The sequence below is a fragment of the Pleurodeles waltl genome, chromosome 2_2 (genome assembly GCF_031143425.1).
Source record: "Pleurodeles waltl isolate 20211129_DDA chromosome 2_2, aPleWal1.hap1.20221129, whole genome shotgun sequence".
NCBI lineage: Eukaryota > Metazoa > Chordata > Amphibia > Caudata > Salamandridae > Pleurodeles > Pleurodeles waltl.
In genome coordinates, this window is record NC_090439.1 from 484,353,313 (window position 1) to 484,497,491 (window position 144,179).

General features: G+C 46.2%; 1 long non-coding RNA gene across 1 annotated transcript; it reads right to left on the bottom strand.

Annotated features, from left to right (window-relative positions):
* Window positions 1-695: 695 nt before the first annotated feature.
* On the bottom strand, window positions 696-66,070 carry LOC138282420 (uncharacterized). Its single transcript, XR_011200950.1, has 3 exons — window positions 65,981-66,070; window positions 65,190-65,377; window positions 696-1,611 (listed from the first exon to the last, which is right to left on the bottom strand). It is a non-coding gene; the product is annotated as an uncharacterized lncRNA (long non-coding RNA).
* Between the last annotated feature and the right edge of the window lie 78,109 nt (window positions 66,071-144,179).

The window sequence follows — 144,179 nt, forward strand, 5'->3', positions numbered from 1 at the left end:
CCAAAAATGCTATTTAATTATCTAATGCACTGTTGTTATGTACTTGTTAAACAGACTTACAGTCTAATTAAAAAGCAAATGTCACATAAAGCTGGTGGGGGTGTGAGGGGAGAATTAATGTCTAGTTTGTCAGAAGTGCCTTTTTGTTTACTACATGAGCCATAAAGCACATGATATTTGAGAATGTTAAAGTTCAATATATTTGGCTGGTCCGCCCTCGCCTGTTTGCTGGTAGTCAAAAGATGGAGCCCTTGGTTATTTCCACTTGTGAAACAAGATTGTATAGTTGATTAGTCATTAAGCACAACCATTTTCTGTATCAAGTTTTTTCTCTTAGAGCTTTACTTAATATTCAGTGTAGTTATGGATGACTCAATCAGTACACTAACATGGTATATTGTCATTTATTGACAACTACAAACGCTTCCCTCGTAATGGATGGATGTCCATAACGATCATTAGGTCGGTAGACTAGACTTGAAAGAGGTTAGACAATTGCACTATGAAACCATTCCTCTTTCTTTTGTTCTCCAGACCAACAAGCAAAGATTGCTTTTTATTATTTACTTAATGTATTTGTTTTATGGACTATAACCTAAGGGCAAAAGCGCGATTTACATGGCAGATGAGTGAAAAAATAGGATTTATGACAAAGAAACCCGACAGTTAAAATATATCACAAAAAGGCAGCTGGGAAAGTGAGACAAACATTTTTAGATTTCCTCCGATGGAGACAGACACTTGGCGAATCCTGACAAGAAGGGAGCTCGAACAATTTGCAGCTGAACAAGAGAAGGCTTCTTTTGAGAAACTAGTCGTAGAGCATTGTTATATTATGTGTTAAAGTTAGTTGATCGAACCTGAGAATCTAGGGCCAGATGTACCAAAGGATTTTACCCATTCTGTGTCTATGGGAAAAAGCTTTCGTACATGTGGCCCCTAATGTAATATTAATTGTGACGTTCTGTGCCTGACATGGCAGCTCCACGATGGTCAGTTCATGCAATCTGGTGAGGGAGGACAGCAGTATGGCTGTTCCTACATTAAAGCTACTTGAAAGGCACCATGATCTTGTCTGCTTTGCAAGATTTGGCGATGAGAACTAGCACAGCCCCATAACAACCTCCTGCTCAATGAGAGAACCTACTGTGCGACCCTGCACCGTTTCATGACCGTGAGCTTAAAGGTCAGAGTTAAGTCAATGTAACTGGCAGAGAACTCCTGCTTGCTCAAGGAATGTGTTTTGGTGAAAATGCTAAGTGACTGAAGGACTGTCATTTAATTTCAGTACCTTGGTGAGGTAATAATTTATTTACACTGCAAGATCAAATGGAAGCAGTTTCACTCCCTCAGTGCATTGGTGTTAAGGCTATGTCATGATGAGGGAGTGAACATGTTTTGCCCATTTGTGAGCGACTGCGGGTGTGCCTACCATTTATTCTCTAAATGTGCATTGGAGACTGCCCAGCATGTAGGAAATCAAATCACTATTTCTTTCACACAACTGCGGCATTCAACAAAGGATAGGATGATTTATTGTTGCTTTGGGTGTTGCTCCATGATCTCTCCTCTGTTCTTAATGTCTCCAGCTCTTTGGATATGCTTGTCAAACTGGGAGAAACAGAAAAAGGACAGCAATTTTACAGTTATCTGTGGAGATAGAATTAGGACAATCAAGCAACAGACTTCTGTGGCAGTGGAAATAGTTGAAGGATTATTTGCACAGGTAAAGGGTAAAGAATCTTCAACCCTTCTGGAATAATAACAACACCATTATTTTTTACTCAAGCTGGGTCTCCACCCATTGAGTGGGAAGAATGAATAGATATTTTTGAGAACTATTGAAATCACTTGATGGGAAAGACTTGTGTCCATCCAGGAAAAATGCTATAATTTGAGAACTCTTAGCTAAGAGGGACAACATATTTTAAGCACTTACTCATTGTCTTGAATCATGATGGTCAACATTTCACTAATACGTACAGAAAACCAGTACAAATGTTGGAAAACAGGTTTAGCAATGAGAGCAATGTGGTCATAAGCAGGTTTAGATGTTATACCATTTGAATTAAAGAACAATTACATTTATTTTATGAACACCTCATGAGTGGCTGGCGGGATGATGAACATGTGGCGGAGATCAGGAAGATCACTAGAATAAATTATTTATTAATAAAGAGATATGGGACATTTAACCTGATATTGAAATTCAGGGTTACAAATTGGTGAATTTCTTGATGAATTTTGAATCCTTTTAAAAGTTTTGGCACGTTTTGGAAGAATTAATGTGATAGTTGAACTAAATGAGATGATTTGCGGTTTTTTGAAGGATATTCCAATGATATTAGTTCATGTGGAGATTTCATTAAGACCCTGAAGAAGCAGAAGTTCACTTTAAGCCACGAAATACATGTTGACTGTACAACATCAAAGAAACCAATTATTGATGTGAATGGAAAGCGACTCGATTGAAATTTGAAATTGTTAGACTGTATTACATCAATAACATTTAAACAAGTTACACTGCATTTTGGAAGTAATGTTACATACTTGAAGATACAAACTTGAAAAATGAAAATAAAGAACTAATGAAATTAAAATTGTATTGAGATGTTCAACAATTGCATGTAATTGTTCTTTAAATCAAACTATGTTATTATGTTTTCCTTTTTTGGACTTTTTGGTTCATGACATTTTGGCAGTAGGGTGATTTTTCTAGGGTTTCGTCAACCCAGTGAGTTGAGTCCAGCAGGGCCATTATTACCCAGAAGACCCTTTCTTTGTACATTTTCTACTAGTCAAATTTTATACCCAACCATAAAAGGTGGGTGAACCTGTGGATGACTGTGTTTCCAGGTTAAGAGAAATGTCTATTACATGCCAATTTGGTGCAATGGTTGATGAATTGATGTGTGACTAGTTAATAGTACAGTGTAACAGTAAAAAATACAAGAGAGGCTTTGGACAGCTAGGAATTTGTCTTTGAAAGATGCCAGTGAGATAGCTAAAGTGCTTGAACAGTCTGGCCCTCATTCTGACCTTGGCGGTCGGCGGCGGTCGGACCGCGAACAGACCAGCGGTCAAAAAAATGGCATTCTGACCGCGGCGGTCCCCGCCGCGATCGACTGCCACTTCCCCACTCCGACCGCCACGGCGGTCATGACCGCCGGGCTGGAGTTTGCGCACTCCGGCCCGGCGGTCGTCCCAAGACCGCCAACGGTATCATGACCCTGCTTACTGCCGCGGTTTCTGGCGGTCGGGAACCGCCATGCGAACCATGGCGGTAGGCACTATCGGGGCCAGGGAATTCCTTCCCTGGCACTGATAGGGGTCTCCCCCACCCCCCACTACCCCCCACGAGTCCTCCCCCCACACCCTCCACCCCCCTGCCACCACCCAGAGGTGGTACGAACCCCCTCCCCACCCCCACCCCCGACATGCACATACATGCACCCCGACATGCACACACCCCCTACACACACACATACACAACGGGGACACATACCCGCACACATACATGCAGACATGCGCACCCGCCGAACTGCACACATTACCCATAGACACAGCAGCACCCCCCGCCCGCATACACGCACTCACACACCCCCTCTACACACTCACACGCACACCCCCATGCACGCACACATTACACAACACCCCCCCACCCCCTCCCCTAACGGACGATCAACTTACCTTGTGCGTTGGTCCTCCGGGAGGCAACGGGAGCCATGGGGAGGTGACCGCCAACAGAACACCGCCAACAGAAGACCACCACACAGATATGTGGGTCGTAATTCTGTGGGCGGTGTTCTGCTGGCGTGGCGGTGGAGGTTGACCAGTCTCCACTTTCCCGCCGACCGCCAGTGTGGCTGCTGGCGGTTTCCCGGCAGAACGCTCCCAGCGGTCGGAATACGCACAGCGGCATACCGCCGCGGTCGGCGGTCTTCACCGCGGCGGTAACTCGGCGGTCTTGCGGAAAGGCCGCCAAGGTCAGAATGAGGGCCTCTGTCTTTTGGATGTGGAAGATGGAAAGTAGAGAGAATAAAGTTTCGGGGGTCACTTTTGTGGAGAATGAAAATGAAGGAATTTTGTTTGTAACCAACAGGATTAACAACCCTAGAAAAGCTTGAGCATCACATAAACAGTTCAACAGATGTCGTTCTAGATGTGGCAGTATACTTCACAATCCAAAATCTAATTTTTGTTTTGTTGTAGGACAGGAATGCAGGAAATGTTAACACAAAATGTACTTTGCGTGTATGTGTAGGAACAATTCCAAAAAGAGTTGTTGTGATAAAAAGACAATTTGATGGGAACAAAAATGAGAATGCAGTGTGTGGGAAAATGGAAAGACTTTTATGTGTTAATGATAATAAGAATGGTGCTGGCAGACCTTGCAGATCAAAAGCTGATTTTAATGTTAAAGGGAGAACTGTTTAACTCAGGGTAGACTCAGGTTCCCTTTATACTGTTGTTCCTACGTATATGTTCTTGCAGGAGTGGCCACATGTTCATTTCTTACTGAAAGATACAAATCCTGGTAGCTATCAGGGGGAAACATTGGCATAATTGGACATATGTTAACTAAGTTTGAATTTCCAGACAGACAACTAATGGGGAACATGCATATGTCAGTTTCAAATTTTAAGTTGGTTACATCAATACGATCTTTACATAAAACTATTAACCAGAGAGCCACCAATCAGATTATGGTAGTAGAGGACGTTTCAGTGGATGAAATTGCTGATGGTATGAAACGGGTCTTTGCAGATAAATTGGAAGAACCTAATGATTGTGTACATAAGACTATCATTACCCCCAATGCAATTCCAATTCAACATAAATTAAGGAGGATGCCAATATTAACAAGAAAAAAGGTAAAAAAAACAACTTCATAACATGTTGAAAGACAGTGTTATTGAATCAATAGGGACTTCCAGCTAGATTTTCTGAGTTTTGATCAAAGAAAGGGCAAATAAAGGTGTGAGGTTCTGTGTCAATATTCACAGTATCAGTCTGAATATAGTGGTTGACAATGACTCTTCGCTCAACATAATTGAACTGGTTTTGTGCTAATGGGGACAATTTTTCAAATTAAATAGATCTGAATGGTGTGCACCAGCAGATTAAGTTATATAAATATTCTAAACCACTTGTAGCTTTTTATAACTAAGGAAGGTATTTTCCAGCTCCCTCAGAGCCATTTAGAATACCATTCACTGACAGAGTTATTCAAAGGATCATGGGTGAGGTTTGTAGAGGACAGTATAATATTTTTAAAATACATCATTCTTGTGACAGTATAATATTTTTAAAATACATCATTCTTGTGTTTGCTAAAACTATTAAAAGTCATAATGTTACCCTCAAACACATGTTGGACAGACTTGCTGAGTCTGAGCGAACTCTTAAGAAGGCAAAATGCTAATTTCTCATGGAGGAGGTTGAGCTTCTTGGACATATTCTCTCCAAAGACAGTGTGAGCCCTAGGAAAGATTTGTTGAAAACCAAATGGGAAGCTCCTGTTCCTCATTATAAAGATCAACTGAGGTCCTTTCTGGATCTAATAGAACAGTACTCCACATTTATTACGTTTTGCTTATGAGAATGGAAACATGTGTAAGCTCATGAGGAGGGGTTGTACTTTTGTGTGGGAGAACAGTCTGCAACAGGAATTTGAAAGATAAAAAAATATTTGTGTAAAAATGAAGTGATAGCTCCAGTTGACGTTGGCCTAAAGACAATTGCTCTTGCTAATGGGACAGTTTTGTCTCAAGTTCATACCAGTGGTGAAAGATTGTGGATTTTGCCTTAAGATCTTTGACTAACACCTAGAGGAATTACTCAGTGATTGAGAGAGAGGCATTGGCTATGGCTTGAGGAATGGAATATTTCAGCACTTACATTTGAGGTCTTCAAGTAATACTCAGTACTGACTATAAGTCACTAATGAAAATACTTTTACCTGTGGTTGTGGGAAAGGATTGAGCTAGATTAGTTAGTATGGCATCTCACCTTCAGCACTACCGGTACCACATAGAATACATTTGTGGGCGGCACAAAACAGTCAAAATTATTGTTTGTCATGTTCACCTATAAACTGATAAAATGTTGATAAAACAAATGTGGACATTATTTTAAAAGAAGAAGCTGTAACTAGTGTTGAGGAGGTTATAGAATGTATTCAAAGTGATGTGCTAAAAGAGGACTGATACCAAGGAATGAATAACTAATATATTCTGGAAGGGGTGGTGAAATTGATTATGATAGGGAGAAAAAGAAAAGTGTAGTGAGTAGGTGAGTTTGCCTGTTTGTTAAGATGATGGATGAGTTGTCTCTGTTAAATGATAATGTCATCATGAGAGGGGACAAATGTGTTCCACCACAAAGTTTGAGAAGGACATTTTTTATTTTGCTCGACTAAGGTCATTTAGGCGAAACCTTGACCAAGAAGAGGTAGAGGGAAATATCTGTTGGCAATGAATGGATGGTTATGCGGGTGTGTGGATAGAGATGTGATGACTGCATGGAAGGTGAGAAAATGTTGCAAGTGGATAATGAAGCATGTGGTGTAGTGATGGATGATACTGGTGAAGTGTGACAAAGGGGGTCATTACAACATTGGCGTTCAAAGCCGCTTACCGCCGTGCAGAAGACCGCCAACACACTGCCGCGGCCGCAGAATTCCGCCACAGCTATTATGACCCACATCCCGAAATCCGACAAAATTCAGACACCCACACAAGTCCTCCACACCAAAGGTCAGTGATAAACTGGCGAAAACAAAACCTCCACCATCATGCCAACAGAAATACGCCCATGCTATCACGACCCACGAATCCACAGCGGTCTTTCAACCGCGGTATTCCATTGACGGTGCACACCGCCATGCTCAAAATACACACACATCTCCAAAACACCACCACATTAGACAATTCGAAATAAACACACCTGATACACATACACACACCACTCCCACACTCTCAATACTATATAAAACACACACCCACATCACCCACAAACACCTACGACCCAAAAATCTGAAAGAAGGCCAGAGAGAGACACCACCATCCACAAACTAGCAGCCACAAGCACTCACACCATCACCCACACTACTTCCACGCACAAAACACCACACACCACTACATATCACCACACTTATCACCACATACACCACCCCACACATCACCTACACCACTCCATGGCACGGCAAAGACATCCCAGGTTCTCGGAGGAGGAGCTCAAGGTCATGGTGGAGGAAATCGTCTGGGTAGAGCCACAGCTATTTGGCACACAGGTGCAGCACACCTCCATAGCTAGGAAGATGGAGCTATGGCGAAGAATTGTCGGCAGGATCAATGCAGTGGGACAGCACCCAAGAAATCGGGACGACATCAGGAAGAGGTGGAACTACCTACGGGGGAAGATGCGTTCCGTGGTCTCCAGACACAACATCGCGGTACAGCGGACTGGCGGCGGACCTCCACCTCCTCCCCCACAAATAACAACATGGGAGGAGCAGGTCTTGACTATTCTGCATCCTGAGGGCCTCGCAGGAGTCGTGGAGGAATGGACTCTGGTAAGTCAAATCTTAACTATCATATCCCCCACCTTACCTGCATGCTTTCACACTCGCCCCCTCCCCTCACACCATCCCCTATCACTCCAACTCCTCACAAATATACTAATAACACAAACCACCCATCCCAACCCCAAGCCCTGCATGACACAACAAAGCATGGACCCCCATCACTAAAGCATGCCCACTGCACATACCCATAACACCCCCCTCAACCATCATCACACAAGCCTCCACACAGGAGTGCTAGCACTGGGTTACACAGTCACCCACCCATTGCCCACCATGACACACACAGATGCAATAATCATGCTTTTACACCCCTGCAGGACCACTACCCAACGTCACCAGACAGGAGGGTCCAGACATCTCCACCCCACCCACAGAAGAGGCCCACAGTGATGACAGCAGCTCTGTCCAACTGGATCCAGATGACCAGCCCAGACCATTGTGGGCCTCGGGACAGTTGGTTCTCCACACCCAGTCACAGGCCACCACAGACTTTCCACCCTCTGGTAACAACAGCACAGCACCCACCCAGCGGGCCCATACCTCCGTCCCCATGACACGTCAATCAGCTGTGTGTCCACCACTATAGGGAACCCAGGATAACCCACTACCCCAACAACAACAGGGACCTGGGGGCAGTGGTAGTGGGCACACGGTCCAGGGGATGGAGGCCCAGGAACACAGGGGAACTGGGAGGGCTGCTGTGGGACAGGGGGCAGACAGGCCTAGGGAACCCACTCTCCACGAGGCCCTCTCCTCCATCACGGGAGCATACCACCACTCCCAGGAGACGATGGCAACGGTCCTGGCCAAGTTTCAGGAGACCCCGCGGCTGCAGGAGGAACAGTATTTGGGGTTCAGGGAGGAACTCAGAACCATCAGCACCGCCCTGGCCACCATCGTAGGGGTGCAGAAGGAGATACTTAACACCAGGAGGGACACTGTGGCACTGCAAGGGGCCCCTGACACTAGCATGGACGAAGAACTGCCCACCACCGCCGCCGGCGCTAGTGGACAGGAGGCACCGCCACAGGACCACCACACCAGCAACCCCACCCCCTGCAGACGGAGAACCACCCCCCAAACGGCCCCTGAGATCCAGGAACAAGACAGAGCACGATGCCCGCCAAGAAATGAGACCACCCTGATTGTCATCCTATTGTCCCACTTTGTAACCCTGTCCATATTGGAAGTGCCCCAGCTCCACTTCCTATGCCCATATGGGCAATGCACCTGTGAAACTAATAGACTGGACCCTGCCATGGACATTCCTCCACCATCACCCCTCACCATTTTACAACCCCCCTCCAATATTGAGCACTGCAATAAACACCCTTGAAGCACAAAACAATCTGGAGTCAGTCTGTGCTTTTGAAAATGTGTATTAGCAATGACAGTGACAAAAATGCGTTATCAAATGTAATGTCAACATACCTATGTCACACATTTCAAGTCCATGAGGAATCTAAGCAGAGGACACACGTTGGAAACCACACCTGTGAAACCGTAATGGAAATGTACAACTCAGTTACCATATACTGGTTGAAATCGACAGACAGGATGGAGGTAGAAGTGTGAAAGTACTTGTAGTAGGCAGGAATGTGTTCTCACCTGTGTGTCACTGGAAATATTGCTGGATAACTGAGTCCCTGTTGTTAATGTCTTCTTCCTCTGCTTCCTCCTCATCACTGTCCACAGGCTCCACAGCTGCCACAGCACCGTCATCTGGACCATCCTCCTGCAGAAAAGGCACCTGTCGTCCCAAAGCCAAGTTGTGAAGCATACAGCAGGACACGATGATCTGGCACACCTTCCTTGGTGAGTAGAATAGGGAACCACCTGTCATATGGAGGCACCTGAACCTGGCCTTCAGGAGGCCGAAGGTGCGTTCGATCACCCTCCTAGTCCGCCCATGGGCCTCATTGTAGCGTTCCTCTGCCCTGGTCCTGGGATTCCTCACTGGGGTCAGTAGCCATGACAGGTTGGGGTAACCAGAGTCCCCTAATAACCACACCCAGTGCCTCTGGAGTTGACCCATCACATAAGGGATGCTGCTATTCCGCAGGATGTAGGCGTCATGCACAGAGCCAGGGAACATAGCATTTACCTGGGAGATGTACTGGTCTGCCAAACATACCATCTGTACATTCATCGAATGATAACTCTTCCGGTTCCTGTACACCTGTTCACTCCTGTGGGGGGACCAGAGCTACATGGGTCCCATCAATGGCACCTATGATGTTGGGGATATGTCCAAGGGCATAGAAGTCACCTTTAACTGTAGGCAAATTCTCCACCTGAGGGAAAACGATGTAGCTCCGCATGTGTTTCAGCAGGGCAGACAACACTCTGGACAATACGTTGGAAAACATAGACTGGGACATCCCTGATGCCATGGCCACTGTTGTTTGAAAAGACCCACTTGCAAGGAAATGGAGCACTGATAGCACCTGCACTTGAGGGGGATCCCTGTGGGATGGCGGATTGCTGACATCAGGTCTGGCTCCAACTGGGCACACAGTTCCTGGATTGTGGCACGGTCAAACCTGTAGGTGATGATCAAATGTCGCTCCTCCATTGTCAACAGGTCCACCAGCGGTCGGTACACCGGAGGATTCCGCCATCTCCTCACATGTCCCAGCGGACGGTGCCTAGGAAGGACAACAGCGACCACAGAGTCAAATAACTCAGAGGTATGTACCCACAGTCTACACAGAACACCATTCATACATAGAATCTGGCCTGTATTTGTGTTGTGCAAAAAGGCCTAGGTCTGTGTGACGCAGTTGTGAATCAGGCCATGTGGGCCCCTGAAATGGTGGCTGGCTGACCTCTAAAGTGGGACAATGGGATGTGAGGTAACTGCACTAGCGTTCTACACCGTCGCGGTAGGCGGACGAATACCGCGGCGCAATGCTGCATTGATTAACATTGGACCCTATGGGTCCCAGGTGCCAATGACGATGTACGCCGGCGGTGATGGTACGCACTGCCGCGGACGTGGCCGCCATTTTCCAGCTGTTCAATCACTCGATACCTGATTTTCAACAGGAGAGGACCTACACTGCAAGTGCTGCTGTGACCTCGGTCTGGAAGAGACAATGGTTAGTGCATCTGGGGAAACGGCCCCTGCCTTCACTGCAGAGGAGTTGGAGAAGCTCGTGGACGGGGTCCTCCCCCAGTACACACTACTCTACGGTCCTCCAGACCAACAGGTAAGTACACAGGGAGCACATTGTATGGGCTATGCTGTGTGGAGAGGGCTGGTTGTAAGAAGGAAGGGGGCACAGTTCTGCGTGCATGAAGGACTGTGAATGCATGTGCCACATGGCAAGGGTAGGGATGTGGGCCCTTCACTTAGACGGTGCAGTTGGTAATGACTTCTCTTCTACCCCTGTACATTTCATGTAGGTCAGCACCCACCAGAAGAAGGATATTTGGCGTGCCATCGCCAAGGACGTCCGGACCCTGGGGGTCCACCACAGACGGAGCACCCACTGCCGGAACAGATGGGAGGACATTCGCCGCTGGAGCAAGAAGACGGCGGAGGCTCAGCTGGGGATGGCCTCCCAACGTGGGAGGGGTGCCCGTCGAACCATGACCCCCCTGATGTTCCGGATCCTGGCGGTGGCCTATCCGGAGTTGGATGGGCGCTTGAGGGTATCACAGCAGACACAAGGCGGTGAGTACAACATCATTCAGCGGACTTTGCGCGCAGTGAAGGTGTCTGGGTGTGGGAGGAGGGCAGTGGGTTTCCCTAGGCCAGGGCGAGTTCCCTAGACTAGGCCCCTCCGTAATGCAGGCCATGTTGCACCCCACCCCACCTCTGTAGAGTGCCGAGTACAGGTGTACATGCCCCTGTGTCATCTATGTGTGCAGATGTCGACCATAGCCATGTAGGACATATCCCAGGAATTGCATCTGTAGAGCCCAACAGCGCGGCGTAGTGCAGGGGGCTGCTGTGTCTGTATTGTCCGCCAACGGTAGCGGTAAGCCATGCACTCAAACTGTCTTTCTTCTGTCGTCCCCCCCTTTTTGTGGTCTCCCTGTTCTTGTGTGCATCAGCATCATCAGGCAGAGGTACAGTGGCACCGGAGCACGAGGGAGCTGCATCCCACATGGCCATGGGGGGCCACACCACGGACTCGGAATACACCAGTGGGACGGAGGGTGAGGGGAGCTATACGGCGGTCACAGGATCTGCAACCAGCGACACGGACTCGTCCTCCGATGGGAGCTCCCTTGTGGTGGCGGCAAAATCTGTGCCCCCCACTTCTACAGGTACAGCCGCCACCCCGCTACCAGCTCCGCCCTCCCAGCAGACCCTCAGCCTTCGCCCTGTGCCCGCTCACCCAGGAGGGTGGGCATCACCTTCGCCCCAGGCACCTCAGCCCCTGCCCCTGTCACCTCCGCTGCCCTCAGTGAGGAGGCCATTGACCTCCTCAGGTCCCTCACTGTTGGGCAGTCTACCACTTTGAATGCCATCCAGGGTGTAGAGAGGCAGTTGCAACAAACCAATGCATTCCTGGAGGGCATTCATTCTGGTCAGGCGGCCCTTCAGCAAGCTTTTCAGACTCTGGCCTCAGCACTGATGGCAGCCATTGTCCCCGTCTCTAGCCTCCCCCCTCCAACTCCCTCCACCCTGACCCAATCCCCTGTACCTCAGCCTATCCCAAGCACACCTACAGACCAACATGCACACACGTCAACACACAAGGGAAGCTCAGGCAAAACATAAGCACCACACATCCCACAGGCACCTACGCAAGCATCACACACATGCAGACACACCAACATCCACTGCCTCCACTGTGTCCCCCTCCTCCTCGTCTCCCTCCTCCCTCCCTCTCTTGTCTACACTCACACCTGCATGCACTACCTCTACAGCCACTACGTCCCTCTCCAGCACACCTACCACCACACCCCGCTCACGTGCAGTCACCACCCCAACTACCATTCACACGTCCCCTGTGTCCTCTCCCAGTGTGTCTGTGACGCCCCCTCCCAAGATACACAAACGCAGGCACACACCCACCCAACAGCCATCCACCTCATGACAGCCTCCAGCGCATGCACCTTCACCCAAAGTCACCAAACGTACACCTCCTACAACCACTACCTCTTCCTCCACTCCCAACCCCCCTCCAGCTACCCATCCCAGTGTTCCTAAGAAACTTTTCCTGACGAAGCTTGACCTCTTTCCCATCCCCCACCCCTCCAACTCATAGGTCCCGTACTAGCACATCAGCCAAAAAATCTCCGGGACCAGTGGTGCCTGTTACAGGTTTGTGGAGTGCACCGGACACCAGGCCAGCCAGTGTGGCAAGGAGTTACAGCACAGCCAGTCCCCCCCCTGTGAAGCACCAGAAGTTGGACAGTGCCCGGCGGGAGAGGGGGAAGACTCCAGGCAGCAAAGCCGTTCACAAGGGTCCCGGGGGGAGTGTCGACTCAGCTGTGACTCCTCCGAAGGTGGGGAAGGGGCAGAAGAAATCGCCAAAGTCTGGGAGGAGCAGCACGGCGGAGAAGACCGCCATCATCCTCGCTGCCCAGGAGGCCACCGCCAGCCCAATTGTCACTGGCCAGGAGGCCACCGCCAGAGTCACTGCCCAGGAGGCCAGCCCGATCGTCACTGGCCAGGAGGCCACCGCCAGAGTCACTGCCCAGAAGGCCAGCCCAATCGTCACTGGCCCCGCCAGCCACAGCCCACCTGCCCAGGAGGGCCCCGGCAGCCACAGCCCAGCTGCCCAATGAAGGACCGCCAACCCCAGCCCAGCTGGGCAATGAAGGACAGCCTTGGAAAGCACCGCTAAACAGGGCACAGACCGCCATGGCAAGCACCGCTGAACAGGTCAGAAACTGCCAACTCAAGCACCGCTGAACAGGGCAAAGACCGCCATGGCAAGCACCACTGAACCGGCCAGAAACTGGCAACTCAAGCACCGCTGAACAGGGCAAGCACTGCTGAACAGGTCAGAAACTGCAAACTCAAGCGCCGCTGAACAGGGCAAAGACCGCCATGGCAAGCACCCCTGAACAGGTCAGAAACTGCCAACTCAAGCACCGCTGAACAGGTCAGAAACTGCAAACTCAAGCACCGCTAAACAGGGCAAAGACTGCCATGGCAAGCACCGCTGAACGGGGCAAGCACCGCTGAACAGGTCAGAAACTGCAAACTCAAGCACCGCTGAACAGGGCAAAGACCGCCAACTCAAGCACCGCTAGCCCATGAGCGGCAGGGGCAGTGACGCAACTGGGACCGTCACCGGGTGAGTGATGCACTCTGGGCACCAAGCCCCCTCCAGAAACAGAGGAGACATGCATCCACTCCATCTGTCCTTAACTGTTAGGGTTTGTGCACAGCAAAGAGCATGTCCCCTCTCACTGCACTAGTGGGTTCTGTAATAGCTCCCTTTTAAACTTACTATTGAAAGCCTTTCTTGTTATCTCACCTTCCCCCCCCCCCCTAGGCTTCTGTGTATGTTGTTTAATGTGCTGTTTTGTTTACACATTGGGCCTTGCTTTTACCAAGGCTTCTTTAAAACACTCCGCTCTAGGCCATGTGTTAATTTAACTCATTTGCATAATAACTGAAACTCTGCACACCTTTCAAGAACATGTGCAGCATGTGAGGACCACACCCAGCTCTTCAAACCACACCCAGCTCTGCACACCTTTCAAGGACATGTGCAGCATGTGAGGACCACACCCAGCCCTGTCTATAAAAGGCAGCCCCCGAGCCTCACCCAGTGCTTGTGCTCGTCTACCTCCCACTTACCTGAGGACAGATCCCTCGGCGCTGGCACTCCTGCTCTCTACAGACTTTCATTGGCTTCAATGGGCGCAGCTGCTGACTCTTCCTTCTTCCGGTTTCCGTTTCCTCCTTGCCTCAGCCTCTCTCCTACAAGCAATCTGCAAAAGAGAAAGAAGACAAGGTTAGACTGATCAGTATCTCTTGCCAGCAACAAGTAAGTGCAAAACTTTTATTACCTGAAAGAACTTTGACAACAATTTCTGGATTCGTGTATAGACAATTTGAAACAAGATACCTTCCACGAACATTGTGATTCAAACTCTTTGTTACAAGAATACTTTGCGGAACTTTGTGAGGCAAACAGTAAATCAAGGACTTGCACAAATTACATGCTGTATTTTGACGTAAAAGTACAGTATTTGTTTTATAAAAGATTCTGGAAATATGGGAAAAGTGAGTCTGCTATTGGGAATTTAGGCTTTAGTTATATTAAGATGAATGTTTGTTATTGGTAATTCTGATAACAGTATTTGTTTAATGTTTTAGAAGCTTTAGAGTAATAGAAAGCACATCCCAGAGCAGTAACACATTCCAAACCTGGAAACTAGAGACCAGGATCCAAGAGGTACTTTTAGAAGAAAATTTTTAATAAATAAAGGGATAGTCAGGAACCCAGTTAGGAATAGGTTGTACTTATCTGTTCTTTGTTTATGTTTCATTAGGCACTAGTTTCTACAGAAGTCAGAGAGGGCCGCAGATTTGTGCAGCACTTCAACAGTGGAAACGCAAGAACGGTGTTGTCTCTTTATTTTATTTTATCCACTTCCCCCCTTCCCTTGAGCTTCTGGTCTTAGTGCACTGTTTTAAAAACTAGTGTGCTGGAACAAGCAGTTTCAGGGTGGGGTCGGATTGTCTTCAACCTCCATCAGAACTGAACAAGGACTCAGGTGAGCTGGGCTTTGACATTAACAGGATGAAGCACTCTGGGCACCAGTCCCCCTCCAGAACCAGTGGAGACATGCATCCACTCCGTCTGTCCTTAACAGGATGAAGCACTCTGGGCACCAGTCCCCCTCCAGAACCAGTGGAGACATGCATCCACTCCGTCTGTCCTTAACAGGATGAAGCACTCTGGGCACCAGTCCCCCTCCAGAACCAGTGGAGACATGCATCCACTTGAGAGACTGTGGCTTTGCACTCCCCAGGATGGTACAGTGGGCAAGCCACCCACTGTAGAGACTTGAGAGACTGTGGCGTTGCACTCCCCAGTATGGTACAGTGGGCAAACAACCCACTGTAGAGACTTGAGAGACTGTGGCTTTGCACTCCCCAGGATGGTACAGTGGGCAACCCACCCACAGTAGAGACTTGAGAGACTGTGGCTTTGCACTCCCCAGGATGGTACAGTGGGCAAACCACCCACTGTAGAGACTTGAGAGACTGTGGCTTTGCACTCCCCAGGATGGTACAGTGGGCAAACCATCCACTGTAGAGACTTGAGAGACTGTGGCTTTGCACTCCCCAGGATACATCAATGGACATGGAGCCCCCTTGTGGATCTGGCGTGGTGCACTCATCCGGCTGAGGTGCCCCCCTTCCCTTCCCCCTGAGGTGCCTGTTGTATTTCTATCTGATGCTCCTGCAGTGTTCTTTCCGTTTTGATCAGGTATCTAGTGTGGGCCTCGCCCATGTATTTTGGGCCCAGTGGTCCACGGACAATGAATGGTGCATTACCTGCACTACTAATCGTGGTGTATATTTTGTTTAATGTGTATATATATATATATATATATATATATATATATATATATGTATTTATTTGGTTACTGTATTTTGAAATATTATAATGGTTCCACTTATTTCCTTTGGTCTTTGCATTCTTCTGGGGGGGTTGGGGGTTGTTACTGTAATGTTTGGATATGCATTGGTGTGTGTGTTGTAGTGGGTGAGGGTCGGGGTGGGGGTGGGGGTGTTGCGTGTGTGTATTTTGCCTCCTCCTCCCTTATGTCGTGGGTGCAGTACTCACCGTTGTCTTCGCCGCCGGCGTTGATGATCCTCGTATAGGAGCAGGAAGAATATGGAGTTCCGGCTCCACGGTGTCGTTGTTCCTTGTGGAGTGTGTAGAGGAGAGCGTTTTCCCTTTGAAATGGCTGTTTCCGCCGTGTTTTTATCCGCGGTGAATCCGCCCCGGAAAACGTGGCAGATTGGTAGGTTGTGATATTGTGGGCGGTACATTATCTTCCGCCTGTCTGTTGGCGGTGACCGCCGCGTTGTTTGTCTGTACCGCCGTGGCGGTCGGAGTGTTAAAGAGGCTGTCTTTGTTGACGGTTTCCGCCATGGTCATAATTCCAATTTTTGTACCGCCGGCCTGTTGGCGGTCTTACCGCCGCTTTTACACCATCCGCCAGGGTTGTAATGACCACCAAAGTGTGTTAATAGATTTTACTGGACCAAATGTGGGTATTGGAGGCAAGCTTAAATTTGTATGAGTCATGACAAATGTTAATTCCAGGTGGTTAATTGTGAACACTCTGTAATTACTACAAAAACTACTGTTAAAGGCCAAGGACGAGATTTTTAGGGAACAAGGTTTTCTTTTTAAATTGATCACAGATAATGGTATTCAGATGAAATGAAAAGGTTTTTGGGAATGTGTGAGATCAAACATTCATGTACCTGTTTGTATCATCCACAAGCAAATACCATTGTGGAAAGAGCTGACCGAATGGGAAAGAGTGCTATCCTAATTGCAGTGACCAGTAGAAATGCTGTCAAGATGGTTGTGATGGATCTGGTTATGCTTGTTGCATGACAATAAGTGTAGTTTCTGGAAATGTTCCTTTTGTTATGACAAGAGTAAGGAAAGCTGGCACAAAATTATTACCAGCATGGATGAATTAGTGAACATACTGCACACACATTAAAAAAACAACAACAATTCTTTTGCAACAGTGCTGTTAAGAGCAGTCAGGTTTCCTTAGAGGCAATGTGCACACTATTTATGCAGCACAGACAGTAATAAAATGAAAACAAAACACAAAAAACATACCAAACCAATTTAGAAACATAGAGTGCATTTTAATAAATTACGTGACACCAAAACTACTAACATCCAACCAGTAGAACTGGAATTATGAGCTTTAAAACTTTAAAGTAAAAACTAGCACCTAAAACATCAAGCACCAACCATGGACATCTAGTCACACACGACCAGGTCAAAGTAAAAAAAAATATGGCTGTCTGCAATAGAGAGAAAGTCAGATACAAAAAGTGGATTGAATCTTGTAGGCGCTTACCTTCAGACTTGGAAGAAATTAAAAGAATCAGGGGGTCATTCCGACCCCGGCGGTCCGGCGGAAGCACCGCCAACAGGCTGGCGGTGCTCCGCAGGGCATTCTGACCGCGGCGGTATGGCCGCGGTCAGAACAGGAAAACCGGCGGTGTCCCGCCGGTTTTCCGCTGCCCTGAGGAATCCCCCATGGCGGCGCAGCTTGCTGCGCCGCCATGGGGGATTCCGACCCCCTCACCGCCATCCTGTTCCTGGCGGTTCCGACCGCCAGGAACAGGATGGCGGTGAGGGGTGTTGTGGGGCCCCTGGGGGCCCCTGCAGTGCCCATGCCAATGGCATGGGCACTGCAGGGGCCCCCGTAAGAGGGCCCCACTTTGAATTTCAGTGTCTGCTTAGCAGACACTGAAATTTGCGACGGGTGCTACTGCACCCGTCGCACCCTTCCCACTCCGCCGGCTCCATTCGGAGCCGGCTTCCTCGTGGGAAGGGGTTTCCCGCTGGGCTGGCGGGCGGCCTTCTGGCGGTCGCCCGCAAGCCCAGCGGGAAAGCCAGAATGGCCTCCGCGGTCTTTCGACCGCGGAGCGCTCATATGGCGGTTCCCACCAGGCGGGCGGCGACTGCCGCCCGCCGGCCTCAGAATGAGGCCCTCAGTGTACTGAGAAGGTAAAGTCCAGCAGGCAAGGCTGCAGGCAGTGTCTGAGGAGGAGGTGTAGTCATCAGGGAGCCGCTGGGGGTAGTGGTGGTAAAGATTTCATCACGCAGACTTAGGGCCATGTTAATAGACAGTTTTTTTCACTCTTGGACCACTCAGTGTGGACAAAATCAATGCAAACCTTAAGTGAGATTTATTAAGTCATGCATAGCCACCTTGCGTGGCCCTGCATGGATTCATAAATCTTGAGTAAAGTAATGCACTGCAAATTGCTGTGTTACATTACTCTTTGCAAGGGAGGCATTTCCATGCAAGTTGCGTGGGTGTTCCCATGCAACATCCATGGATTTTGACACATTCCGAGATTTACAAGAACTTGTAAACCTGGGAATGCACCGAAAAGATATGTTGCTCAAATGAGAATTTACCTTAAAAAAACAGAAGACGAGAGGCATCTGGCAAAACAATAAATGGTTCATTTAATTAAACATTACGGTCAGGAGAGCAGTTAAAGAACCGGGGTCTGAGTACTTTCTCTCCTAGTACGCTGAATTGATGCAGGTTTTATTCATTTTTCTGAGTGTAATAAAGTCATAAAAAGACAAAAGATGCGAACAGTTGTCAAGAAGTTGTAAATATAATTCCAGATAGGGAATGCCAGTGTGACATAATGTTGGTCAGTGAGTGTGTGTCCAGAAGTCTGAGTAGTGCGTGGTCACTGTGTGTGCTGTGTGTGCTGTGTTCTGATTGGCTGAGTGTACCTAACTACATGTGAGCTTTATTGGGGCCAATCTCTTGGGACCGTTGTAGTGTGGCTGCCTATGTATGGGATCTGATCTCAGTTTTTCTGTTTGTGTATTTGGCTGTCGGCTAACTTTTACCCCACCTGTGACATTGCAGCCATTAACCATTAAGTCTGGGTCACAGAGTCTGCCTGACCATGTATCTACGTTCTGGGGTTGATGAAGCGTTTGTGATGGGAGAATCTAACAGTGGTGATGCGACTTCATTCATGTATAAAAATGTATTGTTTGTGGAAACAACTGTCTTGTTGTTGTGCATATGGTCATTGATTAATCCACATTATCAACATTCCCCCATATCTTTTTGGATTTTCAACTATACCATCAAACCCACAAGTCATGAAAGTCTCAGTTTTGGCACTTTTTTGTCCCACCTCCCTCACTACTTCTACTTGACCTAATTTGGAGACAGTGGCGGTCATTACAACATTGGCGGTAAAAGCCGCTTACTCTCTATTATGACCCACATTTCGGAATCCGCCAAAATTCAGACACCCACACAAGTCCGCCACACCAAAGGTCAGTGAGAAACTGGCGAAAGCAAAACCTCCACCTTCACGCAAACAGAAATACGCCCACACTATCACGACACACGAATCCACGCTGCGGTCTTTCAAACACGGTATTCCATTGGCGGTACACACCGCCGCGCTCAAAATACACACACTCTTACAAAACACTACCACATTGGACAATTCGAAATACACACACCTGATACACATACACACACCACTCCCACACACCCATTACAATATAAAACACACACCCACATCACCCACAAACCCCCACAACCAAAAATTCTGAAAGAAGGCCAGAGAGAGACACCACCAAGAACCACAGCACCCACAGGCACTCAACACCATCACCCACAGAACTTCCACGCACCTCACACAACACACCACTACATATCAGCACACTTATCACCACACACTTCACCCCACACATCACCTACACCACCCCATGGCACGGAAAAGACACCCCAGGTTCTCGGAGGAGGAGCTCAGGGTCATGGTGGAGGAAATCGTCCGGGTAGAGCCACAGCTATTCGGAGCACAGGTGCAGCACACCTCAATTACAAGGAAGATGGAGCTATGGCGAAGAATAGCGAACAGGGTAAACGCAGTGGGTCAGCACCCAAGAAATCGGGAGGACATCAGGAAGAGGTGGAATGATCTACGGGGGAAGGGGCGTTCCGGACCCACCGGGTGGTTCAGCGGACTTGCGGCAGACCCCCACCTCCTCCCCCACAACTAACAACATGGGAGGAGCAGGTCTTGGCGATTCTGCATCCTGAGGGCCTCGCAGGAGTAGGTGGAGGAATGGACTCTGGTAAGACAAATCTTATTTATTACATCCCCTACCCTACCTGCATGCTATCACATACCCGCACCCTGACCCTCACCCCAGCACCCCAACTCCTCACATATGTCCCAACATCACAAACCACCCATCCCAACACAAAGCCCTGCATGCAACAACAAAGCATGGACACCCATCACTAAAGCATGGCCACTGCACATACCCATACAACCCCCTAAACCATCATCACACAAGGTCCCACACAGGAATGCAAGCACTGGGGTACACAGTCACCCACCCAGTGCATACCATGACACACTCAGATGTAATAACTATCCTTTTATACCCCTGCAGGACCCCTACCCAACATCACCGGACAGGAGGGTCCACACATGTCCACACCACCAACAGAAGAGGCCCCCAGTGATGACAGCACCTCTGTCCAACTGGATCTAGATGACCAGCCCAGCCCGGCCCATCGGGGACCTCGGGACAGTCAGTTCCCCTCACCCAGTCACAGGCCACCACAGACCTTCCCCCCTCTGGAAACACCAGCAGAGCACCTACCCAGCGGGCCCATACCTCCGTCCCCAGGACACGTCAATCAGCTGTGTGTCCACCACTACAGGGAACACAGGATAACCCACCACCCCAACAACAACAGGGACCTGGGGGCAGTGGTAGTGGGCACACGGTCCAGGGGACGGAGGCCCAGGAACACAGGGGAACTGGGAAGGCTGCTGTGCGACAGGGGGCGGACAGGCCAAGGGAACCCACTCTCCACAAGGGCCTCTCCTCCATCATGGGAGCCTACCACCACTCCCAGGAGACAATGGCAACGGTACTGGCCAAGTTTCAGGAGACCCAGCGCCTGCAGGAGGAACAGTATATGGGCTTCAGGGAGGAACTCAGAACCATCAGCTCCACCCTGGGCACCATCGTAGTGGTGCTGAAGGTAGTACTCAACACCAGGAGGGACACTGTGGCACTACAAGGGGTCCCTGACACTAGCATGGACGATGAACTGCCCACCACCTCCGCCGGCGCTAGTGGACAGGACGCCCCGCCACAGGACCACCACACCAGCACCCCACCCCCTGAAGAGGGAGAACCACCCCACAAACGGTCCCTGAGATCCAGGACAAAGACAGAGCACGATGCCAAGACCCCCGCCAAGAAATGAGACCACCCTGATTGTCATCCTACTGTCCCACTTTGTCACCCTGTCCATACTTAAACTGCCCCAGATCTACTTTCTATGCCCATTTGGGCAATGCACCTGTGAGACTAATAGACTGGACTCTGCCATGGACATTCCTCCGCCATCACCACTCACCATTTCACTACCCCCTCCAATATTGCGCACTAAAATAAACACACTTAAAGCACAAAACAATCTGGAGTCTGTCTGTGATTTCGAAATAGTGTATTATCAATTGCAGTGACAAAATGCTCTTTCAATTATAATGTCAACATACCTATGTCACACAGCTCTAGTCCATGAGGAATCTAAGCAGATGTCACACAGTGGGACCCACATCTGTGAAATCATAAGGGAAAGTGACAACTCAGTGACCATACACTGGGTGAAAAGGACAGACAGTAGAGAGGTAGTAGTGTTAAAGTACATGTAGTAGGCAAGTCTGTACTCTTACCTGTGTCTCACTGGAAATATTGCTGGATCACTGAGTCCCTGTTGTTCATGTCTTCATCCTCTGCTTCCTCGTCTTCACTGTCCACAGGCTCCACAGCTGCAACAACACCGCCATCTGGATCATCCTCCTGCAGAAAAGGCACCTGTCGTCTCAAAGCCAAGTTGTGAAGCATACAGCAGCCCACAATGATCTGGCACACCTTCTTTGGTGAGTAGAATAGGGATCAACCTGTTATATGGAGGCCCCTGAACGTGGCCTTCAGGAGGCCGAAGGACCGCTCGATCACCCTCCTAGTTCGCCCATGGGCCTCATTGTAGCGTTCCTCTGCCCTTGTCCTGGGATTCCTCACTGGGGTCAGTAGCCATGACAGGTTGGGGTAACCAGAGTCACCTGCAAATGGTGAGGGACAACTGTTAGACACGCACTAACCTGGAGGGCTATCACCAGACCAAGACAACCATTCCCACTGACTTGCCTCCAGGTGCTCACCTAATAGCCACACACGGTGCCTCTGGAGTTGACCCATCACATAAGGGATGCTGCTATTCCGCAGGATGTAGGCGTCATGCACTGAGCCAGGGAACTTGGCATTCACATGGGAGATGTACTGGTCAGCCAAACATACCATCTGTACATTCATAGAATGATAACTCTTCTGGTTTCTGTAAACCTGTTCACTCCTGTGGGGGGGACCAAAGCCACATGGGTCCCATCAATGGCACCTATGATGTTGGGGATGTGTCCCAGGGCATAGATATCCCCTTTCACTGTAGGCAAATCCTCCACCTGAGGGAAAACGACGTAGCTCCGCATGTGTTTCGGAAGGGCAGACAACACTCTGGACAATACGTTGGAAAACATAGGCTGGGACATCGCTGATGCCTTGGCCACTGCTGTTTAAAAAGACCCACTTGCAAGGAAATGGAGCACTGACAGCACCTGCCCTTGAGGGGGGATTCCTGTGGTATGGCGGATTGCTGACATCAGGTCTGGCTCCAACTGGGCACACAGTTCCTGGATTGTGGCACGGTCAAGCCTGTATGTGATAATCACATGTCACTCCTCCATTGTCAACAGGTCCACCAACGGTCTGTACACCGGAGGATGCCGCCATCTCCTCACATGTCCCAGCGGACAGTGCCTATGAAGGACAACAGCGAGGATAGAGTCAAACAACTCAGAAGTACGTACCCACAGTTTACCCAGAACACCAAAAATACACAAAAGGTGGCCTGCATGTGGGTTGAGTCTAGGCCTAGGTATGTGTGACGCAGTTAAAAATGAAGCCATGGGGGCCCCTGAAATGGCGGCTGCCTGACCTGTAAAGTGGGACAATGGGATGTGAGGTAACTGCGCTGGCGTTGTACACCGTCGCGGTAGGAGGTCGAAGACTGCAGCGCAATGTTGCATTGGTTAACATTGTACCCTATGGGTCCCAGGAGCCAATGACGATGTATGCCGGCGGTGACGGTACGCACTGCCGCGGACGTGACTGCCATTTTCTATCTGTTCAATCACTCGATACCTGATCTTCGACAAGAGAGGACCTACACTGCAAGTGCTGCTGTGACCTCGGTCTGGAAGAGACAATGGCTCGAGTGTCTTTGGAAAGGGCCCCTGCCTTCACATCGGAGGAGTTGGTCCTCCAGATAAACAGGTAAGCACACAGGGAGCATGTTGTATGGGCTATGCCTGTGTGGAGAGGGCTGGATATAAGAAGGAAGGGGGAGAGTGCTGCGTGCATGAAAGACGGTGAATGCATGTGCCACATGACAAGGGTAGGGATGGGGGCCAATCACTTTGACGGTGCAGTTGGTAATAACTTCTCTTTTTTCCCTGTACATTTCATGTAGGTCAGCACCCACCAGAAAAAAGATATTTGGGGTGCCATCGCCAAGGACGTCTGGACCCTGGGGGTCTACCACAGACGGAACACCCACTGCCGGAAAAGATGGGAGGACATTCGCCGCTGGAGCAAGAAGACGGCGAAGGCTCAACTGGGGATGGCCTCCCAACGTGGGAGGGGTGCCCGTCGGACCATGACCCCCCTGATGTTCAGGATCCTTGCGGTGGCCTACCCGGAGTTGGATGGGCACTTAAGGGCATCACAGCAGCCACAAGGGGGTGAGTACTTTCTCATTCTGCTGACTTTGCGTGCAGTGGAAGGGTCTGGGTGGGGGAGATGGACTGTGGGTTTCCCTAGGCCAGGGCAAGTTCCGTAGGCAAGACCCCTCTGTAAGGCAGGCCATGATGCACCCCACCCCACCTCTGTAGAGTACCAAGTAAACCCACTCATGCCCCTGTGTCATCTATGTGTGCAGATGTCATCCATAGCCTTGTAGGCCATTTCCCAGGAATTGAACAGTGGACCCCAAGAGTGCAGCGTAGTGCAGGGGGCTTCTGTGTCTGCCGTGTCCGCCAACGGTAGCGGTAATGCATGCACTCAACATGTCTTTCTTCTGTCTTCCCCCCCCTTTTTGTGATCTTCCTGTTCTTGTGTGCATTAGCATCATCAGACGGAGGAGCCGTGGCACCGGAGCATGAGGGAGCTGCATCCCACATGGCCCTGGAGGGTGAGACTACGGACTCAGAGTTCACCAGTGGGACGGAGGGGGAGGGGAGCTCCACAGCGGGGACAGGAGCTGACACCAGCGACACGGACTAGTCCTCTGATGGGAGCTCCCTCTGTGCCCCCCGCATCTACAGTTACAGCCGCCACCCCCCCACCAGCACCGCCCTCCCAGCAGCCCCTCAGCATTTGCCCCGTGCCCACTCACACAGGAGGGTGGGCATCACCTTCACCCCAGGCACCTCAGGCCCTGCCCCAGTCACCCCTGCTGCCCTCAGTGAGGAGGCCATTGACCTCCTCAGGTCCCTCACTGTTGGGCAGTCTACCATTTTGAATGCCATCCAGGGTGTAGAGAGGCAGTTGCAACAAATCAATGCATTCCTGGAGGGCATTCATTCTGGTCAGGCGGCCCTTCAACAAGCTTTTCAGACTCTGGCCTCAGCACTGATGGCAGCCATTGTCCACGTCTGTAGCCTCCCCCCTCCAACTTCCTCCACCCTGACCCAATCCCCTGTACCTCAGCCTATCCCAAGCACACCTACAGACCAACATGCACACACCTCAACACACAAGGGAAGCTCAGGCAAACATAAGCACCACACATCCCACAGGCACCTACGCAAGCATCACACACATGCAGACACACCAACATCCACTGCCTCCACTGTGTCCCCCTCCTCCTCGTCTCCCTCCTCCCTCCCTCTCTCGTCTACACTTACACCTGCATGCACTACCTCTACAGCCACTACGTCCCTCTCCAGCACACCCACCACCACACCCCTCTCACGTGCAGTCACCACCCCAACTACCATTCACACGTCCCCTGTGTCCTCTCCCAGTGTGTCTGTGATGCCCCCTCTCAAGATACACAAACGCAGGCACACACCCACCCAACAGCCATCCACCTCACGACAGCCTCCAGCGCATGCACCTTCACTCAAAGTCACCAAACGTACACCTCCTACAACCACCACCTCTTCCTATACTCCCAAACCCCCTCCAGCTACCCGTCCCACTGTGTCCAAAAAACTTTTCCTGTCCAACCTTGACCTCTTTCCCACACCTCCCCTACCCTGTCCGTCTCATAGGTCCCGAACTAGCACCTCAGCCACAACATCTCTGGGACTAGTGGTGCCTGTAGTCACCGGAATCTGGGGTGCACCGGCCACTAGGGCAGCCAGTGTGGCACAGAGCCACAGCACAGACAGTCCCCCACCTGTGAAGCATCAGAAGTTGGCCAGTGCCCGGCGGGAGAGGGGGAAGACTCCAGCCACCAAAGCTGCTCCCAGGGGTTCCGGTGGGAGTGTGGAGTCAGCTGTGACACCTTCCAAGGTGGGGAAGGGCCACAAGAAACCTGGCAAGTCTGGGAAGAGCAGCACGGCGGAGAAGACCACCATCATCCCCGATGCCAAGGAGCCCACCTCCAGCACAAGCCCAGCTGCCCAGGACAGGACCGCCAGCACTAGCCCACCTGCCCAGGAGGGGCCCGCCAGCACCAGCCCAGCTGCCCAGGAGGCCACCGCCAGCACCAGCCCAGCTTCCCAGGAGGCCACCACCAGCACCTGCCCAGCTGCCCAGGAGGCCACCGCCAGCACCAGCCCACCTGCCCAGGAGGCAATCGCCAGCACTAGCCCCGCTGGGCCATGAAGGACCGGCAGCAAAAGCCCCGCTGGGCCATGAAGGACCGCCAGCAAAAGCCACGCTGGGCCGTGAAGGACCGCCAGCAGCTGAAACCCTGCAATGGAGACCGCCATCTCAAGCACCGCTGAACAGGGCACCGCCGCCTCAAGCACCGCTGAACAGGGCACCGCCATCTCAAGCACCTCTGAACAGGGCACCGCCGTCTCAAGCACCGCTGAACAGGGCACCGCCGCCTCAAGCACCACTGCACAGGGCACCGCCATCTCAAGCACTGCTGAACATGGCACTGCTGAACATGGCACCGCTGTCTCAAGCACCGCTGCACAGGGCACCGCCATCTCAAGCACCGCTGCACAGGGCACCGCCATCTCAAGCACCGCTGAACAGGGCACCGCCGTCTCAAGCACCGCTGGCCCAGGAGCGGCAAGGGCACTGACGCAACTGAGTCCGTCACTGGGTGACTGATGCACTCTGGGCATCAAGCCCCCTCCAGAACCAGTGGAGAACAACATCCACTACCCCAATCCTTGGCAGGATGAAGCCCTCTGGGCACCAAGCCCCCTCCAGAACCAGTGGAGAAAAACATCCACTACACCAATCCTTGGCAGAATGAAGCACTCTGGGCACTAAGCCCCCTCCAGGACCAGTGGAGTAAAGCATCCACTACACCTATCCTTGGCAGGATGAAGCACTCTGGGCACCATGCCCCCTCCAGACCCAGTGGAGACTGTCATCCACGTGTGAGGCTGTGGCTTTGCACTCCCCAGGATATGGCAGTGGGCACCCACCCACTGTAGAGACTTGAGAGACTGTGGCTTTGCACTCCCCAGGATTGAACAGTGGGTAAACCAACCACTGTAGAGACTTGAGATACTGTGGCTTTGCACTCCCCAGGATATGGCAGTGGGCAACCCACCCACTGTAGAGACTTGAGAGACTGTGGCTTTGCACTCCCCAGGATTGAACATTGGGCAAACCAACCACTGTAGAGACTTGGGAGACTGTGGCTTTGCACTCCCCAGGATATGGCAGTGGGCAACCCACCCACTGTAGAGACTTGAGAGACTGTGGCTTTGCACTCCCCAGGATGGTACAGTGGGCAAACCAACCACTGTAGAGACGTGAGAGACTGTGGCTTTGCACTCACCAGGATTGAACAGTGGGCAAACCACCCACTGTAGAGACTTGAGAGACTGTGGCTTTGCACTCCCCAGGATGTAACAGTGGGCATGTGGCCCCCTCGTGGATTTGGCGTCATGCACTCAACCATCTGAGATGCCCCCCTCTTTCCCTTCCCCTGAGGTGCCTGTTTAGTTGCTCTCTGATGCCCCTGCAGTGTTCTCTCCGTCATGGTCGGGGATCTTGTGTGGGCCTCGCCCATACCGTGTGGTCCCAGTGTTCCAAGGACTTTTTTAGAGCACTACCTGGACTACTATGCTTGGTATATATTATGTACATGGTGGATATATATATTTCTGCCTACTTGCTTTTAATATATTACAATGGTTACACTCATTTTCTATTGTCTTTGCATTCTTTCGGGGGGTTTAGGGGGTGTAACTGTGATGTATTGATATGCATTAGTGTGTGTGTTGTAGTGGGTGAGGGTGGGGGTGGGGGTGTTGCGTGTGTGTGTCCCTGTTTTTTCCCTCCCCCCTCCCCTGTGTCGTAGGTGCAGTGCTCACCGTGGTCTTCGCCGCCGGCATTCGTGCTCCTGGTAGAGGAGCAGGAAGACTATTGCAGGGAGAATTTGGAGTTCTGGGTCCATGGCATCCTCATTCCTCGTGGCGTGAGTAGAGGTGAGCATTTTTCCTTCGGGATTCCTGTTTCCACTGTGTTTTTATCTGCGGTGAATCCGCCCTGGAAAAGGTGGCGGATTGGCCTGTCATAATAGTGTGGGCGGTACATTGTCTCCCGCCTGTCTGTTGCCGGTGACCGCCGCGCTGTTTGTTTGTACTGCCGTGGCGGTCGGAGTCTTAAAGTGGCTGTCTTTGTTGGCGGTTTCCACCACAGTCGTAATTGCAAATTTTTTACCGCCGGCCTATTGGCGGTCTTACTGCCGCTTTAACACCGACCGCCTGGGTTGTAATGACCACCTGTGTTTTTACAGCAGGAAACCCCCAATTGGAGGATAACTACACAAAAATAGTAACATAAAGAAAATGTGCAACAGTGACATGCATATACCGGTCAGCCACCAGGGGAGCCACGAGAACCAGTTTGTGAACCACTCCTGCTCATGGGGACCTCCCTCTTCAAGCGTGTCCTTCTGTAGTCAGTAGTGCAATGCTTGAATGGCAAGTGTTAGAGTTCCATTATCCATTCCATTGACAGTTATAAAACTGCATAAGGATCCACCAATCTTTGCCACACCCCACCCTCCATTACGGTCAAGTACAAGACATTTCGATGTTGTATCACCATGAAGCGGATGGCTCTCAGTTCTTCCTTTATTGCATTAAGGCTAAGCTCCGTGCTGTTCATCATTTTGAGCATTTCCTACCAGGTTATTTGCAACTAGTGGTATTTGCTTTTGTCTGCAGCAAGAACAAGGGTATAGACCCTTCCGCTAATACTTGGGCGTCAGTTAACAGTCTGAACTCATCTGGAATGTCCTCGTACTGAGACCAGCCAAAGTAATCAGCAGCTCTTCTCCTTCAACCTTGATGCAACAGTGTTGTTTTCTTCCTCAGTGGGTGTTAGTACAGTTCAGACAGATCTTCTCTGGGGATGACCAGGGTTGGAGTGAGCATGGTCATAAGGGAACAGGTGCCACCCCATCCAGGGACGAACTAGTTGTGAGCAAACTCGTTGCACTGCCAGCAGGTGTCCATCAGCGTGGAGGTGCCCCATTGCATGTCTGGAAAGTGCAGAATTGTGCCTCAATTCTCATTCATGGAATGGTTCCTTTGCCTCTGAAACATAAGGAATACCTTATGAGTTCCCATACAGTTAAGGTTTTCACCTTCCCTTCTATCCATGTGTACCTGTCTATCTCAGTGTCCCAAAACTCCTGCCACGGGGTATCTATGCTGTTGTTTAACACTGAGCTATGAGACCCATTTTCATTCATGTCATCAAGGTGGATGGTCCTGCACTGAAACTCCATGTCTGGGGTCCATTTGCTACCAAAGAAGACAGCCTCAGACATACTAAGGGCCAACCTGGGATCACCGATGGAAGAGGGAGCGGATGTCTTTGTGCACTGGTTAGGTGGTTTAGCTACCTCCAAGAATCTGTTGTCTGGAAAATCTCAGGTCCAAACAGTGTCCTCCCTTACAGCTGCCTTCCTGTGCATGCTGTGTTGGAAAACAGTTAAGAAAAGTCTTTGAAGCAAGGTGTGCTATGGGATCCCGTTGGGGGTATGGATGTGAAAAGTCCTTTTGTGTTGTGGCTCTTTATCCTTTTGGGGTTTTTGGTGCGACCGCTTAGAAGACGATGGTCCACTGTAGAGGTGGTGCACTCAATGGCTTGACTGCAGACTTGTTGGGCAAGAGATATGTTTGTTCGTTATAAAATAAAAGAACATTGCATATCTCTATGTCCCCAATAAATCATTAAGAATTTCTGTGTTTTCAATGAATTTGGTGAGGCACCGGAGGGTGGCCCTCAATCGGGATACCTAGTTCTGGAATAATAGGTTATTTTTATAAACATGTATTTTTTATATGTCGCAGGTCTCTCCCCTGTCCATGCTTGACCAAGTTTTTGTTAGAACGGTATGCTTTATGTGGTGATATCTGTGTATGAAGGTAGTTTTTAACTTTTAACTGGTGCTATATTGGTGTTGCCAGCCCTTCGGGACCTGGGTGTGTGCATGGGGGTGTCATTTGACGGGTAGTGTTTCTACATTTCATTTCAGACATCTCCACTAGTTTTCCCTCTACATAGCCTTCCCACCTCCTCAGATATTCTTGCATGTAAGGGAAGTTTCACTTGGGATCTCCCCTGTGCCGGATGCAGCCTTCTGCAATTGTAATGTCTTCTGGTTCAAAGGATCCGTCCTACTGCCAGGCCCTATTGTATTGATCACTCTACTTGGGCCAGTGGTCTAGCATGTGGCAAAAGGGTCGGTCAGAGATTTTGCCTTCCTCTTGAGCTAATATGTCCCTTGGGGTTGGTTTATCAATTCTGCGTGTTCAGGGGGAATAACGGACGTCCTTGTCGCTGCTCTCCTCATGCACATGTAGTGGTGCCATCTTGTTCCTCCTGTGTCTAAGCTGGGTCTGCACAATGCTGCCTTGTTCCCTAATTTCCTGTCAGTGCCTCTCTTTCACTGGCACTTGGGTGAGACACAGACCCCAGTTAAAAACTTCCCTTCTGATTCTATCCTGGATTCCTCCATGACTGGGGCTCTGTACCTACTCCCGCTGTCCTCAGATGGAGGATGTGCTACTCTACTCTCTCATTCGGCTTCCAGGGTATGAGACCTCTCTCCCTCCTCAGTTTGTGTCTTTCCTCTGACTGCCATCTAGACCGCCTCCTTCGCTCAGAGCTATTTCCTGTCCTTCTAAGTTAGAACCTGCTCTCAAGCTCGCTCTCCAAGGTTTCCTCCGCTAGCCGAATGTACACTGTGGCTCCCGCCTCACTGCCAGATCTCAGAGGACTGTAACCTCTTCCCTCAAGCTCTCTAGTTGTCTCACTGTCCAAGACCGCTATAAATCTCCATTTCACTCAGGCTCCTTCACTGGAACCAGCAGGGGTGCGCATTCTCCATGCATCTGAGGCTCAGCCCGTCAACTGTTTAAGGACAAGAGGCTGAGCCTAGGGTGCTCTAGTGGTAGCCTGGGATGGTGCAGGGAGTGTTGGGGCCTTTTGGCCTGTTGGTGCACCATGCCTAGACCTAACAGCCTGCTGTTCGGTAGGGGCCCCTTGAGCTCCAACGATCAGCAGGTTAGTGTATCCTAACATGGGGATAACAGGCATCAGGGAGAGCACCTCCATACATGCATGTGATGGGGCAGTGTGGCTGCCTTACTTCTAGCGGTGGATCAGTGCTATTGGCCTGCACTTCCTCAAAGATGGCCCATAGTTCTAATAAAGCTTTCCTTTGTTCCATCTTTTGCCCTTTGTATTTTATTTGTATGTATGTTCTCGTGTGTTTAATGGTGCTGGTGTCGAAGGATCCTTCTTTTGGCCAGGAAAATGTCTGTTTCGATATATGTGTGTGTGTGTAACTAATAGCACAACTTGCTAAGCCTTTTAGCCTGAGTAGGGACTTTACTCTGAATGTGCTCTAATGGGGATTCCATGGTGGAATTTGGATAGTCTTTTAAGAGGTTAATTACTCTTCTAGGTTTATGTCTTTTGGGGACCTTTAAGTTGTATGCATTCTAACTTTATATTTTCAAAGGGTTTTCTTTTTCTAATTTGCTAACTTTTCTGTTTTTATAGATTTCTAAAATTTACTCTGGTGACGGGAAATATATACAGGGACATTACTGCACCTAATCTGGTAGTGGGAAATATTTGCACAAGGGGTTACCGTATCTAATCCGGTGGAGGAGGAGGCTATACACATGGGGATTCCTAAATGTAATGAGCTCAACATTATTCACAGAGGTACCAAAATAAACATTTAACAAACAAATGCATGTCGAATCAAAATCCTAGTAAAAAGTGCAATTGTTAGTTCACAGCAACTTGACATTTGGTGACAAAATAGGGAGCCTTACTTTGGCATCAAACAACAATTTGTGCAAATTAGCAATATCTTCATTAATACATGAAAACATTGACAAAACACAACATTCAACATTGAAGACAAGTTCTTGTTCAGGTTGAGGCCTATAGGGACACAGGTGCCAGTGTCACAATGGTGACTAAAAAACTGGTGGCCCCTGAGCAACACCTACTTGGTCATCAGTACAGGGTGACTAACTCCCATAACAACACTGTAAGCCACCCCATGGCTGTTGTTGATCTCAACTGGGGGGGCATTTACTGGTCCTAAGAAAGTTGTGGTGTCCACATACCTACCTGTAGAATGTCTACTAGGGAATGACTTGGAGACTTCAGCTTGGGCTGAAGAGGAGTTGGAGGTCCATGCTGGGCATTCCTGGGCATATATTTGCTTTGACGAGGGCTTGGGCCATATAACAAAGAGGACATGGAATCCTGGACCCTGGAACAATGGACCAAGAGCTTCCCAAAAGTAGAGGTAGAAAGGGTAAAAAGTTATCCACTATCCCTCCCCCAACTGATGAGTCTCCCATTGAGGAGGAAGAATCAACTCCCTGGACAGAACCTACACCTGAGGAGCTGCAAGCGGACACAGCGGAGCTTTTAGGTGCAGGGGGCCCTGCCAGGGAGGATTAAGTGTGGCACAGCAAACCTGCCCCACACTTGGGGGTTTAAGACAGCAAGCTGTCAAAGAAGGGGCAGAGGAAATCAGTGGCACCCAGAGGACGTAATGGGAGAACAAACTCTTGTACTCTGAGGCAAGGGATCCAAAACCTGGCGCAACCAGGAGACTGGTCATTCTCCTGCAGTACAGAGAATTTTTGTTAACCTTAGCTCATGACATTCCCCTTCCTGGACATCTGGGGCAAAGTAAGACCTGGGACAGGTTGGTTCCTCACTTTCACTGGCCTCACATGTCTGAAGACACAAAGGAGTTTTGTCGCTCCTGTGTGACCTGCCAAGCCAGTGGCAAGACAGGTGGCACCCCAAAATCCCCCTTCAGTCCACTGACAGTGGTTGGGGTGCCCTTTGAGAGGGTAGGGTTTGAAATTGTCGGCCCCTTGACCCTCCCACAGCTTCTGGTTATAGATGCATCCTGGTGGTGGTGGACTATGCCACTAGATATCCAGAAGCTATACCTGTGATGACCACTATAGCACCTGCAGCGGCTAAAGCCCTCCTGGGAGTCTTTTCCAGGGTGGGTTTCCCAAAAGAGGTGGTGTCAGAAAGAGGTAGTATCTTTATGTCTGCATACCTAAAATCAATGTGGAAAGAGTGAGGGGTAACTTACAAGTTTTTCACATCTTACCATCCCCAGACAAATGGGTTGGTTGATCGTTTTAATAAAACACTCAAAGGCATGATTATGGGGCTCTCTGAAAAACTCAGGAGGAACTGGGATGTTTTATTACCTTGCCTCCTTTTTGCCCATAGGGAGGTACCCCAGAAAGGAGTGGGATACAGCCCATTTAAACTCTTCTTTCGTCACCTTGTTAGGGGTCCATTAGCTCTTGTGAAGGAGGGGTGAGAGCAACCCTTGAAGCCCCCTAAACAAGATATAGTGAATCATGTGCTTGGCCTAAGATCTAGAATGGTTGAGTAAATGAAAAGGCCACTAAGAACCTTCAGGCAAGCCAAGAATTGCAGAAGGAATGGGATGACCAGAAGGCTGTCTTGACAGTATACCAACCAGGGCAGAAAATGTGGGTCCTGGAGCCTTTGGCACCCAGAGCACTCCAAGATAAATGGAGTGGGCCACAAACCATAGTGGAAAGGAAGGGTGAGGTCACTTATTTAGTTGACCTAGGCACCCCTAGAAGTCCTCTTAGAGTATTTCATGTGAACCACCTAAAGCCCTACTATGACAGGGCTGACTTAACCCTGCTCATGGCCACTGATGAGGGACAGGAGGAAGAGAGTGACCCTCTCCCTGACCTCTTCTCCAATACTACAGCTGATGGCTCAATAGATGGAATTGTACTAGCAGACTGCCTTACTGAGTCTCAGAAGGAGAACTACAGGAACCTCGTAGACCAGTTTTCTGAACTCTTTTCTCTAACATCTGGTCAGAATTTATGGTGTGAGCACACCATTGATACAGGGGACAGTTTACCTGTCAAGGGTAAGATTTTGAGGCAACCTGACCATGTCAGAGATTGTATTAAAGCTGAGGTTCAGAAGAGGCTTGACTTAGGAATGATTGAGCACTCTGATAGCACCTGGGCAAGCCCAGTTGTGCTTGCACCCAAACCTCATGCGCAGAATAGGAAAATGGAGATGAGATTCTATGTAGATTGCAGAGGGCTCAACACAGTCACCAAGACTGCTGCTCATCCTATTCCCAGGGCAGATGAGCTAATAAATACACTGGCATCTGACAAGTATCTAAGCACTTTTGATTTGACTTCAGGGTATTGTCAGATCAAACTATCAGAAGATGCTGAACCAAGGACAGCTTTCTAAACCATTGGAGGGCATTACCAGTTTACAATTATGCCCTTTTGTTTGAGGAATACACCTGCCACTTTTCAGAGGTTGGTGATCACGGTCTTCTGAGGTCTGAAAGGTTTCACTGCAGCAGATCTTGATGATATTGCTATCTTTAGCTCCACCTGGGACGACCACCTGGTCCGCCTTTGGGAAGTTTTGGAGGCTCTGCAAAAGGCAGGGCTCACTGTCAAGGCCTCAAAGTGCCAGATAGGGCTGTGGAAGGTGGCTTATCTGGGCCACCTGGTAGGTGGAGAACAGATTGAACCACTACAGTGGAAGATCCAAACTATTTTAGGCTCTGCTCCCCCTACAACACAGACCCAGGTCAGAGCCTTTCTTGGTCTCACTGGGTATTACAGGAGGTTCATTAAAAACTATGGCTCTATTGTTGCCCCTCTTAATGAACTCATCTCAAAGAAGATGCCTAAAAGGTTATAATGGACAGCTAGCTGTCAGAAAGCTTTTGAGGAGCTAAAGCAGGTCATGTGCACTGCACCCGTCTTAAAAAGCCCAAACTACTACAAGAAGTTCATAGTACAGACAGATGATACAGAGGTAGGGGCTGGGCAAGTTTTATCACAGCTCAATACCGAGGGCCAGGGTCAACTAGTAGCTTTCATCAGAAGAAGGTTGACCCCTAGAGAAAATTGTTGGTCATCCATAGAAAGGGAGGCCTTTGCTGTGGTCTGGGTCTTGAAGAAGTTGAGCCCATACCTCTTTGAGACTCACTTCATTGTTCAGACAGACCACAAACCTCTCTTAAGGCTAAAGCAAATGAAAGGAGAAAACTCTAAATTGTTGAGGACGGACTTTATAGTGGAACATAGACCTGGGAGTAACTACTCCTATGCAGATTGACTCTCCGGATATTTCCACTTAGACAATGAAGACTCATCGGGGCAAGGTTAGCCTTATTGTCCCTCATTTTGGGGGGGGGGGGTTGTGTAGGAAAGCACCCTCTTTTTGCTATGGTTACCCCCATTTTCTGCCTGATATCAAGGTGCTCGACTGGGTTCACTGGGATCATGCTAACCAGGACCCCAGTGATTATGCTCTCTCACCTCTAAATATTGTCTTTGCATATTGGTAAACCAGTATTTTACCCAAAATTGGCAAACTGGTGCCCCCATATAAGTCCCTAGTATATGGTACCTATGTACCCAGGGCATTGGGGTTCCAGGTGACCCCTATGGGCTGCAGCATATCTTTTGCCACCCATAGGGAGCCCATGCAAAGGCTTCTACAGGACTGCCATTGCAGCCTGTGTGAAAAGGTGCATGCACCTGTTCACTGCCATTTACACTGCACCAGGTCACTTATAAGTCACCCCTATAGCAGGCCCTACAGCCCTGAGGGCAGGGTGCAGAGTACCTGTGTGTGAGGGCACCCCTGCACTAGCAGAGGTTCCCCACGACCTCCAGGACCATTTTCCCAGAATTCGTAAGTGCAGGGATGCCATTTTACGCATGTACTGGACATAGGTCAATACATATGTCCTGATACATAATGGTAACTCCAAATATGGTCATGTTTGGTGTCAAACATGTTGGAATCATACCCCAATTATATTGCCAACATTGGTTGTATGATTCCATGCACTCTGGGGGCTCCTTAGCGGATCCCCAGTATTGCCATTACCGCCTTCTGAGGTTTTTCGGGCAGCCCCAGCTGCTACCACCTCTCAGACAGGTTCCTGCCCTCCTGTTGCTTGAGAAGCTCAAACCAGGAAGGCAGAACAAAGGATCTCCTTTGGGAGAGGGATGTTACACAAAGGCAAAATGGTTGGGGGTAATCTTGCAGAGAGGGCTGAGTCCAACGCTCCTTGGCCCTGATTTATACTTTTTGGGGCAAAACTGCACTAATGCAGTTTTGCACCAAAAGGTTTAGCTCCAGCTTGTACCACTTCTGTGCACCAGCCGGACACCATATTTATGGAATGGTGCAAGCCGGTGCAAAGGGTAGGCTGGTGAAAAACAACAAAAATTACGTTAGTCGGGTGGGGCTGGCGGTATGGAAGAAGGAGGTTTTGCACCAAAAAATGAGGTTAGGCAGAGTAGGGTAAAAAAACAATGACTCTAACCTGCCTAGAGTCATTTTCTGACACAAAACCATCCATACCACATGAGTCCTGTCTTAGAAAAGACAGGAGTCATGCCCACCACCCCAATGGCCAGCACAGGTGACCAGGGTCCCCTGGGCACGGCCATTGCACCCTGTGCCATGTATGGGGGCCCATTTCAGGGCCCCCTATGGCACTTTAAAAAATAAAATAAAATACTTACCTATACTTACCTGGGATGTCCCTGCGGCCTGGGGAGGGCACCTGTGGGCTCATTCCAAGGTGTTTCACCATGGAAATAGGCCCACAGGTCCTCTAACGCCTGCCCTGACGCAGGCGTTAAAAAATGGGCGAAGCAAGCTTTACACCATTTTTTACCCCTCCTCTCTGCTGTGCACCGTTTTTGCATGGGAGTATAAATATGATGTTAAGGCCATAGAGTAATTTTTTGCATGGGAACTCCTACCTTGCATCTCATTAAGGCAAGGTAGGTCCAAAAAATGACTTTAACTCCATAAAGTTGGTGCTAGACAGGTCTAGCGCCAAAGTATAAATATGGAGTTAGTTTTGCAGCAAATTAGAGTTAAAAAAAATGACGCTAATTCGGTGCAAACAGAGTATAAGTATGCCCCCTTGTCTTTCCAGAATTTGTTTTAACATGCCAAATTGCTATCAAATCTGCACCGATGATCTGTATTTGGGAAGTCCAAGTACACTTTCATAGGTTTTAATTATAAGTTGTTCCAGAAGCCTAGATTTACTTTCCAACATTACTTCACACCAATATGTAATTGTGGGAAGGTGTTTTGCCCTGATAATAGATGCTGACAGGTCCAGGGAGGGAGCACAGTACTTTTTCTGGAGAACTAAAAAGGCAGAAAGCAGGGAAGAAACATTTGCTTTAATACAATATTTCTGGGGCAAACAGAATCCTCAAACATCAGTTACAGCCCCCAATTAGTTATACATTACTTTTTCTACAGCTGAATCATTCAAATACTGCAAAGCTTGTTTTTTAAATCTTTTTCCACCTGACCATGGTCTTAGTTTTGTCTAGATAAATGGTTAATTCATCTGATTGGACATATTCACGTAGTTTATTTAAAAGAGGCTGAAGCCTAATTCTGGTTTGGAAAATCAAAAGAATGTCATCATCATAGAACAGATGAGATTGAATTGCAGCCCAACTTTGGAGGTTGTGCATTGACCTTCCCCAGTTCAACAATTAAATCTGCTAGGTAGATAGTAGGGGCCATAACACAGCCCTCTTTTAGACCAAGCTTTGTGTTGATTTTGTGAGTTAGAGCATTGCTGTTTGCAATTTTCACTTGAAGTCAAGTGTTGGTATATAAAGCCTTAAAGTAATTTAATATGCTGGTGAATCTCACCAACAGTTCAATTTCTACCATAAAATGCTTCTTGCCACTGAATCTAAGCTGGCTTTAAATCCACAAAACAAAAATACAACATAGAATGTTTGGTCCATTAAGATTTAAAGTGATAAAAGTTCGCTGAAGTGCCTATCTCTTTCTCACACTCTGTTTGAAAAGGTGGAATCATCTTCTAATTTTCCCACATGTCCATGTCTTTTATTAACAGCTCTGCAAAGCATTTTTCCTCATTGTCCATGAGGGAGAATAAGCAATAAGTGAGGGTCCCTGCTTGGATAGAGTGCAAGCTGACTTCCAACCAGAGACCCCATTTCTAACAGTACCACACCGTGACAGTCAATCAGTCAGTCCTGGTTAACCCACTGAATATAACCCATTGAAATTCAGAGTTACTCTGAGACTCTTAGACCTGGGTGCCATATCGATTCTCCACAGTTCTCTGGTTTTTATGCACCAGATTGTTATGCTGCTTGGAGAAAGAAGTGGGAATACTGGATGGTACAACAATGGTTGAGAGTGACTTGAAGCATACCAATATGTCCCTCATGAAATGGTCATTCCCTCCCATCTGGTGCAAAACTAGACAAAGATAAGGGGAGTGACCACTCCCCTGTCCATCACCACCCCAGGTGCGGTGCCCAGAACTACTGTAGAGTGTCCCTGGGTTTTGCCATCTTTGGTGGGGCACTCTGGGAGCATCTGAGTGGCCAGTGCCAGCAGGTGACATCAGAGACCCCTCCTGATAGGTGCTTACCAGGTTAGGTGACCAATCCCCCTCTCAGGGCTATTTAGGTTTTCTCCTCTGTGTGTTTCTCCAGATTTGGATTGCAAGACTCCAGCAGGAATTCTCTGCATCCTTTACTTCTACCAATGGATCAACAGCTGACTTCTCCAGGAACTCAACAAAGAAGCAAAGACGACTTCTACAGCATTGTAACTACAGCTCCAGCCAGCAACTGCAACAGTTTCCAGGTTTGCATCTTCCGAGGACTGCTTGGCTTCAGCCTGCACCAGAAGAACCAAAGGAATCTCCTGTGGAGTGACGGAGTCACTTCCCTGCTTCAGTGTGGATCCAGTGACACGGGTAGTGGATGTAGATGAATCCAACAGTCCCAATGTCCAGCTGTCCAAATTTGGTGAAGGTAAGAGCTTGCCTCCCGAAGCAAGACAATACCCCGTGCACCTCATGACTTGCAGTTGCCAAGGCTTGTGTGCTACCTTCCAAGAAGTTCTTCGTGCACAGCACAGCTTAGGCCCCTAGCACTCTATCCTGCAACACACAGCTTCCTGAGTGGTTTTCCGGTGGCGTGGGAATCCTTTGTGTCATGCTGCATGTGCCTCCATTAGCACCTCCTTTTTCCCCATGCTGTGGGACTCCTATGTATGCTGCCAGGCCTTCTGAGGGCTCTCTGAGTTGATGATGGCCCCCTCTGTCTGCCCTTCCTGGGCAGAGGCCACCAGGTGCCTCTGGGTCCCGAGGAGCACCATTTACCACCAACCGTGTGTTTTGCATAAGCCAAGGCTTCTTGGCGGAATCCAGTGACTCAAACCAGACTGCATTCATCCATTCGGTGTGGGACATCTTCTGCACCAACCAGGAACTTGCATCTGTCTTCTTTGGTGCAATACTGACTTTCGACTTCATTACAACTTTGGCGGTAAATGCTGCCTACCGCCGTGCTGATGTGCGCCAACATACCCTGACCGCGGCAGTAATCTGCCACGGGTATTATGACCCACACAGAGAATACCGCCACAATACAGACACCTATACAAGTCCGTCAGACCAAAGGTCAGTGATAAACTGGCTTTAGTAAAACCCACACTGTCACGCCAACAGGAACACGCCCACAGTATCACGACCCATGAATAAAAGCAGCGGTCTTTCAACTGCGGCAAACCATTGGCGGTACAAACCGCCACGCTCAAAATGCACACACACTGACAAAACCACACCACATTGGACAATTCAAAATACACATACCTGACACACATACACACACCACACCCACACACTCACACCACTACAAAACACACACACACATTACCCACAACCCTTTCAATGAAAAAAATAGAACAAGCACAGCGAGACAAGCAAAGAGCACACATTCACTCAGAGGCACAGAACACCATCACTCATACACCATCCATACACATCACATTATACATCACAACACATCACCCCACACATGACCTCACACATATGACTCACACCACATCATGGCACCTCAAAGACACCTCAGGATTTCTGAGGAGGAGCTAAGGGTCATGGTGGAGGAAATCGTCCGGGTAGAGCCACAGCTATTCAGATCACAGGTGCAGCAGACGTCCATTGCAAGGAAGATGGAGCTATAACGGAGAATCGTCGACAGGGTCAATGACACGGGACAGCATCCAAGAACCAGGGATGACATCAGGAAGAGGTGGAATGACCTACAGGGGAAGGTGCATTCCATGGTCTCAAGACACCAAATAGCAGTACAGAGAACTGGCGGTGGACCCCCACCTCCTCCCCCACAACTAACAACATGGGAGGAGCAAGTCTTGGCAATAATGCTTCCTGAGGGCCTCGCAGGAATACCAGGAGGACTGGACTCTGGTAAGGCAAATCTTTACTACTGTATCCCCCCTAGCCTACCTGCATGCCATCCCTAACTCCTACCCCTACCCTCACCCCCATCACTCCAACACCTCACATATACCCCACTATCACAATCCACACATCCCAATACCAAGCCCTGGATGCTACACCAATGCACGGACCCCTATCACAGACCTGCAAGGACACCCATCATCACAGCATGCCCAGTAGAGAGACTTAGCCACCCCACACAATCAGCAATCACACAAGGCCAAGGCGATAGGGAAAGCACAAGATGGCACACACAGATACAATAACAATGCATTTGCATGCCAACAGGACCCCTACTCAACGTCACCGGACAGGAGGTGCCAGCTACATCCAGTCCCCCCAAAGAAGAGGCCCACAGTGATGACAGCAGCTCTGCACGCCTGGATCAGGATGAACAACCTGGCCCATCTGAGACCTCTGGACAGTCGGTTACCCTGCCACACTCCCAAACCACCACAGAGCCTCCCTCCTCAGGAAACACCATCACAGCACCCACCCTGCGGGCCCATGCCACTGTCCCCAGGCCACGTCAGTCAGCAGTGTGTCCACCACTACAGGGACCCCAGGCGACCCCACAAACCCAGGATGATGAGGGACCTGGGGTCAGTGGCAGTGGGCACACGGTTCAGGGGACAGAGGCACAGGACAACAAGAAAGCTGGGAGGACTGCTGTGAAACAGGGGGATGACAGGCCCAAGGAACAGACCCTCCACAAGGCACTCTCCAACCTCATGGGAGTATACCACCATTCCCAGGAGACCATGGGCACGGTACTGGCCAAGTTTCAGGAGACCCAGCGGCTGCAGGAGGGACAGTACATGGGGATCAGGGACGACCTCACCAAAATCTACACCATCCTGGTCACCATAGCAGGGGTGCTGGCTGATATAGGCAAGACCATGAGGGAGGCAGTGGCTCAACAAATGGCCCCTGACACTAGCCAAACCGAGGAACAGCCTTCCACCTCCGCCGGCGCTAGTGGACAGGAGGCCCCGCCACTCGAACATCAGGCCATCAGCACCCCACCCCCTGCAGAAGGAGAACCACCCCGCAAATGGTCCCTGCGATCCAGGCAGAAGACAAAGAACATTGCCAAGACCCCCGCCAGGAAATAGGACCCTTTTGATTGTCACCCTTCTGTCCCACTCTGTTACCCTGTCCACCTTGAACTGCCATTGCTCCACTTCCTAGGCCCCCTTGGACAATGCACCTATGATGCCATGAGACTGGACTCTACCATGGACCTTCCTCCACCATCACCCCTGCCCCTTGAACATACCCCTATAATTATTAGCACCTAAATAAACACCCTTGAATTAAATACCAATCTGGGGTCAGTCTGATGATTCACAAATGTATTATTACAACATTAGCAAAGCATTTCAAGGTATATGTTAATTTACTCATACCAATGAATGACAGTTGTTGGGCAGCAGTACACATAGCAGAAGCCAGAATGGGGTACACAGATCTGAAAAAGGGAAACTCAAAGGGAACAGTCAGTGTCCATAGACAGAGGTTAAGAGGCTGCCATTTACAATGTCCCAAAGTATACTGAAATGTGAAGAGGAGTTACAGTCTCTTACCTGTATGTCACTGGAAGTACTGCAAGATAATGTTTCTTCTGTTGTCAACATCTTCTTCCTCTGCCTCCTCTTCCTCACTGTCCACAGACTCCACCGCTGCCACAAGACCATCACCAGGCTCATTCTCCAGCAGAAAAGGCACCTGGCGTCTCAATGCCAAGTTGTGCAACATACAGCATGCCACTGTGATCTGGCACACCTTCTTGGGTGAATAGTACAGGGAGCCACCTGTCAGATGGAGGCACCAAAATCTGGCTTTCAGGAGGCTGAATGGCCTCTCAATAATCTGCCTAGTTCGCCCATGTGCCTCATTGTAACGTTCCTCTGCCCTTGTCCTGGGATTCCTCAATGGGGTCAGTAGCCATGACAGGTTGGGGTAACCAGAGTCACCTGCAAATATCGAGGGACAATTGTGAGATACACACTAACCCTTAGGGACAACCCCATACACAGCTCACCTATTAGCGACAGCCGGTGCCTCTGGAGCTGGCCCATCACATAAGGAATACTGTTATTGCGCAAGATATAGGCGTCATGCACAGAGCCAGAATACTAGTCATGCACATGGGAGATGTACTGGTCCGGCAAACACACCATTTGCACATTCATCGAATGGTAGCTTTTTCTATTTCTGTACACCTGTTCATTTCTGCAGGGTGGACAAATGCCACATGTGTCCAATCAATGGCACCAATGATGTTGGGGTTATGTCCCAGGGCATAGAAGACTGCTTTCACTGTGGCCAAACACGATGTAGCTGCACATATGTTTCAGCAGGGCAGACAACACCCTGCTCAACACGTTTGAGAACATTGGCTGAGACATCCCTGATGCCATGGCCACTGTAGTTTGGAAGGAGCCACTTGCCAGGAAATGGAGCACTGACAGGACCTGCACAAGAGGGGGGATACCTGTGGGCTGGCGGATAGCTGACATCAGGTCTGGTTCCAATTGGGCTCACAGTTCTTGGATTGTGGCATGATCAAGTCTGTATTTGATCATAATGTGTTTGTCCTCCATTGTCGACAGGTCCACCAGGGGTCTGTACACCGGAGGATGCCGCCACATCATATGCTGCATCAGCGGTTGGAGCCTATGGAGGAGAACAGTGAGCAGAAGGTCATTTACCACATAGATAGCACAACTGTGTCTGATTTAATTTTACAAAAGCCGTGTGTTAAATCGTGAGTCAGTATATGTGCCAATATGTGCTGTGACGCAGTTAGGTGCCATGCCATGTGCCTCCATGAAATGACGGCTGCCTGACTTGTGAGAAGGGACAAGGGGAAATTAGGTAACTGTGCTGGCGTTGTGCAGCGTTGCGGTCGGCGGTCGAAGACCGCCGCACAACTTCGCATTGGTTATCATTGGGCCCTAGATGCATCCCCTCCCCCAGTCCTTGGCAGGATGAAGCAGAATGGGCACAATTCCCCCTCCAGAACCAGTGGAGAGATGCATCCACTCCCCCAATCCTTGGTAGGATGAAGCACACTGGGCACAATGCCCCCTCCAGAAACAGTCGAAGACGCCATCCACTAGAGAGACTGTGGCTTTGCACTCCCCAAGACAAGCAGTCGGCAAACCACCCACTTGAGAGACTGTGGCTTTGCACTCCCCAGGACCAAGCAGTAGGCAAACCACCCACTTGAGAGACTGTGGCCTTGCACTCCCCAGGACCAAGCAGTGGGCAAATCATCCACTTGAGAAACTGTGGCTTTGCACTCCCCAGGACCAAGCAGTGGGCAAACCACCCACTTGAGGGACTTGAGGGACTGTGTCTTTGCACTCCCCAGGACCAAGCAGTGGGCAAACCACCCACTTGAGAGACCTGAGAGACTGTGGCTTTGCACTCCCCAGGACATTGCTGTGGGCATGGAGCCCCCTCGAGGAGCAGTGGCGTACTACCATCTTCCGGCTGAGGTGCCCCCCCTCCACTTCCCCCTGAGGTGCCTGTGTTTTTTCGACCTCATGCCCCTGCAGTGTTCTCTCCGTTTTGAGGCAGGTGTCATGTGTGGGCTTCGCCCATGATTTGTTGGACCACTGGTCCACAGACATTTACAAGGGACAGTGTACGGCCTTCTGTACATAATGTAAACATTTGTATATGTTGATTATTTTAAATCTGATTGCTATATCTGAATGTTCCAATATACCACTGGTTAAACTCATCTCCTTTTGTCCTTGCATTCTTCCAGGGGGTGACGGGGTGTATCTCTCATGTTGCTGGATGTGTTGGTGTTGTGGGTGAGGGTGGGGGTGTTGCATGCCCCGTGTGTGTGTCACTCTCTTTTACCTCCTCCCCTCCCCTTTGCGCCAGGTGCAGTACTCACCGTCGTCGCCGCTGCTGCCATCTTTCTACTTCCTGGTGTAAGAGAAAATACACCAACATGGAGAGGATCTGCAGTTCGGGCTCCATGGCATCCTGGTTCTTCATGGAGTGTCAAAAGGTGAGTGGTTCCCCTTCAGTGTACTGGTTCTGCCATGCTTTTGATGTCGTTGGTACCACCCCGGAAAAGTTGGCGGATCGGCCTCTCATGATAGGGTGGGTGGTACATTGTCTTCTGCCTGTCTGTTGGCGGTGACCACCATGGTGTTTGTTGCTACCTCCCTGGCCGTCATAGTGTTAAAGTGTCTGGCTATGTTGGCGGTTTCCGCCGTGGTCGTGATCCTATTTGTTTTACCGGCGCTTTAACACCGACCTCCAGGGTTGAAATGAGGGCCTTTTCTTCTCACCGGTGGTTCTTCTTTTGCACCTTCATCTGGGTTAGCAGGGGCTCCTGTTCTCCCTGGACTCTTCAGTGCTTCTTGGACTTGGTCCCCTTCTTCTACAGGTCTTCAGGTGCAGGAATCTATTGTTGGTGTCTTGCTGTCTCTTCTGATTCCTGCACTGTCTTCTATTACGACTTCTAGTGTGTTTTAGGAAACTTGCTGTGTTTTACTCCTGGTTTCCTGGCCTCTGGGGTGGGATATTTTAATTACCTTTAGTGTTTTGTTATACTCCCAGTGCCCCGCTACACACTAGACTTGCCTAGGTGGGAAACTGACTTTCACATTCCACTATTTTAGTATGTGGTTTGTGTTCCCCCTAGGCCCATTGCAACCTATTGTGATTTTCACTGTTTGCACTATTTTCTGACTATTTACTTACCTGTTTTTGGTTACTAGTGGATATACTTTGTAATATGCTTACCTCCTAAGGGAGTATAGTCTCCAAAGATTTTCTAGCATTGTGGCACTAAAATAAAGTACCTTTATTTTTGGTGACACTGAGTATTGTCTTTCATGTGTGTGAGTACTGTGTGACTACAGTGGTATTGCAAAAGCTTTGCATATCTCCTGGTTCAGCCTTGGCTGCTCTGCCTACAGGTACCTCTAGACTGCCTAGTTTCTAGACACTGACTACATTTCACTAATAAGGGATAACTAGACCTATTATAAGGTGTAAGTACCTTTGGTACCCCCTACAAACCGGGCCAGCTTCCTGCATTGATGAGGCAGTGGTGGGATAAGTACTTGCAATTGCCTTATCACTCTGTCACCGGTGCTTTCCACAGAAAAGTATACTCTGTACTTGGAGCTATACAAAAGGTATACCTAATAGTTTCACTTGCATTCTAAAAGTTAGATAAAGTAGGTATTTTTTTTCCTTTCACCTTACTCTAACTTTCTATCACCATGTCTTCCTCTGAGGCCACCCCAATGGTTGTCAAAACCGCTTATGAGAACCTAAACTTTAAAGGTTTGAGGGGGCTTTGCTTAGAGAGCCCAGGGATTGGGAAGAACCCTAACAAGGATTTCCTTACAAATCTCATTCTCCAGAATGACCAGGAACAGTCTGGTCACCAGGAAGAGGAGAGATAGGGGGATTTTAACCTAGTAGAATCAGGAGAGAGTCCTGAAGATGTAGGGAAGGGTCCTTCACATCATCTTCTCCCTAGCAAACCATCTAGTGTAGTTGGTATTGGGAAGCATTCACACACAAGTAGAGCTCCCTTCACACCTAGAGGCCAGCTTACTAGGGTTACACACGCTAGGGAAAGATCTGCCTCTGCTCATTCCCATATCATTCAGTCTCTGAAGGGTCTCACACATTCAATCCTGAGGATAACTCCCTAGACAGGAAACTCAGAAAGCTGAGATTGGAAGAGGCTAGAATGAGGCTACAACAGCAAAATTTGGCCCTAGATAGAGAAGCCTTAGCTGTGGAAAGGTAAAAACAAGGGTTGGGGTTAGTTCCCCATGGTGGCAGCAGCAACAGTAGTAGTTTCAGAGGTTATGGGGTCAGGAAGGACACCATTGACTCAAGATAGCTACACAAAATTGTTCCCCCATGCATGGTGGGGGGAGGATATCCAAAAGTGGTTTGCTGCACTTGAGAGGGCCTGTAAGGTTCAAAGGATCCCTCATAGGCAGAGGGTGGTTGCCTTTCGCTGATAAAGGGAGTGACAGAATCCCCACTGTTAGGGAGGAAGACTCAAACAACTATGACATTGTGAAAAATGCACTCATTGAAGGTTTTGGGTCACCACAGAGCAATGCAGAATTAAGTTCAGGGAAGCCAGAAAAGAGTCTTTACAAGATTGGATAGACGTTGTGGACTGTTCAGTGAAGGCTTTAGAAGGTTGGTCACATGGCAGCAAAGTGTCTGATTACGAGGATCTGTATAATCTAATCCTGAGAGAGCAGATCCTTAACAATTGTGTGTCTGACTTGTTGCACCCGTTCTTGGCAGATTCGGATCTGACCTCTCCCCAAGAATTGTGTAAGAAGGCAGACAAATTGGTCAGAACAAGGGTGAGCAGAAAAGCTCATACAGGGGGTGAGAGGGGAAAGAAGAAAAATGGTGAAAAATCTCAGAAGCATGGGGATAAGCATAAACATAAAGATTCCTTTTCAGGTCCACAACAGTTTTCTGGTGGTGGGGATCAAATCTCTTCTTCTTCCTCTTCTACGCACAATAAAATGCCTTGGTGCTATGTGTGCAAAGATAAAGGCCATAGGCAAGGGGATAAGTCCTGCCCTGGTAAAGCCCCTGAGCCTACCCCCACTAATACCTCCACTTCAACTTCTAGTGCCCTTAGTAGTAGTAGTAATAGTGGTGGGACTACTGGCAATATTCAAACAAAAAGTGTAGTTGGGTTCCCTTTTGAGTCCATTATAGAAACTGAAGTAGGTGTAGAAACCCCCAAGATAGTTTCTGTCACACCGGGTGGCATTGGCCTTACCACCTTGGCTGCTTATCCCCTTAACATGGACAAGTACAAGCAGACGATTGAAAGAAATGGTGTTGAGGCCCAGGCCTACAGGGACACAGGTGCCAGTATCACTTTGGTGACTGAAAATCTAGTGCCACCTGCACAACATTTCCTTGGACAAAAGTACTAGGTTACGGATGTCAACAACTCCACTCAGTTTCTCTCCTTAGCTGTAGTACAACTTAGATGGGGTGGAGTTACTGGCTCAAAGCAGTTGGTGGTGTCATATAGCTTGCCTATAGACTGTCTCCTAGGTAATGAACTAGAGGCCTCAGGTTAGGATGAGGTAGAGTTTAGGACTTGTGCATTCATGCTGGGTATTCCTGAGGAATTGATTCCTCTCATTTCAGATGAAATGAAAAAGCAAAGAAGAGAGGGAGCCCTGAAGCCTCAGGATCCTCCTCCTCACACAAGTAAAAAGGGTGTCAAAGTAGCCCTTCCCACCCTACCACTAAGGATACCATTCCTGCGGTGGGAGTGACCTCTCCTGGGGTGGAACCTGTACCAAGGGAGCCCACAGCTGCCACAGCCAAAGTCCCAGAGGTAAAAGTCCCTCTCTGTGAAACCACTAAAACAGATAAGCAAAACTGCACTGTTTTAGAAAATTTGGAGCAACCCTCTAGCCCTTCCAGAGAAACTTTAGTGCAGCAGCCTTTCACTACCTCTAAAAACATAGAGCAGCAGCCCTGTCCTTATGTGGAGCCTATAGGACTACAGTCCAGTCCTGCTCAAACCCAAGAGGAAGAGCAACCCTGTTCTCACTTAGAGCCATGGGGTAAAACTTTCCAAACAGGGCGGTTTACCTCCCCACAGTGAAGTAATCATATAGTGGATGATAAAGGGAGTAACCACCCTGTTACAGAACTACTCTCCACTTATCACCACTTAGATAATAAAGTCTCAACTGGCCAAGGTTAGTCTTATTGTCCTTTGTTGGTGGAGGGTTAAGTGAGAAAGTAGCCTCTTTCTAGCATGGTTACCCCTATTTTTGGCCTGTTTGTCAATGTGTTTGACTGTGTCACTGGAATCCTGCTAGTCAGGACCTCAGTGCTTATGGTTTATGGCCTACTTGTCAGTATGTTTCACTGTTTTCGTCAGTGTGCTTTACTGTGTCACTGGGATCCTGAGAACCAGGACCCCAGTGCTTATGCTCTCGCTGATTCCAGTATTTCACTCCAAATTGGCATTGTGGACCCCATTATAATTCCCTAGTATATGGTACCTAAGTACCCAGGGCATTTGGGTTCCAGGGAATACATATGGGCTGCAGCATTTCTTTTGCACCCTTAAGGAGCCCATACAAAGGCTTCCACAGGACTGGCATTGCAGCCTGTGTTAAATAGTGCATGCACGTTTTCACAGCCATTTCCACTGCACCAGGTCACTCATAAGTCACCTATATGTTAAACCTTCAGACCCTGAAGGCTGGGTGCAAAGCACCTGTGTGTGAGGGCACCCCTGCACTAGCAGAGGTGCCCCCACAGTGTCCAGGCCCAATTTCCTGGACTTCGTGAGTTCAGGACACCATTTTAAGTGTCCAATTCATATAGGTCAATACCTATGTACAGCTTCACAATGGTACCTCAGAATATGGCCATGTAAGGTGTCTAACAACTGGGAATTCTACCCCATGTGCTCTGGGGTCTCTACCATGGATCCCCAGTACTGCCATAAAATCCTTCTGAGGTATTCACTGCAGCCCCAGCTGCTGCCACCTCACAGACATGCTTCTGCCCTCCTGGGGCCTGAAAATATAAATCCCAGGATGGCAGAACAGTGCATTTCCTGTAGGAGAAGGGCGTTACATCCTCTCCTTTTGGAAATAGGTGTTACAGGCATGGGAGGGGTATCCTCCCAGAGCCTCTGTAAATGCTTTGATGGGCACATATGGTGCCCTCCTTGCATAATCCAGTCTACACCGGTTCAGGGACCCTACTACCTGGTCTGGCACGAAACTGGACAAAGGAAAGGGGAGTGACCACTCCCCTTTCCATCACCTCCCCAGGGGTGGTGCCCAGAGCTCCTCGGGCACCCTGTGAGCATGTGAGTGGCCAGTGCCAGCAGGTGACGTCAGAGATCCATCCTGATAGGTGCTTACATGGTTAGGTGACTAATCCCCCTCTCAGGGTTATTTAGGTTCTCTCCCCTGCGTCTTTTTTCAGATTCGGATTGCAGGACTCCAGCAGGAATCCTCTGCATCCTTTCCTTCATCTTCTACAGATGGATCAACCACTGACTGCTCCAGGAACTCTACAAAACTGCAACAAAGAAGCAAAGATGACTTCTGCAACAATGTAACTTCAGCTCCTGCTAGCAACTGCAACAGTTTCCAGGTCGTGCGTCCTCTGAGGACTGCCTGTTTTCAGCCTGCACCAGAAGAACCGAAGGAATCTCCCATGGAGTGAATCACTTCACAGCTTCAGCAGGCACCTCTCTGCAGCGACAACCAGTGGCTTGGGTCCCTTCTCCAGATGACAGGCGTGGATCCAGCGACACGGGTGGTAGACTAAAGTGACTCCGACAGTCCTAACGTCTAGCTGTCCAATTTGTTGGAGGTAAGAACTTGCCTCCCACGGAAGACAGTACCGCCATGCACCATGTGACTTGCAGTTGCCAAGGCTTGTGTGCAATCTTCCAAGAAGTTCTTTATGCACAGCACAGCTTAGTCCCTCAGCACTCTTTCCTGCAACGCACAGCTTCCGGAGTGGTTCTCCGGTGGCGTGGGAATCTTTTGTGTTGTGCTGCATGGTCCTCCATTTACACCTCATTTGTCCCTGTGCTGTGGGACTCCTATGTGTGCTGCCTGTTCTTCTGAGAGCTCTCTGAGTTGCTGAGAGCCCGCTCTGTTTCCCCTTCCTGGGTAGAGGCCACCAGATCCCTTCTGGTCCCAGGCAGTGCCATTTTCCACCAACCACGTGTTTTACGTGAACCAAGGATTCTTGGTGGAATCCAGCAACGTAAACCAGACTGCATTCATATATCCGGCGTTCAACGTCTTCTGCACCAACCAGGAACCCCACTCTGTCTTCTTTGGTGCAATACTGACTTTGTTTTCTCACTGGTGGTTCTCCTTTTTCACCTTCATCCAAGTTAGCAGGGGCTCCTGTTCTCCCTGGACTCTTCAGTGGTTCTTGGACTTGGTCCCCTTTTCCCACAGGTCTTCCGGTCCAGCAATCCATCGCCAATGTCTTGCAGTCTCTTCTGGTTCTTGCACTGTCTTCTATCACAACTTATGGTGTGTTTTAGAAAACTTGATGTGTTTTACTCCTGCTTTCCTGGGCTCTGGGGTTGGGTATTTTATTAACCTTTGGTGTTTTCTTACACTCCCAGCACCCCTCTACACACTAGACTTGCATAGGTGGGAAACTGGCTTTCACATTTCACTATTTTAGTATATGGTTTGTGTTCCCCCTAGGCCCATTGCAACCTATTGTGATTTCACTGTTTGCACTATTTTCTGACTACTTGCTTACCTTTTTTGGTTACTAGTGGATATATTGTGTAATTTACTTACCTCCTACGGGAGTATAGTCTCCAAAGTATATTTTGCTTTGTGTCACTAAAAAAAGTACCTTTATTTTTGGTAACACTGAGTATCGTCTTTCATGTATGTGAGTACTGTGTGACTACAGTGGTATTGCAAGAGCTTTCCATGTCTCCTAGTTCAGCCTTAGCTGCTTTGCCTACAGCTACCTCTAGACAGCCTAGTTTCTAGACACTGACTACATTTCACTAATAAGGGATAACAGGACCTGGTACAAGGTGTAAGTACCTTTGATACCCACTACAAACCAGGCCAGCCTCCTACATAAGGTGCCCTGAGTACCTAAAACAGCAGAAGCAGAGTCCATCACACAGACAAAACATGAGAAAAAGAGGCAAAAAAGACAGGCAGGGACTATGCCTAGGATGCCAGGTCTAACAGGCACAATTTTAGATATTTTTAGAATTGAGTCCTATGGAGTTCGAATTACATCTGAAACTCTTGAAATGTTTTACCCTATGAGCCATTCTAGACATCACCCAACTTATAGATACCAATAAAGTTGCATATGTCAAATCTATCCAGATGGGCCACTTAGTGAAAATACCTGCCCTACCATAAGGGGTTCTCTTGCCTGTTTCCCACAGGATCCATTGGAGGGCGGAATTCCAACACAAGAGGCACCTTCGTGACAACAGGGAAGTGACTCTGGGAGAGAGTCCCCATAAAAATACTCAGAGTATACTGCAGTGAAATCAGGGGCACTTCCGGGTGAAATGTAGTGTTGTCATGACCCCTGAGCAGCCAGTAGGGTATCACGTGATTTTGAGGGGCCCTTTGGTAAAGGCATGGGCTGGCTGTTCCTAAGCTGTTCTCATAGGTGGATTGTATGTTTTATTAGGAAGATATCTTAGGAGTTTTGTTTTCTGAGAAAAAGGCTTGTATTCTCGCCATAAAGCCTTAAACCATTTCTAGGGGATAAGGAGCAGGAGATTTTGCAGAACATACAGAAGCCTGGGTTAAATGATAATTGTAACTAATGCCACTCAACTCACTACATTGAGATTTATTCATATTGTGTTGCTTCTTAGTCAGTTGCGGGGTGGAATTGAGGCTCCAGAACAACTCACTCGAGGGAGATATAGATTCCCAGGTAGTGGGAACTGAAGCAACGGACAGAGAGACAGGACTGCTTATCAACCCTATTTTTATTTCTGCTTTGTAGATGGTGCACATTCTAATGGTGCTGGAGTGCTAGGATATTGGCCTCAGTTCCCTTAAAGGAGCCAAGGCCAATAGCCTACCACTGTTCCTGCCAGTCAGCCAGGCAGGAATGCATATTAGAATGTTCCAGCTGGTCAGCACGACAGGAGCATTGTAATATGCTCGGGGGACACCACCAGTATGATGGTGGCATCCTCCCCACAGCTTTGGCGGTCCACTTTAAAGGCCACCAAGTCGTAATGAGGCCCTAAGTGTCTAGTGAAATTCAGATGTCACAAGTGACTGGCTCCAGTGATCTGCTTGTGGCACAAGGCATATCACTCACAGGAAGCACCAGCAGTCAGTTGACTCTGTGAACATTTGCAGAACACAGGGAGCCACAATGACCCCCACAACCATTTCTCAGGAGTCAAGGTCCCAGACGGGGAAAGGTGGGTGAATTCACAGCAGAGTTGGCTCTGCCAAGGGGTCGGGCAGATGGAAAGTCACAGAGGGGAAGAGGAGGTAAGAGGCACAAATGCAGGCCCATGAGGGATGTCCCCCACCCATCTATATCACCCAGAGGAGGCAGACTCCAACCAGGGCAGCCCTGCCACATCAGGATTGTCTCACACAACTTTGCAAACATTAGTTTTCAGGTGTTCCAGACACAGGACTCAAAGTCAATCAGTCAAAGTCAGTCCAACAATATAGGAGGAGTTCAGGCTGTCACCCCAGAGCTTATGCTCCAGTTTACACCTGGAAAATCTTTTCTGGGGAGGAGGCAAGAGGAGCACTGGGCATCTCCATAGTGTAGAGGGCAAGGAATGGGCCCTTAGCCCACTGTGAGAACTTGAAGAGTGGAGGCAGCCGGTCATGGTTTGAGTCACCCAGGGGGCCATCTCCCCCCATGTTTGGCCTCAGATCATCACAAAGGCTCCACGCTTTTGACCGTCAACCTCTGGTGACTCTTCTGCATCAGGTAGGTCAGTGCCCCCAGGGTCTTCAACAGGACACATTGAAGACCACAAACGAACAGGTGAGCGGGGGGGAGTGGACCCGACCAATCAAGGTTTTCACATTCATTGCCTGTCCCTCCAGGGTATTTGCAATAGCATACCCTCATCAAATGCAGGCAGCAGGATTCATGTCTATGATGAGATCCTGTACAGCCTGCAACCTCTACCTGTTTCTCAAGTATGTGGTGGGTCAGCAATATATGCCTTCAACACTTTCAAAATGTGCAACACTTGATGTCCAGAGAGTGTTGCTGTCCACAGAAAGCTCAGCTTCACTGGACCAGAAGGGCACATGGGTGCTTGTCAGTGAGGAGATGTTACACAGCCCGCCATCGCCATCTTGGAACTGCTCTTCGATGGGCAGACAAACGCAGTAATCACCACCCTTCTATGCACAGTCAAGCTCAGGAGCAGACTCCACTGACCCCTTCAGGTTCTATAGCCTGCTTTGCTGCCAATCACTGAGGAATTTCTAGCACCAGCGCCTGCCCTTTGTCATTGTTATAAATTGTAATGGTAGCTCTGCAAATTGAAAGGGATGTCACCACATCTTAGAAATAGCTGCCACAATCGTATGACATCATCTGATGCAGAGCTGGGGAAGGGTCCATGTAACATATGTGCACTCAATATCAGATGTACAATGTGTAGTTTCATATATAAATCAAACATTCATGTCCATCTATGCATTACTGAAAGTAGTGAAGGGACTAATGCCTAAACCTACATTTAGCTACATTAATTCTTGTCGAATGCACTTATATGTGCTACATTGTAAATAATGTGTCATGGTACACAATTGCAATTTTAAATGCACGAATATCAGAATTTTATGATCCAATTTTATTAGAAGTGTCTTGAAATGTCCCCTGTACCACTTGTGCATTATAAAAATGAAAATGTGAAAAGAACATTTAGTATGCATATTGCAAGTTTAGCATCATACCCACAGAAGACCGACAGCGGTCTGCCACCAGCGGCAGGCAGCGCCAGGCAGCACATACCGCCATGGTCACAAACAAGCACAAACAGGGCGGTGGAGCTTGTTTTTCCACGGGACCAATTAAGAGGTTGCACACCACCAATGTGAGCATGGAGCTCCAACCACCATGTACAAGCTGGCAGAAACAGACAGTATAAAGGGAAACACTCACCTGCAGGCAGCCTCATACATCCGGAGCTGCCATTGAGCCCTTCACAAACTTCAAGCCACTGATCCTGCTCATCCAGAGACAACAAAATCAACGTTGATGTGGGTGACACCAACCATAAGTACACACACCTACCTGTATCAATAACCCTTAAAAACTGCATGTATCACTGGAAAGCACATCATAATGGGGTACGGCACGGGCAGTAGGCACACATTTTATAGAACACACATTCACTGACACACAGCAACACGGACACATACACACTCTTAATACACACACTTTGGCCTGCACTCTCATGCTGTACGACAAAACCACACAAATACACACAGCTCAGGCACAGGGACACTGAAGGCTACACAACATTGTCACACACAGCAACAACAACACACCTACAGCATATATACAAATACAACTCCCACGCTCTCATCCAACACTGGCCAGGTACTGTCCCCACATACAACACACATCTCAATCTCTGTGGCACAGAACCCAAATAACACCACCAGTAAACAATCCTGCAATGGACACATACAACACACACATCACACCACAATGGAAGCACTATGCCATGCACAAAACACAGGGAGACAAATATACCAGGAACAACTTCACAATTATACCTTCGTATTTGGGATGGGGCCAACTGGGACACCCAGTGAAGGAGAGTGCGCTGAGACATCTCACACTCCCACCAGGACCCTCAATCAACATGTCCACAGGAAATGGCACTACTTGAGTCACAGGGACAACCAGAGAAGTCATGGCAGTGTTGCATTTCCTGGTCACAGGGTCCTTCCAGAATACAGTGGCGCTATCTGCTGGGATGCCCCAGGCTATGTTCAGTATAGCATTGAAGGATGTACTCTCAGCAATGTTGAAATACCTGGACAGCTATATCTGATTTTCTCAGGGTGAGGATTTTGCCCATGTCAAGGCTGACTTCTATGGTTTGGCACACATTACACATGTGGTGGGAGCCATTGATGGTACACATGTAGCCTTGGTTCCACCGCATGGCAATGAACAAGTCTATTGGAACAGGAAGAATTTCTATTCAGTCCAGGTTATTTGCTTGGCAGACCTCTACATTTCACAGGTCTCTGCCCCTTATCCTGGTTCAGTCCATGATGCCTTCATCATGCAGAACAGAGCAATTCCACAGCTGAGGTCATGACTGTACCCAGAGAGGACCTGCCTGTTTGGTAAGCCACATATGCTATATCATATTTCTAAGGCAATGTCTGTTGCAATGAACATGATGAAAGGGACTCAAAGTTGCACATATGTTGCATTCCCTTACAGGGGACTCTCCAAACCCAAACCGTTCATGGTGGTTGACACCAGTGAGGAACCCAACCATGCCAGAGGAAGTCTGCTTAAATGATGCTCAAGGAAGAACATGGCGTGCTGTGGAGCAGGCTTTTGGGCTCCTGAAAGCCAGATTTGTCTGTCTGGACAAGACAGGTGAAACCCTCCTCTACTCACCCGAAAATGTTTTTAAGATCATTGTGGCCTGATGCATGCTCCACAACAATGTCCTGAGGAGGAACATCCAATATATACCAGATGAAGGGGAGCTGGTAGTGCCATTGGGTGAGCCCCCTGAAATGTCAAGTTAGGATGACAGTGATGAAGAGGAAGTTGAAGACTTATGGGCAGGTCTTATCAATCACTATTTCACCTGAGTATAAGTATGTCATGTGATGTGATTACTGTGACTGTCTGGGGAAGTGTAGGGGTCAGGATGTGTTGAGTGGGGTAATTTCAGGGCACCTCATGCATGCAGTATACATCCAAGCTTTGCTGCCTAAGTCAGACTAGGACATGTAACTACCTTTACGAGCTGCCTTCTTTGTGTCAGTGTCATTGCAATGTGAGTGGATCAACAATACTTTGTGATGTGCTGTGGTCACATGCATGATTTTCATGCCTTAATTCCCCGTATTCCAATTTTTAACCCAGGTCTCTTCATAATGCCATCCTCTTGTGGACTATTCAGAGTTGTGACATTGGCAGGTAGCTGTAGCTATTCTGACATGTGAGGTGGACATGGATTGATCCAGGTAATGTTGGTCACAGATTTGGGGTGTAATTGTCCTGTGACAAAAGAGCATGGACAGTGGGTGGGATGAGATCTGACATGCACAATACACTTATGAGTTGTGGTGTGATGAGCCAATTGTTTCATGTGTGTGACCATGTGGCCTTGGTACATGTCATCCACTGCAATCCATGCATTCTCCCTTCACATTGTATGTACAGTGATCCTGTATGACCTTTTTCTGGCTGTCGATGTGTTTCCACATAGCAGGCCAGAGTGCCTGTGCCACTACACTGACATAGGTTAGCATCATACCTCTAGATGCTTGGTCGTTGTAATAGGATGGGCCTAGGATTAGGAAATGTTGTACTTCCCTCTGGCTGTTTCCTGGTGTTTAGAGTTGGCAGACCTGCCCCCAGATTTAAGAGGGCATAGCGCCTCCTTGTGCCACATTAGTGCCATTTTTTATATGCTAATGTGGCCCAACAAGGCCAAAATTGCAGTACTAGATTTACAAAGTGGTGCAATGCATGCAAGAAGGACGTTCCCTTATTAGGGGGTCTGAATAGATTATGCAAAGAAATTTGAAAGAGTTATTTGTTCTATTTTTTTCAACATTTTTAAGGGGACACACCATATGTAACATAGGCCTCCTATGTACTGTTCAAGGTTTGCGCCAATATGTTGGTGCTAACCCTGAACAGTACATCTATAGCATCAACAATTTTGATGCTATTGCCCCATAAATACAGCGCACACATGGTGGCAGTAGGTGGGAGCTAAGGGGTGCAAGAAAAACGGAGCTGCGCTGGGTGCATTGCCACTTTTCTTAAGTCTGCTACCTGGTTTGATATTTGATGAGGTTCAAGCTGGTGATGACATCCACCAATCTGTTGGCCTATTCTACGGGAGAAGGTCGTGCAAAGTACATTCCACTGTGGTCTGGGGGATGGTCCCTTTGGGATATCTGGTCTGACTCAATGTGGTTCAGACATTCTTGGCTATGGCAGTCCAGACCTTTTAACAGCCTATGTGCAGTACAGTGCAATAAAATGTTTGGTGTGACCAGACCCTTGTGACATTGTGCTGCTAGTTACCCTCAGAATGACACTACCTGAGATCTCTGCCTCGTTCCATTACCAACTTATGTCTTCCTCGTGGGCATTACATGGGTTTAACATTAGACATTTCAAAACTGCTAAAAGAAAGTGGTAGTAGGAAGTGTTTTTGTGAAAGGTGTGTTTATTGACATATGTACATGGAATAATTGTGAAAGTGTGAAAAGAAGAAAGCAGAAGTGATCAGTCATGGTGGATGTAATCAACGGAGTAAATGTCACAACATTTGAAGTCCTAAGTCCGGTGTTCTATCTACATGGGAAATGGAAAGTAGTAAAAGGCCAGTCAACAGAGTGAATCTGTGGCACAAAAAGGAGGTCCATCAGGAAGTGGTTACTTGCTGGCATTGGTTGGTGTCTTGCCATCCGCATCTCCTGGAGTCTTGGATGGATGTCCCCACTTGTGGGGGGTTCAGTAGCTACAGAGGTAGGGGTGTCTGAGTAGGGCACTTCGTCTGACAGGGCCTCCCTTCAGGTGGCTGCCACATATGTTGAAGGGGCTGGTGTTTGTGTTGCCACAGGAAAGAGTAGGTTGTTTGTTCACAGTCCCTGATCAGGGTACTACTGATCTCCTTGAACACCCATGCTAGGGAGGCAAGGATGGTGTTGATGGCCTCCCTCTTTTCCATGGCTTCCCAATGGAAGTCCCTCTGCAGCTGCTTCAACTCCCTGAGTTCGGTGAGTACCTGGCCCATCACGCCTTGGAATTGTTGGCCAGGCCTTGGCTGATGGTGTCGTGGCAAGGAGCATCACCAGCAGCTTCTTGACACTGGGCCACACCATCCCTCCCATGCGCCCTATCCCCAGGTGCCTGCTCCCTTGATGCAGCCTGACCCCTTCCACTGGTTCCAGGTCCATCATTGTTGGAGATGGCTTGATGTGACTCAGGAACCTAGACTGGGGGTTTTAAGATGTTAGTGATTATACTCGGGACACAGGTTTGGGGATGACTGGCTGCCTTAAATGTTGAGGCCACGGGGCTGGGAGGAGTCAGAGTGGTCAGGCTGAGGCTCATTGGTGTAGTCTGACCAGGTTGCCCAGCTGGGCCTGAACCATACTTAATGTTCACACGTCCAGTGGTGGTACCCTCACTGATGGCTTCATCCTTGCGAGTTGTGTCAGCAGTCGCAGTGGCTGCTCGACCTGTTGATGTGAGAGATACAATGTTACAGGTTGTATTGTGATATCAACCTCCAATGGATGACAGTGACATTTGGCTAGGACCAGATACGCATTGGGGTAGCAGCTTTCCCTTATGTGACAGGTTCACATGCTATCCTTTGTAATGACCTCAGATATGAGTAACATACCTATTCCATTTTAGTCAACTGGCTTCAAAATGTCTGAGTACCTTAGCACTTGGAGGGATGGTCATTGGTTTATATCTTGCCAATAGTGCAGGCAAAACAATGACTGGGCAGGATATGGTTTGGGTCACAAAGACCTAGATTGCAGCATATACGATAGTTGTCACCATGTGGTCATTGCATGGTGGATATGTCTTCTGCTAATACGATTCAGATTATACATCTTGGGGCCTTTGATCTTTTATAATGTTTTATAGCCACATTTTGAGCTGTCCTTCCTGTCCACAACAATTCATCTTCGCAGAGCTGCTCAAGATGGTTCTGGGTGTTTAGCGACATCACAGGGTGCACCATGACCTGTATCCTGGCACCCCCCCAGGTGGGTAGACATCATCAATGAGTAGACACACAGATGCACAATGTCACATGACCACTATCTTGGTGATAGGAGTTACATGGACTTGCCCTCCTGGGTTTACATTGATGTTTTTCCAAGTACTATACACAGTATACAAGGGTCATCCTCTGAGGTGAGTACACTTCCATTGCAAGTTTACCTACTAGGATATTTGTGCACATGCAGAGTGGGCTAGTACTTTCTATTGGGTAGACCTAGCTTCCTGACTTAGCAATCATGTGACTCCCTGTTCCTCATGCACTTTTTATGGGTCACCCCCTCCCAGGTGAGTGCACTTCATGTGTGAATTTTCTGGAAACTTTTATTTTGGTAGGTGTTCACTGGGCTGGTATTTGGAGTGGCAGTTATGGATCCTCCTGTGTCAAGTAGCCATTTGACTCCATGTATCACACAGACCATACAGGTGTGATCCTTTCTAGGTGAGAACAGTTCAATGGCTGAGTAGAGGTGGAAGGCTCATTATGGCAGAGGACACTATGTTGGCTAATTGGGGTAACACTACTAGTGCATCATGATCTTAGCATTCATGTCAGTGCCTGTCCTACACCCACACACTATGCAGTTGTGATCCTTTCTACGTGAGTACAGTTCAATAGCTGTGTTGAGGTAGTAGGCTCAATGTAGCAAAGGACACTGTGTTGGCTGAGTGGGGTAACACAACTACTGCCTCCTGACTTTATGAGTTCTGCCAGTGCTTGTGCTACACACATTCTGTACAGTTGAGCTTCTTTTTAGGTAGATACACTAGTTTTGGGCTTTGTAATGCACAGTAATTTTGTATATGATACACAGTTCTGGTTTTATGAATTGTATGAAAGTGCCTGCTGGCAATAGTAGTGCTGTCTACCCCTGTCCTTCACCCAGTATACACAGATGAGTTTCCCTCAGGTGAGTCTAGTTCACATGTCAGATGGCAGACAGTGTTATTTGGACAGGTGGAGACCGGGCTGGTGATTGGGGTGCCAGTGAAGGGATCCAAAGGTGCAGTTGACTCCACTGCCCCAAGTATTCCTGTCAAGCCCTCAGGATGCAGGATGGGGAAGGCTTTCTCCTACCATGATGTGAGTTGTAAGGGAAGAGGTGTGGGCCCATGACCAGTCTTCTGAAGCTGCATCTGGTGCCTGGATTCCATGGAACGCACCTTCCCCCTGAAGTTGTTTCACTTCCTCCTGATGTTGTCCATTGTGCGTGGGGTGGTGCCTACAGCATTCACTCTAACGATCCTTTGCTACATTTCCATTTTCCATGTGATAGTAGCTTGCTGGACTTTGGCTTCAAATAAATGTGGCTCTACTGTAATGATTCTGTCCACCATGACTCTTAACTCATCTTCAGTGAAACAGGGATTTTTCTTTTGTTACACTGTGGTGTTGGATATAGATGGGTGGGTGCAGGGAAAATGAACAGGTGACAGGGAGTAAATGAAGTAAGGAGGTACAGGTGGTTGTGATAGGGGTTTGTTGAGGGTGTGGGGTGTGTGGTTGGTGTAAATTGGAGGGGTGTCTATTCTAGTGGATTTTGCGTTTGGGGAATTTTGCGCTGTCTTGCAGGGTCTTGCAGTGAAAATGCAAAAGAATGTGGTGTGTGAAGCGTTGTGTTTTATGGTGTGCTTTGCGGGTATGTCGGGTGTGGGAATGTTTTCAAATCCATCTAATGTCGTGTTGTGTATTACTGTGGTGACCGTGAACTGCTGTGATCCGGACCGCCATCGGATGACCACATGGCTGAACAGCCATTGCGACTTTTGACTTGTAATATGCTCAGTGATTGGTTGACGGCTAGCAGTCGAACCTCCCATTTCCCACCCTCATGAGTCTTGGTGGTGTTGATTTTTTGGATGGCTTTTGGCTGTCCTGGCTGTGTGACTCATAATACGGCAGTGTGTGTGACCGCCAACATGGCGATCTTTTGGTGGCCTCCACTATGGCGGTCTGGTGGTCCGACTGCCAAACTTGTACTGAGGCCCTCAGACTGTTTTAAATCATGAGGATATTTTCCCTATACTAACTGCCTCGGTAATGATGGATTTCTTCCAAGTGCTGAGCCCATTTTGACATTTGGGACAGTTTGCTAATAAACCTTTAAAATTGCGTTTCTGCAGGTGATTTTTTGTCACGTGTTGGGCGTTGATATGCTCTGTTAAATTACCAAAATATGGAAATACTCATTTTGAAATTGAAAAAATGTCATAGAAGAAAGTGTGTGTGTTTTTTTTTTAAATGTAAAACTGACACCAATAAATACTTTTCTTCTTTAGGATCACCCTCACCCCAGATTTCAGAAACAAACAGAGAGGAAAAAAACATTTTCCACTATCCATTCATTTTTTTCAGTTCCTATAGTTGTAGTCTCTAGCTACTTTCAATTTGTCCAGAAAATAGGCCTACACCCAAAAGGTGAACACTAAAAGTTTTACATTTCTGAAAACTAAACCAAGTTCTGAGTTCAAAATGAGGTAATTTTTCTAGGTCACTAAAGGTTTTTTCAAAGAGTCTAATCATTACATTTGAAATATAGTGAATGTAAGTAGGAGAAAAAAGAAAAAGGTAAACTTTACCATAATTTTCACAAAATTCTTCCAGTTGCACAGGTATTTTTGGGCCTGTTCACTAACATCATTTTTTAGTGTTTTTTGTACTACTACAACAGTAATACTAAAGTATTACAAAATGCTATTCAGAAACCTATAAGTATAAATGTTCACCTCTATCTCTCCTATCTTTTCTTAGGGGAGATTCTCCCACGTGTGAGTTTACTTCTTAGTAGTAAATATGGAAGGGATTAGGGGAAGTGTGTAGAAAATGGGGCATACATACTACTAAAAGAGAGGGGGTTAGGGTGGCTTCAGGAGGGGTTTAAAGAAGGTTGAGTAGGTGTTTAGGGAGGAATATGCACTCACCCACAAAAGGGTAGGCCTATTGCCATTTCTAGTCACAAACAGCACCTCTAACTTCTAAAGTTACTGTAGCCAAAAAGGGACCCCAGACACTAGAAAATTATTTCAGCACAGAGTTGTAGTAGGTCCGGTAATAAAACCCATAGGAAATGCATTTAAATTCAAATTCATTATTTAAAATAGTTATGCATACAAAATTCATATAATTTTATGTTTGATGTATTATTTAATTAGAAAATATGTTAACAACTTTTTTAATTCATAAATTAACAACCTATAGGTAATTACATACATCACTTTTAATAATTATTAATCCACAATAACAAATGCAATCTTATTACTTTAAGTAGAAATTATTTTTTTTATAAAAACTTCAAAAGCATAACTTATACATAAATAAATATATTTAAAGTCAAAATTAAGTAAGTAGCTCAGTAGCATTTGTTATTTTGTTCTACATTTAAAATAAATCTAACAAAAGTAACGCATACTACTATTTAACATAAAATTGGTTTTATTATTTTTTAAGTAAATACACTTTTTTATTTATCCTTGTTGGGGTGGAGCTCTCCCTAAGGAAAAGTATAGTTTTGTCAATTTAATATATATTAAGTATAAAGGCAGAACAAAATAAAAAAAGCTACAGCGCTATTTTTTAAAATGAGATATTGAATTAATTTAAAGTAATGTAAGTACACTTTGCCTAACATTCAATTCTACAATAATTTTTTAAATAGAAAATGGTTGTTAAACTATTTTATCATTTCATAATTAACATAGTTTTAAATCATTTTATATTTATCTATAATTTTCACTATTTAAAAATGTAAAAATAATGTAATGTTATTTTCCATGGCATTTTATTTTAAATAGCTGTCTCAATTATTTTTTAACCGACGTTGTTTCAATTTAATTAGTTGCCCATCTGTTGAGAATTGACACTTTTTTCAGTAGTAACTTACAGACTTAAATTTAGCCCCACCCTCTTTTCAGTAGGTGGGAACATGTAAGTCTACACTTTTGGGAAAGTTTACACTCTGATTATGTGGACAGCCAAAAGTAGGAAGGTTGCTAAAAGTGTAAAAGTAAACTACACTTGTAAATTACTCATAGGTTTAAGTTACATTTGTTAATAGCCTTTGTTTGTTCTTGGCAAAAAGCTGCAGTACTCTGAAGCAAAAAACAAGATAGTGCTTATAATTGCGCAGGGATCAGGCATCAGTTAATAACAAACAAAAAAATGGATAAGAAAGGATAAGTACAGATTTGAAAATTAAAATCTGGGGTTACAGATAGTGAGTCAGCCATATCACTCCAAATTTTTGATTAATCATAAGGCCAGGCAATTCTAAATTCGGACTTTTTGTGAACTCCGATGTATGGTAGTAAGATGAACTTCTAAAAATAATTAAAAGATGCTTGCAAATATATCAATGTGCATTATTCCCACACTTATACTGATAAAATGAGTCACACACATATCACAGTAGGTTTACTGCCCAGGACAGGAAAGGCACAAAAATGTGACCACAGATCCAAACACTAAATTGCTTTGAATAAGATTGATTTTTTGAAATGTAAGTAGCTGCTGGACTGTGCTCCCGGGTCATCTAGCATCCAAAGAAGCACTCCAACTGCAAACATGTTTTAAAACATGATACTCAGGGTAGACCAGAATGGCGATGCTTTGGTGGATCCCGTCAGATTTTTACTTATATAGAATCCCATAAAACATCAAATCTTAGGTATGAGAATAGAATTTTCTCACAGTGCCTCATTTCTTTGACGGAACGCTACAGAACTAGTGGGTAACAGCAAATGTCCTACAAACCCAGATTTAACACAATTCTTCAAAACATAACACTAAGTGTGTGTATGGGCCAATCACCCATGACAAAAAAAAAAACATTTAAAAGACATGAATGTTGCTTTTGAGATGGTAAAAGTTTAGCATCAGAGAATCATCCATTTGCAAGCCTCAAGTTGAGTGGAAAAGTGCTGGAAATCATCCACACACACAAAAGAAAACCAATATTAGTTTTCTTGAAACTGTATTTTGTAGGAACAGTTATTCAGCATAGCACATTGTATCAAATAAGCAATGCATGATTAGTATGTACTAGAAGCCTTCTGGCATTTTAGGAATATATTTTAAAATTATGTTGTAAAATGCTGTTTTGTGCCATTTTTAAAAGAAAATCCTTGGAGGGACTTTGGGGAAGAATCCCCAGGCTTCTGCGGAAGTAGACACACTGGCTTATTGTTTGTTTGCATGGTGTGAAATGATGCTGGTTTTGAAAAATGTTGCATGGCTGATTTTGGTGTAGTGGTTCTCCAGTGCAAAGCCAGTATTGTAGCCCCCTGATCCCTGTGTGTACAGTGGTACTATATGTTTGCCCACCTGTTTTTTTCTAAAGAAATGGGGATTCTAATTGTACTTTACCATAAGTGTGTCTTAATTATGCCTTATGCTCTGGGTGGTTCTGAAAGCCATAAGGAAAATGGTACCAGGGCACTCCAGACAGCAGTCCAAATAATAAATTCCAAAGTGGAAAAAAGAGTCCAAAGTTCAATCAAAGTTGTTTTCCAAACTTGGTAGGCTTTAATTCCTTGTGATTATAAACATTCCACAAAGAGTCGTAAGTGTAAACATTCCACAAACAGCCAACACGTGTTTCATCCTAAAGACTTTTTTTTAAGGCTGCAAAATAGAAATCAAACATTGCATGTAGTGGTGCAAAATAGAACAGAGTAATAAAGAGGTAGAGATACTCTCAAAGAGAGAAAAAGAGAAGTCTGTTAAAGAATATAAGAAGAAGAGAGTAATAATGGGAAGGGTAATGAAACTAGTAACCAGGGGCAGGTGGAAATATATTATATGTGATTCCGTCAAGAAGACACAGTGTCATATATTGTGGGAAAATAAGAGAGATTAGAAAGAAGTGAACTGGATGTATAGATTGGAAAAGTGATAGGAGAACCCCGTAATTAGTGAACACATAAAAATGAGAAAGTGCTCAAGAGAAAGATTGCCTATTATTTACAACCGATCGGAGTAAGAACACAACCTTAATAAGAAAACCAGAAGAGTTGTGAGAGATTATTTGAGAAGTTAATGAGACCATAAGTTGTGCATAAAGTGTACCAAAGAAAAATGAGAGAGAGAGATTGATGTCTACTGTGATTTTTTAAAGTAGGAGGTATAACTTACCAAAAACGTGCATGTATGGGATTCATATGTAAGATGTTCAGAAATCAGGTAATCCAAGGGTATCCTGTAGTGGTCCAAATTGGGGTGTTCAAATTTGTTATGATGCTGTGACCGCAAGTTAAGGTCATTATGCAGTCATGTATCTTGAATCAAGTTATGCAGAGACAGGCCATGATAAGCACATCAAACTAGAAGATTAAAAATTGAAAATAATAAATATATACATTGTAAGTTAAATGTGACCAAGCTGGAAAGAATATAAACATAAATAACAGAAAGCGGTGGACAGGAGGAAAAAAGAGTCATAGTGGCACTGTGGAGCTGAGGACAACAGAATTGCTATAGTAAAAAATCTATTATTACTTTGACTTTTTAATATACAAAAAAATGGGCGTAGTTCTGAAATAAAGACACATGGAATTACTTCACAAAATCCATAAGTGGGTGCCGGTTTAGGGGTGGAGGAAGACACCTATATGTATTGCTCTATTAACGGGCAAATGCAGGGACGTGGGTGTGATTTTATTTTATTTTTAAATATTCCTGAAACACGAAAGGACATGTGTCATAAGGAAAGGAAGCCATCTGCTAAGTGAAACTGCCCGGAAAGACAAAACCGGCAGTCATCAAAAGATCATTAGAACTTAATAGCCGAGCGGACGGCTTGTGAATACAACCGGTAAAAAATCAATAACGGGCGGATACGTAAAGATGAACAAATATGTAAACTAGAAATAAATAAGTAGACAAGGGGAAAGGGTCACGAGGTAATATGAAAAAACAGGGCTTACCCATATCACAGTAACGGTAAGACGTGCTCCGGCGTTTCGGGAAATGTACGTTAGTGTAAATGATCGATCCCATCTTAATATACAACTCCCAACAAGATGGAAAAAGGACAAAGCTGAAATGAAGATCACCAAGTGACAAATAGGACAGCGGGGGCCATATTGGAATGGTCAATGGAAATAATAGAAAATGCTATTGGTATGGGTAGAAGGGTATAAAGATGCACGAAGATCTGTGAAATATAGATTTTAAACACAGAGTTTATGAAAGAAATTAGGAGAAAAGGAAGATAATACATGTATATAGAAAAATTGGAAAAGCAGAGATGGATAAGTGAGCATTATGTAATCATCAGGTTGTAGTATGAAACAACATTTATAGATTAGCAAAAGATGGAGAGAATTTAGCCCCCATGACCACACCTTGTATTTGGTATAACTCCATTTCTTCAACATATACTCACAATGAAATTTCTATTGCTAACATATCTAAAGTCACTTTGAACACTAAACAAATAAACATTCTTAGAAAAGGTCTAGGCTTTGTGCCAACATCTTTACCAGATTTCACGCAATTACATGTGAGTCTCTTCAAGTTCATACGTAAATGCAAATTGTTCAAGTATTTTCAAGGTAAAGATACCCCAATTTAAACCACAAATGCCCTCTGTACCTCATCATGTTCCATGTCCATCAGAGATATTAAGGATGTTCAAACCTTACTTTCCATTGGTCAAACGGAAGGCTGTCTTCTGACACTTACTGAGATTTTGACTGACCTCAAAGTAACTCCAAGTATAAGGGCACCTAGTGGCTTAAAAACTGTCTCAAAATTCACACCTCTTAAACCATCGGACAATATGATAGATGATTTTTACAATAAAGTCACTGCTGACCTGTACTCTCTGGAAGACCAATGCCACACAGGCCGCAACACCATTTTTCATAACATCACCAAAGCAGAAAGACAGGCATTACACTCATTAACTAAACTAGAAGATGTCATCATCAAAGAGGCTGACAAAGGGGGGAACATTGTCATCCCGTATGAATCCCATACATGCACATTTTCGGTACGTCATACCTCCTACAGTATCACAGTAGACGTCAATCACTCTCTCATTTTTCTTTGGTACACTTTATGCACAACTTATGGTCTCATTAACTTCTCAAATAATCTCTCACATGTTGTAAATAATAGGCAATCTTTCTCTTGAGCACTTTCACATTTTTATGTTTTCACCAATTACGGGGTTCTCCTATCACTTCTCCAATCTATACATCCAGGTCACTTCTTTCTAATGTCTCTTATTTTTCTACAATATATGACACTCTGGCCCTCATTCTGACCTTGGCGGGCGGCCTCCCGCCGTCAGGTTACCGTTCCGCGGTCGAAAGACCGCGGCGGTAATTCTGACTTTCCCGCTGGGCTGGCGGGCGGTCGCCTTCAGACCGCCAGCCAGCCCAGCGGGAAAGAGGCTTCCACGATGGAGCCGGCTCGGAATCGAGCCGGCGGAGTGGAAGCTGTGCGACGGGTGCAGTTGCACCCGTCGCGTATTTCACTGTCTGCGCAGCAGACAGTGAAATACATGTAGGGGCCCTCTTACGGGGGCCCCTGCAATGCCCATGCCAGTGGCATGGGCACTGCAGGGGCCCCCAGGGGCCCCGCGACCCCCCCTACCGCCATCCGGATCCCGGCGGTCCGACCGCCGGGATCTGGATGGCGGTAGGGGGGGTCGGAATCCCCGCGGCGGTGCAGCAAGCTGCGCCGCCGCGGAGGATTCAATGGGGCGGCGGTACACTGGCGGGACCCCGCCAGTGGTGCCGGTCCGACCGCGGCTTTACCGCCGCGGTCGGAATCCCCATTGGAGCACCGCCGGCCTGTCGGCGGTGCTCCCGCGGTCCTCCGCCCTGGCGGTCAAAGACCGCCAGGGTCAGAATGACCACCTCTGTCTTCTTGAGGGAATCACATATAATATATTCCCAATGACTTAGACCACCGCCAACCCATCAGGATTTATGATCCTGATGTGGCAGAGGTCTCCTGGTAGTCCGTGGACCGCCAAACTCATAATGAGGCCCTTAGTAGTCTATTTTTAATAGGTGCCACAACAAAATTTTACATCTATGAAATGAGCCTAATTTCTATGGTACACATTGATGTAAAGATAGAAGGACGAGGGACATGTCATTTATAGATGGTGGTCCTCAAACTATTTGCACACATGGTTGTTCATCTAAATGGAACAGTAGAAAGCAATGTTATGTAGATTGTCTAGATTTAACTCTTCCACAATGCCCAAACCTGGATGAAGACCTTCTAGAAGGTATGAGGGGCATTGTTAAACCCAAAGATCCCCACTTTAAATGCTAACTTTATTTTCACACCCTCATTCAGGGTGATCTGCCAACACCAATGTATAATTAAAGGTACTCAGGAACATGGTAGCACCTAACTAGACAATGTGCACAACATGTGATTGGGTGCAGGGCCAGGCTGCAGGCCAGCCCCTGCACCAAATCCCCTGCTTTTGCACGTGGCTGGTTATGTTATGTAACAACATAAAAAGTGGTAATTTTATGTAAGATCAACCTACTAGCTTTGTCAAACACTCAAAATGCCACAAGAATAGTGGCTGGCCTATTGCTTCATGAGAGCATATCAGCACATACAAAGCTGATCTATTAGCTTTGTCAAAAAGTCACCAGTACCCATTTTCAAATGTATATTTAATGCATTCACATATTACACTGTTTAATAATAGGCATTGTGATAAAATATTTTTAATTACGTATTTAAAAAAAAACATTTACATGTCTTTGGGCTTTTTTTACATTTTGCATGCCACAAAGTGCAGCCATAAAACCAACCACTAGTTGTAAGAGGCTGGCCTGGTTTGTAGTGGGTCCCAAAGGTACTTTCACCTTATACCAGGTCCAGATATCCCTTATCAGTGAAATTTAGTCAGTGTCTAGAAGCCAGGCTGTCTAGGGGTAGCAGTAGCTGAGCAGAAAAGGCTGAACTAGGAGACATGCAAAGCTCTTGCAATACCACTGTAGTCACACAGTACTCACACACATGAAAGAAAATATTCAGTGTTACAAAAATAAAGGTACTTTATTTTGGTGACACGATTGCCAAAAATACCTTAGAGACTATACTCCCTTAGGAGGTAGGAAATATAGACAATATATACACTAGTATCCAAAAACAGGCTAGTACACAGACAGAAAACAGTGCAAATAGTGAAAATCACAATAGGTTGCAATGGGCCTGGGGGAAAACAAACCATGTACTAAAATAGTGGAATGGGAAAGTTGGTTTGCCACCTAGGCAAGTCTAGTGTGTAGAGGGGTGCTGGGAGTGAAAGAAAACACCAAAGGAAAGTATTAGACCCCACCCCAGAGCCCAGGAAAACAGGAGTAAGCTTGCTGAAACACATACGAAGTTGTGATTGAAGATTATGCAAGAACCAGAAGAGACTGCAAGTCACCAACAATGGATTCCTGGACCTGAAGACCTGTGGAAGAAGGGACCAAGTCCAAGAAGCACTAAAGAGTCCAGGGAGAACAGGAGCCCCTGCTAACCCGGATAAAGGTGCAAAAGAAGAACCACTGGTGAGAAGACAAAGTCAGTTATGCACCCTAGAAGACAGATGCAGGTTCCTAGTTAGTGCAGAAGATGTCCCATGCCGGTTGGATGGTTGCAGTCTGGTTTGCGTCTCTGGATTCCACCAACAAGCCTTGGCACATGCAAAGCTTGTGATTGGATGAAAATGGCACTGCCCACGACCAGGAGGGACCTGGTGGCCTCTACCCAGGCAGAGGGGGCTCTCAACAACTCAGAGAGGCCTCAGAAGACTGAGCAGCATGCACAGGAGTCCTACAGCACAGGTACAAAGAAGGTGCAAATGGAGGCCCATGCAGCATGACACAAAGGGATCCCACGCCGCCGGAGAACCACTCAGGAAGCTGTGCATCACAGAATGGAGTGTTGGGGGCCTAAGCTGTGCTGTGCATGAAGAACTTTGTGGAAGGTCTCATACAAGCCTTAGCAACTGCAAGTCACGCAGTGCGCAGGGGTACTGTCTTGCAAAGGGAGGCAAGCTCTTATCTTCCCCAAAGTTAGACAACTGGACCTTGGGACTGTCTGGGTCACTTCAGTCCACTACCCATGTTGCTGGATCCACACTCGTCATCTGGAGAGGTGGCCCACACCACCGGTCGTTGCTGCAGAGAGGTGCCTGCTGAAGCAGTGAAGTGACTCCGTCACTCCACGGGAGATTCTTTCAGTTCTTCTGGTGCAGGCTGAAGACCAGCAGTCCTCGTAGGATGCACAACCTTGAAACAGTTGCAGTTGCTGGCAGGAACTGAAGATACAATGTTGCAGAAGTCATCTTTGCTTCTTTGTTGCAGTTTGTAGAGTTCCTGGAGGGTTCATCTGTGGTTCCATCGGTAGAGGATGAAGTAAAGGATGCAGAGGATTCCTACTGGAGTCTTGTAATCCGAATAGCCACCTAAATAGACCCTAAATAGCCCTGAAAGGGGGATTGGTCACCTAACCAAGTAAGCACCTATCAGGGGAGGGCTCTGACATCACCTGCTGGCACTGGCCACTCAGATGCTCCCAGAGTGCTCCACCACCTTGGAATCCAAGATGACAAAACCCAGGTCACTCTGAAGGAGTTCTGAGCACCACCCCTGGGGTGGTGATGGACAGGAGAGTGGTCACTCCCCTTTCCTTTGTTCAGTTTCGTGCCGAAGCAGGGGCTGGGTGTCCCTGAACTGGTGTAGACTGGATTGTGCAAGGAGGGCACCATCTGTGCCCTTCAAAGCACTTCCAGAGGCTCTGGAAGGCTACACCCCATGCCTGTGACACCTATGTCCAAAGGGAGAGGGCGTAACAGCCTTTCCCAAAGGAAATCCTTTGTTCTGCCTTCCTGGGCTTGAGATGCTGAAGCAACAGGAGGACAGAAACCTTTCTGTGAGGTGGCAGCAGCTGGGGCTGCCTGGAAGACCATAGAACGGTGGTATAGCAGTACTGGGGGTCCACTGTGGAGCCCTCAAAGAGCATGGGATTGTACAACCAAAACTAGAATTAGTATTAGGGTACATTTCCCAGTTGTTAGACAACTCACATGGCCGTATTTGGGGTTACCATTGTGAAGTTGGACATAGGTATTGACTTATGTCCAGTGCATGTGTAAAATGGCATTCCTGCACACACAAAGTCTGGGAAAATGGTCCTGTGCAATGTGGGGGCACCTCTGATAGTACATGGGTGTCCTCGCACACAGGTACTTTGCACCCAGCCTTCAGGGTTGGAAGGCCTGAGATATAGGTGACTTATAAGTGACCTGGTGTAGTGAAAATGGCTGTGAAAGGGTGCATGCACCATTTCATGCAGGCTGCAATGGCAGTCCTGCAGAAGCCTTTGCATGGGCTCCCTATGTGTGCAAAAGTAATGCTGCAGCCCATAGAAATCCCCTGGAACCCCAATGCCCTGGTACCTAAGTACCATATAATAGGGACTTATAAGGGGTGACCAGTATGCCAATTTGGGATAAAATATTGGGTTACCAGTATGTAGTGGGAAATTTTGGAAAGGAGAGAGCATAAGCACTGGGGTCCTGGTTAGCAGGATCCTAGTGACAGAGTCAAGCATACTGACAAAAACAGTGAACATACTGCGAAGTAGGCCAAAAACCATAAGCACTGGGGTCCTGGCTAGCAGGATCCCTATGACACAGTCAAACACACTGACAAATGGGCCAAACAAGGGGGTAACCAATTCTACTTTCTCATACTAGTGGTCCCTGCACTCCAGCTGGAGAACATACAGCTCTGCACAGAGTGTTTTCAAAAATATGTTAAACTCACCTATTGTCATGGTTTCGATGACCTAGGATATCTACTTCCTGCAACCCGCCCAACCCCAACAAGGGCCTCATATAGAATTTGGCAGATGGGAAAGCCCATCTGCCAAACTCCTGACAGGGTGGGCTTTGCCTTTGTAGAACCACCCTGGAATTTCCCGCTAGGTCGGCTGGTGGAAGTCTCAGTTTCCACCCACGCGCCAAGCGGGAATCAGGCTACAGTATTGCCTCCAGCTCATAATCGAGCTGTGGCAATAATGTAGCCCGCAGGGTGCACCAGTACCCTTGCAATATTCACTATCTGCAGAGGAGACAATGAACATTGCAACAGTGCTGGGCAGGGGCGCCCCTGTACTCCGCCGTATGAAAAGTCACAAAGCTAAGTCCACCAAAAAACATATGACATGTGTCAGAGACAAATGAATATACATATGGCACAATTGACCCCACTTCCAATACCAAACAGGCCTTTAGTGTGGAAAAGGAGACTACAACCCCACTGTCCTGACAGTCTGGGCATAGAACTCACACAGCACAAATCTCATGCCAGACAGTACCTGGTTTCATCTATGTTCACTTCACATGTCAGCCTGCAAATAACATCTACTTCTGATATTGCCAACTGAGGATGAGCCAAACAGTCAATCAGCAATCTGTAATTGACAAACATATGGTATGGGCGACATTGATACAGAAACATTACACAGCAAAATCATATTTACAAATGTAACTTTGATTGTGCATTGTGAAAACATTAGACTATGTGCAAAACATGTCTGCATGTAACTCCAATTAACAATCTGCATGCATATCTGAGTCATGGGCTTTGGAGCCACTTACGACCCATCTGATGGTCATTAGAACCTTATCTGGCATTCCTAACCTCACCAATACCCCTTTAAATCACTTTAATTACATCACATCACATACCGTGAGTCAGGTGGAGTACTGATTCATCCTCATCATGCTCATCCTCACTTGGCAAATCTACATTTCCACCCAGAGGATCTGTTGGCTCCCCCTCATCTGATATGAATGGTATCTGTTGTCTCAGGGCGAGGTTGTGAAGCATGTAGCAGTAACAATAATTTGGTAAACTTTGTTCGGTGAGTATAGGAGGGATCTTCCAGATTTATCAATACTGCAAAATCTTACCTTCAGGAGCACAACAATCCACTCCATGGCACTCCTTGTCCTTTCGTGGGCCTCATTGAAGCAGACTTCCTCTGGGATGTTTGGGTACCTCACTGGTATCAACAACTGAGGAGGTTTGGGTAACCAGAGTCCCCTATAAGGAATAGTTACAACAAGCTAAACATTAATCTTGGACATCCCCATATTTGGTAGCATATAAAAGGTACAGACACATATTACATATATTTTGACTTACCAACCAGCCAGGCCCTCTCTGTGTTTTGTTGTGTCATTAGCAATGGGATATTACTGCTCAGCATGATGAAGGAATCATGGACCGACCCAGGATACTTTGCACAAACCTGTGCTATGTAGAGGTCAGCTAAAGAGACCATTTCGATGTTAATGGAGTGGAGGTTTTCCCTGTTCCTATTTACCTGTTAATTTGCATTTGTGGGGAACCAATGCTACATGGGTACCATCTATGGCTCCAACCACATGTGGAATGTTTCCCAAAGCATTAAATCAGCTTTACATGGGCTAAATCTTAACATTGTGGACATCTGATGTAGCTGTCCAAGTGTTTCAACAATGCAGAGAATACAGCCTTCAAAACCAGACTGAACATTTTCTGAGACATCCCAGCAGTTAGGGCTACTGTATTTTGAAAGGACCCAGTGGACAGGAAGTGTAGCACTGATATGACCTAAACAATGGGAGGTATCCTATTTGTATTACAAATGGCAGGCATCAGATCTGACTCCAACTAATGATAGAGATCCATGATTGTACGCTTATCTTGGTGGTATATTTTTTATCACATGTCGCTTCTCCATAGTCTGCAGATCTGCTAGTGTATGGTACACTGGAGGTTTTCTTGCTCATCTCATGCAAGGATAACTATATGAGGCAACACCAGACCATATGTTTATGACTCAGTCTATACATCATAAGTATGACCACACCAACTGCACATATGAAGTTACATTTTGTAACCTGAAACAGTGAAAATCTTGTACTCAGCACATATCTAGGCAACATTTGGCTAATAACTGCATTCAGATTCCCTAACCACTAGTATGTTCTTTAAATGGAGAAACATGTAACTGACAGTAAATGTGAGATCAACAAACTTAACATATTGAACACATTTGGTAATGATATACTATTTTCTGATTATCCTTACTCTACTGACAATACTAGATAATGTACCTAACTCAGGATACAGCAATTTAACATCCGCTGAATAATACATGCACATTTATACATGTTTGCATAATGCCAGCAGTTAACACAATGTCATAAATGTGTTGCATAGTCAATGACACACCTTTCATAACCTTAAAATACATATATGAGCCTCACAATGTCAGCTGTCTGACCTACTGTACTGGACATCAAGAAGTGACCTAACTCCACTGGCATGTGTCATCATGGCGGTAGGTGGACACAACTGTGGTGGACATTGCCATTGGAACACATTGCTGCCTTTGGCAGACTTGGGCCAATGGTGAAGTCCACTGGTGGTGACAGTCCTGTATGTGGCATACGTGACCCCCATCTCATACTTCATCCCTCACTTGACTCCTGAAACTGCTGCCAGCAAGACGTCCATGACCTGAGCTGCTGTTTACTGCCTCTGGGATCAATCATGCAACGCGGTACAGGTGCTAGGGCATAGCATGATCTCAGCTGAAGAGCTGGACAAGCTTTTGGAGAAGGTCCTACCCTGTATGGACAGCTCTATGGTGCACCAGAGGAGCAGGTAAGTACAATGCAATAACAATGTTTGGAATGTTGAGTGTATGATGAAATTCAGGAAATGTGGTTGAATGAAGGTTTGGGAGAATATGTGCAGGTAGACAGGCAGGTGCACATGTGCTTAGACAGATTTTGAGCACTGATGCACAGTAGGTAGTATGGTATGTATGTACCTTGACCCACCTACAAACTGTATAATTAGAAAATTGAAGGTGGTGTTATAATACTTGAACAATTATACCATGTTTTAAGACATGCTTGCGGTCTGGTCATATGTTTCTAGCTGACACCTGGCCCTGGAAATGCATGTTGTATGACTGACTCAACTTCACACATGACCTGACTGCAGATTGCGATTCCACATAGAAGGGGATGTTGGAGGAAGTGTGTGTATGGCTACTTGCACTAACTTTAGTTTCATCCTTCTTCTTTTGGTATGGTGCCTGTGGACATGACTTTCTCCTCTTGTCTGTGTCATCCATGCAGGTCAATACCCATCAGAAAAAGGGAATTTGGTGTGCCATCAGCAAGAAAGTGTAGACCCTGGGGGTCCATAGCAGGCAAAGCACCCACTATAGTAAGCTGTGGGAGGACCTGAGAATGTGGGACTGGAAGACCACAGAGGCCCGCCTGGGAATGTCCTCCCAAGGTTGAAGGGGTGCCCGTCAGACCTTGACTCTCCTAATGGCTTGCATACTGGCGGTAACCTACCCTGAGTTGGATGGGCATTTGAGGGCAACAGCACAACCACAAGGTGGTAAGTACTGACTTAACACATTTTCATCCCTCTGCCAGGTCAGTCTCTGAAGTGATAGAATCTAAGCTGTGACAATGTGGTAAGTGCAACGTGTCAAACGTCTCCAAGGAACACATAGATGTCCAGTCCTCAACATTGGTACACAGGTGTGCACATTCTATTTTGTATAGGTACTTATTACTCTTCTATGTTACCCCCTCAGATGCATATGATGATGAAGTACATGTGACTGTGTCAGATGTGTACCACTATACAGCTTTTCATACCCTACTAGTTGTTCCTTCCTGCCTACACGTCCATACTCCCAATATTATGATGATAAGTTGTCTAAGTATTTGCCACCTGTCCATTCCAATGTCCCTTGATCCATGTCTATGTACAACATAGAGTCTGCCAATTTAAAGTTGTTCCTACTTTTCTAAAGAATTCTGATTAGTGACAGCTTCATGTGAGTCTGTGATGTCAATCTGACATTTCCCATGCCATGCTTGCTTAACTTACTCAGAGCTGTTATGAGGTAAACCCCTTTGGTAAGTGAGGGCTATATATTGGCCCCTGTTATGTGTCATCTGAGTGCACATTCCACATGTAGGTAACTAAGGAGGTATTGCCTGACTCCCATTGGATCACATACATTGATGTCAGAGCTATGAATGTTAGTACCATATTCATGTTCTGTAGATGGTAAGTGGCTACACAGCTATTTCCTTAGCCAGTTTGTGGTATTTATGATAAATAGGCCAACATATCGTCTTAACAGTTACAATCTTAACTGTTTTTTGCCATCATCATGTGTACATTGTAAGGTTTTGTCATAAATCTACATTGTAAACATACTTTCTCTTGCCATCTTTGATATGTTTTGAGTGTTTTTTGTACAGAAATCTATTGTTTGCACTGATTACATTTTGGTGCAGGTGTGGTAGTTCAAATGAACATGTGGGTGGAATGGTATTTGTAGTGAGTCAATTGACTTGCATCAAGGTGTATGTCTCTATCATGGTAGCCTCAGATGTGCTTTCTGTCATTGATATGTCTCTAAACCGATGTAAGACTATTCATGTCTGATTTGTGGATAGTGATGTTGCCAATCATCATAATACGTTTAACTGTATGTGGCCTTGCTGCATATGACAGGTGTCCATTTTATTGAATGAGTAATTATGCTCTAGGCTAAATAGACCCTTAGGAGTATGCAAGGCTTTATTTCCAGGTGGACAATGACTAAGATGAGTAGGTCCACAAAATATGTGTCATCCGTACCTACATCACTATCGGTACATGAGTTGGTGATATGTGTTTAGACTCCATCATACTCCAAATGTGGATATTCCACATAGAGTAGTTGTACGTTTGTCTCCCGTCCCTCCTCCACCTTCCTTTTCTCAATCCCAACCCAGCCGAAGCACACAAATAGACAGGCATGCATCCACCTCAACATCTAAGGGTAGCGCAGACAAACCAAAGCACCACAGGGCACACCATTGGCATACACACATGGAACATTCAGAAGTACACACAGCAACAGTCACAACCTGTCCTGACACCTCCACCACCCCAGCATCACAGAGAGCACACTAGACACACCTGCAGGCACCACACCAACGTTCATTGATACAGACCACACCTATCCTGCTGATAGACAGCACACCAGCAGACCCTCAGACATCCACCTCAGTCACCACAACCACTGGCACTCCTACATGTAGCGCATCCACCATACCTGCAGTCACCACCCCAACAGACAGCCACAACCTCACCATGGCATCTCACAGCACATCCACCCCCTCAGACTAAAACACATAAACATCCTCAATCACCACCCAACAGACACACACTACCCACAAGCATACCTCCCACAAACATGCACCCGAGACATCCACACCAAAATCTCATACAACCACTCCCTCTCCCTCTCCACCCAAACCCTTTTGCTATGACTGTCCATGTGTGTGTAAAATGTGCTTCCTTCCTGAGTTTGCCCTTTTCCATATTCCTCTCACTGTGAAACCTCAAAAAGTGCTGTTTCCCTCCCAAAGGCCATCCCTTCCATCTCTAAGGCCTCTTCTACCCCCGCAAGTACCCATGCCCCTTCTGCACCAAGAAGTCTACCCCTTCCAAGAAGAACCAACCCTCACCCAAGCCTAAACCTAAAACCTTCCCTCCAAAGCCCAATCCAACACTGACCCCTCCCAAGCCTAAACCCAACACTCCCCTCGGCCACCCCGATCATCCCTGAGGTCCCTCCCTGCCCCTCTGATACCCCTACCTGTGGATGTGACATGGCAGTCAGGAGTCAGGTTGGGGCACCAATATGTGCCTTTGGTGCACAATCCATGGACTATGGACTGGCTTATGGCCTTTTACTTTAATCTCATTTTGTGAGAAATGTATTAAGATGAGCCAAATGTTGGTTTCCTGGTTACATTTTTGTCCTGCATTTTCTTTTCTAGGTTAGAGTTGTCCCTGGCTGACATTGATTGTGTAGTAGTATTTGTATGCACGTGGTACTTGTGCTTCCATATTGTGGGGCTAGTATGTGAGGGTGTGTGCAGTGCTTTTGTCCCCCAGGGATAGGGTGTGTGTTGTGTTATGGGCATGTGTATGTGGCAGACATGTTGTTATCCCGGTATTGTGTGGTGTTTGAGTTCGCATGTGTTAATTGTTGTGGTGTGTGGCTTTGTGTACTTCAACTGTGAGTGTGTGTGTATTGTGTATGTTGTGATTTGTGATGTGTGTGTCGATTGGTAAGTTCTATGATTGTGTAACTGTGTGTGTTTGATCCTCTTTGGTTGTTCATTGTGTTGTATGTGTGATATGTCCTTGAATAGTGTCTCTTGTAAGTGCTTGCCAATGTGTTTATCATTGTGTGGTTGTGGTGTTTTTGTGAATGTGTTGTTGTGTAGTATGGTATTGTGAGAGACTGGGCCAGTGCTGTGTTTGTGTGCATAGGTGTGTGTTTTTGACATGTGGTGTGTGTGTGTGTGTGTGGTGGATGTAGTTTGTGTGTACAGTTACTTGTGAGTGTAACCCTTGCACCACCATCCTTATGGTATGTTATATCAGTGTACAAAAAATAACACTCTACAGCAGTACAAGTGAGTGTGTGCATTTACGGTTGCTGTCTGCGGCGGTGGCAAAGTTTCCGTAGTCTTTCGGGAAGCAGGAGCAGCAGGATGACGTCTAGCTTTGGTTCCATGGTGGCTACAGACGAATATGCCTTCCTGGAGGTGGGTGTCTCCTTTTATGCAGTTCGTTTCTACCTGGGTTTCCATGGTGTTGCAACCGGGGCGGATATCTTGGTGGTGTGCAGCCTCATAATATGTCTGGCGGAAACATGGTCTCCGCCTGTCTGCTGGTGCGTTCAGTCGTTTGTGGCGGTCTGAACGCAGTGGCAGTGCCGGTGGTGCTTTGGCTGTATTCCGTAGGGAATACAGCCAAGGTCAAAATTTTGCGGTCTTCTCCACCAGCCTGTTGGCGGTCTGATGGCCACCACCAACATGATGGTCATGGAACTGTCAAACTCATAATGACACCCACAATGTCTTTGGGAAAACCTTGGGGGAGCCACACATATGACTGCTTGCTGAATTTGAAATTTTGACCACCTTTCCGAAATATATAGCTTTCCTTGTTCACCCATAGATTTCACACTGATTTACACCACAAAATGGTATACCTCTTTGAAAAATGCCAAAACTGTGGTAAAACATTTATTTAATTCAACTCTACATGTTCCTGAAATCTGGGAGGATGGTGACTTTAGCATTTCAAACTGCTCATTGATGCCATTTGTAGACAAAAAACAGCCAATTTTATCCAGAGCTTTCTTTTCCTAGTTTTCATAAAAATCACATAATGTTGCCTATATTCTCAGTCCCCCAGGGCAATATACAAACCCTGGCTATCTTTACAATCCTCAGTATTCTGGAAAAAGGGACACGAATTTGGCACGGATAGTTCATGTGGACAAAACGTTATGGAGGCCTAAGCACAAACTACTCCAAAAAGCAAAAAAAAGGCTTAGCACTGGGGGCAGGGGCAGGCCTAGCTGTGAAGGGGTTAGAAATAGTATTTATATTTAGGATTTTTAAGGAAAAACAATACATAAAAAATTCCAATATAAATGATTTTTTCAATAAATGTATAACATGCCTTGACCATGATGGCAGGCCTTTGTACTAATGAAGGTAAATTTAAAATTGACAAATTACAAACATCACTTAAATTACTATTTCAGTCATGTATTTATTTAAAAAAAAAACAGAATTGTAACTTCAAATTTCTATAAAAACAACCATCCACCATTTTGTGGTTAGTGGAACACCAACACAGTAGGTGACCATATATACAAGGCTAAAGACTGGACACTATCACAGAGCCAGCATTCACATACTTCCACCTATCTGTTCTCATAAGTATTACTAATATTGAAATAAAGGTAATAAACCTTTAAAAGCATATTCTATTTTAAATAATTATATTTGAATTAATCATTTTACAGCTATCATTTTAAAATGTATGAGGGACATAGGATTTGCACCAAGAATGACAAATTAATGCACATCCTCTAAACCTGATTAAGTAAGTTGATTTTACAATTAATGAATCAAATCTCTTTTGGAAAAAAAGGTACTGATAAAGATGTCATAATATTATTTTTAGACATGATAAACACTAAAAGGGAATCAAATGTAATAATCTAACTTCCAATCAAGGCAAACCATGGGTAAATTGTGGTTTCAAATAGAGGGTGGATTTGTTATTCTAAACTCCAATCACAGCAAAAGCTTGGAAGGTGCTGGATACTACAAGGGGGCTGACCAACTATTCTAAATTCCATTCAGGGCAAACTTAGAGAAGGTGCTGGAAACTGCAAAAGGGCAGAATTACTATTCTGGATTTAGCAAGGGCAGCATTAACTATCTCAATTACAGTCATGGGAAAGCTCAGGGAAGGAGGTGGACACTGCAAGGGAGCAGATTTACTATTCTAAACTCCAGTCAGGGAAAATACTGGGATTTCCCTCCTTTTCCATAAACTGAAAACAAGAACATTAAAGTTGAAAATCTACATTGCCAACTAACAACTACATCGGAAAAATATAAACTACATTTTAAAATACTCCATCAATCAAGCACAAGAGAACTATTTTTGGAAATATAAATGAAGTAAAATAATAAAACTAATTTTCTTTAACAAACAGGAAAACAATATATAAAACTTTCTATTTTCCCACACTCTCAACATATTAACTATATATGTATTCATTTTTCAAGCAAATTTTAACACTCAACATTTTTTTAATATTTAGGTTACAATCTGAATGGAATACGCAGTTAAAAAATAGTTTCTGTACAATATTCTTATCACTCTTTTTTTAGGTTTTGAACATATGAGAACACACCATATGAACAATACATTTTTGTTGTTTTTTAAAGAGAGGAAACCTCCTGCTAGAATATTAAGTAGTTGAAAGTATGCTAATTATTTCTCTACCTGTTATGAAGGCAGGTGAGTTGAATTTGGTGATATTGTTGGTAGGGTAACTAAGCATAACCACTCTGCCTGTGCAATAGACTTAGGGGCTAGAAGAAATGTACAACACATCATTAAAACACTTCAAGTGAACGCTCTGGGTTAGTTTTGAGGGATGTAAGTCAGAATATCCCCATGCACATAGCTAGTAATCTTGAGGCCAAACCCCATTAATCATCTGAACCCCAATACTTACAACACCCCAGTTCTTACCCAATCAATTTGGCTCCAGGATCTATAAGAGACCTGATGGTTAGAGACTACACTCTTGATGGAAAAATATTAATTACAGCAGAGTAAAACACAATAAATGAGAAAACACTAATAACTGTGCTCTTGGCCAAAAACAAGGCCAACATCGATTTATTGCAAAATTTTAAGTAAATGTGATACAGGTAAAATGCATGAAAATGCCATGAAAGCATTAATTACAGAAATACAGAATCATTATATTTAGCCCCAGTTAGTCAGGTCTAGGCAAAACCCTGAGAGTCAACTCATAGAGAGTACTGTTAGCATTACCATAAGAAACATCTAAAACAAAGTCTCATGAGACAAATGAACAATCACACAAGCAGCAAAATGAACAAAATGACCCCTTTGAATTTGTCATGGTATAATCATGATTAGGGTAGCATTGGCAAATCAGAAACAGCAACGTAATATTTTAAATATTTAACACTAACACATTTCTTAAGGGAAGAGAAATTGTCCATCTTCTCTCTCAGCAACAGCACTTCAGGGATGATCTCCACGAAATGAAAGAATTCTCAAACAATGGCTCATAGAGTTTACATACTTTCAGCAGAACTCCCAGGTCAAGTCCTTTAAATATGATACTTAGGATACATGATGGAAGTTTCATTCACATTGCACACTTCCTAAACCAATACCTAATTTTTGAATTCCACTTGGTGCTCCATAGAAGCAAGAGAAGATATGGTTTTCATCAAGGCAGTGATTGGAAGGGGTGAGCAGGAGTGAGGTAGGCAGAACACCCTAAACTGTAGCCATATTATAATAAATGGCATCTCATATGAAAGTGTGGGATAACTGCATCACAGTATGAATTACATATCGATCTGACTCAGTAAACTCACTTCAAGTGCAACATCGTTAATTCATCTGTGACAACTCTATGCATCATTAAAACCTTCAGATTTAAAAAATAATAATTCACCTGACACTACACATTTTTTAAACAGCTACTATAATAGTGTGCCAGCAATCCACAATTTAAAGCAAATGGTACAAAGGCAGGTACAAAAACAGAAACATGTGAGTAATCCTCATCTTACACTCCTAAAACTTATTCAGAAATTAACATGCCCCTGAACTAATGATTCATTTAGTCATGAATCTTTCCTTCTGTTTGACAACCAAAACCCTCTGGAATGTGTTTAAATTTGTGTGCCCTACATAACAGAGTAACCCTGGAAAAAAGTGAAATTTGGCTGATAAATGGTTCTTTTAAGTCAGCTCCCTATCCCTTCACACACATATACACAGTCTATGCACTCCCTGGTAACACTGTTATTCCTTTAATTTATGCCTTACTACCTGACACTGACCTTACCTTACACTTAGGGGGTCATTCTGACCCTGGCGGTAAATACCGCCAGGGCCGGGGTCGGCGGTAGCACCGCCAACAGGCTGGCGGTGCTCCGCCGGGCATTCTGACCGCAGCGGTACAGCCGCGGCCAGAAGCGGAAAGCCGGCGGTGTACCGCCGACTTTCCGCTGCCCATGGGAATCCGCCATGGCGGCGCAGCTTGCTGCGCCGCCATGGGGATTCTGACACCCCATACCGCCATCCTGTGATGGCGGTATGGGGTGTCGTGGGGCCCCCGTAAGAGGGCCCCACAAAGAATTTCAGTGTCTGCTTTGCAGACACTGAAATTCGCGACGGGTGCAACTGCACCCGTCGCACCTTCCCACTCCGCCAGCTCCATTCGGAGCCGGCTTCCTCGTGGGAAGGGTGTTTCCCACTGGGCTGGCGGGCGGACTTTTGGCGGTGGGAAACCCAGAATGACCGCCGCGGTCTTTTGACCGCGGTACAGTCTTCTGGCGGTTCCCGCTTGGCGGGCGCCTCCCGCCGCCCGCCAAGCTTAGAATCAGGCCCTGAGTTTTTAACAGTGATAAAATCCATAACAACGAATTGAAGTACTAGCAAAATAATAATTGATTGTGAAGTTCTAATGATTAAGAGTATAATCAAAATGTATCCCAATCCACAAATTCACAGGTATTTTATGACCTTCCCCCTGGCAAATTGGTGATTTTTTTTTTTAAAGATCCTTATTTGAGGATTGCGTGACAAATGGTAAAATGCAATTTGAATTAGAAAAAAACTATGTGCTTTGTGTTTTATCCCTCCTAAAAGTGTGGATGCTTATTACAGTTGAGTTGCCCAGTTGTACAGTTTTACTTTTTCCTACAAAATGAAGAAGCATTGTCCCGTTAAAAAATTACTTGAAGAAACATGATTTGGGCATTTAAAAAGGTCAGGTCACAGAAGAAAAACACTTTTAGACCTGACAGCCTTATGGGGGTCACCCCTAACGTTTTGCCTGGCTCCCTCCTCTTTTTAGATACTGTTTTTGCTGGTTCTAAGACTCTGCACACTTTCCCACTCCTAATCAGTGCTAAAGTGCATATGCTCTCTCCCTTTAAACGTGGTAACATTGGATCACACCCAGTTGGACTATTTAATTTACTTATAAGTCCCTAGCAGAGTGAACTATGTGTGCCCAGGGCCTGTAGATTAACTGTTACTAGTGGGCCTGCAGCACTGATTGTGCCACCCACTTAAGTAGCCCCTGAACCTTGTCTGAGGCCTGCCATTGCAAGGCTAGTGTGTGCAGTTTCACTGCCAAAATCGACTTGGCATTTAAAAGTACTTGCCAAGCCTAAACCTCCCCTTTTTCTTCATATAAGACACCACTAAGGTATGCCCTAGGTAACCCATAGAGCAGGGTGCTGTGTAGGCAAAAGGCAGGACATGTACCTATGTAGTTTACATGTCCTGCTAGTGTAAAACTCCTAAATTTGTTTTCACACTGCTATGAGGCCTGCTTCCTTCAGAGGCTAACATTGGGGCTGCCCTCATACATTGTTTAAGTGGTAGCTGCTGATATGAAAGGAGTAGGAAGGTCATATATAGTATGGCCAGAATGGTGACATTAAATCCTGCTGACTGGTGAAGTTGGATTTAATGTTACTATTTTAGAAATGCCACTTTTAGAAAATGAGCATTTCTCTGCACTTAAATCTTTCCGTGCCTTACAATCCACGTCTGGCTAGGTTTAGTTGATAGCTCCTTGTGCATTCACTCAGACACACCCCAAACACAGGATACTCAGCCTCACTTGCATAGATCTGCATTTTGAATGGGTCTTCCTGGGCTGGGAGGGTGGAGGGCCTGCTCACACACAAAGGACTGCCACATCCCCTACTGAGACCCTGGCAGACAGGATTGAACTGAAAGGGGACCTGGTGCACTTCTAAGCCACTCTTTGAAGTCTCCCCCACTTCAAAAGTACATTTGGGTATATAAACAGGGCCTCTGCCCCTACCAACTCAGACACTTCCTGGAGAAGAAACTTGTAACCAGAGTCTGCATCCTGCCAAGAAGAAATGCCTGGCTGCCCAAAGGACTCACCTAACTGCTTTCTGTGAAGGACTGCTGCCTTGCTGTTGCCCTGCTGCCTTGCTGCTCTCTGACTGGGGTGACAAAGTGCTCTCCAGGGGCTTGGATAGAGCTTGACTCCTATTCCCTGAAGTCTCAGGACCAAAAAGACTTAGGTGGTCATTACAACCCTGGCGGTCGGTGTTAAAGCGGTGGTAAAACCGCCAACAGGCCGGCGGTAAAAAAAATGGAATCATTACCGTGGCGGAAAATGACAACATAGACAACCACTTTAACACTCTGACCGCCACGGCGGTATAAATAAACACCATGGTGGTAACTGCCAACAGACAGACGGAAGACAATGAACCTCCCACAGTATCATGAGAGGCCAATCCGCCACCTTTTCCGGGGCGGATTCACCGCGAACAAAAACACGGCGGAAACAAGACTTGGAAGGGAAAACGCTCACCTCTACACACCCCACGAGGAACCAGGACGCCATGGAACCAGAACTCCAGATACTCCCTGCCTTTGTCTTCCTGCTCGTCTACCAGGAGCACGAACGCCGGCGGCGAAGACCACGGTGAGTACTGCACCTATGACACAGGGGAGGGGGGAGGGAAAAGAGAGTGACACACACACGCAACACGCAAAACACCCACCCTCTCCCACTACAACACACACACTAATACATCATGATACATTACAGTTACACCCCCAACCCCCCGGAAGAATGCAAAGACAAAAGGAAATTATTTGAACGTTTGTAATCTATTAAAATCCAGTATTCAAAAATATATATACACTATAAACAAATATATACACCAAGAATACAAGTCTAGGTATTGCACCATTAAAGTCCATGGACCACTGTGCCCAAAATGCATGGGCGAGGCCCACACTCAATACCCGATAAAAACAGAGAGAACACGGCAGGGGCATCAGATAGAAATACAACAGGCACCTCAGGGGGAAGTGAAGGGGGGGCACCTCAGCCGGATGAATGCAAAGACCTGATCCACGAGGGGGCTCCATGCCCACTGCTGTATCCTGGGGAGTGCAAAGCGACAGTCTCACAAGTCTCTCAAGTGGGTGGTTTGCCCACTGCTTTATCCTGGGGAGTGCAAAGCCACGGTCTCACAAGTCTTTTCAGTGGGTGGTTTGCCCACTGCTTTATCCTGGGGAGTGCAAAGCCACAGTCTCACAAGTCTCTCCAGTGGGTGGTTTGCCCACTGCTGTATCCTGGGGAGTGCAAAGCCACAGTCTCACAAGTCTCTCCCGTGGGTGGGTTGCCCACTGCTTTATCCTGGGGAGTGCAAAGCCCCTTTGTGTCCAGAGTGCTTCATCCTGCCAAGGGTGGAGGTAGTGGATGTACATCTCCATTGGTTCTGGAGGGGCTTTGTGACCAGAGTGCTTCATCCTGCCAAGGACTGAGGTAGTGGATGCCTTTCTCCACTGGTTCTGGAGGGGGCTTTGTGCCCAGAGTGCTTCATCGTGCCAAGGACTGAGGTAGTGGATGTAAATCTCCACTGGTTCTGGAGGGGGCTTTGTGCCCAGAGTTCTTCATCCTGCTCGTGGTGGCCTCAGTAGCATTGGAGTTTTCGGTGCTCCTTAGCCTGTGGTGCTGGTGGCGGCGGTGTCCTTGGCAGCGGTGCTGGTTGCGGCGGTGTCCTTGGCAGCGGTGCTTGTGGCGGCGGTGTCCTTGGCAGCGGTGCTGGTGGTGGCGATGTCCTGTGAAGTGGTGCTTGTGGCGGTGGTGTCCTTGGCAGCGGTGCTGGTGGCGGCGGTGTCCTGTAAAGCGGTACTTGTGGCGGCGGTGTCCTGTGAAGCGGTCCTTGTGGCAGCGGTGTCCTTGGCAGTGGTGCTGGTGGCGGCGGTGTCCTGTGAAGCAGTGCTTGTGGTGGCAATGTCCTTGGCAGCGGTGCTAGTGGCGGTCTTGTCCGCTGTGCAGGTTTGCAGCGACTTGCCTTTCTTTCTGTGCCCCTTCCCCACCTTGGATGGTGGCGCAGCTGTCTTCCCACTCCCAACTGTACTCCTGGGAGAGCCTTTGGTGCCAGATGTTTTGCCTTTCTCCCACCGGGCAGTGGCCAACTTTTTATGCTTCTGAGGTGGGGGCCTGTCCGTGGTCTGGCTCCTTGGAATACTGGCTGCCCTGCTGCTTGGAACACTCCAGAAGCCGGTTACTGCTGGCCTCACTGTTCTCGCTGATGTGGTGGCTGAGGTGCTGGGTTGGGACCTGGAAAGGCGGGCCCTAGGGGACTGAAGGGGTGGGTGAGGGGAGGGGAAGAGGTCAAGGTTGGACAGGAAAAGTTTTTTTGACACACTGGGACGGGTAGATGGAGGGGGTTTGGGAGTGGAGGAAGAGGTAGTGGTTGTAGTAGGTGCACGTTTTCTGACTTTGGGTGAAGGTGCATGCGCTGGAGGCTGTCGTGAGGTGGATGGCTTTTGTGCAGACGGTGTGTTTGGCCGACCAGTACATCTCCCATGTGAATGACAAGTTTCCTGGCTCAGTGCATGATGCTTACATTCTTCGGAATAGCAGCATCCCTTATGTGATGAGGCAACTCCAGAAGCACCGTGTGTGGTTATTAGGTGAGGACATGGACCCTATACAGTGTGACTAAGTGTCTGGGTCTGGGGATATCCCTAAGAGTTAGTGTGTGTCTAACAGTTGTCCCTCGACATTTGCAGGTGACTCTGGTTACCCCAACCTGTCAAGGCTACTGACCACAGTGAGGAATCCCAGGACAAGGGCAGAGAAACGCTACAATGTGGCCCATGTGTGAACTAGGAGGGATTTGAGAGGACCTTCGGCCTCCTGAAGGGCAGGTTCCGGTGCCTCCATATGACAGGTGGTTCCCTATTCTGTTCACCAAAGAAGGTGTGCCAGATCATCGTGGCCTGCTGTATGCTTCACAACTTGGCTTTGCGATGACAGGTGCCTTTTCTGCAGGAGGATGGTCCAGATGGAGGTGTTGTGGCAGCTTGGAGCCTGTGGACAGTGAAGACGATGAAGCAGAAGAAGAGGATATCAACAACAGAAACACAGTGATTCATCATTACTTCCAGTGAGGCACAGGTAAGAAGACATCACTGCCTGCTACATCTGATACCCTTGTTCTACCTCTCATCTGTCTGTCACTTTCACCCAGTGTATGGACCCTGAGTAGTCACTTTCCCTTCCAATTTCACAGATGTGTGTCCCACTATGTGACATCTGCTTTGTTTCCTCATGGACTAGAGCTGTGTGACATAGGTATGTTGACAATACAATGGATATAGCAATTTTCCACAGATATTGCAAATACACATTTTCGAAAGCACAGACTGACTCCAGATAGTTTTGTGATTTAAGGGTGTTTATTTAAATGCTAAATAGTGGAGGGGGTTGTAAAATGGTCAGGAGTGATGGTGGAGGAATGTCCATGGCAGAGTCCAGTCTATTAGTCTCACAGGTGCATTGTCCAAAGGGGCATAGGAAGCGGAACTGGGGCAGTTTAAGGATGGACAGGATGACAAAGTGGGACAGAAGGATGACAATCAGGGTGGTCTCATTTCTTGCCGGGGTCTTAGCATTGTTCTCTGTCTTTTTCCTGGATCTCAGGGACTGTTTGCGGGGTGGTTCTCCATCTGCAGTGGGTGGGGTGCTGATGTAGTGGCCCTGTGGTGGTGCCTCCTGTCCACTAGCACCGGCGGAGGTGGTGGGCAGTTCGTCGTCCAGGCTAGTGTCAGGGGCCCCTTGTTGTGCCACAGTGTCCCTCCTGGTGTTGACGAGTTCCTTCAGCATCCCTACAATGGTGCCCAGGGTGGTATTGATGGATTTGAGTTCCTCCCTGAACCCCAAATACTATTCCTCCTGAAGCTGCTGTGTCTCCTGAAACTTGGCCAGTACCGTTGCCATCGTCTCCTGGGAATGGTGGTAGGCTCCCATGATGTTGGAGAGGGCCTCGTGGAGAGTGGGTTCCCTGGGCCTGTCCTCCCCCTGTCGCACAGCAGCCCTCCCAGTTCCCCTGTGTTCCTGTGCCTCTGTCCCCTGAACAGTGTGCCCACTGCCCCCAGGTCCCTGGTGTTGTTGGGGTGGTGGGTTCGCCTGGGTTCCCTGTAGTGGTGGACACACTGCTGCTTGACGTGTCCTGGGGACAGAGGTATGGGCCCGCTGGGTGGGTGCTGTGCTGGTGTTTCCAGAGGGGGGAGGCTCTGTTGTGGCTTGTGCCAGTGTGAGGGGAACCGACTGTCCCGAGGTCCCAGATGGTCCGGGCTGTTCATCTAGATCCAGTTGGACAGAGCTGCTGTCATCACTGTGGGCCTCTTCTGTGGATGGAGTGGACATGTCTGGAACCTCCTGTACGGTGACATTGGGTAGGGGTCCTGCAGGGGTGTAAAGGCATGATTATTGCATCTGTGTGTGCCATGGTGTGCAATGGGTGGGTGACCCTGTACCTCAGTGCTTGCATTCTTGTGTAGGACCTTGTGTGCTAAATGTTTAAGGGGGTGTGTGGGTATGTGCAGTGGCCATGCATTGGTGATGGGTGTCCATGCTCTGTTGTTGCATGCAGGGCTTGGTGTCGGGACTTGTGGTTTGTGATAGTGGGACATATGTGAGGAGCTGGAGTGAAGGGGTGAGGGCGAGGGTGGGGGTGTGTGATAGCATGCAAGTAGGGTGGGGAATGAAGTAGTGAAAGCTTTGCCTTACCAGAGTCCATTCCTCCAGCTACTCCTACGAGGCCCTCAGGATGCAGTATAGCTAAGACCTGCTCCTCCCATGTTGTTAGTTCTGGGGAAGGAGGTGGGGGTCCGCCGCCAGTCCTCTGAACTATAATCTGGTGTCTTGAGACCACGGAACATACCTTCCCCTGTAGGTCGTTCCACCTCTTCCTGATGTCATCCTGTGTTCTTGGGTGCTGTCCCACTTCGTTGACCCTGTCCACGATTCTGCGCCATAGCTCCATCTTCCTAGATATGGTGGTGTGCTGCACCTGTGCTCCAAATAGCTGTTGCTCTACCCGGATGATTTCCTCCACCATGACCCTTAGCTCCTCCTCAGAAAACCTGGGGTGTCTTTGCGGTGCCATGGGGTGGTGTGTTGTGATGTGTGGGGTGATGTCTAGGGGTGTGTGGTGTTTTGTGGGTGGATGTTGTGTGAGTAATGGTGTTGAGTGCCTGTGGATGCTAGCTTGTAGATGGTGGTGTCTCTCTCTGGCCTTTAGTCGCAATTGAGGTCGTAATGGTTTGTGGGTGTGTGTTTTATATTGGATTGGGTGTGTGGGAGTGGTGTGTGTATGTGTATCAGGTGTGTGTATTTTGATTTGTCCAATGTGGTAGTGTTTTGTAAATGTGTGTATATTTTGAGCGCAGCGGTGTGTACTGCCAATGGAATACCGCGGTTGAAAGACCTCCTTGTGGATTCGTGGGTCGTGATGGTGTGGGCGTATTCCTGTTGGCGTGACGGTGTTGGTTATGTTATCGCCAGTTTATCACTGACCTTTGGTGTGGCAGACTTGTGTGGGTGTCTAGATTTTGGCGTATTCCGAGCTGTGGGTCGTAATAGCTGTGTCAGAATTCCGCATTCACGGCAGTGTGTTGGCGGTCTTCTGCACAGCGGAAAGCGGCATTTACCGCCAATGTTGTAATGACCCCCTTAATCTCTTCAAGAAGGGCTCCTTGTGCTGCGAAATTTGATGCACCGCCTGCCAGAAACAATGCACAGCCTGCACCGAGGAGAACATTTCACAGCACACCGAACCGGAACAACGCAGCCCAACTTCGCAATGAGATGATCGCCGCAGTGCCAGCGTAGTGACCGGAAATTCGCAGCCCAGCCTACTGGAGCGACACATAGCCGAGCCGGAACGATGCAGCACGACTTCCAGAGAGGAATCGATGCAGCGCCTGCCGTGCGGTAGAAAATTTGGCACAACGTCCACCGGATCGACGCAGATCCTGTGACTTCATACTGCCAGCACAGGAAATCCACACATCATCCCCGGGGTGTCTGAAAATCCCACAACCTGAAAAGGATCCACGACCGAGCATCGTAAATCGACGCACAGCCATCCCTGCATGGAAACGAAACAATGCATCGCTGTGTGCGGCCCGAGAAATCGACGCACACCCCTTTGTTTCCACACTTCTCCTCCTCTGCAACCCTTTGCGGAGACTTTTCATGTGAACCAGGTACTTTGTGCTTGAAAGAGACTTTGGTGGTCATTCCGACCTAGGCGGGCGGCGGTTGCCGCCCGCCCGTCGGAAGCCGCCTGAATACCGCCCCGCGGTCAATAGACCGTGAGGGGTATTCTGACTTTCCCGCTGGGCCGGCGGGCGATCTGATTCAGATCGCCCGCCGGCCCAGCGGGAAAGCGCCTTCCACAAGGAAGCCGGCTCGGAATCGAGCCGGCGGAGTGGAAGGCGTGCGACGGGTGCAGCAGCACCCGTCGCGCTTTTCAGTGTCTGCATCGCAGACACTGAAAAGCCTAGTTGGGCCCTGTTAGGGGGCCCCTGCAGTGCCCATGCCATGGGCATGGGCACTGCAGGGGCCCCCAGGGGCCCCAAGACGCCCGTTCCCGCCGGCCAGGTTCTGGCGGTAAGAACCGCCAGAGCCAGGCCGGCGGGAAGGGGGTCGGAATCCCCATGGCGGCGCAGCATGCTGCGCCGCCATGGAGGATTCCCCAGGGCAGCGGGAAACTGGCGGGAGACCGCCAGTTTTCCCTGTCTGACCGCGGCGTTAGCGCCGCGGTCAGAATGCCCTTAGGGGCACCGCCGGCCTGTCGGCGGTGCTCCCGCGCCCGTTGGCCCTGGCGGATTGTATCCGCCAGGGTCAGAATGAGGGCCTTTGTTTGCTTTTAAAAGACTTAAGACACTTCATATCACTTTTCAGTGATAACTCTACATTTACTTAGTGCATCTTTGATCGTTTTGACCTGCATTTAATCAGTTAAATATTGTATATTTTTCTAAACACTGTGTGGTGTATTTTTGTAGTGCTATATGGTGGTATTGTTTGACTTATTGCACAACTTTACACATTGCCTTCTAAGTTAAGCCTGACTCTCAGTGCCAAGCTACCAAAGGGTGGACACAGGATAATGTGGATTGTGTGTGACTCACCCTGACTAGAGTGAGGGTCCTTGCTTGGAGAGGGGGTAACCTGACTGCCAACCACAGACCCCATTTCTAACAACCACAATTTCCAAATGAGTTGTGGAACTGCTCCTCAGTTTGTTTAGAAGGAGGTGTAAAAAGCATCAATGCTATTAAGGATTGGCATAGATCATTTAACAGCTCCATTGGTGAATGTCATGCAGAACTCTGTCATTTTTTGGAAATTTTGAAGAAACAACAAAGTTTCCAAGCAATTAAATGAGACAGGCACAACTATTGACAGTCTGCAGCCACAAATGTTCAAAAGCATCTAAAGAAAGAGTATTGGTTAAAATTCAAAAGATTTCTCTGTTAGGCACAGGGGTTAATATTCCCTACATCATAAACAAAATCTCTATCTATTTGTTTATCTCTGTCTATCTGTTTCTCATTTTTACTTTACATTTAATTGTAATTTTTCAATAACATAATTTATCTGAAATGATAATCAGATTAGTACTACCTGTCGTTGTTTTCTGACTTCATTGCTTGGGGATTTTTCAAATGTACTATTCCCAGGAACCACTAGTACTCCATTAAATAAAAATTCATACCCCAAACTTTATTTTGAACTAAAATGCATTACAAAAATCCACTGTAAAAATTGTCCTTTTTTAAAACCTATTTTTTTCATTATAATCTAATCATCCATACCTGTTGTTGTTTTCTGTCTTCAACTCTTGGGGATGTTTTTCAAATGTACTAACCCTAAGAACAACCAGTATTCCAACAATCCATAAAACAGTTTCCCAAAACTTCCACAATTTCTTCGAAGAAAACACAAAAGAAACCTTCATCTCTCACTCTTTTTTCTCGTCATCTTCTTTGAGTGTAAAAACCATAAATTGTGCCTGTTGAACAAACAGCTCCTTCAAAATAGTAACATTTATAAGTCAGCAAAACCAAAACATCCTCTTTCTTCTTTACAAACTTCTTTTTTCTGTGTTTGTTCTTTATTGAGTAAAAACTCATCAATAAAAATAGGTTTATTTTTTGGATAAAAGGAAAGGGCAAGCACACAATTATGTTACTCTTTGTTAAAAGGACATTTCCCAAAACACTGACAACCTGCCAGGTGTGCACAGTGAAAAATACCTGTTTGGACATGCACACAACCCTGAGCAGGGTTTTTAATAACTAATCTTCCCTTTCCTTTGGCTCATCAACAGCAGACCCATCAACATTGGTTCCAGCCACAGGAAGGGATGCCTTGCCAGAGGAACAACCACCCAAAGAGACCCCGCCTCTGTAGTAGCTGACCCCCCTCCCCCCACAAGTGAGGACGTCTAGTAAAGAATCCAGGAGGTGCAGATGGCAAGATACATACTTAAGGTCCTCCTTTGTGCATCACACATTCACTTTGTAGCTGATCCTGAATCACCTTCCATTTCCAATGGGAGTAGTACTCTGGACTTCCAATGGTGTGGGATCTACTCCAATGATTTTATTTCCCATGACTGCCCCTGCACATTTCTTTTTTTGTTGATTCATGTCACATATTTGTTCTGTTAGTTATAGCTTCACAATAAAATCACCCATCACTGACTCATTGTCTGCTGATTTTGATTTCATATTTAGCTACGTAGATATGTCTGACCATGTAACCATACAATGATGATCCAAGGTACTTGTTCAAGATGGGATATGTCGCATGTACACAGTTCCTAGCTCAGGGTTACAACCATCCCACACAAACACATACATACAAGTGTCTGATCAAACTTAAAAGTTTATTACAGTTTTCGGCACTTAGGCTGTCAATATGTTTGAACTATTGGACATCATAAATGACTGACTCATACTGAGTAAATTAACATATTTACAGGTACTGACCTCCAGACCACAGAAGGAAGGGATTTGTTAGACATTGTCCTGTGGAATATGCAAAGACTGAAGTAGTTGATGTCATTAGCTTGAGCTTTATCACATGCTACAACAAAGTAATCCAGCATCACATAATCCAATATTCAGACAGGTGGCAGCACAACAGTTTCTGATCACAGGGTCATTATAATCCAATTCTCATGCAACTGGGGGTATGACACAGACATATGTCAGTGTTTTGGCACAGGCACTGTGGCCTACAATGATGAAACATATCTACAGCTATATGCAGGTCATACAAGAAGAGTCAGAGAGCCAATGTGAATGGGAACTGTCTTGGTCATGACCCAGGATTACATATTTTATGACCACATGATGACACATATGATACATCAGGCCCACCAAAGAACTCAAAACAAGTTCAGTGGGCACTTTTGAACATCCATCCAAACACTGTTCAAGCTTTCTTGGAACAGGCCTCCTATACCCAAACTACGTGGCCTACAATAACTGGAACAATCCACTTCCACTTAAAATGTCAGAACAGCATCAGATACATGTCAATGTCACAACTCTGAAATGTCCACATGAAGAGGTCATGGTGAAGGTACCTGTACAAAGAAAAAAACAAAGAGTATGGGCTTGAAAACACCACATATGACACAAGTCACATAGCAACCATTGTGAAAACAAAGTATATTGCAACAGATCTGACAAAAACAAAGCAACATCATCAAGGTGGGGATATGTCAAGAGCTATCTTATCAATCAGCTTTTGGCTGATTTTTGCAGAGTATCAGCTCCCTAAATGTTTAAAAAACTGACCTCCAAACATTTTCACAACTACAGTACATTGTACAGTCACAGTCATGACATCACGAGATGTAGCTGTGGATGAGATCTTCTCGCAATTCAGCTCCTTCCTCTGAAGTTGTAATTTTCAGGATTCTCAACTGGTGGCACTGCAAGCTCCCCCTCCTGTGGAATGAATGGGATATTCCTTTGCAGGGCTATGATGTGGAGCATGCAGCATGCCACAGTGATCTGACATACTTTCCTAGGTGAGTAGAGGAGGGCACCCCAAGTCCTGTCCAGACAGCGAAATCTGGCCATGAGGAGCCCAAAAGCCTGCTCCGCTGCCCGCCGTCTTCTTCCATTGGCCTCATTGAAGCAGACTTTCTCTGGCGTAGTTGGATTTCTCAGCTGCGTCAATGACCAAGGATGGTTTGGATATGCTGAGTCTCCTGTTGAGGAATGGTATGTAAGTACAACAGTGAGTCATTGACTTCATGGTTGTAGCACCTGACATTGCTGAAACACAATTAGGACAGATGTCACTTACCAACCAGCTAGGCCCCTTCTGGTTGCACTTGTGACATCAGCTGGGGTATGGTGCTGTTCTGCGTTATTAAAGAATAATGGGCTGATCGAGGAAAATGGACATAGACGTTTGAGATGTTGAGGTCTGCCAAACAGACAACTGGCACGTTGACAAAATTGAAGTTTTTTCTGTTGTGATAGACTTGTTCAGTGGCCTGCAGTGAAACCAAATCAACTTGTGTGCTGTCAATGGCTTGCATCACATGTGACAGGTGGGAAAACCATAGAAGTCAGCCTTCACATTGGCTAAATCCTCCTGTTGGGGGAACCTGATATAGCTGTCAATATGTTTCAACACTGAGAGGAAATCTCTCAACGCCAGACTGAACATAGGTTCGGACATACCGCCAGATAGGGCCACTGTGTGTTGAAATGACCCTGTGGCCAGTAAGTGCAAGACTGCTAGGAGTTGTACAATGGATGGTATGAAGTATGGATTACTGTTAGCTGGCATCAGATCTGGCTCCAACTGATGGCATAAACTATTGTTTGCCTATTCAGACAGTAGAGCCGGATGATTTGGCATTCTTCCATGGTCTGAAGGTCTGGCAATGGACAGTAGACAGGAAAGTGCCACATCCTCCTTCTCCCAGGGTACCTTTGTGTGAATAAACATGACTTGGAAAATTAGTCACTGTGTCCACAGCAATATACATGATGCATACCACCAAAATGATATGAGAAAGCATTTCTGACTGGAAATACATTACATCCAGTACACATCACTGCTGTCAACTACACAAGGGTCAAATGTGACACATGTGTACACAACATGGATTTGAGCGGCACCCAACTATCTGCTACTTAATTGTCCCTCAAAATGTGGCAGCATTTTCTTGCACTACCAAAAATACCAACTGCAATTGTGGATAGTGCACCTGCGTCATATGCCAGCTGTGCCTGCAACACACATCACTGTTGATTGTGTAGTAGGAACTACACAACAAGACAGATTTATGATGCTTGTGATGATCCCACACATATATTGTTGTTGTGATTCATTTAACATGGCCATATACAGTAACGCAAACCACCAATGCCTGACCTACTCCACTGGATATCAAGAACCACCTGCATATGCCAGTGGAAGTCATCTGCACAGTGTGTGGTACCAATCATAGTGGATACAGCCATAGGCTTACGCTGTTGCCTGTGGTGGTCGAAGGCCAATGGCTGTGTCCATCCGTTTTTGGTGACCACATATGTGGCATACGTGTTCACCCCATTTAGCAAAAACGTCACTTGACTCTTGACACTGCTACCAGAAACACTTTCACTGCATGAGCTGATGTCTGCCACCTCTGGGAGAAATCATGCCACATCTAGCAGGTGAAAGGGCCCCTGCCTTCTCTCAAGAGGAGCTAGAGAGGCTTGTGAATGAGATCCTTCCCCTGTACGGTCAACTCTGTGGCTCACCAGAGGAGCAGGTAAGTACCTCATAGGCACAATTGACTCTGTTCAACACCATCCTTTCTGAGCTCACAGGCTACCATGTACCCCTGTGTGCCAGTTAGACTTCGCGTGTGCCAGTGGTTGCAGTATTTGTGGCATCAATTGAATGTACATGGTGCAGGTTTTGGAAAAAAGCACTACGGTCCTCATTAAGAGTTTGGCGGGCGGGAAAGTCCATCTGCCAAACTCGAGACAGGGTGGCCGTCGCCTCCGCTGTGACAACCCCACTGGAGTTATTAAGATTTTCCCGCTAGGTTGGAGGGCCTAAACTGAGGTTTCCGCCCACCGACCTAGCAGGAAACAGGCTACAGCATTGTCTCCTGCTTGTAATCGAGCTGGCGGCAATCCTTTAGCCCGCAGGGTGCAGAAGCACCATCACAATGTTCACTGTTTACAAAGCATACAGTGAACATTGCGACAGTGCTGGGAAGGAGGGCCTCTGCACTGCTCATGTCAAGTGCATGGGCAGTGCAAGGGTGTCCCCTGTGGCCCCTTGCACCTGTTCTCCGCCAGACTTTTCATGGTGGTGTTATCACTATGAAAAGGCTGGCGGAGAACAAGGTCATAATCTGCAGGGCAGTGCTGCTTGTTTGGAGAAGTTTGGAGAAGTTTGGAGCAGCAAATGTGGAAAAAAAGGTCCATAAGTGGACCGACCCAACATCATCAGTCAAGCCGTCCAATGTCGACCGCGGCCCGGCCTGACTTGAAGATTCACCTTGCTGAAAAGCTCCGGAGTCCCAGGGTTCCAGGATTTCACCAGGGGCTTGTGGAAAGGCAATCAGACAAAGTTGCAATCCGAAGATAAAAATTTGACCAAGGCTTCCTATGCATTATATACAAGGAAGGCTCCATCTTAGTTGGCATCAACTTTTGACTTGGTCCCGCACGGAGATTTACATCCCGAAAAAGTTTCTCAGTCCGAACGTAGGAACCCTGACCGTGAACCTCCTGCAATGTGTATCCGAAGAGGGCTCCAGTGAGGTCAGCCTCAACTTGTGACTTTGTCCCAGTTGGTGCGAAATCTTCAAAAATTTGTCTGTGAAGGTATAACTTTGACAGAGGCCTCCCGCTCAGTGTAGCCGAGCAAGGTTCCATCAACTTTTGACTTTGCCCTGGTTGAGTGCGACCAGATGCCCAGATTGGCGCTTTTGATTTCTAAGCACTAGAAAAATGTAGGCCCTCATTATGACATTGGCGGTATATCCCACTTACCTCCATGCTGACTGCCACCAACTTACCGCCCCGCGGCAGATATCCGTTCACCATATTATGACACACATATACCAATCTGTCAGTATTCAGCCACATACACAAATCCACCACACCAAAGGTCAGTGATAAGCTGGCAGTATCAAAACCCACACCGTTACGCCGACAGAACAATGCCCACCACATTATGACCCATGAATCACCACTGCGGACATTCAACGATGGTAAACCACTGCCGGTACATACTGCAGCGCTCAAAATGGACACACACAAACAAAAAAACACCACATTGGACAATTCAAACAACACACACCTGACACCCATACACACACCACACCCACCCACTCACACCACTATATAACACACACCAACATTAGCCACAACCCTTTACCATTACAAACAATTGCCAGCAGAGAAACAGCAAGACTATAGACACAACCAGAGCCACACACAACTCACACCTATAAACCACTCACACACCCCACATCACACGACCCAACACATTAGCCAACACACTCTCACCTACACACCTTACATCAAAACCAATGGCACCACAAAGACACCCCCACTTCTCAGAGGAGGAGCTAAGGGTCAAGGTGGAGGAAATAATCAGGGTAGAGCCACAGCTATTTGGAGCACAGGTGCAGCAGATATCGACAGCTAGGAAAATGGAGCTATGGCAGAGAATCATGGCACTGCTCCTGCAGAGTACATAGGGGCCCATTATAAATAATGGTATGGCCCTTTTAATGCCTACTTTGAGCAGGTGTTAAAAGTGGTGAAAAAAATGGTGCAAGGAAATCTTTTTGATTTCCTTGCGCCATTTTTTCAGTCCCCCTAATGGTGGAAAAATCCTCTTGCATACATTACGCCTGGCACAGGGATAATGTGGCACAAGGGTTTACAAAGTGGTGCAATGCACGCATTGAGTCACTTTGTAAATATGCATGGGGAAAAGGCCACTTTAGCTCTGCCTTAGCGTAAAAAAAGATTTGACTATGGCGGCACTAAGTTGCCGCTAGGGGCTCTTAAATCTGGGCCCAAATTTCTTATTACATAGAACCATGGTTGCTTGTCTTAAAGCTAATCTTGTTCTCAATAGGAAGCCTAAGTATTAGTACCTTAGTGTGGTATTAGTAGTGGTAAATCTTGAAGTACCCATAAACAGTCTTGTCAATTGCAGCATACTGAATGTTCTGTGGCTGAGAAGGAGCACCTTTTGGGACACTTAAATAGAATACATTTCCTTAGTTTAGTCTGAACCCAATAAGAACAAATGCAGCAGACTCACATCTTGAATAGTCAAGGATTGATGGATTTTCTTTATCACTTTCGTGTGGTAAAATCATGAAGATGACAGCATCAATATCTTGGGTATCAATGAAAGCTGTATGTCAACATTATGCCCATATTTTATGCTGCACACTGTGGAAGAGGTGTGGCTCCCCATTCCATGGGTTAAACATTCTATGACCATGGTTGATCGCTGACTCCAACCAGCTTTATCTATGCTTTGTTGGAGTTTAATTTCAACCAGTTGTTTTTCATCATTCATTCATTGGCCATTTTCTTACAGTTGTGGAACATTCCTCCTGGATGCCAGATACAAAGAAAAGTAGTATATTTCCATCCATAGTTGTACTCCTGTGCACAGGTGTGAATGGATGACTTTGGAGAATTTACAAATATTCCTAATAGTACTTCTGGAAAGCTGTACCAGTCACAATTTCCCATGCATTCTACCGGGAACCTAATGTGGCTTACTCCTGATACTATAATTTTTCTATTGCAGAACTATTCAAGTGTGCAATTTAGTACCGTAGATATCCAGCCAGATGTCTAAGAGCACTTTTTTATAGTTTGTTTTTTTATTGTACACAGAATTGTTTTTCCCTTGCAGAGAACCCTGTTACTCAACCTCTACTACATTTGGGTGTGAACTATTCTTCTTCTTACATTGAAAAGGTTTATAAATGTAAACTTCAACTTACATAGAAAAACATCTGAACTCGTTCTCTGAAAAAAAAAAGGAGAACATTTGACGTTGGCCTAACAGAAAAAATAGTATGATGGTTGCATGTTATGTAATGGTATGTGAATTTGAAGGGTGCTACTAATCACCATTGAGGCTATCCAGATGCTGAGTAAGGCAGAACTGAGAGGGGAGGAGGAAATCATGCCTGTTTCATCATGAAAACCCATGTTTGAGGTTCCTTCAGAAGTCCATGATGGAGGGTGAGGTTCTGAATTATTGCAGGGTATGAGAAGGAGCATTGCTGTCTGAGAAGGAGCATCCTCTGCTTCTGGTCTTCTTGATGCAAGGGAAATGTGCTCTTGCCTGGGATGCTGGTAGAAGGTGTCTAGTGGATTGGTAGAAGTTGAGGTGGTTGGTTGAAATACGCTGGACCAGTGTTGTGGAGAGCTTTGTAGGTGTGGGTGAGTAGCTTGATCTTACATCTTTCCTGGACTAGAAGCCAGTGGACATGGTTGAGATGGAGAGATGTGGTTCTTTGCTGTGCATGATAACTTTGAAGCTATTTCCATCAACTCCTAGGCCCCAGTTACAAATTGGATGGTACTGGAGAGACTTTGCAGTGTTGTAAAATCACTACAGTATCCTGCAATTATGAGTAAAACCCCGTGGAATGTAGAATTACTGTGTGGGTTGATTTTACCATTCGATTGAGTTTTTCATCATACATTGGTGGTGAATGTGTGCAGGAGCCAGTGCGTGAGGTGGTGAGTGACTAAGGGGCGTGTAGGGAGTAGACGAGGGAAGGGGAGGCTTTTTCTAATAGGATGAACCATTGTATGCTTACCCCTATAAGAAAAAAAAAGCAGAATGAGACTTTTTTCCTGCTGCATTCAAGGCCCCAAGGAATTTCTTCTGCTGATTTTTCAAGCAGAAAAAACTCGTGTTTCTCCCACGCCCGGTTAAACCGGGCGAGGGAAAATGAAAAAGATAATAAACAGGTGGCGTGAAAATAATGCCTACAATCGTGTTACTTTCGGTCCGCCGAGGTTATAATCAAGGCCTTCGAAATTGAAGAGCTCAAGACAATAAAATATTTTTGCAAAGAAAGGGTATAAGTGCGATAAAAGGTAGGAAAGAACCGGGGAGGACACGAACCTCTCCCAAGGACACATTCATACTCTCTTTGTAGTTTTAGCATCAACACTTTTTGCTATGTTATCCCCTTTCAGATTCCCTTGATTGTATTCTACAGAAAAATACCTCAATTGAACCGAGCACCGAGTTCTGCCTTTATCCATCTGAAGAAGAACATTTAGGAGGTTTTTTTCTGCAATCTATAGAAGAATGGGGTTCTTTTTATTTTGCAAAGAATGTCTTTTGTAATGATCACTGAATTATGTAACGGGCTCTTGAAGGAAGACGTTTTGAGGTTTTTAATGAATAACTATACTGCCTCCTGAATCTCAGATCAGATAGCTCGACTTGGGTATTTGACCCGACCCATATAAGAGGCGCAGTGTGAATGAGCTACATTTTTAATAAGCTTATTTTAGTAATCCTTCACCATGAAAAGACATATTTAAAATTCGGTCAGGTTTGGAGAAATGTATTTGCTTTTTATTATTTTAGAGCCTTTGCTCCTGGCAAGGTCAAATATATCCTGCACCTTGTTTGCAGGTGAATAAATATATAGAAACAGAATTTTAAAGCATCTTATTTTGCAGAAGTTTTTTTAAAAAAAATTATATTTGAGTGTGTGACAGAAATTAATATTCTTGTACAGATTTTACAGAACTAGTTTTGTGAAGGTTTCATGAGACCATTAAATTTTCCTTTGACCATCAGGAGCAAACGAGGTAGTGAGAGGGGTCACATAAATAAAATGCTACTCTCAGTACATTTGATTACATGACATTTTTTAAAGGTATACCCCATTTATAAGCTCTAAAGCTTTAGCAAGAGAAAGCATCAGTGGTAAATAATAAAAATAGCAATGCAAGTAGTACAGTGAGTGTTCCTGTTAATGTGTGTCAAAAGGTTCCTAAATAAAGACTTGAATTTAATCTAATGCTTTTTAAAGACATTAAAATGCAAGATTTTTCACTCATTGAAAATAAGAACTATTGATACAAAAATCTTAGCATGGTTTTTAACATAAATGGTGAATGAATGCAGTATTATCATGCAGGTTGAAGATAAAGAAGATGCTGAGTTCTGACATTGTGCTATAACAACAAGCAAACTATAGTTTCGGAAGAAGGCGAAATTCAACCAGCCAGCAAAGCATGGAATACAAGTGTTCTGTGGCGTCGGGGGGCTTCATAAAGAACCCGTTTGGCGTGCAGACATATATGAATCATAGATTTTACTCTACTGTGGCTCTCATTGTAGGTTTGTCAGAATAGGGTGGGGTACTTACCAAACGTGGTAAATACCGTTACACAACTCCTAATTCCGATCCCTGTATAAACACCTTTTTGCAACAGGATTGAAATGTATCCCTTTACTTGTAATGAGGGCCTTGGTGTCTATGTTTCGGACTTTTACAGGGTTACAAAATAAAAATCCCCTGGTCTGCATTTGAAAATCTTCTTATGCTTACTTCTAAGCAGAAAGGGTGCGCTAAATTCTTGAGTGGAAAGTCAAAAATGGGAATTTCTCCTGATTGAACTGTTGATGTTGCTTTCTTTAAACACTGTAGGATGCTGGGCAATGAACATTCCTTGATTCTAACTGAATCTGCACTGGGGTAAACACATTGCCCAGACCGTCACAATGCAGTTCAAAGCAACTTATGTAGCATGTAAGTCTGTGTGTGCCTGCCAGCAGAGTCCCCCTAGCAATCAAGCTTCACACTCAATCTCCCCTTCTAGTGAAGAGCACAGCCAGGAGCCAGCCAGAGGCAATGGCTTAATGCAATTACCATTAAGTTAATTACAATAGCTGCCTCATGATGGGGATGTACAAGAATTCCTCATTTGTTCCATTCCTAAATGCTCAGAATGGACATTCTTCTTTTGCATGCCATGTGTTAGACCTGGGGAAAGTCACAAGTTCAGGTTGACCGTGATCAAAGTCCAGCATTGCAGACGGTCGCCTGTAAAGCATGAACATCCAGTCAGGTGCTGCAGATGGTTGTTGTTGGGGCGTCACACTGGGAGTAACTGCATGTTGTTGTGTCTGTAGTGTGAATTGGCGATCTCGTGTTGCCAGTTATGACTGGTGGTCACTGTAGCATGAAGGGTGTGAGAAACTGGGCTGATTGCAGAAGCCCCCTAACTTCTTGCCCCCCTTTTCACTTGTTGCTGGTGTTTTCCTGACTGTGAAGGTGCCTTAGGCACTGCTAAACAGTTTCAGGACCTGTGTTCTGATTAAAATATTTATGCAAGTTAGGCTGATTATAATTGGCAGTATCAACCTACCTATAAGTCTTTAGTATATGGTAGGGTATGTAGGTTTGGGGCCCCCAGCATAGGCAGTGCACCCATAGGTGCACTGCTGAGGTGCACGGTGCCATTTTAAAGGCAGGGCTGCCTTGCTGGCTGCTTTTAAATGGCACGGTGCCATGTTAAAGGCAGGGCGGCCTTGCTGGCTGCTTTTAAATTAAAGTTACCTTGAAATTGGACTTTGGAATTAAAAGTACTTCCTAAGTCTTCAACTACCAAATTTGTACATATAACGCACCCCTAAGGTGTGTCCTAGGTGCCCCCAGGGTTGGATGCAGTGCAACTATAGGCAGGACCTTATAAAAGGTGTTTTATGAGCCCTAGTGAGGAAAAATAGCCAAATTTGTTTTTCACCTCACGGTAGTGAATAGGCTCCATAGGCTAAAATCAGGAGACTTTATTTCATTTTAATTAATAAAGTCCCAAAAGGAACTAGATATTTCAAGTTTGGAATCAAATTGATTGGTATAATAAATCCAACAACTTGCCATTGTTGAATGTAATATAACTAGTCCAGGGAAAGAGTTTCAGAATTCTATCTGAAAGTTGCCAACTTCAGCTTTGCAGTGCCCATCTCTGATTGGCCAGGTTGCCTTGATGAGGTGTGAAGTAGCCTGGGCTGAGGACAAGGGAAGTGCCTGGGGGAGGAGATCTGCCTCAGCAGATGTGAGACAGAATGGGGAGCAGCTAAACTAGTCTTCAAAGGAGGGAAGGACATTTGGAGCAGCTCAGGACCTTCCACATTTCCGGTAAACCCAGACAACCAGGTGTCCGCTTGATTAGATTAGGAGAGGGCAGGAAAAAGGTGTGTTAAGGAATTTTAGCCACACCAGTGAGTGGACTCTCAGTGAGACCTAACCTCTAAAATTCAGATTCTGCCATTTTGGATTTTTAAGGAATGTTGATCCCTTGAACTGATTTTTGCCACATATCCCAGGAAGTGGTCATCTAAGAGGGTGTTGGCCTGCCTGTGATTGGACAGTTGTCCCCCTCCATCCCCTGATTTCCACCCCAGTAGCAAGGATAAATATGGCAGAGCTACAGCCACACTCGGATCCCTACAAGGAACAATGACAGAAGAAGAAGGACTGCCCTGCTGGACCACTGACAAGCACCTGGACACTGTACTTTGAAGGGCTGCACCAGTTGCACACTTGGGGTTGCCCAGAAAAATGGCTTTGCCTTTCTTCAACTGGTTCAAGAAGGGACTCCCTGTTTGCTAAAGGTAAAACATAGCTGACCAGAGCCCCTTTCATCAACACCTGAAGAAACTGACCAGCTGACCAGTGGCTAGTGGTCATTTTTGGATTTGAACCAGGTGCATTCTGGGAGTTGGAGTACTAACCCTCCAGGAGCAACTCAGAGGTTGTGGAACCTTGGGGTGAGTTGTGGACACCTAAAGGACCTTCAAAGACCTTCTGGAAGATTGGAGAACTTTTTCAAAAAAGCTCCATAAAGGGCTGACTTGTCGTTGTGAGTCAAGTAGGCATATCTCAACCGCGAACCAGCCTGACTTGCAGGTTCGTCCCGCTGAAAAGCTCCAGAGCCCCATACTTCCAGGATTTTACTGGGGGCTTCTGGAAAGGCAAAACGATGATGTTGACTCAAAATCAGCTTGCTGAGGAGGGTCGCCCGACGTCGGATAGAAAAAGCTCCTAAAAATTTACAAAATCTGCAGCATATCTGAGAAGGGCTCCAGGGACGTTGGATCCAAATTCATCTTTGGCCCGGATGAAGATTTCCATCCTGAAAAATTGTTTAAGCCCAAAGGCAGAATTCTTCACTGAGGTCTCCTGCAATGCGTATCCGAGGAGGGCTCCAGGGAAGTCAGATCAGACTGGTGACTTTGTCCTGGTGAGAATAATCTTCAAGAAAAAGCCTAAAGCCCATATTAATAGGAAAACGATGAAGCCCGCTGCTGTGCCAAAATTGACAGCGCCACTGTCCGTCATTTTCACAACGCAGGGATGCGACATAGTTAATTGAATACGGTGCACCCCTGTGTTGTCCACTGCATTGTCCACTGTCGCATTCAGCAAAGTCTTGGCAGGAAAGTGCCTATTTGCAGTCTCAAAGACCCCAGTACTTCAGGATTTCACTCTTCTCTACAGAGGAGTGCACTCTGTTGCCCGCCAAGGGTCTAGGAACTGGGAAGCGACCTCTTGAGAATCAGGAACTCACTCTTGCAGAGGCCAGCGGGGTTCAGGTAGGTACAGGCAGGTCGGGAAAGATGGACAGAACCGGTCTCTGGAGTTTATTATGACCTTGTAGCTCACAGAGGAGGTCACCCAGCTAGCCCTTGGAATCACTCTGGTTGTCCTGGGTTCAAAAAGCAGGGCCAGGCTTCCATAATCAGGTAGCAGGGCAACAGGCAGGTAGGCAGCCCTTCCAGCAGCAAGACAACAAGGCAGTCCTTTTGAGTCTTCCACAGGTCCAGAAGTAAGATGATGAGTGACTTAGGATGTACAATATTTATACCTGGTGACAGCCTTTGAAGTGGGGCACTCTATGCTATCCTGGTTCTGAAAAGTTCTTCCCTTCTTCTGCCAAGGATCCAAGTAGTCTGGGGTTACAAAAGCCTGGTGTCAAGTTCTTTCGTGAGTGTGCTGGAGGCAGCCTTTTGAAATGTAAGTGGGGCAGGGAAACAGCTCCCAACCATTCTGACATGATGGCCCATCGTGCCACCGCCTAGTACCCCTTTGTCTCACTGTCTAGGAGGAATTCACAAAACCAACTGCCAAACTATTCAAGGGCATATGACCCAGGACACAGACAGCAGACACCTACTGGCTAGGAATAAAAAAGTGCCAACTTTCTAAAAGTAGAATTTTTGGAATTGTGACTTAAAATCCAACTTCACCATTGAAGAAGATTTTAAATTACATTTGATTGCCAACATAATTTTCCTATCTGCTCCCAAACTTAGGTTATCATTTATCAAGTGTAATAACATTATTTAATGTTATCCTGTGGGAGAGATAGGCCTTGCAGCAGTGAAAAACAACTTGAGTAGTTTTTCACAACCAGGGCACAAAAAACTTAAATCCACATGTAATACTTTTCAAATGCAACACATTGGCCCAGTTTTAGGGTGGCCTTGCTCCATTCCAGTGCCACATTGGTGTCATTATTTTACGCTAATGTGGTGTTGGAAGGGCAAAAACAGTGCTCTATATTTACAAAGTGGCGCAATGCTTGCATTACGCAACTTTGTCACCCCTTTTACCACATTATGGCAAGGCAGGCGTTCCGGCTTTAGGTGGAGCCATACAAATGGCTCAAAGGAATTTATGAGATTTCTTTGCACTATTTTTATCAGCTTTTTTTAATGCCTGCTATGTTCAGGTGTTAAAAAGAGGGTCCCTTAATTCCAATGGACCTCTGGTTGCATTGCAAGATTACTGTCATAATTTTGTATGCTAATCCTGCAAAGCCCTGGATGAGCTTCATCAATTATGATGCTAGTCCCTCTGACTACTGCCATGGTGTGCTGTATTTTAAATATGGTGCACAGAAAAGTGGCGCTCTTAAATCTGCCCCCTTTCGCCTTATGAGCCTGTAGGGCCTACCTTAGGAGTGACATATGTAATTAAAGAAAGGTTTAGTCCTTGCAAAAAGCTTATTTTACCAGGTTGAAAGGACAGTTGTAAAACTGCACTAAAGGCTGTAGTGGAAGGCCTGAGACATATCTTAAAAGGCTACTTTAGTATGTGGTACAATGAGTGCTCCCAGCCCAATTGCAAAGCATACAAAAAAGTGATGGGTGGAATGATTGAATTAATCTCAATTACTGATAATGACTCAGTCTGTGTCTCAGTTCATCATTATTTTCACAGCATGCTACCTCAGTTTGGACCTAGCATATGCATATCAGTCTTGGCCCTGTTTCAATGAGAACATTCCAGCTCCAATTGCCAGGCCATATTTTCCCTGAACTGGAAGAGAAGCAACCCTGGACCAGTTCTGTCCTAGTTTTTTTGCTCATCAGCCAGGTATAACTTGGTTCCAATGACACAGTGTGCACAGGACCCACAACTGGACATACCTGTCCCACTTAGGATAGCACATTAAATTATACACAAATGTGAAGGATGGAATGCTTGAATTAATCTTAGTCACTGCTAATCACTCAGGGCTGCATCCCAATGCACGTTATTATGCACACGATGGCACCTCAGTTTGGACCTAGCCATATGCGAATAAGTCTTGATCCTGCTCCATTGGGAACAGTCCAGCTCAAATTGCAAGTCCAGATCTTTCCGGAAGCTGATCAATAGCAACCTAGGCTCTCTAGTAGCATTTCATTTAAAGGTCTTGGGCACATGTAGAAGCATTCACTAAGGACTTACAGATAAATCAAATGTGCCACTTTGATGTAGGCCAATTGCACCATGTTTTAGGGAGAGAGCACATGCACTTTAGCACTGCTTAGCAGGGATAAGTGTGCATAGTCCTAAAATGAACAAAAACAAATTGAGCAAAATTGGAGGGATCAAGGCAAATTGTTTGGAGGACTACAACTCAAGGGTGTCATGTCTAACATTTTGACTAAGCCATTTAACCTGGTGCAGGTGCACAATATTAAAAGCCTTATGTCAAGCATACTGAAACTGTTATAAGTAATAACAAACACCTTGTTGCAGCATTATTAAATATCCCTGAGATTCTATTGGCTGCCTTAATCTCTGAGATTGGAAATAAAATTCATTCATTTTTACTTTAATGAGACATTTGTCCTCCAGCATAGAAGGTTCAAAGGAGCTCCTATACTATTTGTCATGCATTTAGAATTGTAGGAGTAGATATGTTTCTCTTTAAATGTGGAACGTACCTAGATGACAAACATAGGGAGGTATATGCTCTTACTGTTTGTTGCATTGTGCTTGCTAATTATGAGTTTTTATTTTCCAGTGTCAATCTGATACCCTGATAGGTGAACCCGTTCAGTCTCACAGTAGTACGGGCTGCACTTGAAGAACAACAGAATGCTCTTTCAGCAAAATATGTGAACTAGGCAAGTGTAGCAGGTCTCGGTCAACAGTAGAAGTCAAAACTCCTTAGGTCCAAAGGTAATATCAAAGGGGAACACAGTAAAGAGCTAGTGTTTCCTATATAGGACCAAGATGGTGATGTTCAATGGCCAAAACACATTGCATAGTGATCAATTCAATGTTATTTTGCATTTAGTGAAGGCGATATATGGGTGGGCTTGCCGCACTACAAGATAGAGGAGGGAAGAGAAGGGTTTATAATTTGTCTTAAAACATTCATTATTTTGGATTTTTGTGTCTTTCTGTTCATGTTTCAAATAACTACACTTAGGAAATGATGATGTCCTCTCATCATTGAAAAGTAATTCCTAATCTCCATATCTACTCAAGTCCTGGACTAACTCAACATTAACTATTACTTAATGAAGATCAACATACATAGGGGCATATTTACAAGCTCCTGGTGCCACCTTGTTCTGCCCTAGAGTCATTTTTTAATGATAAAGCGGGATTAAGGAGGCCTTCCTCTCGTAGCGTATTTACAAATTGGCGCAATGTCTGCATTGTAAACCTTTGCGACACATTATACCTAGATTTGTATCAAAATTTTTGACGCTATTGTCCAAACAACCACCACAGTACCCCATATTAAAAAAATGGTGTAACCATGGTGTGTTAGGTGGGTCAACGGCAAAGCAAGAAAAGTGATGCATCAGGACCGATGTGCCACTTTCTTGTAAATAGGCCCCTTAGATCTTCAATATCACTATTTCAAAGCTAGAGCAAACATATTCACTTCTTTCTGAGCATACCCCTGCTTACTATTTGAAATGATTGATCAGGAGGATTCAGGCCCCCACATAGGCACGTGTCCTTTTGCTGTATAGTCTCACAAGCACTCTCAGCATTCTGCGCACCCGGACCCTCGTGGTAGCTTGTACTTTCCCTAGCTCCAGCTAGATCCAATCTTTCCGAGCCAGGTGCTGACTCATCTCTGGCGTCATTAACATAAGTGAGTGAAACAATGTAGCCGCCTTCCTCGCAACAACAATAGAAAGTCAAGAGAAAGAAAAAAAAGCAACAATAGTTTAACTCCTTACAAACCCTCCAGTCACTATTCAATTTCAGAGCTAAACTCTTACCATAGCTTTACTTCAATTTCATCTGACACTTGCGTTTTCCCTGCTGGCTGCGAGTCCTCCCCTCCTCCACTATCCACTCTCTCCACTTACCCCTACCAGTTGAGGCATCAAAAACAAAAGGACATAGTGGTGCATACCCCAACACCAACAGCGCTGTCCAAAACTCGGGGTGTCCCTGTATGTACATCCTGTTCTTGGCAGTGTCCAGCACAGCATAAACTCTGTGTATGGAGACTCTGGGTGCCCAAACAGGAGCAGAGTGTCAGCCTACCCATACCCCACATAACACCTCTGCTGTTTTCTTGCCCTCATGGATTAAAAGAAAGACTAGCAGAGTTAGCTCCCTGGTCGTGCAGAAGTCAGGTAGCAGCACAGTTAAGACTCTAGGTAGTGTAAGTCCAGTCTTTCCATCCCCAATATGAGCAAGACAAATGTGACAAATGTGAGTAGACACGAGTTAAAAGGGGATCTAGACACATTGCGTCTAAAGGAATATAAATCAAAGGTAGATGTGCCATGCAAGTTTATGACCTGCTCTTGGAAGATTTTTTTTCTTACTATGAACCTTTATTAATACAATGATGCGACCTTGCAAGCCCGAAATCTGTAAATGTGTCAGTTGAGCGGCTGCTGAGTGGGCTAAAACCTGTGCCATGTGTAGTTGAATTAAATTATTAATTTGGTCCCTAAAGCATTTCTCTTTTTTGCTATCTGCTCTAGAGATCTGCATAATAAATGATTGAGAAATTCCCCTAACATCAGCTTTCAGGATGTCCCAGACCACAAAGGGTTGAGCTGGCCCTTGATTAATTGCAGGAGATTTGAGCACAAATAGACGCAAATGCTCAATATAATAAAGCAATGTAGCATAAACTAGGGGAAGAAAGATCGACATGGATTGAAATTAACATAGCAATTGCCTACCCATTTTAGCCTAATCACTTAAGTGGTTCGAATGAAGCAAATGTATTATCTCGGCCTGACAATTCAAAGACATAGAAGCACAAGTCAGACAAAATTCAGTACGTGAACATTGCCTGTGAGACCTACAAAAAAGTATAATTACTAAGATTGCTCTCTCCATACATCGAGCAGATTCAGATTATCCATCTTATTTAAAATGGTGGTTCTGGTGTTACTAAACCGAGCTGGGTGGGAAGTGTTAGATGTGTCAAGTACTGGATTCAGAATACAGTTAAAGATGCCAATTATAATGATGAGTAGATGAACATCACTCAATTCAAGCATCATATTAGTGAAGAAGCACGGATCCTGGTTGATCAGCACATACACATTTGCCAAAGCAAAGTGGCTTTTACTTTGTTGATCAACTATTTTGACTCTAGCTCACCTACCCTCACGATCTATTTCAGATCATGCAACCCTGAGAGCCTGATAATTTTTTTTAGTAGAGACTCCCCTTTGACCTGAACAGTATGTAGCATTTATTAGATCATGTATTCCAGAAGCGATATAACCTTGACAGCACATAGATCTACAATGAATATGTCTCTTTTTTCATAAGATGTGTTTTTTCAGGACTAAAATATCAGGTTTCATATGCCAAGCTTCCAAAAATATCTCAGCCTTCTTCTTTCCCCCTTTTAGTCCACTTACATTCCATGATATAGGGGGTCATTACAACCTCGCCGGTCTTTTAACAAGACCGCCGAGGGACCGCCGTGCGGAAGACCGACAGTAGTGACGGTTTGCAGCTCGGCGTATTATGACTGTTGGCTGCTCTCCGTCCTTTTTACGATGGAGAGCTGCCAACAGCCATACTGGCGGGCGGCGGGGAAGTGGAGGTTGCTCCACCGCCACGCCAACAGAACACCGCCCAGCGAATCACGTCCTGTGATTCGGCGCGGCGGTGTTCTGTTGGCGGTGTGGTGTCGGCGGAGCAGCCCCCATGGCTCCCGTCTCCTCCTGGAGGATCGACGGACAAGGTAAGTCGATCGTCCGTTAGGGGGGGGTGGGAGGGTGTTGTGTGTTGTGTGGGTGCATGGGGGTGTGCGTCTGTGTATGTAGAGGGGGGGTGTGAGTGCGTGTATGCTTGCGGGTGTGTTGCGTGTGTTGGGAATGAGTGCGTGTATGTCTGTATGTATGTCTGTATGGGTGTGTGCGTGTATGTCTGTATATGGGTGTGCGTGTCTGACTGAGTGTGTGGCTGTAGACATGTATGTTGGTGTGTGTGCGTGTATGTGTGTTGGTGGTGCCTGCATGCGTGTCATGTGTGTGTGAGTTACATGATGTTGGGGGTCGGGGTCGGGAGGGGGCCCTGCCACCTTTGGTGGGTGGCAGGGGTGGTGGGGGGTGTAGGGGAGGGAGTCGGGTGGGGGTGGGTGGTGGGGGAGACCCCTATCAGTGCCAGGGAAGGTATTCCCTGGCACTGATATGGCTTACCGCCATGGATTTCATGGCGGTTCCTACCGCTGGAAATCCACGGCGGTAAGCCGGGTCAAAATACCAGCGGCGGTAATGTGACGGCCGCCGGGCTAGAGACCCAGGTCTCCAGCCCAGCGGTCGTCTCCGCCCTGGCGGGCGGAACGGTGAAGCGGCGGATGACCATGGCGGTAACCGCCATGGTCATAATACAAAAAAAAAGACCGCCAGCCTGTTGGCGGTCTTACTGCCGCTTTAACACCGTCCGCCAGGGTTGTAATGAACCCCATAATGTTAACTATCTATCCTCTTTGACCTTGTGTTGTTCCTATCTAAAAATCTCAGAAATCTCAGAAATGAGACCTACATGCCCCCTCTTTTTTCTTTTTCCATGGATACCTGCCCCCTACCCTCTCCTCCTATTCCTCTCCCTCCCCACCTCCCTCACCACACCCTTCCCACCATCCCTCAAATGCAAAAGGGCTTCATATAACCTCTAGCTTGGCACGGCTAGGGGAAGGAGACCTCCCAAACCTTAGGGATGTCACAGCTGACATCCAGGCAATACTTGAGTATCATCTACCACCAATCATCAGATAACCCCAAAAATGTAACTCCATCCTGCCACCTTCTATATGAATGATTAATCTTTAATCTTATAGCAAGTCACTGTAGCATCATATTCACACTGAAATACATTCTGCTTCTAGGAAGCGCCTGGCTTCTTCGGGTTCAGAAAATATGACAAAGGAGCCTTTCCAATTATTTTTTAGAGATGACCCCCCTGAACATGAAACAGGAATGGATGCAGCTTTAAACTTAGGGATGAGGGCCCACATTTCCTGCATCCTCGATGCTGTCTCCAAGTCCAAGTCCTGAAAAATAGAAAAATAATATCCATCTGGTGAGGAGAATCTCCTACAGTTCCTAGCTATTGAGAAAATACTTCCTTTGACATTAAAGCCCTGAAAGTAGACAATAATAGTACGTGGTCTGCTCCATGCCTTATGTGGCCCAGACAGAAGCGTGTGCGCTTGGGCAATTAAAAGTGAGTCCACTGAGTTTTGATTTGGGCCTTGAGTGCTGGACAACACCTGAATGGAAATAAGCTTAGCAATCCATTTGATTATGGCAAACTCTGAGCGGTCAGTGCCGCCTGCAGTCTCTGAGCCCTCTGGAATGCCTACAGTATGCAAGGTTGTTCTACAGGAACAATTTTCCAGGTCCTCGTATTTTACACTTGAGAGTCTTAATTCGGTCATTCATCATTTTCTGTGTGCTGTCCACCTGGACAGAGTGTGTTTTCAGCTTCTGTATCTTGGTTTCAATGGCTTTGTAGGTGTCAGCAAATTCCCCAAACTGCTGTTCAATTGAGTTAAGTGCCAAATTCCCGAATCTATCGGCTTGTTCAGCTTGGCTGGTTTTGACTGCACATATTTTTTTCAAAATGTTCTTCTACATCAATTTTGCAGTTGTTGAGGGCTCCGTGGAGTTTGGCTCCGATTCCTCTACCTCCAAAGTAAGAGAAGCACATATAGCGAACAAGGGCATGACCCTCTGAAAGTCAGTGCCTTGATCGGACTCTAGTCTACTTCTTGCATCAGATACCACTTGGGAGGAAGCTGATAATGACTGGGGTAATTTATTCCTTGACTCCAGGAAGTTGATTGTAATGCATAGGTGGCATAGCTTGCAAAGATATGAGAATTTGGGTGTTTGTCTTGATCTAATGGAGCCGAATCGGGTCTCCTGAGCCTTGGCTTCAGACAAGAGGTAAAATGCTTTCTGGGTGCATGGCTTTGAGCTCTCTATCTCCTCGAGAGTATAGTTCAGAAGTTTTGACAAGCTGCGTCTGGGCAGGAGAGGATTACTACTTCCGATACCTCCAGAGCCTTTGGGCTCATAAGGGGCCAAAACAGAAGCAGCTGCAGCATCATTGATGGCGTTCATAGCAGACATTTTAACTGATATATCTATTCCGCCTTCTGTTGCCGCTCTATCTTTGAAAATATGGACTGTCTGATTTAGCAGTCCTAAGAGAGTAGGCTGCAGGTTTAGGTTTTCAGGAGCAGCTCCACTAGACTCATCAGGGCAATGATTCAGTGGCTCAGATGTGGGAGCGACTAGAGTTGAAAGAGGTTCAGGGGCACTTAAGTCACCTTTGTCCCTTGGGGCGGTGATGTCTGTGCAAGCATTCAGTGTCCTGAAGGGCATCGCCGAGGACCCTAGGTGCGCAGGCCATGTATTTTATAAATTGGTAGTAGGGCTTATGGCCACTGCCACAGGTTCTACCTCAGACAATTTTAGATTGATGTGATTGGTGTGGCTACTGTCTTGAAGCTCCCAATCAATGGGGGTTTTGGGACTGGTTGAAGGCATCTCCACCACCTCTCGCTCCCCTGCTGAGACTAGAGAGAGGCCACCCTGGCTTACTGTGAGCCTTTCATGCCTCCCCCTGCCCATGCCATAACTCAGTTTGCCACATTTGGGTGGGTCTGTTTTAAATGTACCCAGATTTTTGGAGTTTCCAGATCGAGATTTAACACCAGCCATCACAGCCCTTAATTCCCAGTTGGTGTTTTTTATATATTGGACATACAATATCAGACCACTATGGTTCCTCCATACCTCCATTAGAAATGCAAATCTCTAGAGCTCAGAGCTCCAGCCTCATTAAGGAAGCTATCCAGCCATTGACAGTCAACAGTCAATGACAATATGGCTTATCAAGTTTTTAGTATGCTCCATCAAATAATCCCTCGCAGAAGGGTAAGGATATCAGCGCATAAGCCAGGTTAGCAACTCAGCCCTTTACAAACAGTCTCAACAGCTCAGTAATGACCTTACATGGGTAGGATTTGATTGCACTAACCCCCTAACAACAGGAAAGGTTTTAGCTGGACCTTTCATAAACATTGAAACGTTCAAATTACGCACAAATCTGCGTACAAATACCACACCTCCCAATTGGGGACTCATCACCTCTCACCAACTCCTGCCTCTTTGTTCTCAGTCCTCAATCCTTTCAGAAGATTTCAGGTCAACCATTGGTCACAGGGTAGAAGCTGCAGGCTGTAGAGCAGTGTGTTATAGAGGAAAATGCTAACTTTGGCCCCAGTAAGATTTCAGGAGGTAAAGCTTCCTTTCTTTCCTGAATGAAACACAATGAAGCACAGTGAGGGGAACTGCACATCCCTGGGACAAGCCCCAGGCAGCTCAGCTGTTGGTTCGAGGAGATTCACCCGATAATGGCTTGTGGTGCAGTGCAAGAAGGCGAGAAGGGAGAGTGGCAGGCAGTGGCAGCAGCAGATCCTTCCCATCCTGATACTATGAGGTAACGGTCAAAGCCCTGGCAGTCCACTCGAGGCATTGGTCCGCTTTGACATCGGAATGGGAGGCAGAAATCACATACAGCACTGTGAGAGGTTATACTCTCAGAGCTAAGAAGCTCCTGGTGCCGTGATCAACATGCTGACTGCCATATTACTGCTAGAGTCACTGTTAATGCCCAGAAATGGGATCAAACTCAAGGAAATTGCTGGCCTCCCTGGGCCGGGCTCACATGCCAAGAACTGTGATTAAACAAATCCAAAATCCTGCAGGCAAGGTCTGCAGTCAGCTGTCTGAGATTTCGTCTGACACTGACAATATCAATGACTATATACCCCCTGTAGACCTACCCAAATGATCTACAAGTGATAAGGACATGCTTGATGGAGAGTTCTCTGTGAACAAGCTTTGTCAAGTTAGTAGTAGATTGCCATCATGGAAAGAGCCAGTACTGGACTGCATTGCCTCACATGTACATAATATTCTAGCAACCACAATCACTCCACTTCTCCTGGAAGTTCTAAAAATAGAGATACTGGTGGAGTTCCATCCTCCTCATATGAAGCTGGTTTTACAATACTTCTTTAAAAAGGTAAAGAACCTATAGAGTTTGGCTCATATCAGCTGATTTCACTTCTTTACGTTGAATCTGAAATATTCACCATGCTTTTAGCCAATTGGGTCATAAGACCATCTCTCAGCTAGTAACCCCCGATCAACATGGCTTCATTCTAGGGAAGGATATGACCTCTCAGATAAATGTATTTACTGCAGAAATAGAAACTGACAAGACTTTCCAGAAACCACTGAAAATTATGCTATTCGATGCTGAAAAGGCATTTGATCATGTCTCCTAGAAGTTTCTTTGAGAGCTATTTGCCTAATTTAATTTCAGCCTGAGATTCATCAATATGGTCAAGGCTATCTATATGGACCCGAGAGCTCAGATCAGTATAAATTAGGAATTAATGCATTCTATTGCTATCTCACATGGTACTCAACAAGGCTGTCAGCTATCCCCTGCTATCTGTGCTATTTCTACAGAGCCATATCCTAGGCTTGTACTTAGAAGCATCCCCAGCAACCTGTATTTGCTGCTTGCCTCTCCCCCGGCACGTTACGCAAACAACGTATTAATATTCTCACACTGCTTGGAACCCTCAATTCAATGTGTTTAATGCTTACCAGCAGATTACAGGTATAGATTAAATGTCCATAAAACACAACTTAATCTAGCAGGTGGAACAAGTAGCCATGATCAGAGGGTGACATCTCGAGCCAGGTACCTGGGCATTATTCTGGCACCAACCGTTAAGCAATGCTATGAATATAATTATACTGTCCAGCTACGGAAAATCAGGCTGCTGCTAGACAGATGGATATCTATCTCCCTAATTGGATGAATCAATTTAGTTAAGATTAATATTCTCCCCAAAATCTTGTTACTTTTTTGCTAACTACCTCTTTGTGTTCCTCATAGGTACTTTAAAATGCTAGATTCTGTAGTGACAAGTTTTATATGGAAAGGGAAGAAAAAGCACAGGTCTTTAAGAAGCTTAAATAACTGAAGGTGGATGGGTATTTCCCGATTGGCTCTTCTCTTACTGGGCTAGTATGACTGATCACATTTATAAGATGTATAAACTCTATCCGGATAATTGGCCCCATGCCATCTCATTTGTGAAGGATCCTAACACTAGCGGTATTAAATTTCAAAACAGAGAATTCTTTAAAAAAAGTCAGACTTAAGACTACGCTTACCTTTGATAAGATCTGGAGCAATATGAGAAGGGTTCTAAAATTCCATCCTTTCATGTCTTTACACCACTCCTGGAAAATACAGACCTACCCAATTGCTTCATTTCACCCTACTTTGATGCCTGACAAAACTTGGGGATTTTGTGGTTGGGTGACCTGATGGATGAATTTGGCGTAAAAGATTTTCAGATCTACAGCTACGATTCACAATACCACTTTGTGACTTTTTAAAATATCTACAGATCCGGACTTTCCCACTAAGCTGGCAGGGACACTAGCATCTCAATTCCATTGGTTCAGCCTGATATTACATGAATGATTTTGGGTAAACATCCGTATAGCATCTCAGAAAGAATATGTGTATTAGTCAGTCTTTTTCTACTGATTTGGGAACATGGGTTGATAAGTGGACTCTTAGGTGAGGAGGTTACGGAGTATATGAGCTCTCTTGTATTTTAGGATGATTTTGTAAGGTTATCACTCCTATCAGACTGAGAGCCCAGATCTATTGTACACTGTTTGATTTCCATATTAGCCTTTCCAAACTGAGCAAATCATACAATAGAACATACAGTTGCCCCCGTTCCTCAGACGGAGCAGCAGATACTGTTCATATGTTTGTTACTTGCCCCAAATTTTCTTCATGCTGGCCCATGGTTGAGTGGCAAATATTTCTCATACAAACCTTCTGAGTTACAACCACCCCAAAAACTATGTTGTTGGGCATTATCATTAATGATTAGGTCTTCTATGTTCCTTCTCTGGCCAGGCTAAATATTGGGAGGAATTGGAATTCTGCTTTTCTTTCAAAATATGAGGAGTGGTGGAATGAGGTTATGGAAGCGAATGAAATGTAACATCAGATTGCAAAGGCAAGGGGATCTTTGGTTGAAACACTATCATATTTGGGGACTTTAAGAGCGTATTTAACATTAGACTAGAGTCTTCTGCTTACTCTGCTTATGCTCACCGCCTGATGTTTAATGATTTACCTGAATATTGCGAATTGCCTATGATGTTTATAATAAACTTGTGTTCTCTGTGTCTATTTACTGTCTAATATGTCATTTGTATATGCAATATGCTTAAAGATCCAAATTTAACACATTAGGATATTTCTACTGATTGTACTCTAAAAAAAAGGTACCCATGCAAGAGGAGGGAGGAGCAGGCTAAGCTCATGAAAGTAGCCAAGACGATCTGAGCACTGAAATGTTGCAAACCAGGGATGACCGCAAAAAATATGGGGCAAGAGGCCCTACTCATGGCAGGGGTCAATGGTGTACAATTGGAAGTACACTGGTGGGGACCCTTCTGGCCTCTCCAGCATACACAAATGTCTGAGGAATACCACAAAGGTTTTTTTTTTGTGCTACAGCTAAAACAGCTAATGTGGATTGTATAGAAACTACAGTCAATGTAAAGCCTGATTCTTTTTTAAAAAATATCTGTTTATTGAGTTCTTCAAACAGCAAAAGAAGCATCAAAAAACGCATAACATACATCACATTCAGTGATAACAGTAACACAGGTTCATTTGATGAAGGTTATAATCATTCAGCTGAAGGAGGCTGTAGATCTGCACATGGGAAAGGGACAGGGACTGAATATGTTGAGTAGAAATACAGGGTTAAGAGAACGTCAGTAGGTTTGAGGGAGAGGAGGTAAGTATGCAGTGGCTGCCATATGTCTCACAGGCGTGATGCAGGGGGCTGCAGTTGTGCGTAGTTATCTCTGATTCGATCACAGTATGAGATGGATTTAAGCCCTGCTAATGTTGTGGGTGCCTGTCCACTGCCCCAATGGAGTGTAAGCTCTCTACTAGCGTGCAGGAGTGCCAGAGAGATGAATCTGCAAAGTGTGGCTGGGAGATCTTGTGTGTACCTAAGGAGCACTATTAAGGGGTTGGTAGGAGTATCACCTCAGTCATTTAAGACATGAGTTTGAAAGCATTAGTCCAGAATGAGCCAATAATAGGGCAGGTCCAGGTGAAATGCACAAAGTCGGTGGCGGGCTGTGGTACTTGGGGCAGTGAGTGGAGTGTTCAGGATCGAACCTAGCAATATCAGTTGTGCAGATGTGTGCCCTATGTAAAAATTGGAAATGTAGGAGTTTATTTCTGTCATTGAAAGATATAAATTTAGTTTGAACGCAGCAATAAGCCCAGATTTTATCAGAAACATGGTATCCAAGGGTCAAGCTCCATGCCTCCCAAGCACGGTCTGTGGTGTCATGTTTCAAAGCAAGGCATGAACAGTGAAGTCGAGAGGTCAGATGGCCACCATCGACATCCACGATAATGAGTGTGAGGGGCAGGAACTCATCCGGGGTGCGAGGGTAGGTGGGCATACAGGAGCCCAACATGTAGTGCAAGCAGCGCAATATAAGTAAATAAAAGTACCATTCTGGAAATGGGTATCATCTGCCCACAATATGGAATGCCCAACAGGGAAGAGGTTACCCACAGTATGGATTCATGCCATAGAAGCGTGCGCCAAACTAGCTTCAACTGCACAAGGGGGAACCAGGGGCCATGAGACAGTGGGATCGCCGGGGAGTATAGGATGTCAGTCCCAAGGGAGCGGTGGAACCTCTGCCAATGCCCAGCAGGTAGTGTATACCATCTGGATTCCATTTGGGTCAATGGGGATTCCCTTAGGAAAGAGGAAGGAAAGTGGCTGTTGTTGAGCTTGGTATCGTTAAGGTTTAAAGTAGGGAACTCAGGCATCGGGGTGGTACCAACGGTGTGAATATTGGCACTAGGCTGCTGAAAAAAAAAAAAGATAGAAGTTGGGGACCCCAAATCCACAGCATTTGTAGGTTAGTCAGTTTATTTCACTTAATATGGGGTCGACGTCCAGCCCAGACCAAGTGCAGTAGGAAACCAAGTAGCGTGGCAAAAAAGTGTTGTGTGAGCTGGATAGGGATGATCAAAAATAGATACAAAAATCAGGGGAGGACCTCCATTTTAAGTATGGCTATTCTTACTATCATAGAAAATGGGAGATTCACCTATCACTCCACCTGGGATGTGAGATTATCTATGGCTGGGCTGTTAGTTTGGCTAAATTCTTTGCTCTTTGTCCAGGTGGACATTGATGCCCTGGATACTTGGTAAAATCAGTGGTCCAGACCATGGGGAATCCTATATTAGTGGGATGTGTGCTTTTGATGAGGGGGAAAAGATTGGACCTGGTCCAATTGATTTGGGGGCCAGAGAGGCCACCAAAGTGAGTGATTTCTTGAAGCAGTCGGGGAAGATTGTCAGATAGGTGGCTCACAAACAGTAGTATATTGTCTGCATAGAGTGATGCAAGAAGCTGGCCATGTAGAAGTTGCATGTATTTTTCCTACAAATGTCTAACCAAAGGGTCAATTGCAATAATGAACAGTATGGGAGAAAGGGGGCAACCCCGCCGGGTCCCCCTGGTGACAGGGAAATGGTCGGTGAGTGATCCATTCACTCCCAGCAAGCCTGGAGGTTAGTGTAGAGTAGCATAATGGAAGTGATGAAGGGGCAAGGGATTCCTAGTTTCACCAGGGTAGCCCTCAGAAAATGACCACTGCAGAGAATCAAATGCTTTTTCTGCATCAAGTAGTGTGGATACTGTGGTTATGTCTGCGGAGATAGTATGCAACAGCAAAAAGCGTCCTGAGGTTGAAGGAGGTGGGTCTGGGAGGGGTTATGCCTGATTGGACTGGGGATATAATCTGCTCTATCAGCAGAGGTAGGTGATTGGGACAAGGGCAGGTACAAGGTGGAGTGGTGGGGGGTCTTTGCCGTGTTTTAATAGTAAGGTTAAGACCCCGTTGCAGGGAGTGGTAGGTAGCAAACCAGCCTCTAGTGCCTCCGCGTACTTTGGCAGTAGGTGGGATACAAGTAGGGGTTTAAAGGCTTTATTTAATGCCTCTGTGAATCAGACTAGCCCCGGGACCCTTGAGCCATCCATATCTTCTATTGCCTGAGTGACTTCATTATTTGTAATGATATGGAGGTTTAGAGTTGATAGTATTAATGCTGTAATTCGGAGAGGATACCCTCGTGGTTGGTGGTTCTAGTCCCTGTGGGGGTGTGAAGTTCAGTTATATAGCCATCAAAGTGATTAGGGCAGAGCAGGCAGGCAAGCATCCAGCTCAGTCTCTCCGCTTCCCCATAGCACTGAGCAGTAGTGTGACTCCCCATATATTTAACCTCTTGGTCAGCCAGATCATCGAATTCTTTCAGCACAGCCAAGCGAGTATGTAAGCAAGGGTTTCCACCTGTGCGATGCTAAGATGTTGCAGCACTTATTGGATGCGCGGATTTCTCAGAGCATGCCAGTGTGCTTCAAAATGCAAATACCACTTATGTAAGCTTTAAGACCTTCCAATGGATGGTCTTGGTAGACACTGTGCCAGCATTAATGGTGAAATATTCTATTATGGTGTCATGCAGGTCAGTGCGGAAGGCAGGGTCATAGAGAGCATTGCCTGGGAAGTGCTGGGGGTTTGGAGGCAAATTCTCCTGGGATGGTTAGCTGTAGGCGCACAGGACAGTGATCAGAGAAGGTAGAAAGGTAAATGCTGGACCTCAGTGGTCCATAATGAGATATCAGCTGTCACTTGCTAGTAGTCCAGTCTGGTCCCTGTGGGGGTGTGAAGTTCAGTTATATAGCCATCAAAGTGATTAGGGCAGAGCAGGCAGGCAAGCATCCAGCTCAGTCTCTCCGCTTCCCCATAGCACTGAGCAGTAGTGTGACTCCCCATATATTTAACCTCTTGGTCAGCCAGATCATGGAATTCTTTCAGCACAGCCAAGCGAGTATGTAAGCAAGGGTTTCCACCTGTGCGATGCTAAGATGTTGCAGCACTTATTGGATGCGCGGATTTCTCAGAGCATGCCAGTGTGCTTCAAAATGCAAATACCACTTATGTAAGCTTTAAGACCTTCCAATGGATGGTCTTGGTAGACACTGTGCCAGCATTAATGGTGAAATATTCTATTATGGTGTCATGCAGGTCAGTGCGGAAGGCAGGGTCATAGAGAGCATTGCCTGGGAAGTGCTGGGGGTTTGGAGGCAAATTCTCCTGGGATGGTTAGCTGTAGGCGCACAGGACAGTGATCAGAGAAGGTAGAAAGGTAAATGCTGGACCTCAGTGGTCCATAATGAGATATCAGCTGTCACTTGCTAGTAGTCCAGTCTGGTCCACACCCCATGAGGGAAAGAGTAAAATGTATAGCTGTGGGTGGCGGGGTGGTGCTGGTGTCAAATGTCAGAGAGGGCATAGGAGTCTAGTAGTTGGTTAAGAGTTGCCCTGGCATGAGGCTTGCTACTTGGCGCTGTGCTAGAGGAGACTGTAGATGGGTCAAGAGTCAAATTAAGTCCCCTCCAATGGGTGCCATATTTGTGCCTTGCTGAAAAGCTGAGTATGGATTGCATGGAAAAATGCAGGGGTGTCAGTATTTGGGGCATATAATTATTGACAAGTAGTTTAGATCTATCAGCCAGTGTGCCACATACGAAAAGAAAGCGGCCCTCAGAGTCGGCATGCTGGCGTGTAAAGTAAATGGGAGGCTTTTATGTATAAGGATGCAGACCCTTCTGAAATAGCTGCTATAGTTGGAAAAATAGCAATGGGTGCCCCACGTTCATGCAAAGGACGATGTGTTGGAAGGGAGGTGCGTCTTTTGTAGGAAGGCAATTTTGATGCTCTGGCCCATCAAATAAGTAAGGACTCGCTTGCCCTTGCGGGGATTATTAAAGCTTCTAATATTCCAAGAGAGAAGGGGTACTTCTGTCATTCCGCGCGAAAGGCAGTATGAGGCATACAAGTAGGATGGGTAATACAGACTGAACCGCAAGGCTAAAAACCTCCATAAGGTATAAAGTTGCAATGTAAACATGATAAACAACAAAAAACGACAACATTGAAGTCCCATTCCCCCGCCCACACAAACCCAAAACTATCAAGTGAAACCCTTATTAAGGAAAAAGGCTAATTAAATATTTCCATATATAATGGTTCGTGTACACCATTGGGGGAGGCTACATCTCAGCGTCTACTGTCCACATCTTCCTGAAATTCTGCAGAAGTGAAATGGCATGTATGCATGACAGAGGATAAGTAAACATGTCCATATTGGGGGCAGTGCAAGGGTAGTAGAGCCATTGTTGGCGAGTTGCCTCTCTGTCGCAGCAGGGTCTTCACACCAGCACTCCCAAGTTCAACAATATCAGGGGGAGCCACTGGCAGTGTTGAGATTCATCAAGGTCAGGGACTAGGCATGGTCTGGAGTGCGTCTCTGTGATGTGGTGGGACTTACAGAGTAGTGTTTTAAAAACTGCATTGCATTTGCCGGGGTATCAAAGTAACAGGTTTTCCCACTATCTCCTAAGTCAATCAATCAATCAATCAAAAAAATGTGTAGAGCGCGCTACTCACCCATGAGGGTCTCAAGGCGCTGGGGAGGGGAACAGGGGGTACAGGGGGGGGGGCTCACTGATCGAACAACCATGTCTTGAGGTTCTTTCTGGAGACCAGTAGGTCTTTGGTTTTGCGAAGGTCGGTGGGGAGGGAGTTCCAGGTTTTGGGGGCGAGGTAGGAGAAAGACCTGCCTCCTTTGGTGGTGCGTTGGATGCGGGGGACTGTGGCTAGGGCGAGGTTGGCTGATCGGAGGTTGTGTGTGGGAGTGTGGAAGTTATCTCTTTCATTGAGGTAGGTTGGGCCGGTGTTGTGGAGGGATTTGTGTGAGTGGATGAGGATCTTCAATGTGATTCTCTTGTCTATGGGGAGCCAGTGAAGAGATTTGAGATCTGGTGAGATTTGTTCGTGGCGGGGGAGGCCAGGGACGAGGCGTGCGGCTGTGTTCTGGATTCTCTGGAGTTTGCGTTTGAGTTTGAGTGTGGTGCCGGCATAGAGGGCATTACCGTAGTCCAGTCTGCTGGTGATGAGTGCGTGGGTGACTGTCTTTCTGGTTTCTGGGGGAATCCATTTGAAGGATTTTTTTAGAGTGCGGAGTGTGTGGATGCTGGAGGAGGTTAGAGCATTGATTTGCTGTGTCATGGAGAGGGAGGGGTCGAGGATGATGCCGAGGTTGCGTGCGTGGTTTGCGGGGGTGGGTGCGGGGCCTAGGGCAGTGGGCCACCAGGAGTCATCCCATGTGGTTTTGTTGGGCCCGAAGATGATGATCCCGGTTTTGTTTGAGTTGAGCTTGAGTGAAGTGAAGTCTGGCCAGGTAGAGCATAGCATATTTGAGCCCCAATTTGCACACGGTGGCCTTCACATTAGAGTACTTGTGTCACTCTTCTTGCACAACAGATGTACGGTCAGGGAAGAATGAAAGTGTGGCCTCTTGGTATCGCACAAGACCTTACTCTTGGACTAGGTGGAGTACCGTGTCTCTGTCGTTATAATTCAGTAGTCAAGGTGCCCTTGTCAGAATTACCGGGGTCAATGGCCTCAGTGGGGCCCCTACTGGTGGGCATGGGGCCAGTGATCTATGCGCCACTTCCACCACGAATGTGAAAGTGAATCTGGTGTGGTCAAAGAGCTCACCAAGTAAGTTCTCCACAAAAGCATCTAGGCAGCCCATGTTGGTGGTCTCAGCAATGCCCAGTATGCAAATGCGTATTTTGGCAGGATCTGGCCTTCAGGTCTTCATTTTCAAAAGCCACCATTTTAATGAGCCGCTCCAGCTTCTCCACAAGCTTTGTAAGCAGGGTAAATCTGTCCTTGTGGACAGAGATATGTTCCTCTGCTTTTTCCAGGTGAGACTGATGTGGTTCCAAGCGTTTGCCCATGCTCTCTAAGTGAGTGGAGGCTATCAAAATGTTCATCGATGGAGTGAAACCCCATTCTGATTTCCACCATGATAGCAGTGGTATTCAGCTGAGTCTCCGAAGCCAGTGTGCCAAATGGCTGGTCATCAGTGTCCAAGTGCGAGTCTCCGTGGTGCAAGGGTTTCGACCAATCGAAGGAGAATTGGCACAGCTTGGGGTCTTCCCTGTCCATTTTGGGAACTACAGTCATTGGGTAGGCGAAGGGATAAAGAAAGCTGATGGCCTCAATCTATACATAAGGGTGCACAGGTCCCAGCAGCACCACCTTGTGGAAGCAGTGTCAAGACAGGACCAGTGGGGAGCCGGATAGCAGTCAAGGTGTCCTCATCAGAATTACTGAGGTCACTGGAAGGGCCACGGGGACCTCAGCGAAGAGTCAGATGGGCCGGGACAGCAATCACCAGAGGCAACAAGAAGTGGCAGCGTCAGCTGCATCCCCGCAATGACAGTGTCTTCATGGAGAGATGAGGGCTCTCCAGGTAGGTAAAGATGCCAGGCCCCAATATACATGGTGAAGGTTTCACTTCACTGTCAGCACCTACTTACCACAATCACCTGACACATCAGGTCATCTGTCTTCATTGCTGCGCACCTAGGTGTAAGCAGAGTGGGCCCACAGTGGTTGCCAGGTAGAGGGCCAGAAGATGTTTCTGATCGCCCCTCACCCCAGTGTTACAGCTCCGGTGGCCCCACCAGGCCACGGAGGCCGCAGCATGACCATTTTCACCCCTGCCTCTGTAGCAAGTCAAGGAGTGGCCTGAGCCCCTCTCAGGGCAAGGCCTCACCAGACAGTTGGCGAGCACAGGAGACTGGTAGACGGGGGCAGAGGCGGCAATGGTAGGGAGAGGGCCTTCCACCCAGCAAGACTCTGCAGTCTCGGCCTCAGGCTCACCTGTGGCCTCTGTTGCCATGGGGCCTCTGAGGCTCTGACAGGCCCATTGATTCTGTCACGGGTATGGGGTCACCGTGGGCCCTAATCGATGTCTCTGCCAGCAGCTCCCTGCAGGATCATTACATCAGCATGTCGAAGGCATCAGGATCACACTTCTGCCATGGATCAGTGCATGTGAGAGACCACGTGAGCAGGAGCTTCACAGGCAGGCGACCGTCTTGGATGCTGCTGTGGCCCCTCCCCCATAGAACCTGATTCTGCATCCAGGGGAGGGCAGGATCGAATGGCTGAAGACACTGTACTAACAGAGACTAATAGGTATTTGCTGAGAGAATGATGGGACCAAGGATCAATTACATTTTCTTAAGGGGCAGAACCATTTATTAAAATTAATACTGCAAATTACTTTGGATACTAAACAAAATCAGGAGACAATGTTGATAGAAGTATGCTGCATACAGGCCATATTGGAAAAAGCTGATCAAAGAACTGGATGTTTTCACAATCGCTCGGAGTGATTAGAAGAGGAAGTAAGTGGAAATATTGCAGTGTGTAAATCTACTTACAAGAGGCACATGTGGCATTTGCGGATGGCTTGGTTTCAGCAATTAGGTTTGACCGTTGCTATGTATATCTCTCAAATTAAAAGCAAAATGGGGATTGTTATTGCTGTTTCTAAAACATATTCACAAGATTTAAGTTATGTAAATATACGGTGTGCTCTATAGGCGTCACCAATGACAGTGATCTTTTGTTCTTCAATTTCTTAGCTCTTGAATTGGCTAACTGGGCACTTTGTGGAAGACTATTCCCTCGTGTCCTTGTCTGTTTAGGGGAGTAGTGCTCAGCTTCCCTAGATGGACATCTTCATCTAGTGTTTTTTTTACCCCACTGAATCTGCCTACATTTCAGACAACGAGATGCACCCTCAGGCAACAGTAAAAATATTGTGTACATTTGGCTTTGACCTGAAGTTTGTAAAGATTTAAAGCTATCTGCGGATTTTGTATATTATTCGAACACCAAATAACATGTATGTAGATTCTATACCATTAAGGCATGGTTGCGAGGATTACGGCACATATGCGTAGTTAAAATCCAGTGGATAAAAAGGATGCCAGGAGTAAAATATCAGCACAAATAAAACAAAAGCCTTCCAACAGGGCTGAGCTAGAATATGTATTATGGATTAGCCAGATGTTCTCTCCCCGTTGCCATGACTGTTAATATTCATAAACATATGGCTTCGTTTACAAATGCTACTTCCTACTGGTTAAAGCGGCTTGCGCGGTGGAAGAACTCAAGAAGTACAAATTCTTATAATTATACATGAAGAGGAGATAACTGTGGGGAGGCAAACACGAAGCTGCTATATTATCCAATTATCACTTGTATTTAATGAGGAAGAGATATGGGCAGCATATGTTGGTATATAGCAAATGCTACTATTGCATCTTTCATATAAGTGCAAGTGCGCCTTTCTTCCCTCAAACTATTATATTTAAACTGCTTGTAACAACATTTAATTCACAGTACCAGATAAAAAAATGATTTCGGGTTAAGTTTTCAGTACGTATAATGTGTAAAATCAAGTAATACTCATGCATCAGACAAAACATTGTGAGACAAACCAGGGGTAAGTCTCCCAATGTAGGGGTAGGGGTAAACGTGTGCGGGGACTTCTATAAATCACTTTCTGCAAGTAGTGTGGGGTAAGGAAGGGCAGATTATGTAATGGGGGCATTTGCTGCTCTTTCCAGAGTTAGAGGACTGGTGTGGACTGGGTGCAGCAGCTACAAATTGCTTACAAAGCTCCAGTAAGAAAATCTGGGTCTGGTATCTCTGAGTATTGCTTCTAGTTTTTGTAAATACAGTAATTCCAGGCCTGGAGACACTAGGGGGTATGTTTACTAAGATTTTACAGTTTTTTTTGGTCACAAAAGTGATGCAAATTGATGCAAAATCTTTTTTTACCAATTTACTTTCCAGTGCAACGCGCTGGAAAGTGCTGTAAAAGTAACAAAAAGCGGTGCAGAGCTAGGGGGTGTTACTTGGGTGGTACATGGGTATTCCCATGCAACCACTCATGCCTTTTGATGCAAAACTCTATCTACAACGGGGTTTTACAACAAAAGTTAATGCCATGTGAAAGAAGGCATTAAAAGGAGAAATGTTTTCATTTCTCCTTTCTTTTCTGGCTTTGCATTCCTGCTGCACATGCAGCACACATACATCATAGCAAAAGTTTTAAAGTGTGCCTATGCATAGTAACGTGTACTGGAATGCTACCCCTCCAGGACAAAACCTATGCTAGACTCACACACAAACCCTTGCACTATGGGGCAAAGTTGTGTGTGTGACGCACATCAGAAGATTTCTACACCGGAGCAAGTGAGAAGGAAGGAGAGTGCCATATTTCTGTAAATATGGCACTCCCTTGCGCTCTCCTCACGCAGCACTGGGCAGCACAGATGTTTTGTCTGCTGCATGATAATCTATTAAATTGGGGCCTAGGAACATTAGAGTGGCCTGGTCCAACATCTCTTGTGGGGATACTGCTCAGGACCACTCATAATGTGGGCCATAGGCCATCAGATTGTGAGAAGAGCAGTCTCTAATAGTTAGCCATCTTAGTACTATCATTTTTCTTTTTAAAGTGTGCCTGTAGTTTGAGGTCCAGATATCAGAAAATGTTCTCTTAGTCTTAATCTGTTGGACATTATTATTTTATTTCTTTTCACATGGAACTTGTTTTTATGGTTAACTACGGACAGATTTTGCTATCTGGAATTCGTCATGCCATCAATTTTTCATAATGTACCATGCAAAGATGCACGTAGAGAGAGTGCATTTATGGCCGATCCATTTCAGCCTTTACCTAACGTGTTTTCATGAATCACCATTTCTTGGCTTGAATGTTTAAGAATGCTCTAAAATTTTATGAGTGGTTACATTGTCCCATTTGTGTTCCCACTTGGTTTTGATGATGGGATACAATTTAGACTGCAGATGTGGTATGAGGTGTAGCTTGTCATGTAACGTATATAACTAGGAGTCAAAGTCAATATTTGATCTACTTCTTTGCGGGCATAACATTTTCATGACTGAAATATAGTTATTTTGGTTAGGAAGTTGTGTTCTTTTGAGGCCATAGCCTTTCATAAAGAGGCATTTGTTCTTCACATATCACCCTTGTGCGTTCATTTGTTTTTCTTTGGTGTCATGACAACATGTCGGATTTACAATTTATTTTGGTTCATAAAGTAAAAATGTGTGCTCACAAAGGTTTTCTTAAAGATATAAGGAGAAATTTGGCTTTTTTGTATATTCCATAGATATTACTATTTAATAAAGTAAAGTTGTTTGCATACATAGCCTTTCTTAAAAATGCAACACAGCTTTACTTAGCAATAGGTCGGACTTGGGCTTTCATTTGCAAATCTTTGCCAGTGCTTATTTTCTTTGGCTCAGATTCTTACTTGCTTCCTATTTTTTTTACTGTTGTAGTTATATCATATTTTAAATATAGAATCTCTTGTAATATCATAAAGTGTTTTAGAGTAAATTCGTACAGAAGTTTCATATAGAAATAAATAAAATCAATATATACACGTTAAGTCTCTGAAGTGCTAAGGCGGGTTTAGGAGGGCGTCAAGTAGGTGACTTGTGTGTGTGAACACCAAAAATCTTCCTTGCATGTAATAAAGGCTCTGCTATTTTAGTGAACCAAATGAATTCTGAATCTGTATTTTTGCATCTCCCAGTAGAGAGTTGAACTTTGTGATTTCATATTATCAAATCGCAATTTAAATGTACCAAGCATTTGCAAACTGCAACTGGTCACAGAATGCTTGTTGGAGATGTGCAGTTCACCACCGACTCAAAACAGGTGGTAGCCATGTGCAACTTATGTAAACATCCTCAGGATTGCACACTTAAAGTTGCGCTTTTTCAACAGACAGGCAGAGAAGGACATATTTGACACATACAGGCTAAGTAGTGTACCTATTTAGATGTTATAGCCTAAATTATACTTCAGCTACACAGGAACACTCTTGGGCAATTCAATCTCCAGCCTTGTGCTGGTATTAGGTTTATTGCACCTCTTAGCCTCTGGAAGGTACCAACATGTGATTGCTGCAGCAGGTAGGGTATCACAAAGTGCACTCTCACAGTTTTTTCAGAGCTTTTCTTGATGCAATGCTATTGAAAATTAATTATGACACCACATTTCCAACAAGTGCACAGGAATTGCAGTTAACCAATTTAAACATTTATCAAACAGCGCACATTCTACAGTTCTACTGAAAAGGTTGTGGAAACAGTCGCTTTAAAATATCCAAGATATTAACAGTTTACAAAATTTCAGAAAGGATGTAGAGGCACAGATTTTTAAAGGGAGCGAATTCCCTAGAGTGGGGCAAAAAAAAGAAGAGGACTTGCCACACAGAGTTGCTAGTTTAAAATGAGGTACTTTGGACAGAAGGTGACACCCAGGGTGAAGAGAGCACTTAGGGGAATAGAAATGAACCAGCACACTTAGTTAGATGGGGCCACATCCATTCAAGGCCTTGCACACATAGCAGCTTTCATTATATTGAACACGCTTATCTAAAAATAACAATGAATAGTACGAAGATGAGTAAAAACTGAAGAGTACCTTGGCGCATGGCAAAGCAAATAAGTTGCCGGATTTTGTACAATCAGAAGTCTTTTCAGCAATTATTTTGGCGCTCCTAAGTGTAGCAGATTGCAATAATGTAGCCTACAGATAATCAGAGGTTGTACAAAGTTTTTTTCAGCTGAGAGAGGAAGAAGTCAGAGATTTTTTCTGAGACCAAAACAGCAGGCCACAGTGTTGGATATTTGATAACCCATGGAAAACCCGGAGTTTAGCTAGACACCCAAGTTCTTAACCACCTTACTGAACTCATGTTCTAATATGCCCACCATCTAACAATGAGTTTTAGAAATAGGCAGAATGCACATTCTCTAAACATGTAAGTTGTTTTCAGTAACTAAACATAACAGATATAGGCCCTCATTACAACCCTGGCGGTCGGTGTTAAAGCGGCGTTAATACCGCCAACAGGATGGCGGTATAAAAAATGGGATTTGGACTCTGGCAGTAACCGCCATCCAACACCGCCACTTTAACACACCAACCACCAGGGTGGTAACGGCCACTGGGCTGGAGACTACGGTCTCCACCCTGACGGCCGCCACACTCCCACCCTCTGGATTACAACCCGGCCTACCGCCATGGTTTTCGTGCCAAACTTACTGCCACAAAACCCACAGTGGTAGGCACTATCAGTGCCAGGGAATAACTTCCCTGGCACTGGTAGGGGTCTCCCCTGCCCCTCTCCCCCACCCCAGAGACCTCCCCCACACTCCCCTTCCCTCTCCTGCCCCCGCACAGATATACACCCGCAAGCGCACCCATACACACACATGCACACACGCATACCCACCACCACCCATGCATGCACACATATATACCCACACACCACAACACAAACCAACATACCTTGTCACACGCATGTATTCACAACAAACAACACTCACAATCACTCATTCATGTATGCATCCAACGCGACTCACACCCGCATGCACACATTACAAAACAGACACACACCCCCATACACACACACAACAACCCCCACCCCCCTCTCAGGTCGGAGAACCCGACTGACCTGCTTGCAGGGGTTCCTCCGGCTGGAGACGGTCTGCGGTGCTGCTGCCAGCAGCAGCGTCTGCCAGCAAAACACTGCCAGGCCATATCATTGAACATGATACGCTTGGCGGTGTTTTGCTGGCATGGCGGTGCTGCTGTCAGCAGCGCCGCCTTACCGCCGTCCACCGCCATGACCGTCGGCGGTGTTCTGCCAGCATTCTGGCGGTATACCATTGGCGGTCATGATACGCGTACGCGGCTGGAAGCCACGGTGGTGGTATGTTGGTGGCCGTCGCCGTGGCGGTAGGCGGTAGTTACCGCCAATGTTGTAATGAGGGCCATAGTTTCAAGGTTCCTAGAAGATTCTATGATTTTTTCGCATGTTGAGGCATACTGGGATGTACACACAATCATAGAGGACAATGTGGAGATGGATTCACATAGGTTTATGCCGAACATGGTCATCCATTGAGTTTCTAAAAAATTTGTCACCTTAACATTGTAGGAGACAATGCTCCTACAATGCTATGAATGTGTCTGCACTCACTGTCTACAAAATGTATTTTTGCTTGTCAGAGGAGCCAGCTAAAAGAACTAAGGGGCAGATTTATGGAATGTGGCGCTGCACCGAGTGCAGTGCCACTTTCCCTGTGCCCCTTAGTGACCCTCCTACCATCACAATGTGTGTGCTGTATTTAAAATACGGTGCACCATGGTGCAGGGTAGGGGGCAGTAGCATAATTTTTCATGACGCTATTGATGTACTCTGCAGGAGAAGTGCCAAAATATTGGTGCTACTCTGGCAGAGTAAATAGGGGCCCTTTATAAATAATGAAAGCCCTATTTTAACACCTGCTCTAAGGAGGTGTTAAAAGTGCCATACAAAATGATGCAAGGAAATCTCTTAGATTTCCTTGAGCCATTTTTCAGGCCCCCAGAATGGGGAAACGCCCCCTTTGCACAAATTATGCCTGGGGCAGGCATAATGTAGCACAAAGGGTTACAAAGTGGCGCAATGCATGTATTGCGCCACTTTGTAAATATGGCGCTAGGATTTTGGCCCCGTTAAGCCACATTAGCGTAAAAAAATGACGCTAATGTGGTGCAAGGGTAGCACTAGGGGCTTATAAATATGCTCCTAAGAATGCCTGATCTCTGAGTACTGCACACAATCACGTTTCATCTTATCAACGAAAAACTGCCTAATTGTCCCGTTAAGTGCTTTTTAAAATTTTAACTAGAGCAATGCTTTTTAGGGTCGAGCCTGAGCTAGCATGCGCTTGTGCGTACGTATCGCTTGCAAGATGCTGTAGTAGTTAGAAAAGGTCCTGGAGCCCCGCCGATGTCACGTCAGTGTCTTTCACTGGTTCGTGGGCTTACCTTTTAAAATCTGCTTGCTTTCATTAGTGAAAGGCATGCATACATCATGCCTTTTCCGGTAGTTAGCCCTCCTTGAGGGCAGCGACCAAGTACTGAAAACATGCGAGACTCGCTGTTTTCCATCCGGTTTCTGGACTACTTTTTCCTCTTTTTTCGCAGCGTGATCTCGCTTGGCAGAAGTCGAGTGTTTTGCATGACTTCGACCCTGTTACAAAGTTAATTGCACTTTTGCTGGTTAGGTAGATAATTGCACTTTTTGGATAGGTTTCACTACGAGTATGAGTAAACTGTAGCAGCGCGATCGTGCTCTTTTTCCCAATTAATGAGGCAAGAAAAGTCCATTTGGGAGTTTACAACTGCTAATAACTCTAACTCGGAGAAATGCAAGACATGTTGCATTGTAAATGCTTGTTTCCATTGGCAGTAAGAAAGCATATTATTAAACTTTGACTGCCTCTCTGCGGAAACGATGTGATTCAGATTTTGTTGGCATTGTTACATTTTACCGGATTCCCAAACACTGTATCAGTTGGGACCTTTTGCGAGAAACCATGAAAAGCAGCAACACAATGTCAATATTCCTTTAGTCATGATATTTTTCCGAGCTTCTGACAACGGGAAAACATTGTCACTGCAATGGAAATTAGCTGGCTACCAATTTTCAAAAGCAGTTCAAGTGAATGATTAATGGGAATTTCTCTGACCCCCGTTTTATTTACAACACTTCAATCAGACAAAACTGTTTTCCAGGCGAACATGCAAACATTGCATTTCATTGTACAGAATAGTATCACTAACAGTGTTAGTAGCTAGTCTTTTTTCCTTGGAAGGCAATCAAAAAGGGGGAAATGTTGCTGAAGTAAGATATACAGGCAGTTGGTATTTTACTCATTGAGGTCTGAGAGAAATCGTTTCTTCGAGCAGGGTGGAAGTGCCAATGAGAAAGTCTGGATGGATAGAACTGGCTTGAAAATGGTGCCTTTACAATAAACGATTCAAACATGCATTGTATGAATATTTGATTTCAACAATAAGACATGTAATAACACAGCTCACAGCGTCTGTGTTCAGACTACAGACTGAGCTAGTTATCTCCAGTGCCCGACTGCCCTATAGGGCAATTAGACAGTGCCTGAATGGCTGGTCTGACAGGTCAGTGTGTGGGCCTGTCTTTTAGCCGTTTGTGGACTGGTCGTATTGTTCAAGGGGGGGTTTCCTGCTTATTTTTCTAATATTACTTACTACAAGCACTGCCTGTAGCAAACACAAATGCATGTGGTCTTTCATTTCTTACAAAATAACCTACAGAGTGTCTTTACAAAATCAAAACTGGCCTGATTCACAAATGTGGGCCTCTTTTTTCGGTATCTCGTTTGCTAATGGGGCTAGTTCTATTTTGGTGCTCGGGCCTATTTATTGTCCCATTTCAACCCTGGTTATCTTCACAATACATTTTCATGCATGTTCTGGGTGCAGGCTTTCCTTCCAGGCTTATCTCCAGGCAGCGAAAGAAAAATACCAATATCACAGTATGAGGCAATCCTGATTCACCTTGGACGCATTTCAAAAGAATAAAATTCACAAGACCTTCAGTTTGATGAAAACATCGACCGTTTATTTGGAAACCCTGACATTCACAGGACTTGTGATGCTGAGTGAAGGGATTGGAGTCCTTACCCATTTACATCATCCAACGCTGACTCTATGACTCATGGTCTCGAAATGAGTTGATTTGACCATAATAATTATGTCTTTAGGGCCAGACTTAAGAAAAGTGGTGCTGCACTCACTGCATCGCCACTTTTTTTGCACCCCTTAGCGCTCCCCTATCGCCAACATGTGAGCACCATATCTAAGGTACGGTGGACTATGGGGGTAGTTAGGGATCTGCTGTGAGCAGGTGTTAAAAGTGCTGGAAAAAATTACGCAAAGAAATCTCTTAGATTTCTTTGCGCCATTTTTTTTAGCCTCCCTAATGGGAGAATGCCCCCTTTGTATCCATTATGCATGGTGCAGGCATAATGTAGCACAAAGGGCTACAAAGTGGTGCAATGCATATATTGCACCACTTTGTATATTTGGCGCAGTGATTTTGGCCTCGCTGGACCACATTAGCATAAAAAATGACTAATGTGGCACAAGTAGGCGCTAGGAGCTCTTAAATTTGGGTCTTAGTGTGGACAGTGCAGTTCAGTATTTGGGGAGGGAGTTATTTCCCTGCTCTAAAAAGTGAATGTCCTTGCAGTTTCTGGATTCAACAGCAGAATCGTATAGAGAACTTGCAGAGAGGTAGGAGGGTTCTTTTTTGTTATTGTCATTTAGATTAAGATTGGAAGCCTACTAGAGTAATTTTCTGAATGTCGATTTGAAACAATGGCTGCAATTCATTTCTTTCACAATGAAACAACAAAAACATTAGGGCCTTGATCAAGAGTTCAGCAGTATTGCTAGTACATGTATTGCCCCCAATAAATAACGATACAAAAGAGAGTGGTAGGAATCTGATAGCAAGTGGGGCATAACATGCAGACTGTGATGCTTTCCACTCCAAATCTGCATGTAATATGTATCTTGTCTGCAGAAAAATACTGAAGAAAATCCACTCTTGTGCATTTTGTTATGCTATTACTTCACTGTCTGGGCACTGGTTGTACTTCATTAGTACCAGTTTAACACCCAAATATAACAATAAGCAACAGAAAAGTGACTTGTCCGGCTTTGCAAAGAGCCTTAATTGCAGGACAACACCTGTTGTGTATTATGCGGCCGATGATGGATTGTGTAGCAAATGTGCCAAATCTAGTATAATGCTAAAATTGCAGCAGCTGCACAATCACATAATTCCAGTGGCCCCGGTTATATACAGCTGTGAGACCACTGGATGTTTTTACAGAGCAGCACACCCAAAGGTGTGAGATGTGCTGGAATGGCCATCTCATTTTGAGAGAATGTCAATTACATCAGGGAATGACTATCCCCCGCCTGCTAGAGATCTTATGGGCAGTATCCAAAAGCAACTCTGCAGTTCCTAGTAATCTTATGAGTTGTACCCAACATGACTGTACCCTACCTCTCAGTGATCCTAGGGGCTGCAACAAAGAGTCATAAAGCCCCCACCTCCTAGAGATATTATGTTCTTGGGCAACCATCCCAACTCCTAAAGATCTAATGGGCTGTACCCAAGAGTGACAATTTGAACGTGAGCAGACTTTTTACAGCCTTTGTTTGGTCAGCTCTCACCTAAAGGGTGGAGGTCCTGCAAATCAAAAAATGAGATACTTTGGGGGAACTGGAGGTAATGAAATGACAATAAATCACACACACTCAAATGCAGTCTGACTTTAGGGTTTGGCTTGGACGTAAGATAGTCGAGAGAAGGCCCATAACATATTTATTTGCACACAGTAGGAGCAAACTCTGCTGTTATTGCAGGTCCTTCATCAAATAAATCCTATTGATCCCTTTTTTGTGCTCATCCCCCAATTCTGTTTTAAAAACAAACATATGAATGCAGTGAAGCATTCCGTCAAATGCATTTGCCCCACCAAACCATTTAAAAAAAACATTTTTTGCTAAACATGCACACTTTTTCAATGAAACTCATTCCCCTTTAGCCAGTTATTAGTGGCTACATGTTAAACAGTGACAAATAGATAAATTAGTCACATGAGGCCATACTGCACAGCTGCAAGATGAAGACATTGTCTTTGCTAATATTTCTCCCTTCATCGATAACATTCCTTCCACTTAAGGCTGATTTATGTAAACATTCTCTTTGTGGTCAGTTGCAGCCAACACATGTATTAGTAAGTGACTGATAACCTGGTGGTCCAGATGTGAAGATGAGGAGTCTCTGGTTTTAGGCCATAACAGGCCCGGACAGGTGAAAGTTATAACCTGCTGATCATTACCTGGACACCCGTACTAGACACCCTGTAAGGTCTGCTTAAATAGCAAAAGGAAACCCAAACAATCAAGGGATGTGGGTACAATGGAAACCCTAGCAATCTGGGGGACCTGAACCAATGGGAGCTCTAGCAATCAGGTGGCCTAGGTGTAAATGGATGTTGTAGACATAGCAGTTAAATGTCCTAGGTCCAATGAAAATCATAGCCCTAGCAATCAGGTGACCTAAGTCCAAGACAAGCCATAGCCCTAGTGATCAAGTGGCCCGGACCAATGGGAGGCATAATTCCACAGTCGTTTAAGCAAAATTGTGAAAAAAGCAGCCCTTGAAATCGAATTTACATCACCAGCAAACAGACAAAACCACTCTTCTTGTACATGGAAGGACGTTACATTTCAAAGACTCTTTAATATCAGGATGCATTTCTGAGAATCAGGTAAAATGGAAATTATGCATGTTGGGTAGATTACAATCTCTTTAAGGCATTCCCTGGTGGCTCAGGCAAGGTTTGCTGTGCCTGCACATTAACCCAATTAAGATAAATATGGCAAATGAAAAGAATTAGGCCACAAAGGGGTAACCTGTCAAGTTGGGAAGCAAGAGGGCCTAAAGTTATGATCACCATTAGTCAGTTATAGTGGGCACCAAGTATGTTATTGTGAGCTGCCAGGGGTGGGAGGGATAAACAGTAAATACAGGAATCACAATCACCTTGGCATAGGCGCATCAGAGCCAGTTATTGATCAAAGAGATTCAGCAGATATCTTGGTACAGATTTCAATTCCATTAAATGATTATTACTTTACTTGGATACCCCTTTGGCAAAGGATTGTTGAAAAGGATTTGCTGCTCTGGAGAAGAATGTCGCAGGAACAACCGCAAAGTCAGGATGACTGGTGATGCACCTCAGGTGGATCAACGAGCAGAATGGTCCCAGTATTACCTTGATTCTCAAAGCAGTATTTAGGCAGAAAATTATTAAGTTTCATGTTTTGGATTTTGGCTTTCTGGGTGCCTTCAGCACTACAGCCAAGTCTCCAGAATTGGGAGGACCCCACTTGATGGGTTCAGGATGAACTCAGGCTGGGTCCAGGTGGGCGTCCAAGATAGTGGGAGCTTTTTATGTCCCTGTGGCTCTGAACAGGAGGCCAGCAAACTAGCTCTTGGAGTCACTCTGGTAGTCCTGGGTTCAGGTGAAGATGCAGGGATCAAACAGCTGGGATGGTCTCTGAGTGTTCAAGGAAGGCTCCAGGCAGAAAAGCAGTCCTTCCAGGTGCAGCAATGCAGTCTTGTGGAATATACAGAGGGCCACAGCAGCAGGCAGTCCTCTGTGAGTTCTTCTGTAGATCCAGAAAAGTGAACGGAAGACTGCGTCTGAGGGCCATGTTTTCATACCTGGTATTTCCTTTGAAGTTGGGAGAAGATTTTAGAGGTTTCTCTTTGAAGTGATTGGAGTTTTCTGACTCCCCTGCCCTCTTTACCATTAAAGAGGGTTTTAAATTACAAGTTCTCAGCCATCAAGCATGAAATGGTTACCTGTTCCCAATCTGAAGTTAGCACCTATTAAATCTAAATATGCAAATCAGTGCTATCCTATATGAGGGGTAGGCCTCACAGTAGTGAAAAATGAATTTGGGAGTTTTTCACTACCAGGACATATAAAACTTAAAACCACATGCCCCACCTTTTCATTACAATGCACACTGCCCCTAAGTCCTACTTTAGGGGTGACATGTTCAATAAAAGAGAATTTAAAAGCTTGGCAAGAGGGTTATATTGCCAAGTCGAATTGGAAGTTTAAAACTGCATTCAGGCTGCAATGGAGACCTAGGACATGTTTAAGTGCCAACTTAAGTGGGTGGCACAATATGTGCTGCAGGCCCATTAGGAGCATTTAATTTACAGACCTTGGATACATGGTATACCATGCTATGAGGGGCTAATAAGTAAGTCAAATATGGCAATCAGTGGCAAACCAGTTTACTCATGTGTAGGGGAGTGTGCAGAAGCACTTTAGCACTGATTTGCAGGGGTAAAATGCACAGAGTCCTAAGGCAAATGAAAATGAATTTAGCAAAAAATGGAGGGAAATTGGCAAAAGGTTTGGGAGTGATCCTGCAGAGAGGGCCAGGTCCAACAATCATCCTAACTTTTGTAAAGCAGTAAAACACCAATGAGTTGATAAGTGCTACAAATATTTTACCAAACCTGCCTCCTCAGAAAAAGTGCATCGTAATTTGGGGATTTGATCTGTGCATCTTAGATCAAACAGGAGGCCATTCCAAAATAAACATGTCACATTAGAAATAGATCTACCCCCTACTTTCTTTTTAGCTCTTGAATGATGCAGGCCCATTGTTCTCAATGCATAACATATACTTATGGTAGGCTTAGCTTCATCCCCTTTCTCGAGATAGGATTGCTTTGTTTTGTCAATGTTTCTGCTTTTGCCTTGACGGCTTTCCTGACTATTTTACTGTTCATTACTCCCAGGAACATTTCCATCTCACAATCTTTGGTGACATGTCCTGTCAATAATGCTTAGGACCAAAGGTAGATGGGAGTGGGGCAAACACATGTTACAAGCCATATCTTTTTATTTTAATATTTTTTTTTTTTTTTGTCCACACATGAAGCACTTAGGACAAGATTTATGCTGGCTTTGCGCCGTTCCAATGTCACATCACTGTAATTTTTTAAACGCTAATGTGGTGTTGGAAGGGGAAAAACACTGCACTATATTTACAAAGTGTCACAATGAAGTGGCACAATGCTTGCCATATATTGATCTATCTCCCCCAACCCTTGACTTTCCTGCTTATCCAACTATGAACAACTATTGTGAGGAAGAGCTTGAGGAAGTCTGACTATGCTATGTCAGGAGGGACGCCCATATCTGTTTTCCCCTTTGATTGGCTTTTTTGACTCTTTTTTCATACAGAGCCATAGTCAAGTTGAAAATTGCCAAAAGTCTGCCAAACCACAGTTGAAGAGTCAGGGGAGCATTTCCCAATCAAGACAACACAATGCATATTCGGGCTACAGCCATAACAATAAATGTAAACCTTAGACCTGTTCCGGGAACCAAATAACCCTTCAGCCCCAACAGAACAAGCTAGGCAGTTAACACCACCTTACTACCCAAGCATGTACCAATAGATTTAGCAATCTCACTCCAAAATGGAGTCAAGAAAGGACAACTGCTAAACATGTGGACTAAGTCAGCCTCGCTGGAATAGCAGCGTGGGGAGGTAATGCCTGCCATCCCTTTACATCTAGCAATTTTCTGAGTTGTATAATACAGATCAAACAAAGTTTCGGGCTTATAGGCGAGCCGAAAGTCATATTGCATTGACTAGCTCTAGAGATTGTAAAAAAGGATATTCCACCATCCCAGCCTATTTGGACATTTTTTGGATTGTCTTTCAAGCTCATCTAATGTCTGTGTTCAATCTCCGTACAATTGACTAATTGTACAGAAATCTCCCCCAGCCAGTTGATCCAGCAGAGCTGTTTTTGGAAAGCCCAAGGCCCCTACCGCATTTTGGTTTAAAAAGTCCTGAATTTGTAAGTACTTAAAAAAATCCATCCAAGATACAGCAAATTTCTCCCACAACTCTTCATATGAGATTATGGCCCCCATTATAAGATTGTCGGCAAATGCCGCCTACCACCACGGCTATGGCCGTCAACATACCGTTGCCATGGCTACCAACTGTCCACCGAATTGTGACCGTAGCTGGAATTCCGACAGAAGGCTGGCGGAACCCCAGCTACGGTCATGGCGGCAGACAGCATGGCGGTACAGAAACCACAGAAACCATGGCGGTGGGCAGGGTCAAAATGCCATGGGCGGCCTAGTGACGGCTGCCGGGCTGGAGACTGCAGTTTCCAGCCCAGCGATTGTTACCGCCATGACGGTCGGTGCGTTAACTTGGCGGTTTGGCTTTGGCCATACCTCCAGTGTCATAATAGTGGAGGTATGCACCACCAGCCTGTTGGCGGTACTACCGCCACTATTACACCAACTGCCGGGGTCGTAATGAGCCCCTATATCTTTCTGCCTTAAAAAAATCACCTCATCTCGTAATTCAACAAACCTCTCACTCCAGAACTAGGGCCCCCCTAAAGATGTCAGGCAGTAATGGATTTATTTGTAAAGGGTCATAACAATGAGACTGTCAAATCCTGAGCTTTTTGCATAACAAGACCTAAATCCTATGTACACTCTCCAAAGTCTTAAACAGGGTTTTCCTAAAGTAGCTGAGTTCGACTTGTCACAAAAAGCATCCACATGCTTCTTTCCCAAGCAAAATCAATGGGTTTTGCTTTAGTTTCCATATTAATGGATTAAAGTACAACACAAATAATAAAGGATAGCAGGGGCATCCCTTCCTTGTGCTTCTTTGAATTTGAATTTTGCTGGATTGCCCTGATCCAACAATTGCAGTCTAACAATCGGATTTCAATAGACTGCTCTCACTGCTTTTATATATCTAGATCCTATACCAAAACGGCCCATAACTATCCACAGAAATGCTCAGCACACCCTATCAAAAGCCTTTTCTGCGTCCAGAAGTATCAAGGCCAAAGGGTTCCCAGACACAGATATAGGCCCTCATTCTGACCTTGGCGGGCGGCGGAGGCCGCCCGCCAAAGTCCCGCCGTCAGGTTACCGTTCCGCGGTCGAAAGACCGCGGCGGTAATTCTGACTTTCCCGCTGGGCTGGCGGGCGGTCGCCTTCAGACCGCCCGCCAGCCCAGCGGGAAAGAGGCTTCCACGATGAAGCCGGCTCGGAATCGAGCCGGCGGAGTGGAAGCTGTGTGACGGGTGCAGTTGCACCCGTCGCGTATTTCACTGTCTGCGCAGCAGACAGTGAAATACATGTAGGGGCCCTCTTACGGGGGCCCCTGCAATGCCCATGCCAGTGGCATGGGCACTGCAGGGGCCCCCAGGGGCCCCGCGACCCCCCCCTACCGCCATCCGGATCCCGGCGGTCGGACCGCCGGGATCTGGATGGCGGTAGGGGGGGTCGGAATCCCCTCGGCGGTGCAGCAAGCTGCGCCGCCGTGGAGGATTCAATGGGGCGGCGGTACACTGGCGGGAGCCCGCCAGTGGTGCCGGTCCGACCGCGGCTTTACCGCCGCGGTCGGAATCCCCATTGGAGCACCGCCGGCCTGTCGGCGGTGCTCCCGCGGTCCTCCGCCCTGGCGGTCTTTGACCGCCAGGGTCAGAATGAGGGCCATAGTGTCAAAAAGGGTAAATACGCACCAAAGGCCAGATCTATGGAGCTCTTGCGCTGTACCAACGCCTAATTAGCGCTATTGTTTTTTACGCTAATGTGGCGTTGGAAGGAAATAAACTCTGCACCATATTTACAAAGTGGCACAATGCATGCATTGCACCACTTTGTAACGCCTTGACCACATTATGCCTGCATCAGGCATACTGTATGCAAGGGGGGACGTTCAGGTGCTGTGGGGGGCAAAAAAATGGCACAAAGGAATCAATGAGATTCCTTTGCGACATTTTTATCAACATTGTTTAATGCCTGCTAATTGCAGGTGTTAAAAAGAGGCTCCTATTGATTACAATGTGCCTCTGGGTGCTTTGCAGGATTAACATCAGAATTTTTTATGCTAGTCCTGCAAAGCACCGGACTAGTGTCAGCAATTATGACACTAGTCAACCTAACTATCTCCATGATGTGCAGTATTATAAATACGGTGCTACCATTGTGGTGTTGGGGGTGGCGTTAAGCGGCGCAAGAAAAGTGGTGCTGCACTGCAGGGAATGGTTGGATATGACCCTAGACAAATTTTCTATCTTAGCCCCATGCAAAAGGATATGTGACATAAACATATAGCCCAAGCGGGCATGGGACCCATGGCTGGGTCCAAACTGGAATGGCATGTCAAACAAAAAAAATAAATGATGGATTAAACCGAGATCTGTGACTGGGTGTGAATGTTTGATTTGTTCTGCATTCCATCCATCAGCTGTTGTTTTTGCATTTGTTACCCTAAGTGGGAAGGGTATGCCCAGATGTGGGTTCTGTGCTTGCTCTTCCACCAGATTCAAGTTAGCCTGATTGATGAAGGGTGATTCTCTGAAACCGGTCCTCAGATGTTTGATTCTTGTCCAGGGAAGATGTGGTCTGGCAGTTTGGTCTGGACTGTTCCCATGGGGAGCAGGGTCAAGACTGAGTTGCATATGGCTGTGTCCAAACTGGAAAGGCATGGCAAGCTGAAAAAGTGATGGATTAAACCCAGATCTGTGACTGGGGGTGAATGTTTGATTTGTTCTGCATTCCATCCATCAGCGGTTGTTTTTGCATGTGCTTCAAAAGTATTAAGCGGGAGGCAAGGTGGCGATTGCGTAGTATGGCTGTCTCGAAGCTCCCTTTCTGGCTACTGATTGATGTGGAAAAGAACGAACAAGTTGAGTAAATGAAGCTGGAAATCTGTTAGTAAGATGGGGATGCTTTGCTCCGGTGTTACGGGAGGTGAAATACGCTGCTGAAGGTAGAATGACTCCAGCATGGGAAAACAGAAGTGTCAAGAGGCATGGGGCAGGTGGGCCCAAGAAAGGAATGTACAACACTGGGAGTCAGAAGGTCCACATCCAGCAATAATGAAGATGCTCTCCCACTGGTTAGTAAACAAACTGGTAACAGAAATGTGTGTCAGCAGGAGCCAAGAGGACTAGCAATGCAACCAACTATTGCTGGTTATTTTTCATCAGTCAGAAGGCAAGAGGGTGCTGATAATGGTGAGGCTGGCAGGAGGCACTGTAACTGTGTAACACAAAACTTACCTCAGGTTGGGGGCATGGAAATTAATTATTGGCTGCTGAGAGAAGATGAGAAGGGGAATCTGGAACGCAGGAGATTGCAGCTGAGGGCGCTTCAAACTTGGAGGTCCCAACTACAGTGGCTAAGCAATCCAGTGGGGAGGGAGGCGATCTGAATCAGAACTACCTTCAAACAGCATAGTATAGTCTATGTCTGAAATGGAGCCAGGCCAACAGGATAGGATTATGAGGGAAACAGTGTTTTATAAAGTAATGGATACTGTGAGGGAAATTGGAAAGGAACTGGTGGGGCAGCATCTGCTAAATGTAACACCCTTGACTGCTAGCATACTCCTCCATGTGATTTATGACCCTCTCCAGTGCACCCTCAAATACCAGGCATCCTTTTTTCCTCACAAAGACAAGAAAAAAAAATAAGACGGCAGCCAAAAACACTCAGGGTTGACTCTCCTGAGCATGGAGACAGGTTTTTATGCTCACAGATGGGTCTGACTGTATTTACTCGAGCTCTAGTGAACAAGCTGAGGATCTGCTGCTGAAGGTATCAGAGACTTTGGAGATCTCAGAGACTGGCTCTAGTGGAAAAATCAACAATCCCTGTGGCACTATCAAACAGAAGAAATACCAGGGGGAAAGTATGAGAGGTGGCAGTATTAAGAAGAGGAGTGGGGGCAAGGTAGCTACCCTGCAGCCCAAGCCTTGAAAGCACTACTCAGCAAAAAATCAAGTTTATTTTAATGACCCCCAGGTACACAAGGACTCACCCCCTCAAGAATCTGAGCAATTGATTCCTGCCATTGGAGAAGAACCCTGGGTCTAATCTACTGTAGTATAAAGCAGCTGCAGGATGAGACCCATAATGGGAGCAGGAGGTCACGCTTGAAAGTCAACAAGACCTGTCAAACACAGGGCAAAGAATCTCCTCAGTGGAAGAACGAGCAGCGCTACTGGAAAAGATGTTGGGATGCTACTCGGTCAAACTGAAATGCAG